The sequence below is a fragment of the Halichoeres trimaculatus genome, unplaced genomic scaffold (genome assembly GCF_033239565.1).
Source record: "Halichoeres trimaculatus isolate MK-OKI-2021-1 unplaced genomic scaffold, fHalTri1.1 fHalTri1_scaffold_17, whole genome shotgun sequence".
NCBI lineage: Eukaryota > Metazoa > Chordata > Actinopteri > Labriformes > Labridae > Halichoeres > Halichoeres trimaculatus.
Genome location: NW_027437195.1, coordinates 26,514,747 through 26,619,511, shown reverse-complemented (window position 1 = coordinate 26,619,511; position 104,765 = coordinate 26,514,747). Strand labels below are relative to the sequence as shown.

Below are 104,765 nucleotides of genomic sequence, written 5' to 3'. Positions count from 1 at the left end.
CAACTAAAATTTTATAGCTATTTTCTAATGGGTTATGCTTTACAGGGTTAATGATTCATTTTTTGTAAAAAAAAAAAAAAAAAAAAAAGATTAAAATAAAATAAGGGGAAAAAAAAATAAACAAACAAATGAGTTGATTGATAAATAAAATGCGTCATTTCTAGGAACTTCAGTAAAAAAGTTGCCAATTTGTTAAATATGAAAAAAATCAAGAAAAAAAAACAGATCAAGTTTTTTTTTTATTTATTTATTCACTGATCTATTTATTATAATTATAATAATAATTATAATAATAATAATAATAATAATCATTATTATTATTATTATTATTATTATTATTATCATTATTATTATTATTATCATTATTATTATTATTATTATTATTATTATTATTATTATTATTATTATTATTATTATTATTATTATTGTTGTTAATATTATTATCATTATTATTATTATAATTATTCTTATTATTAGTAGTAGTATTGATATTACTAGTATTTATTCTTTTATTTTATTTATTTATTTATTTATTTATTTATTTATTTATTTATTTATTTATTTATTTATTTATTTGGGGGGCGGTTGTAATAAACATTTAATTTCCAAAACAACTCAAATTTCATGGCTATTTTCTAATGGGTCATGCTTTACAGGGTTAATGTTTCATTTTTTGTAAAACCAGGTTTTAAGTATGTCTGAATGTACCCACAATCCATTGCTCTCTTATATTAAACAGCAGCTAAAGCAAACTTCCAAGTAGCGCCACATCTTTGTCTTTGCTAAGGTTTCCTCCTGACCATTATCTCATAATAATTACTTTCGTATCTCAAAATTTTTTTTTTTTTTTTTTTTTATGTCATAATTTTGACTTTTTTCTTTTCTTTCTTTTTTTTTGTTCTAAACTGTCGGAAATGGCCTTCCATGTCAATATCTATTTTTCATTATCATTATTATTTTTTTAATTAAAAAGAACAAAGTCTTACAGACATTTGTTATTCAGCTAACAAGCCCTGAATAGTGGCTTATTTATTTGAAGATGTTAAAAGAAAAAAGCAACACCTAAGTTTCTAGTAAAAAAAAAAAAAAAAATTACGTAAGCTTCTTAAGACAAAACTGTTTACTACAAGAAACTTGAAAAGTTGATTTCACAACACATTACTTAAGATTTTGTTTATGTCTTCAATTTTATATTCTACAAATTGAACAGTTGTATCCACTGAGCTCCTGTGTCGTCAATCAGAGAGTGAGTCGGAAACTCTTTACAGTCTTCATCAGTGGAGCAGAAACAAAGTCTTTCCCCAGTTTCCTGGACACAGAGACCAAACACTTCACAAACACATTCCTCGAGTCAACAACTAAAGACATGATCCCTGAAAGAAGAGTCCTGGTTCGTGCTCTGTGTTTCTCTCACTCTAAGGTCTGAGGATCAACACTTTTACTGACTGTGAACTCCTGAGGAAAACTCCTGCTGAAGTCACGGTCAAATCCTGCCTGAGTTTTTCTGAAGTGGGGAATTAGCATGCCAGCATTATCATCCTAAGAAAGCCAGTCCGCCCGCTTAGCTTTAAATGTAATCCTGAATTTTTCCACAGCCCAAACAGCACTAAACAATCCAGGGAAGTCATTGACCCTGATGTGCGGGAACAGAGGCCTCATACACAGAGCTGAGGTGTTTCCAGATTAATACACATCAACAGAAGTCTGTCCAGAGATTTCAGGAAACCGTCTTCCTCTGAAGTCTTGTCGGCGTCTTTAAATAATGGTTGTAAGAGGAAGAATTCACTCAGGAAGACGAGGGTCATAGCGCCAGGCTCCCCACAGAGGGTGGGAGGGAAGGAAGGAAGAAAACCTCATTAAATGTGTCGGCTCGGACCTGTGCTGGGAAGAACCAGGCTGACAGTGACTGGAACAGTGGAAATCCTCAGTGTTTTCCAGCTGGGAGCAACTGAGACAGTCACTGGGGTTACTGGGTGAGGTGCCAAAAACCCTTCAGAAAGAAAAAACCCGCTGAGCAAACAAAGAATGCTTGATTGAAACAGAAGGTGTGTTTTTGTACAGTTATTTGTCTTAGGGCATTCAAATGGCTTTTTTCCCATCCAATCCACTGGAGAGGCCTCTGAAGGGAACTTTTTTACCTCTCGGTTGCTGTTGCTTTGGGTTTAAGTCTCACCAATGAGCTGGGCCACCTTTGATACTTCAGTTCATTACTTTTTGCTCAATATCTACATCACCATTTGTGTTTCCCAGGTATGAAACTGAACTTTTTAGTGACTCTGTTCATGCTGGCTCCTCTTCTTTGATCCTTCAGGCTCTGCAGAGGTGAGTGAGAGGCTGGCATGAGATAAATGGCGCCATCTGTTGGCACTAAACTCCAAATCTGTTTATCCTTTATTATACTGCAATTCAGAGACAGGCTTTTTACTTGTGTCAAAATGTTGTGTTCTCTTGTTGTGTTTTTTCCTTTCAGAGTTTAAAAATAATACACAGGCTCATATAATTTTAAGATTCTGTTTGTGATTTTTAAAATGGAAGGAAAAGACTAATAAGCTTTGGCGTTTCTAGCCCATTTTGGGGGGAGTTCTGAAGCACCTCTGTATTAATCACAACACCCCTGAAATTTAAGGGATTTGTCTGTTTGATTTGTTTCCTTTTGTTTTTGTTTGGTGGTTTTTTTGATTCTTTTTGTATTTTTTTTGTTTTGTTTTGTTTATGTTTTGTTTGTTTTTTTCTTTGTTTTGTGTTTTGATTTTTTTCTGTGCTCTTGTTTTGATTTATTATGTTTATCTATTTATTTATTTATTTATTTATTGGGGGGGGGGGGTTGTGTTTCAATTTGTTTTGATCGTGTTTGAATGGTTTGCATTTTGTCATGTTTTTTGTTGTTGTTGTTTTTAGTTTAATTTTGTTTTGTTGGTTCTTTGTTTTGTTGTTTTATGTTTTTTTTTCACGTTTATGTCATCTTTTACAGTTAGGAGCTGGAGATATTTTTTTTACTATTTAGTTATGTTTTTTTTGTTTGTTTCTGATTTTCTGTTTGTGTTTGGGTTTTGTTCTCTCTTTTCTTAATTCTCCACTCTAAAAGTTGTTTTACCGATTATTTTCTTTTGCATGTTCAAAAAAAATTTAATAAAAAAAGTATTTTGAAAATATAAAACAACAATGCGTAAGTGTTCTGATTTGTTTGGGGTTTTTTGTTTGTTCTGCGTTTTATTTTGTGTGTTGATTTGTATTGTTTGTGTTTTGATTTGCTTTTATTTTTTTGTTTTCTTGTTTTTGTTGTGTTTTGTTTTATTTTTTGTTCTGTTCAATTTTGTTTTATTGTTTTATATTGTTTTATTATTTTTTTTATTGTTTTGTTTAATTTTGTGCGTTGCTTTTTTTATTGTTTTTTTTTGTTTAGCTTTTTTTAATTGTTTTTTTTTTTTTTTGCCATTTTTTTAAGTTAGAAGCTGGAGAGATTTTTTTTTATTATTTGTTTATTTCTGTTTGTTTGTTTTTCTTTTTTCTTTTTTTATCCTCCACTCTGATGGTTGTTTCACTCCTTCTTTTCTTTTGCATGTTAGAAAAATTAAAAATGATTTAAAAATATTTTGAAAATATAAACCGGAAGTGCATTCGTCGTACGTAGACGTGGGTGTTTTTTCTGTGTCAGATTCAGCGCTGTGACAGTTTCTCGACCCGTGAGCGTGCCCGGACCTTAACCTATAACCACTGTGTTTAAACCGTGTTTATTGACAGACACGGACGGTAACGTCTTTCTCGGCTTGAGATGGCGGAAGTGAGCCAACCCGCCGTAACCAGGTACAAACAACACGCTTTTCACAGCTGTGAAACTTTGAATACTGACCTTATACTGATCACTGAGAGAGTGTGCAGGGAAAGCTGCTTCATTTTGCATGTGAAAAAAAAACACATAGATGCATTTAACACTGTTCGTGCATAGTGTTTCAGGACAGTCCGTTAGTTTCTGTTTTTCCAGCCTGAGTCTCACATTCACTTTCATTTTCTCTGTTTCCCCACTCAGTGTTGTTCCTGAGGACGAAGGCAAAGAAAAGTTTAAGAAGAGTGAAGATGTTGCTTTTTATAAGTAAGTTCAGCATTAAACTCAATAAAGACACAGAAATACCAACCATGATTCCCAGTGTGTTCTCAGGTGTTCTTCAGGTGCAGATCTCATCAGTGCCTGAACAGAAGAGATCATGTGACTCTTATATTTCTATCACCTGTGAGGATACAGATGCAGGGCCCAAACCCTGAAGTATAGAGCCCTTTTGGACACCATGGTGCTCACAGGAAAGGGGGCACGCTTTAATCTGATGGAGTCTTACACACAGGTCAGAATATTATTCATCAGTGTTCAGGTCTTATTTCTAGAGGAAAATATTTCTTTACATGAAATAAGCCTGAAAACAGAAAAATGTCTGTTACATTTAGTAAATTAAACCATCAAAACTCTTAATCAGCAAATCAAAATATTATCTTCTTACAGACCAAACTGCTGCTCTCTGTGACGGCGTGCAGAAACGACACTGTGAGGATCGTAATAGATGAACTCCAGCCCTTAAAGTCACGATACAGAGTCCCAGATGTGATGGTGGGGGAGCCACAGTGTGAACAGTAAGATCATAAAATCTGCTTCTTCTTCTCTTTGAGTTATTTCAGGATTCATGTTGAACCCCGTTGACCTTGTTTCTGTCTCCCCCTGCAGGCTGAGGGTGGTACGACAGTCTCAGGACTCTGTCACTCTGTCCTGGTTTTCAGGACGCCATACGGTTTGCGTGTGGCACGACCCTTTCCGTGTGGAGATCCTGTGTGAGGATGAAGTGATGGTGACCTTCAACTCTGGAGGAAAACTGTGGTTCGACATGCAGCAGGATCCATCCAGGTGAGGATCTCAGGGACTGAAACAGACACAACATGAAGGAGTGAACAAAATTTAAAAATCTTTATGGATTTTTTTTTCTCAGGGTCACATCTCAAGGAAGTACGGTAAGAGGACACCAACACTACCCCCTCCAGCTGTCATCTAATCCTTTTTATGAACGTGATGGTTCTGTTTTTGCTTCGCACCTCGACAGCTTGAAGACAGCCGCACAAGTTTTCTGTGGAAGGAGACTTTCAGGCAGTTTGAGGACATCAAAGCTAACGGTTTGTTTCAGCTTTTAGATAATAACTTAAAGACTGAAGAATGACTTTTTAATCCTTATTATTCCTTTAACTTGTTGGAGAAATATTTGTGTAACCGCCAATAAGAAGACTTGAAAAGTTGATGCTGTACTGAGGTAATAATCCAAAAAAAGTGCTGAATGACAACTTTGCTTCTTCTTCATCTTTAGGTCCCACTAGCGTTGGGTCTGACCTCTGCCTCCATGGGTTCAGTCACGTGTACGGTCTGCCAGAGCACGCTGACGGACTCCAGCTCAAAGACACCAGGTACCTGGATGTGTATCTACACAATGTGTATTTTGAGAGTCTAATCACTTCTTGACTCTACCTCCGACATATTTCACAGTCCCTGAAAAAAATACACGAGAACAGCAGCTGTCAATCATCGTTAAACGGACCGTAAAACCTCATTTTTAACCTTGTATAACTAATGTAAATGAAACTTTTCAGAAAAAAAGAGGACTTGAATACAAGGCAGCCAAATGATATCTTCAAATCACCACAACAATCAGACATGAGAAACATTTCTACGAGGTGTATTCATTTTTTAAAGTTTGACCACAGCCCATCTGGAATGACTGTGGAGAGCTGGATTTTTTTTACCCATGCTGCAGCCAGCCACCAGGGGGAGCAGTTTTTGTGGAGACCTCGCTTCAAGCCAAGCAAGATGACGTCCATTTTTTTTACAGTCAATAGCCGCGTTTCCACTAAGCAGTCCAGCTCGGTTTTGCGTTTCCACAGCAAAACTGTGCCCTCTTGTGGTGGGCAGCGTATAAGCTGGATGCCACAAGCCGCAGCTGTTAAACAATAGTGTGACGCTGTGGCAGTGCGACACAGTTTATCCTGTTAATAAATCCAACGAAGAAGAGAAACGCGACACAGTAAACAAAGAGCAACAATGGAAGACATGCAGCATTTCGTCCTCCCTGTGATTTTCATGTAGCTCTTTGATACAAAGTGAAATCAAGCTTTGTTTCAGAGAAGTCTGTGTGCCACCAGGAGAAGTGCAGCTGCTGTTGCATGGTAAGTGACGATTCTTTCAACCAATCAACAGTCTGCAGTGTTGTAGCTCCACCTCCCGAGAGCGGATCAGTTCAGTCTGGCACCCATACTAAAGGGTACCAAAAAGTGGGACGGCTCGTCTCGGTTATTTGGGGATCTGTCCCAGGATAAGTCAGTGGAAACGCCACAAAATACGCGCCGTACTGAGACGAACTGAACCGGTCTGCTTGGTGGAAACGCAGTTTATGGTACTGACTGAATTCTGTCTATAGTATCGAGTACCAATTCATGTAAAATCAGACTTTATCATGTTTACGTACCTAAACGCATCCTTGTGACTGTGAGGGAGTGGAAGAGTAGGCGATTTTCCATGCTGGACATGAACACAGCATTACAAGTATATAAAATGAGAACTAAATATGTTAAGTTGAAAAACTTTGAGATTTTATTATTAAACAAATTCATATTTATTACCATACAAACACACACAAAAGTACCAAAAATTGGTAGCGTTTAGTATCATTTTAACTGTGAAAAGTACCCCATCCCTGCTCAGAATTGCATCTGTTGCCTGTAAATCACTATTTTGACCAGAGTGGTCTGGACTCAGCTTGAGTTCCTTTCACAGAGCTGGTGAACCGTACCGGCTGTACAACCTGGACGTGTTTGCGTATGAACTGCAAAGCCGCCTGGGCTTGTACGGGTCGGTGCCGCTGCTGGTGGCCCACAAACCTGACAGGACTCTGGGTGTTTTCTGGCTGAATGCGTCTGAAACGTTTGTGAATGTTGATTACAGCCCGTCTGACCAACAGGTAACTGGATCTTCCTCTGCTCATTTCACGCTACATGTATCGAACGTTAACGGTTTCTAGGGTGAAACTCTCTGCTCCTCTCACAGGACGACCAGCCGCCCCTCGTGAAGAGGAGGCGGACGCAGCCTCAGACCAACGTGCGCTGGCTGTCAGAGAGCGGGTTGATAGACTGCACTGTTCTGCTCGGGCCCGGTCCACAGCAGCTCTTCTCCCAGTATGCTCAGCTGACAGGTGTGTGTGCGCTAAAGATATGAACAATGATTATTTTTTCTTAAAGCAAAAATACATAGAAACATTTTCTAAGATCTTTTTAGGGGTAAAAAAACACACTCTCCTCTCCTCTTCTGACAGGATATCAAACCCTTCCTCCGCTCTTCTCCCTCGGCTACCACCAGTGCCGCTGGAACTACAACGATGAAGCAGATGTGAAGGCCGTAGACGCCGGTTTCGACCACCACAACATCCCGTATGACGTTATCTGGCTGGACATCGAGCACACGGACGGGAAGCGGTACTTCACCTGGGACTCAGCTCTTTTCCCTGACCCAGCCGGTCTGCAGCGCCACCTGGAGAAGAAGAAGAGAAAGGTGTGTTCAAATATGGTACATTTTTAATCTTTCTGGCCTCTCAGATCACAAATTTGCTAATTTCTTATGGTGGATATCTCTGATCTTTCAGCTGGTTGTTATAAATGACCCCCACATCAAAGTGGATCCTGATTGGTCGCTGTACTGTGAAGCCAGAGATGGAGGGCATTTCGTCAGGAGCAGAGACGGGCAGATCTACCGGGGCTCATGCTGGCCTGGTAGCACATTTCTCTTTCCTTCAACCAGAGAATGAGACAAATGACGCCAGGTTTTATTCTTTCTAAATGAAACCTTTACCAAACCGTCTCACAGGGGAGTCCTGCTACCTGGACTTCAGTAATCCAGACACTCGAGCGTGGTACTCCAGGTGTTTCAGCTTAGAGAAGTACAAGGTAAGTGACTGTGAGTATAAGAGTGATTCTGCAATAAGGGGAACATTTCAGGTACACAACAAAGTGAAAAAAGTGCTTTTTTTCCTTCATATTCTTTTTGTTTTAGTCATAGTACTAGTAACGTTTATTTCGGACAAAGTAATAACAGAAGAATAATAGTAATAAAAATAATGACAAGGATAATAATAATAATGGAGATAATAATTAAAAAACAGACAAACCGAAAATACTCTACGGAAGCCAAATGCATGAAAAATAAAGCAGCAAAATATATCAAGTGATTAAATAAATCATATATCTGAAAGGGAGTGAGTGAAAGTTAGACCCACCCCCTCTACTTAATAATTGGCAATTAATTTATCAATTTATATATATATATATATATATATATATATATATATATATATATATATATATATATATATATATATATATATATATATATATATATATATATATATATATATATATATATACACATACATAATAAAATAATAAACAAATAATATATCATATTTTTATATTATAATACATTTAATATAATGTAATATATAATAATATTTAATATTATAATATAATAATAAATTATATATATATATATATAAATATATAAAGAGAGAGAGAATGAGAGAGATTTTTTTAATATCATAATATAATTAATAGAAATCTGTTTACATTATATTAATCATTGTCTTGAATCATTCAGAAACAACTGTGTAAAACACCAAAAAACAATCAGCAACAAAAACAAAAAAAAAAAAAGACAAAACTTTATAATTAAAACACTATGTTTACAAATTCTATGCCTGGAATGCACTAAATTTGTCATTTGTAAGCTTAAGCACTAAATTATTCTTCAATATTTAAGTTATATAAAAATTGGTGTCTTTTTTTTTTAACTGAGGTATGGACAAAAGTTTTGACTGTTTCGCAACATAAATCCATATTATACTGAATTTAGTGTTATTTGCTTAATGGCATCAGGCCATCCTATCTTAAAGAGTTAATCGTTCCATATTATCCGTCTAGGTCTTTGCGTTCTCAACATGGAGGTCTGCTCGTTGTACCTAGGGTCTCTAAAAACAGTATGGGAGGTCGAGCCTTTAGTTATCAAGCTCCTCTTCTTTGGAAAAACTTACTGCTTGAGTTTCAGGGAGCAGACACGGTCTCAACCTTTAAGAGTAGACTTTCCTTTTTGATAAAGCTTAAAGTTAGGGCTGGATCAGGCCTGAACCAGCTCTTAGTCATGCTGCTATAGGGGGAACAGACACACAGGGCTCCTGTTTCCCTCTCTATCTGTCAGTCTAACTTCTGGACTTATAGTCCTGTTATAGTTACTGACCATGGTTATTTTGATGAAATAATGCTGAAAATAATATTCACAAACATGTATTCAAGTGTTAATTTTGAAGAGCAAACTTGAGGTTTGAGAAATCAAACAGCACAAAAACTGCAAATTCCAACACGATTTGCACTTTTTGCTAAATAAATGATGAAACCTGTAACTTTCTGTATTAAATAGAAGTGAAATATCAGCCAAATGATCCACTGTAAAATTGGTCATTGCTAGAAATTAATATTAGTAAAACTGTCCGTTGCAGGGATCAACACCTTCTTTATTTGTCTGGAATGATATGAACGAACCATCAGTGTTCAACGGGCCGGAGCAGACGATGCAAAAAGACGCGTTGCATCATGGGGGCGTGGAACACCGGGAACTACACAACCTGTACGGCTTCTACCAGGTGAGCTGGTTCATCTACCTGTGATAGATTATCGTTCCAATAACCTATAAAATGACCCTCCTCTGTTTTCATGTTGATTTGTAGCACATGTCCACATTTGAGGGTCTCATCACTCGCTCAGGAGGCTCTGAGAGACCTTTTGTGCTCTCCCGCTCCTTTTTCGCTGGATCACAGAGATTTGGTTCGTTGTTTGAATCAAACAAAATACTCTAAGTTGTTTACAGATGTTTCCTGAACTGCTCTGTTTTGCATGTTTGTGGATGCAGGAGCAGTTTGGACTGGTGATAATGTTGCTTCTTGGGAACACCTGAAGATCTCGATCCCGATGCTTTTGTCTCTGAGCGTGGCAGGTATCGCGTTCTGTGGAGGTGAGTGATGTAATGTATGCAGGGTGGGTGTGTTTCATGATCATATCTTACGGTATCAGAGTACATCGTCTTGTATATCTTATTTCCTTCCTGTGTTCGTCAGCTGATGTTGGCGGGTTCGTTCAGGATCCTGAGCCGGAGCTGCTGGTGCGCTGGTACCAAGCAGCCGCCCTGCAGCCGTTCTTCAGAGGTCACTCCGCCAAGGTGACGAAGCGTCGAGAGCCCTGGCTGTTCGGGGAGGAAGTCACTGATGCAATCCGCACCGTTATCAAGCAGAGGTAGTTCAAGGATATCATCCACATGGAAACAGTCATCCATCTTATTGGAGATAGATCTTACGTTCCCAATAACGATGGATGGACGGACAGGTCCATGTCGTCACTTCTTAGCTCACACCTGAGAACCAGCATGTCGTCCTCACCTCCTTCTCCTCACCTTGTGGGAAACATCAGGCCTTGCAGTTAGCATCGACATGCTACAGGCTGCTAACAGCTGATTTCACATGTGAACAATGCGGCCATGGTTACATGTAGGATCTCCAGACAAACACAGGAGAAAAAATAGTAAAAATATCACTGAAGACACAAAAAGTTTGGTGTCCATGACCAACAAATGAGCCAAACAAAGTAATGACCCACTCCAAATACAAAGATGATGAAAAAGAGATGAAAAAAACCAAACTCTTTGTTTCTCATGATCCTATCTCTGTGTCTCAGGTACTGTCTGCTGCCGTACTGGTACTCCCTGTTCCACCAAGCTCACACCTCTGGTCTGCCTCCACTCAGGTGAGTGTGCTGCCCCCTGCTGGTCACTAGAAACACTACAAGCCCTCTCACTGAACTCAGTAACTTTCAGACACTGTGGGTCAATTCCTGTGATGTTTTGATGCTTCATTGTTCAAACACGACATGGATTGATGGACTTAGAATAAGATTTAAAGCACTTTGAGCCATTTTGTTGATTTTATTTCATGTAAACCTCTCCAGACCTCTGTGGGTGGAGTTCCCGAGTGAACAGAGCACCTTCGCTGTTGACAACCAGTACATGATTGGTGATGAATGCTTTTTGCTTTTTAATGTACCTGTGGTTATGAACTTATGGACCCTGATTTGTTGTTGCTGTTTGTTGTTAAACTGTTTGTGATCTGATGTAGGAGGAGCTCTGCTAGCCTGTCCCGTTACTGAACCTGGTGTTAAAGAAGTCAAAGTACTCCTTCCTGAGTCTAGTGAGGTGAATCAAATCATTATTTTATGAATTTGAAGCTCAGAACAACCTTTGGTTGGATGACATAACAAGGTGTGTTCCTGCTTTAGGTTTGGTACGACGTCCACTCCGCAGAGATGTTTAAAGGAGGCACGACACTGAACCTTCCCGTCACCTTAGACACAGTTAGTGTTGATTAGTATCTTCTCCACTGTCAGAACTACCTTTCAAAAACAGCCTGAACTCTTCATTTATGCTTCAAATCAGATCAGAATTCAGAGGATGATCTGCAGTATCTATGTTGAATTATTCAATTTAAAATCCTGGTTTTGTTGGTGTTTTCTCCGTACAGGTCCCCGTGTTCCAGCGTGGCGGTTCGGTGGTCTGCAGGTCTGCAGGAAGTGGATCCTGCTCGGCTGATTTTCAGAGGCTGCCCCTTTCTATCACTGTGGCCCTAAACTCTCAGGTAAGTGTTTGATAATGTGCAAATCTGGTCGCTTGTGAAGCTGGTTTAAAAAAGAGAGGAAGTTCCCTTCAGGCATCCAGGAGGCACCCTCACTAGATGCCCGAACCACCTCACCTGGCTCCTCTCAATGCGGAGGAGCAGTGGCTCTACTCCAAGCTTTCCTGGATGCCCGAGCTACGAACTTTATTGCATGAGAAAGCTCATTTCAGCTGCTTGTATCCGTGATCTTGTTCTTTTGGTCACGACCCACAGCTCGTGGCCATAGGTGAGGGTCGGAACGTAGAGTGATTGGTAAATTGAGAGCCTTGCCTTCTGGCTCAGCTCTCTTCACCACAACAGACTGGTATAGCATCCACATCACTGCCGACGCCGCCCCGATCTGTCAGTCTCTCGCTCCATTTTCCCCTCACTCGTGAACAAGACCCTGAGATACTTGAACTCCTCCACTTGGGGCAAAGACTCTCTCCTGACCTGGAGTGGGCAGTCAACCCCTTTTCCTACTGAGAACCATGACCTCAGACTTAGAGGTGCTGATCTTCATCCTGGCTGCTTCACACTCGGCTGCAGTGTGAGCTGGAGGTCAGTGTTCAATGAAGCCAACAGGACCACATCGTCTGCAAAAAGCAGAGATGGGGTCCTGAGACCCCCAAACCTGACTCCCTCCGCCACTTGACTGCGCCTAGAAAGAAAAAAGCAGCGACAATGGGCAGCCCTGGTGGAGTCCAAACACTGACTGGGAAGGAGTTTGAAAGAGTAATATTCCAGATAATAGTCCAGTTAATGAGAGCATTGTCTAATAAATGTGAAAGGATTTTCTGGGCGTAAAAGATGAGGATACATCAGGAGAGAGCATTTAGAAAGTAAAATGTGAAGCACCAAGTGTGAGATAACTGAGGAAAAGTGATCCACAGGATGGTCTTCAAATAAAACACCAACTTCTCACAGGCAGGATGTAAACGAGACATGAAACACTGGTAGATCTGCTAACTTTAGTCTCATTAATGATCCTGTCTCTGCAGGGAGAAGCTGATGGTGAGCTGTACCTGGACGACGGCCACTCGTTCAGCTATAGAGACAAAAAAGCTTTTTGTCTGCGCAGGTTCAGCATGCTGTCAGGCTGTCTGCTCTGCCGGTGAGTCGTCACTCACACTCCTGAGACAGATACAGGTTTATTCAAGGAGTTTTAAACAGCCTTTATACACTTAATGAATAACAAACTACAGATAAACTACAGGATCTGACGTCTGTGTTTGTGTCCTGTAGTTCAGCCAGTGAGGAGGGAAGATTTGACTGTGAAACCACCGTACAGTCTGTCACTATCCTGGGCCTGAAGAAGAAACCGTCCACAGTGGTCGTACATGTCTCAGGTGAGGAACTTAGTCTTTCAAACTGTTTTGTGCTGAAGTAAATAGGAAAGAGTGCATGGAAAAGAGGCCAGTAAACTTTTCTTTCCATCCCCAGGGGCTGGAGACTCGTCCGCTGCGTTCAAGTTCTCAGAGAGCTGCTGCTCACTGACGGTGAACACGCTGAGCCTCAAAGTGACGGCGGACTGGGAGATTCAGATCGATTGACTGTGAGAGCGTCTCTCCTCTGACTTCCTTTATCGGAGGAGGATGTCCGGTAAAACCTCATCAGGATCATTTTAATGAGAAAAGTCAATAATTTAAGATATTTGAGGATAAATAGAGACATTTTTAGGTTGTTGACACCAAAGCATGCTTGTGTGTTTTTTAAACCAAAATTTTATGTTGAACTTTTAGCCATTTAAAGAACAGATTGTCACAACACTGACTTCTGATTGATCAGAGTTTCATAATTTAATTTTTTCTAACTGAACTAAAACTTGTAGTTGTATTTAGGAACAAAACAAAGACTGAAATCTGTTAACGGGGAGATTTTATCTGTAACACTGAGATGTGACATGTGGTTTTGAATTTGTGGAGCGAACAGTGAATAAATCCAGTCTGATGTGCAGCTGTCAATGACATTTGTCATAAGAACCTTTCTTTCATTCTTAACCTGCTGTCAAGCTAACCCTCCCTTGGTGACACAGCATTTATTTTGTTGTACAACACTGTGATTGTGTTGGTTTGTGCGACCTTTGACCTTTCCCTGGAACAAATGCCTGACGGTTGAAGAGTTGAGCTGTTAACGCAGAGAGAAATGAGGACAGAGAAAGAAGAAGTGAAGGAGTTAGAGAGGAAGAAGTTTGAGTATTTACCGTAAATCATCGACAACATATTGTCTGTCTAAAAGTAATTCTTTAGATATTTAGTTTAATGGGAACAAGGCTCGCAATTTATTTACAGTAGAGACTGATGAAATGGTGTAACAGCTTCTACGTTTAATTCCAACTTTTCTTCTCAGTGTTGCAAGCTTGTAATGCCACATTATGTAATAACGGCCCAATATGTAAAAATGTAATACATTTTCAATTCATTATGTTATATCAACACATTTCGTAATAATTTGCTTGAATGCGATACGTAATAAACTTTGCCACATTATGTAATAAGTTCTTACATATTGCATCGCTTATTACAAAATGTGGGTTCCCGCTTGTAATAAGTAATTACAATTACATAATGCAGCAAAGTTTATTACGTATTGCGTTCAAGAATTGTACTACAAAATATGTCAGAGTATTACGAAATGTGGCGTTATTACATAATGTTCCAACTCCAACTTTATTTGTTAAGCACTTTAAAAAACTACCATAGTGGAAACAAAGTGCTGTGCAGGAGAATAAATAAAATACGAGATAAAAGAATAGACATAAAATGAATTTTCAAAGACAAGGAACAGTTTAAAAGACATAAAACAAACTAAAATGAATAAAAATCGCAGAAGAATCTATCAAGATAAAATAAAATAATAATAAATAAAAATAATAATAAAAAAACAATAATAATAATGTAGCATTACATCTCCTTGGATAGCTTCAGTAGAATAAAATACAGAGATGTTACCAGAAAAAACACAAATATAAAATCTTTAGGACAGATGAAAACAAAAAAAAAATTAGCAGCAGAAAAAAAGACGTTTCACACTAATGTAGAAATTGAAAGAAAATGAAACTTAAGGGAATATGATAAATTTTGTGTCTGTAGCAGTTTTCAAAACAGGATTTATAAATTGATTACCGATAAAAAAGAAAATAAATAAATTGTGTGGAAGCTATAATATGAAACATAAAAAAATTGTGTTGAAGTTTTTAACAGTAACTTGATTCATTGATAGAATTCCTAAAACAAAGACAAAATTAAGTGTTTTTTTTTTTCACCTCGCTGTGTAAATGGAAACTTATGAGAGGCAAGCTAAAAGAGAGAAATGAACCACTCTGAGTTAAAAAAAAAAAAAAAAAAGATGTGTTGTTAACACACACAGAGGCTTCAAGCTTTACATGTCAGACAGGAAGTATAACTATCTCATTTCCTGAGCGCCTGTCCCCTCTCAAACAGAACCTGAGAAGGCCGGACCTCTCCTTCCACCTCTGAGTTGTAATGATGACTTTCCCGTCAGGTGTTACAAACAGACGATGCTCCTGTCTGTAGCATGAGCCGGCTCTCTTTATGCTGAGACTGCTCAATGCTGAGCTCCATTGAGAACAGGTTTAAAGGGCTTGAATGCCTTCTGCTGAGGCAGGGCATCTACCGACCACTCTTTACATGCCCTCTGCCGCGGCCCGCTGGCCTTTGTGTCACCCAACAATGATGGCACCGGAGCACCACGGCCAGGGAGCAATCATTGTCCCCTCCAGCCAATGAGAACGCAACAAATAGATGTGTATGTAATGTGTGAGTTCCTGTGCATATGTGTGTGTACGGTAATGCAAAGGTGAATGCATGTGAACAGAATGCATCTTTCACACCGAGCTTTTGCATCGACTCTGTGACGAAGGGGAGGGGGACGTCACACCAAGAAGGAGCCAATCAGACATTAGCTGTTTGGATTTATGCCAGGGATTTTAGGGTTGTAAGACTTTAGTACAAGTGGAAAAACTCAGTTTAAAAAAATAAAAAGCCAGCTGAGACGAGATGCCGTACACACCGTCTGGCTTTTTCTGTGACCGGCTGATCCGGGAGCGAGAGAGGAGAGATGGGGAAGGGTCTCTGAACAAGCCGGTCCGCTTCAACAGCCAGGACTTCAGCAGCCTGCGGCAGGAGTGCCTGGAGAGGAAGAGCCTGTTTGAGGATGAGTCTTTTCCTGCCAGCGTGGAGTCTTTGGGCTTCAAGGAGCTCGGACACAAGTCCAACAAGGTCAAGAACATCGTCTGGAAGAGGCCCAAGGTAGGAGGGGGAACGCTGGTCACAGTTTGATAAAGAGGGGATGGAGCACACATGTGGGAGGTTGGATGTTTCATGAACCACAAACCTGCATGGAAATCTAACTTCTGCTGTGGGATTTAACCTGAGGATGCAGATGGATTTACATTCCTACAGATGGATCGGAGTTACTGAATGCTGGTGTGATGGATATTCTGTTATTTAACCACAAAGGGACGTCTGTATTTATCCCTTTTCCTAAAGCCACATGGCTTCAACTAGAAAAGTCAGAAGACATTTAGATGACTAAAGAGCAACTGTTGGTCCTTTTCGTCCTGAAGTTAACATTTTGTCTACCACTGTCTGCAGGAAATCTGTGAGAACCCTCAGTTCATTGTTGGAGGAGCAAGTAGGACAGACATCTGCCAGGGAGATCTGGGTAAATTCTGCTTCTTTTAACACTTTGTGCTCAGTAATAACAACTCGGTATCATGGAGAGTGTTTAGAGTCATTGGACTCCAACTTTGAACCTGAGGTTTTAATTGTAAACTGATGTCAACACATTTACCCATTTAAGAAAATATGACAAACTTAGCACTGTGTTCCTTTTAAGTAAATACGTTAGCTCGTAAGTTTGAGTGAGGTGTTTACATGCAGCAGTGTGAAACTCACTGTCGCAGAAAGACAAACAGCAGGTGAAGTGACAACACAGCATACCTGTGACATCCTCACACACATTTTAAGAAGTCTGTGAGGTGTGTAGACATGCCTTATGGGAGTCAACACGGGACCTAACACCCTATCGATCCCCCACACATGGCCTCTCTGCCTGCAGCGGCCTCTCCATATTGTGCTTACTCTTTTGGAAGGGAATCCAGCCAGCAGCACTTCTCATTGTTCTGTCCAGTTTGAAAATGAAAGGGAGCAAAGGGGACAAAGGTCCTGGCAGACAGTGTTAAATGTGCCCTGTTGAAAAACCTAACATTGTTTTCAGCACACACAAACTGTAACACACACACACCTGGACAATCTAAAAACACCAATGTCAGCACCGCTCTCCCAGCCGTCTTCACATGTGATACCAAAAAGTGTCATGCAAAGAAGTCCTTGTTAGTGTGTCCTTGTCGTGGATGGAAATAAAAATATTTCAGTACATATTCACTTTAGCTGCTGTTTTTCTTTATTTGCATAAAAGAAGGCAAAACACCTCTGGAGGGACAGGACACCGCACATTTCTATGCAAAGCAGTAGAAATCATCATCTCCATGCACTTTGAGCTTCAAGATAAAACTTCAAACTTTCTTTAATCAAAGACAATGAAATGTCACTTCTCCTGCAGGTGACTGCTGGTTGCTTGCAGCCATCGCCTGCCTCACCTTGAATGAGAAGCTGCTGTATCGTGTCGTTCCTCAGGAGCAAAGCTTCTCAGAGGGCTATGCAGGTATCTTCCACTTCCAGGTGAGAAACAAGTAGCACTACTAGCAGCCTGGTGGCTAACGTGACAACAAGCAAACTCTGTTAACTTGTACCGTAGTAAAGTAGCCATCTATATTTAGCTCTACGCACAGCCCAGTGCCTAAGACATGTCTGTAATGTGTTATATTAGTGAATCTTGGTTTTAACCAACTAGTGCTCATCTACCAACTCCAACCTCCCCAAGCAGAGCTAGCATAACCTGGCTCTTCATTTTATAGATAGACTCCCAAGTTTGAACAGCACATCACTGCAGAATAACTGCTGTATGTGGGTAGTAAAAAACATTATCCCTAACAGATTGACCTGTGTTTTAGCCTTTAGCTCATGTTTTAGCCTTTAGCTCCTGCTTTAGCCTTTAGCTTAAGCTCTATCACTCTCTAGTTTATCTTTCTTCTGCTCTTCTGTACTTTTTCTGTCCGACAGTTAGGCTCCAGTGTCTACCATCACTACAAAATTAATCACGGAAATTGTTTTCAGCAGAGAAAAACACAGATCTCTCTTCTCACGACTGAACTTTTTCAGAGATTTGGACTTGATGTAAATCCGTCTGGTCCTGCTTTGTTTGGAAGTTTAGAAGTAGCATTTCAAAATAACCTAAAGTATATCGTTGCTGATAATCTCTTTTTAAAGTGTGGATTATGATCAGGCATAGATTAAGATGGGAGACATTTTTAAGATCACTGAGAAACTCCTCACAGCCCCTTTAACATTTCAAAATTTAAGTTGAGGCAGGTAGGGAAACATCTGCTCTGAATACTACATGGTTGGACAATTACAGTCTACAAATGTAACTTTTCTGTAATGAATATACGCGAGTAAAGACAGTTCATTTTCCTTTTAACAATAGGTTTACATCGTGATTAATGAATGACGTCTCCTGAAATATTTTTTCCCGCCTTTGTTAAATACTCGATTCTGATTGGTCAGAAGACCCCTGAGAGTGAGGCGGGAGGGAGTGGCCTGATCACGCAGATTAAATATGTCAAATCAATCCGCGGAAAGAAGTCAAGGCACTGGTAGACTAGTGAGCCGTTAATGATTTACTCCCATCACGATTGACTACAGGCTAAACTGGTAGTTCCCTTTAACTTGTGAGTTTCTACATCTTTTGAGAAGGCTAACAGCAGAACATTTATGTTAAGGTCAAAATGAAATGAGCAAGCTTTATGTTGCTTCCTCGTACGGATAACGGCTAACGGCTAATTTCATCCAGGATAATGAGGAACGTGGCCGGAAGTGCTCCTGACCGTTATAGCCAAAGGACTATTTTCTCACTGAATACATCTGTATTTAAAGAGTTAAAACAGCTTTAAATCAATAGGTAGTGTTAATTTGTTTGTATCTTTGTTGCTAGCTGCGTTATAAGCTTAAATATGAAAAAAGAATCCTTTCAGGTCCAACAGGACTCCCGGGCGTATGACCACCAGCTTACTACACATTATCCCTTAAAAGTCACTTATAGAAAACACAGGTTTGAAGAATAATATGAACACATTTTTCTTTTACCTCAATGAAAATAGTTCAGTGTTATTTTGTTTTGTTTGTTAACTCATCAGTCTTGTATATACTCCTTTTGTCCGTCAGTTTTGGAGATATGGCGACTGGGTCGATGTGGTCATTGATGACCGCATCCCAACCTTCAACAACCAGCTGGTGTTCACCAAGTCTGCTGAGAGGAACGAGTTCTGGAGCGCCCTGCTGGAGAAAGCCTACGCCAAGTGAGAAACTAACGGTTTCAGTCTGCAGGGGAGGATGGATTGGCTGTGGTTTGGGGTTTTGATTGTGGAAAGAGTGGGTCAATGTGTATGAAAATTCTTCTTCGTCACCTTGAGTTCAGAAACTTGCCAAAGAACAGCTACAGAAGCTAGGCTATCAACTGCTGGATACTTTTACTTTTTAATTTAGCTGATTATCTTGAAGTCTGACACAAACATAAATAAAGATGTAAGTGTTTTGCTATGTTGTGTAAGTTTTCAGCCCTTAACCTGCTGTCGGAAAGCCTTGTCTAATGTAATGTGGGCTTTTCCGGCTCACAAACATCATAAATCAAAACAAAGTGAGATTAAGAAAAAGACATCGGTTTCATTGAACAATGATGGCATCCATTGGGCTAAAAATTCAAACTTAAGACAAAGTGCACTCTCAGAGTTTAGACGCCTGTCCAAGTTTACAGTCCAACTGTGACATGTAAATATGTAACAGTTGGATGTGTCTGTGTGTATTTCAAAACGCATAATAATAGAAGAATCAATTGCTACATTAACATATCTATTTAACTCGTAAAGTTCTGTGCGCTCTCTTCCAGGCTGCACGGCTCCTACGAGGCCCTGAAGGGGGGAAACACCACCGAGGCCATGGAGGATTTCACCGGTGGAGTCACTGAGTTCTATGAGATGAAGGAAGCTCCCAAAGAGCTCTACAAGATCATGAAGAAAGCTCTGGAGAGGGGCTCCCTCATGGGCTGCTCCATCGATGTGAGTGTGACGATTTTAAACCATCCTCATGACGTTTTTTACTTTTAAATGCTGTGCTCTCCGTTACAGTTTTTCCTACCTCTTCCTTTGAATATGCAAAACTTGTTTTCTCTGTGTTTGCAGTCTCTGGTTCCTGCTCGCTTTGAGACTCGTACCGTGACGGGGCTCGTGAAGGGTCATGCATACTCTGTGACAGCAGTGGAGGAGGTAACTGGACTAGTGTCTGTGTATATACTTGATTACAGCTAAAAAAAATCTAATTAAAAGAATTAATTTCAAGAAATAACCTGAACCAAGCATCATTTAAAGACTGCTGGTAAAATGAGGGTGATGGATGCATCCAGGAGAAATGTCTTGTGTCATTTTTTTACTTTGTGTGTTTCTCCAGTGTAAAGCGTCTCAGCACAAGGAATCCAAAGTCCGTCTGGTGCGTCTCAGGAATCCATGGGGTCAAGTCGAGTGGAATGGCCCCTGGAGTGACAAGTGAGGAGCTTTAAATTGTCTTTGCCCAAATTTAAATCTTCCCTGTTTCACTACTGTGACTTTCATTAGTTACAGCCCAACTCTTGTGTTCATTCACTGTAACACATCTCTCTGACAGTTCTAAGGAGTGGGGCTCACTCTCTAAAACTGAGAAAGAGAAGCTGCAGCACCAGAGTGCTGAGGACGGAGAGTTCTGGTAAGTAATACATTTTTTAAATTACTGATCCCATGCTGAAAAGTTTGACTTTAACCTGTTAAATGAAGTCAAGACAATACAATTCAATATTCAGTTCAAGGGCAAAAACTCTGCTTTACTGCATTTCAACCACGTGCTGCTAAAAATAACTAAATAAAAGAGAGATTTTGAAGATTAGAATACTCTCACATTAACCATTCTATTATTTTCGTGGGATGCCTGATGTTGAACGAGTACCTGTCATCTTATTTCCGTGTGCACGCAGGATGTCATTTGAAGATTTCAAGAAGAACTACACAAAGATCGAGATCTGTAACCTCACCCCTGACGCCTTGGAGGACGATAAGATTCATAAGTGGACAGTTTCTGTGAATGAGGGTCGCTGGGTGAGAGGCTGCTCCGCCGGCGGCTGCAGGAACTACCCAGGTACGCCAGAACGATAGTATAATGAATAATCTTAACCTTAAGAAAAGTATGATCACTATCAAAGCTCCCAGATTTTCACTTTCCAGATGAATTCAGGGATCATAGGGACAAAGCAAGAATCACCAACTAGAAAGTCAAATACTGTCTGAAGGAAAGCTTCCTCTCAAAGATCTCATTATGAAAAATCTCATCATGAAGATCTTTCTTCCCTTCATGCAGACACTTTCTGGACCAACCCTCAGTACCGCCTCCGTCTCCTGGAGGAGGACGATGATCCCGAGGACAACGAGGTGGGCTGCACCTTCGTGGTGGCTCTGATGCAGAAGAACAGGAGGAAAGAGCGCAAGATGGGAGCCAACCTCTTCACCATCGGATTCGCCATCTATGAGGTCGGTAAAGAGTGTGACAGACGACGAAGAGCTTGCTTTGAATCCACAGTTTTTTTATCCCTTAGGTCTAGTGATGAAATATTATGATCCGTTTATCATCAGTGCATTATTTTAAATTAAAGCCTGAGATTACATCCATATTGATCCATTTAGTATGACATAACACTTAAAACCAGGAAAGCTTTAAATTTAAGCATCTTAAAACACATTTTTGATATTTTTACACTAACCTTAGACACTAATATTCCCTCCTTCTGTTTTTCTGCAGGTGCCAAGGGAGGTAAGGAAAAAGGACTCATTTCATATTCCCCCTTACTGTTCACATTTATGTCATTCTTTCTGTTTATACCATCATCACCTTTCCGATCTGGGTGTATATTTTCCTACATTTCCCCTCCAGATGCACGGAAACAAGCAGCACATGCAGAAGGACTTCTTCCTCGTTAACTCCTCTAAAGCTCGCTGTAAGTCCTACATCAACCTGCGTGAGGTGACCCAGCGCTTCCGCCTGACGCCCGGAGAGTACGTCATCATCCCCTCCACATACGAGCCGCACCAGGAAGGCGAGTTCATCCTGCGAGTCTTCTCTGAAAAGAAGAACACCTCAGAGTGAGTGGGTGAGGGTGGTCGGGGGCCTGCAGAGGGCAAGAATGAGGTAGATGTGTATTGGGGGACGGTAGTTTCTTTCAGTGATGCTGATTCTGTGTTTGTTAGTAGGGCTGGGTATTAAACACAGAGTATATAACAGTCAGGTCAGAGGTTGATACTTTTCATAACTTTTTGAAATAAGAAGATATATGAGAGGAATGACAAAAACAAACAATGTTGGAAGCAGAAAAAGCTGAAGTAGCTCGACTATGGTGGGCCAAAAGGGACCAAACAGCATCAATTATGAAAAATTAAAGAAAGACGTTATCTATCCATATTTTTCCCAGTATGTAACATGAATTAGTTAATTTACTGAAAAACAAAACATTATGTGATTTCAAATCTCAGTGTTGATCTATCTGTAGTCGTAACTTAGCATTATATAAAAAACATCACCTTTAACGTCTTTTTAGAGTTTAATGTTTGTTATTATTCCTAGTTTTTTAAGAGATTTCTGCTACAATTACACCATTTGGCCAAAAGGTGGCAGTGTATGAAATAATTGACTAATGCCTCCTGAAAGCTGGTTGACAATAACAAAACTAGAAAAGCACTCAGAGAGCGCGGACCTCCACCAAGCATATTGTGACTGCCGCCATCACTTTAGTCCTACTTTAATGATATACTCTCTTTCAGCAGACTGTCTGCTACAATTTGGTGTTAGTTGCCGGTACATATTTAATATTCTGGATCTTAGTATCCAGAATATTTCCAGGATCTGGATCGTACTTTTACCTCCGTCAGAAATTATGGTGACCTTGTCTTGTATTGTTTTACAAAGAAATCCAACCACTTATGGTGGAGTTATATACACATTTGGTGAAAACAGCCCTATCTCATAATGATAAAGAATCCTTAAAAAAAATCCTGGATCCAGACGGTGATCCAGATCACTTCCAAAATTTGATTACTTCTTCCTTATCACATTTCGAAGATTTTCTCAAAATTTCACCAAGATCCATTGTTTACTTTCTGAGTGATGTCGTTCACAAACAAACAAACTCACCCAAAAACATAACCTCCTTGGCAGAGGTAAATATCCAGCATAGGTATCACATGCTTTCTCAAGAGAATGCTAGCTTTTGAATAACCCTCCTTACAGACACCCCTTCCCCCAAACAACCTGAGAAAAAAACAGAAGTCAAAGAGTGGAGTATTTTAAGCTGAAAATAACAACTGTCTATACGTTTTTAAGAGACCAAATGTGCAAGAAGTGAGTATCTGAAATACAGAAGATACCAACTTAAAGTGTTGTATTTGCACAGAAGTAAGGTATAAAGTATTAGTGCTGAAAAGGCGACATTATACTTTATGATAAGTTCTTTACTGAAGATAAATCTCTATAATACCCAGCCCTACTTTTCATTATTCAGAGTGAAAGCAGCAGGATAACTTCAGTCAGAGCTGTGTGCTGTATCCACCCTCCTCGTGAATTTTTACTGTGTGACTTTGTGTGTGTTTGTTGTTGAGGGTGGGTTTGTTGTGTCTTGGGGGTGGGGGGTTAGTGAGTGGGACACAAACCAACAAGAACAAACAATTTTAACGGCGATTTGATTTGTAGAACTGGAAGAAATCGGCCCCAGTTCGAAGCTGTTATGGAATCTTTTTTAGGACAAGCGACGTCAGATTCCGGCAAACACCGGTAAACTTTCAAAATATTCAATACTGCATACTCCTCATACAACACCCACTACCTGCTGCCCTGGACCAGACAGCACGCAGAGCCACCTGATGGACCAGGACCTGGCTGTGGGATGGATGTGACCACAAACAGCTCTCTGAGTGAAGCTCTCAATGACCAAAAATAGCTTTAGCATGCCCAAAGGATGTTGTTTCATAAAGTAACATCACTCAAAACAGCTAGTACAAAATGTCAAATGAAGAGGAAGATACCTCCAACGATCAAGATCAAATGAGACAAAGCTCTCGAGTGGAGGAAACAACAGGTGGTACTAAACTGACACATTTTCTTCACAGCTTCATCAGGAATCATTAAATCTTTGAGTCCGACGTGAGTATGAGACATCCACTGCATTTAAAGATGGATGACAAATCTTGACCTTTTCCCATGGTGCAACATAAAAGTACTCCCCATGAGGAATGCTGCAATACTTAGTTAAGTTTTGATCGGTGATGATTTGTAGGAGCGTCTTACTTCTTCAAATCTTTTCTCACCTGCTTTTTCTTTAAATTTCCTTTTGGTGCTGCCAAATCCATGGGTTCGTTTTTAAGATATGGAGTTTGTGTGACCTTAATCTAGATCTTACGCTAATAACAACAAATCTATTCCATACAGCAAACGCTTTGACGCCAATGAGCGTAATAAGAACCGATTCCAATGACAGAAACTTTCATTCAACGTTTTTTTTTTTTCATTTTCATCATTCAATCCATGCTCGTGCTTTGCCCTGAGCTTTAATGTTTTGGCTTTAATTTTGGGAAGCCATCACGTCATCCATCTTTTCATACAGTCTATGCTTTGGGAGGTGTTTTGAGATAACTTTGGGGGTCTTTACAGAGTTAAAGATTTTATTCTTCGTAGAGAGTTTGTTTTGATAAGTGATAAGTGGAGTAAACAGGTGTGGTCCAGGTGAGATGTTGTTGTCACCATGGTGACTGCTGTTTGTTCGTCTTCACTCAGGGAGATAGAGAACAGGATCGAGGCCGATCATCCAGTGGTAAGTGACACTCTTTCTCTTTTCATGAAGAAGCTAAGGCCTGTCTCTCTCTGACTCTTTCACATGAATGTTACCATAAAACAAATCCACAGTTGCTGCTTATCATGTATCTAGGTACATCCCAAAATGTCAATAATATTAAGTTGAGTCACATCTTATTCATTGAGTTCCTTCTTGTCTCTTCTTTCCTTTCTTCTTTGTGGCTCATTGATATCACAGCCAGCACCGGCATCAGCGGGGGAAGAGAGTGAGGACGACCAGCAGTTCAGGACGATTTTTCAGGAGATAGCTGGTGAAGTGAGTACAAGGAGGAAGAGATAAAGATGAGACAATATGTGGAAGGGGTTTATTCCCAATTAACCATTAAGTATCTTTCTTTTAAGATTTTTTGCACTTACAAATATTAGCCAGACACGTCTCAGAGCACCAGGCTGTGAGTGACCTCAGACAGTTTGCTCCTGCTCTGGACACTACAAACTGAGCCTATAAAGTTTGATTGTCAAGTTTCGAACAATAGCGCTACATAACTACAAATAAATACATCACCTCTTTGCTTTGCATCATGGGAAAATTTGTCTTGAACAAAGAAATGTAGAGTTATAAAGAACATCTGCTCCAAAACAAATGCACACCTTGTCAGGACTCGCTTCCTAACGACAGTGGGTGATGGTGCTCATAGGAAACAGTCTTTAATCTGGAAAAACACTACCGACTCTGGCCACAGGTTTCACTGCAACCAATGCTAAACAGAAACTCCTTAAAGAGCCTTTAAAGTTTTATTTACAGCTGTTTCCTTTTCCTCTCTAACACTCTTACAGGAAATGGAAATCACAGCCAATGAACTGAAAAATGTTCTCAACAGAGTGATCAGCAAACGTAAGTTCCACTGAACTTAATGTTTTTAGCTTTGTGTCTGCCTGGATCGACTGAGGCTGTTTTCTGCTAGTTTTTATTTTTAAATCACCTTAGCACCAACAAAAGAACAAAAGGGACGTCTTTCTTCTTTTACACTGCTCTTTCTGGAGCTTTCTGTCTCATAAATGACTTTTTCCCATGTGCCCCTGCAGATAAGGACCTGAACACAGAGGGCTTCAGCTTGGAGAGCTGCAGGAGCATGATTGCTCTGATGGACGTATCCTTTGTATCGAGTGCATCGGGCTGGCTGTGTTGTCTGATGGAGGCACAACCTGCCGAGACCCTTGGCGGGGTCTGTGATGGAAGCTCACAGGGCCTAGGCCTCATTTCACCACACAAACACACCACAGACTGTTTTTTTTCTTTATATAGAAAAGAAAAGAATAGAAAATACTTTATTTATCCCTGTGGGGAAATTCAGGACTCACAGCAGCAATCAAGAAAACAAAAGCAAGAAAGTGTATAGAAAGTGCATATGGGTCCATAAGAAAATAGATGATGACAGCTTGTCCATCATTGTCCAGTCAGCCAGCCTCCACCTCCACAGGGTCCAGGACTGAGCTTCTTCAGCAGTCTGTTCAGTCTCTGTCTCCTGGATCCTGTCTGCTCACAGCAGGTGAAGTTCCTCCAATGTGGCGTTGGTGTCTGGTGTTAGCTCTGTTAGCCATGCCTGTGAATAGTATGATGCTACTCTGCTCTCTGGTATTCCCTCTGTTGCTGGGTTAGCATGGCTAGCTCGTCCATCTTGTTGGAGATAGATCTTACGCTCCCAGTAATGATGGATTGAGGGACAGGTCCATGTCGTCACTTCTTAGCTCACTCCTCAGTACCAGCATGTCATCCTCACCTCCTTCTCCTCACCTTGTGGAGAAACATCAGGCCTTGCACCAGTTAGCATTGACATGCTACAGGCTGCTAACAGCTGATTTCACATGTAAACAATGCAGCCATGGTTACATGTAGGATCTCCAGACAAGCATGGGATGAAATAAAGTAAAAAATGCACTGAAGACAAAACCAGTGTGGTGTCCATGACCAACAAATAAGCCATACAGAGAAATGATCCACTCCAAATACAAAGATTACAAAAAAGAGATGAAAAAATTACAAGAAACGGGCAAAGAAGAGATTCAGAAGATTTTAACATGGTCCACCTCCTTAATCACTTAACGGGTGGCCATGATAACTGTTTCATAAACATGATAGAAATGTGTTTTCTCTCTTACTGAACTCTCACTTTGGACTAAATTTGAGGCCTGTTGTTCTGAAGGGTTTTTTTTATCCAAAGGTTTGTTCTTAACTGCTTGTGTTCAGATGGATGGGACAGGTAGACTCAATCTTCAGGAGTTCAGACATCTCTGGAATAAAATCAAACAGTGGCAGGTCGGATTTCCTCTCTTATTCTACAATCCTGGTTCCAAAAGAGTTTGGGAACTGTGTTTAATGTTTAAACGAACTGAATTTCATGGTTTGTAGATCATGTAAACCCTTTGTTTAATCTGAAAACACTTAAAAAAATGTACAAGTTGTTAAACTGAAAATAAAGAACTTCAGGCTTTTCTAACACAAAACCAGAAAATAGCTTAAGTTACACAAATCAAAAGATTCAGCAGCAGACGTAAAAATTTAAAATGAGCTGTTTTGTTAGCAGCCAAATAAATAAGTTTGTTTTATGAAAGTAGGTTTTGTTTTCTACCAGTGTAGATTTACGCTTTCCATCACAACTTCAAATTTATTCCTTTGTTTGGTTGATTTAACATTTGCTTTTCTTTAAGATGTAGATAAAAAAAAGGAAAAAGATGTCTTCTGAGAATGCTGAATGTTTGAAGAGGATTGAAGTGTAGATCTCTGCTGCTGTAAATCTTAGTGTCCCGTCAGCATCAAACTCATATTTTCTCTCTTCAGGGAATCTTTATGCACTATAACGCCGACCAATCCGGAACCATCAACAGCTACGAGATGAGGAACGCCGTCAACGATGCAGGTGATAGTTCTAACATCAAATATTAGAGATCTGAAAAATTCAATAGTTCACCCAATTTACAAAAAAAACAATCAAGAATTTGAAGGAGGCAGAAGTAGAAATGTCCATGCTTGTTTACAGTTAGTTTGTTACTGCAAATAATTTCAATAAATTAAAGACTGAAACTGACAAAATTATTCAAAACAGCTAAGCGGTTTGTTTTCTTGAGCTTCAGGAATAAAGCTGACCTGATCACGTGTTTGTAAATTTGGTGAACTAATTTTGAAAAGCTGTTGTTATTGCTAGCTCTTGTAAATGTTTTTAAAAGCTTTTGAAGGTAGAAATATTCAGTTTAGGATGCTAAAAAAAAGTTTTCTTGTGCTGGTAAAGAGTTTAAAAAGTGCTATATTGATAGAGTGTACACTTAAGCTGAATAGGCGGATGTTTTTCTGCCATAAACTGAGGTTTCTGATGATTTGATGTCTGCATACTGTGTGTGTAGCTCAGTAGGACTGTTTCAGTGTGTGCTGCTGATGAACTGACGGCTTGAACTCATCCTCTAAATGTTCTTGTCACTGTACAGTCATGTGTCTTGTGTCCCGTTCAGGCTTCCGTCTCAACAACCAGCTGTACGACATCATCACCATGCGCTACGCTAACGAGAGCATGAACATCGACTTCGACAGCTTCATCAGCTGTCTGGTCCGACTCGAAGCCATGTTCAGTAAGTCAGTGCTTCAACCAGAACCACCCTCTCCTCTTTCTGCAGTGTTTGACTTTTGGTTTCCTGCGCTGGTCTTCATGAGGTTGTTTCAGTCTGTTAAAGTGGTCTTTAAATCTTTCTGATTCCTCTTCATGGTCAGTTCTGGATGCAATGTGATGTTTTTTCTCTGCAGGGGCGTTCCAGGCCTTCGATCAGGATGGAGACGGTTCCATCAGACTCAGTGTACTGGAGGTAAGAATCTACAACATGCAAGTTTCATGTGTTCAAACCGGACTGGTGTCAAGGCGTCGATCTCTTTTCATTTCTCGTTTTCCTCTCTCTGCAGTGGCTCCAGTTGACCATGTACGCCTAAAAACCACTTCTCTCCCAGGTGAGCTCCTCTCCACACGAGGACCAGACCTGCCAGCCGTTACCTCAAACATTCAGTGTGCCCAATCGTCGTTCGCTCTCATCCGCCTCACCTCCAGACTTCCCCAAATCCTCTGCTCTCTTTCTCTCCCCCTGTTCAACAAGCTCCTTCCATTTTTATCTTTTTCTCCAGAGTTCCCACATTTCTCTCTTCACTTGTTCTTCCTCTCATCAGTCTTTATTTTCCGTCAGCAGCCTTTTTTATTGGACACACAGTTGTACGGTACTTTTCTCAGGCAACAAACACACAGAACCTCTTTTTTTTGTCATGATACCTCATGGAGCTCCTTCTACCACCTCCTCATGTCTCTCCTCCTGTAATCAAACCTGGGCAGTAAGGCTGCTCTTCCTGTTTTCTGGGCTCTCTGGTGGACAGTGAATAAACTCGTTAACCACCTTTCAGACCTGTTTTGATTCTGAAAACACATCTTACGCCTCCTGGGTTAGAATCACTCCATCAGCAGATGTTTTTAATGACCTGTTTCTGTGAACTGAACAATCCTGCAGGACTTTTTGTTTTCCTCAACCTCAGCAGTCACATTTGGCGTCTGTGCTCCAGTCTCTGGGACAAACTCAGGCTTCTTTTGTGCATCTCAGCTACAGAAACCCCTGAGGTTCAACCTTCCTCCTTCTCCTCCTCCTCCGGTCCAGTCGACCAGCCGTTCAACTCTTTGATGGGAGAGATGGAAGACTGCGGAGCTGAGGAGTTTTTACTGAACACACATTCGTGATTCAAATGTGGATTTTAAAGAATATGGCTTACAGGTTGGACTGCAGCTTTTTGTGATTTTTATTTCCTAGTAAGGCTTTGGTCAAATGAGTGTACTGCATTTTTAATATTTTAACCAAATAAAAACATGTGTAGCTGTTGGTGTGACTGTGTTAACACTAGATTTAATATGATTTCTGTTGTTGCCTTAAAGAAGAATTATGATACCTTTGACCTGAGCGGCACATTTCTTTCCAGGGACTTGTCATTTTCAGTGGAAACTGGTGCACAATACCGTAATACCTTGGTCACCGCCGCACAGCTTGTCTATTTTAAAAGGAGCCGTTTGAATTTTCTCACTAACTCAAACGGTTGAAGAGTTACGGTATGAGAGCTGCATGTAGCCGTTATGGCTTGTGATTAGGACGTCGCCGCAAGTGGAGTTCTATACATTACCGTAATACTCCGGATTTGACTGTAAAGCGCATCTCAACCGTTAGAATTTTTTTCGATTCATCAATTATTGCCTGTTATTGTGACGTCGATGCGTTTGACTTTAAAGGCAGTACCATAATAGCTTGGATATCACCGCAAAGCTTGTCTTTTCTACTTTGAGAAGCCATTCGAATTTTTCGCTGGCCCAAGTGGTCGAGGAGTTACGGTAATTTTGAGAGCGCTTCTAAAACGAGATTCTGCCACCTGGGATCAGGTAATGAGGTCATTTGCCGGTTATTCAATGCAAGCAAGCAACAAATCCAGATTACCAGGTCTCTAAATGGGACAACGTATCACAATGTGGGCTACCAACAGGTAGAAAAGCCAATATGGGGTCACAAAACACAGATCTAGCATTAACATACACTTACACTTACTGACAGAAAACTTAATATATTATCTGTTGCTATTGAAATATGTTTGAGGGATTATTTAATGAGGGCAGGATAATTTTGATATTATTCTTACTTTACTAGAAGGCTTCATTAGTAGCATGTGTCTGCTTTATCAACTTTATCACTGAAACAGTTTAACAGGTCAAGTGCAAAATATAAACAAAAGCATAAATATTAAATTATATAAATGTTGTCTCATTTGATTAATTTTAAAGTTTTACTACATTTTCTTCCTGAAATCCACCTTGAAATCCAAACTGAAACTAAAACTAGGATTGGATTACGTGATTTAATCTGTTTCTATATCCTTTCATTTTGAACAATCCATTTTCAACATTTGATCCAATCCAAAAACTAAAATCTGATCGGATTACCTTTGAACGGGCCCCAGCTTATTCTGGGAACCAGACTTCACCACTCCACCATGTTTTCCCAAATGTTGACGCCACAAACTGAGCAAATCTTTTTTAATCTTAAAAAACAATGAGTAACCTTAAACAAACCAGGGTGGTTCAGAGTCACTTTCTGTTACCTCATAAATATTGATATCCAACATTTCAGGATAATATTTCTTTTGAAAACTAAAAATAAGCCAAAAAGCTTAAATCAAATAAAGATTTTTAAAATGTAAATCAAGCAGAGATCATTTGAAATTAGCATAACATCGTGGCTTTAATATTATCAAGCCCTTATCTTAATAATCTGAGCCTGTCTGGGAAAAAAGTTGTTTATAGGAAACATTTCTGGGTTTCAAAATGTCTGTAAACCAAAAAAGGAAAAAAAACTGCACATGGACTCTATAGTGTTTTAACTTTTTTTAATCGTTATAACAAGTCATAGATTGCACTTTCTTACAAAATATCTCTGAACAACTTTGACAACAACTGAAAAACTTGAAGAAACTCAGGAATGCCAGGTAAGAACGAACTGCACGCTTTCCTCAGTCAGAAACACTGAACAGGTGAGGTGAGTGTGGAAGATGGTGGCTGGAGAAAAAGCCTTTAAAAAGAGGACACAACCTAGAGCGAGCTGTAAGCACGACCTTCACAGTAAAACACAACAATCTGGCCCAAGTGGCCGAGCACAGCGGATGAAGTATGGCATGGGAGATGAATTCTAAATCTTCCCTTCAAGCTCCTCCATCGCATCACATCGCACACCTTCCTCGAGACTTCCAACATCACCTCCACGCTTCGTTAGAAAACCACCTGTGGAAAAAATACAGCTCCAGTGCCTTCAGCTTAATCCACCAAACACAGGACGAGTTCAAAAGAGGAAAACTGTGTCATAAAAACGTTAGTTCACACTCACTCCAGAAAAAACTGAGTCCAACCTCTCCTTACGAACGGACTAAACTCACTCGGAGAAACACATTTAACAAACCAACACCACAGCTTGGTTCTGTTTTCACCGCAAATGTAAATTCTCAAGTGCCAAAACAACACTGCACCAAAGTCCTTCAACTCCTGAGCAACAAGAGGGAAAAAAGAAAACGCCACCTGCAAACAAAAAGAGAAAATAAAACGGGATTTTCCCAGAAATAAATAACTTAAGGTCACTTCAACAAAACTCCTTTAAAACAAATATCACTCTGTTGATTCCAAACAGCCTGGAGAGCTACACCACACCAGGTTACTCATGATGTGAAAAGGTGGATTTAATTTAAGAAAAAAAAAAAGAAACAGAGGAAAGGTTGCTCAACAAGACACATCACAACTGCACAACAGTAAAAACATCTCTTAACCCATGCCATAATGGAGCCAACACATCAAGACGGTCATCGTTTTGCTGCGGTTTAACAGGAAAGCGAAACAGCGCCCTCTGCTGGACACCCTGAAGTTTCTTCAACAAACGACAGTCGACAAACATGATTCTTTGTCTTCCTTTGGTCAGTGGAAAGAGGAGCTGCAGTGGTCAGACAGAGAGATATATAGAGAGGAAGGCGGGTTTCAACGTAAAAAACGACCAACCCTCCTTTTATCAATGTTTCATGGTTGGATTCCAACACGGAACATAGAGGATGGAGTCATCAGGCGCCACTCGCAACTTAAGTGGGTCCCAAGAAAATCCCCCCCTAATAAGGGAGGTTAGAGAGGAGAAGGAGGAGGGGAGGAGGTTTAAGGCTCTGCTTCAGTCTCCTCCTCAGCGTGTTTCTGCATGTGCACCTGCATCGCCTGCAACAGACAGCATCAGGAATCAACACTTACACATAAAAATATTAACCAAGCATGAAGATGGATCACACTGAGGAACAATATGAAAGAAAAATCTGTTGGGTTAGATTTTTATGCTAATTAAAGTTGGCATGCTGAATCCAAAGTTGCAGTCAGTTTTTTTCTAGCATGTTGAGTTTTTTTCTCCAGATAACCAAACTTCCACTTCTTAGATGTAGTAAGACTTGCCAGCTGAAAACGGTCAACTGCAACTTGTTTGTGCAGTCACAGTTGAGACAGAGTAGACATATCCTTTGTAAAAACATCAGTGTCAAATAAACATTGCAGTCGTGCCTGTTTCTTTCATATTTCATTATACGTCAACGTTCAAAAACTTAACGTGATAGAGAAAAACTGAGATCAGTTTTGGATTCCACGCCCAGAAATTAGTTAAAAACAGCTTTCAGACCTAACTCAACAAAAACTGTGTTCCCCAGTGTTAGGACTCTGTCATTTTTTACCTGCTTGGAGCCGTTGCGTGCACAGAAAAACTCGTCACAGTTCCTCCAGCGGCACTTCTGCGCGTTGGCAATCATGTGGTCTTTGATGAGGTGCTGCTGCAGGTGCTCCGTCATCCCGAACACCAGCGAACAGCCGTGCCACTGGAAACACAAGACAGCGTGAGAGGAAGTATCAGGGTATTATCTGTTTTTCTGTTATTCCACTTTTCCGTTTTGGTTTTAAAACAGAAAAACAAAAAAAAACAAGTCTGTTTTTTCATTTTTTTAAATTTTGTTTTGAAACAGAATAACAAAAGAACGAACCATACACGGATTAAAAATCCCATTATAATTCCATTCTCTCATATTCTAATTTTAATTTCAAAACAAAATCAAAACAGCGAAAAATAGACCGTTATTTGTTTTCTGATCTTTGATTTGAAAACCAAAAAATGAATAACAAGTGGTTATTCGTTTTCCGGTTTTGGATTCCAAAACGGATATGGAATGAACGAATGATACCCTGATAAGGAAGGTCGATTTACTGTCGACCCAAAGACTCAGAGCCAACACTTCCTTAGACCATGTCCACACGTATTCGGGTATTTGGGAAAACCGTAGACTGTATAAAACATGGACGTAGCCCCCACGACGTCACCCGTCTGTTCCTGACACTTGAAATGAAGCCAAGCAGATGACGCAGCCACATTCGTAATGACGCCGGCTGTAAGTTTCATGTCGAACAGCTACAGGGTGTTCGTCAGCCACATGACCTGAGCTGTGTCTCTGATTGGACAATCAAACGATCGCTGTAAATATCTTTTTTAATGCCGTAAAAGTCTGTTTTTATGGCTGGGTGTGTACATGACTTCCGGTCTTTCTCCAGCCAGCCTCAAGCGGATTCTGGATGAACAGCGACTTTAGCACTTTTCCAAAGGCTTCATTTTTACTGACTGGATGTTGCCCCTTGAGGAAACCGCATACATTTTTATACCTTTAGGCCTGTTGGCCCAGTGTGTGTGGACGAAATTATTTATTTGTTTCTGAAAATACCCGGCTGCATGAGTAGGAAGCCTTAAACTCACCTTGCAGTGATAGTTGTGCATTAGGTTTAGCTTCACAGCCTGCACACTGCCATCATAACAGCCCGTGTAAATCTGAAACACATTAAAACAACTTTAAAAGAATGAAAAAGCTTCCATTTTCAGATGATGTTTAAACAAACTCAGGATGTGGGAGAAAAAAGGGGGAATAGCTCACCATGCTCTTGTGGATGGCCATGCACATCACCATGTCTCTGTGGCCCCCGTAAACCTGCAGCAGCTCATGAGACTGAGGAGAGAAAATCACACCTTTACTGTCATGTTCAACAAGATTCAGGACGTGGGACTACAACTGGCTGGACGCAGACCTGCAGGTCGTAGACTCGGACCAGTTTGTCCAGACACGCCGTCACCATCACCTTCCCCAGGACGGACACGTCTGTCACACCATGGCTGTGACCTTTGTAGACCCGCACCAGCTCTCCGGTCTGAGAGGAGACAGAGAAGAGTAAATATTAGAGACAGTCTCTGAAACAAAATCAAGAATTCATTAAATTCTGATTTAAACATGTAAACTGGTTAAACTTGACTCACGTGGATGTTGTGTGCGTAAACACACTGATCACTGGATCCACTGAAAACCAGATCATTCACCACCTGAGAGACAGAGAGGATCAGAGAGAGTCAGGAGGGACAGTCAGCGTGAACATCCACATGCTCTCACCGAGCCGTGACCATCTGAGGGTGCCCCACCTTCATGCAGAGCACGGTCTTGGTGTGTCCCTCCAGCGTGCGCAGCAGCAGACCGTTCTTGGCGTCCCTCACGCTGATGGTGCTGTCGTACGAACCCACCAGCAGGAGCCTCCGGGCTCCTTCCTGAGACGAGGCCAGGCAGCTCACGCCCCGCGGCCCGTGGCACTCGAACACATCCATCTCCTTATTGGTCTGAAAAGAGGGGATTTCAAAATAAGAGACCAGACATGGAAACACCTCTACTCCAGTTTCTCTGATTGATCACTGTTGCGTTGACTTTCTCACTGAGTGTGTTACCATTTCCTGTAAGATTACAACTTTATTCTTTAAACCAGATCCGCTTTATTCATCCTGAAGGAAAATGTGGTTAAATTTATTGTGTTTGCATCCTTACTTTGTCTCTGGTGCTTTTCACATGATACAGATTCTTTAGCAAATGAGCGGAGTTTGTCAGTCAAAATCCTGCTCGTAAACTACTGTGGGTGAGAGCGGTGCGCTTTTTGGATGAGAGCTCAGCATGGATATGAGGAGAAGATGTGAAATGACACAGTCAAAGCGAGACGCTGCAAGTCAGAAAAGTTCAGGCAGCTCACGCTCCAACTGAGGATGTGTTGCGGTAGTTCAGAGAGAAAGAGCGGCACCATCTTGAGGAAAGACAACAGAGATCATGGAGAGGATTAAAGGATGGAGCGCCCAAGACGAACGTGATCAAAATAAGAATGTTTTGTCTGTTTTTTCATCAAAAACAGGAAGAGAGACAAAAGAAGGGAGTCTACAGCTATAACGCGGTTTACTTTTCACGGTTTCGCTACTTCACGGATTTGCATCGTGCATTGTGTTCTGCATTGTGATTGGCTAAAAAGTCACTCCGCTTCTTCTCTACCTGTGCGCTAATAACGTTGCAGTTTAATATGTACACGTGCGTAAAACAGCTTGCCAAATTTACATTACGTATGTGCAAATTCTCTTGCAATTTCGAGTTTCTCTAAAACCCATAATGTCGACAAAACGCTCTGGACCGACAAAAGCACCTGCGGCAGGGCCCAAAAGGCAGAGGAAGATGCTATCTATCGCAGATAAAGTTAAACTTCTGGACATGCTAGGTGAAGGTAAAAGCTATGCGGCTGTAGGTCGGCATTACGGAATTAATGAATCTTCCGTTTTTTCCATAAAGAAGGAAGAAAAAAACATAAGGACGACAGCAGCAATAAGTTTTAATAAGGATGCAAAAAGGGTTGCAACTGTCTGCAACAAGACCATGGAAGTTATTTGTTGAAAAAAACGTTTCTAAAGTACTTTTATTTGTGAAACAAATGCTTGGGCCTGTAAAATGGTTTGTTCTTTCTTTTCAATGTATAGTAGAGTATTTAATTGTATAAAATTGCAAAAAAAAAAAAAAATTAAAGGTTTCTACTTCACAGATTTTGCCTATCACGGGTTCTTTTTGGAACGTAACCCCCGCGAAAAAACAAGGGTATACTGTACTCTTCTTAGATAGTTTTGGTGTTTACATGGTCAAAGAAAACAAGATTATTTGGGTCTTGAAAGATCGTTCAAGATGCGCTGAAAGTGGCTGGCAGCTAAGGAGTTACTTAGCATGTTAAAACCACCTGGCCCTCCAAAAACTTCAGCACCTTCAGTTCATGCTTAAACTTTCTGTTGGTGTCCTTATAGAAAGGATGTGTTGTGTTGTATAGAATTATGAAGTTTTTGACCTTCAAGATTAACTTTTCACGTCCAAAACATCATATTTCCTCTGGATCTGACCTACTGATGACTTCTGGCCATGAGTCAGTCACGTAGTTTTTATTTACAAGGATGAGATTTACAATGAGGAGCCAGAACATGGAGCTTTATTTTGAAATGACCTGATACTCTGATCATTTTCCTGTCTGATTTCCTGTTTAGTACGATCTGCTCTGTAGAGATTCACGCGTTTCTGCAGCACACTCTGGCAAATATAGACTCGCAGCGTAATAGCCACACACAGCTTTCTAAGTACGGCAAAGAATGCGGTGCTTACACTTTATGTGTGAATTAGGGACTAGAGGCTAGAAAAGAAAACAAGCTGCAACACGTTCCATCTCACCTTGAGGTTAAAGGTCACCACCGTGCCGTTTGCCAGCCCGGCGTACAGAAGCTTCCAGCGGCTGTGGAGGCAGAGGACTCGGTCTGACAGAGAGAACTGCTGCTCCAGTTCTTTCGTCTGAGGACGTGAAGCAACAAAAAGTCATCGTCAGAGAAAAGACTCAAAGCTTCATGAATATTCATCACTAAAAACAAACAAACCACCTTCAGTCAACAGAAAGAGGAGCAGAACATGCTAAAGAGAGATCATGATGTGATGAAACCAAACAATAACCAATGTGTGTGTTCACCTTGAGACTGTAGCAGCGGATGCTCTGATCGCTGGAGCCTGAGTAGAGGCGAGGCTGGAGGGAGGGAGCAGCAGACACCAGCAGGCAGCTCACTTTAGAGCTGTGACCCTCGAACACTCCCACACATTTATGGCTCTGAACACACACACACAGAAACAGAGGAGTGTGATTAAAGGAGCATACACAGCACACACACACTGTGAGCACACGGCGGCAGAGCTGCACCCACCACCAGGTCGAAGGCTCGGACGCTTCGGTCTCCTGAGCACGTGTACAGCAGCCCGTTGTGGATCTGAACGGCATTCACGGCTTCCTGGTGACCCTCGAACGCACCTTCAGTGGGCAGACGGTCCTCTCCATGGTCGGATGCATCTGTGAAATCAAGAAGTACATTTAAAGGATCATTCCAACACTTTTCTCTACAGGAAGTTCAGATGACATGGACCAAACCCTCCCACAAATTTAACTGATACTGAATCTCCCTTTTTTTTAAATCTCCTTTCTCAAGAACAGATTATCAGAGAGCAGAGAGCAGATCATCAGAGAACAGAGAGGACCACGTACCTGAGAAGGTCTCCACTCTTCTGAGCAACACGTAGGGAACCTGTAAATCACTGCAGGAAGAAAAACAGAGAAGCTGAGTGAGAACAAAGACCTGTACTGTTGTTATCAAAAGGTATCTGCTGGTTTCAGTGAGTCAAATTTAAGACTTTTTGATGTCACCTCAAATAAAATTTAAGGCCTAAAACGCTATAAATAAAGGTGATAGTCAGGGGAGTCTGCTGTATTGCAATCCAAACGGACATCGTCAAGCCAACCCTCAATAAATTTGCACTTATCCATAGTCCCTGACAGGCTAGCTAGCATGCAGATAATTCATATCACAGGGATTAAAGCCAAGAAATGACTAGAAACTGTATTCCTAAAGAAAGAAAACAACAGAGGTGTTTTTTTTTAAGAAATAGAGATGACAGAATTTTCTTTTTTAAGATTGATTGTGACTTCTTATCTCAGAATTTCAAATTTTTTATCTCATATTTTTGACTTTCCATCTCCTAATTTCAACTTTTTATCTCAAAATAAAGACGTTTTAATTAATTAATTTTGGCTTCTTTTCTTATGTTTTTAACATTTTATCTAATACTTTTGGACGTTTCAGATCACAATTTCTACTTTTTTATCTCATAATTTGGACATATGTCTTATGTCAACTTTTATATATTATTTATATTTTGTACATTTTATATTTTTTATATAAACTGTTTAACTCATAATTACAACTTTTTAATTTTATAATTTTAACTTTTTTCTCAAAATTTAAGTTTCTAATTTCATAATTTTTTCTTTTGTCACATTATTTAGGACTTAATTTCATGATTTTTAATTTTTATGTTTTAATTTCGACAATATATCTTACAATTATGAATTTAAATTTAATGATTTTTACTTTTTTCTCATAATTTTTACTTTTTATCTCATAATTTTTAATTTTTATCTAATAAATTCAATTTTAATTTCATATTTTTTTCTTTTGTCACATAATTTAGGACCTTATTTCACAATTTTTACTTTTTATGTCATAATTTTGACTAAATATCTTACAATTATGAATTTAAATCTCATAATTTAGACTTTTTATCTCATAATTTTGTGCTTTTCATCTAACAATTTCATAGCTAAGACTTTTTATCTCATAATTTTGACAAAAATATCTTGCAATCATGAATTTTAGTCACATAGTTTTTACTCTTTATCTCATAAATTTGACTTTTTTTTTCTTTTTTAAATTTTTAATTAGCAGAAATGGGCTTTTATATGTTATGGACTGATATTCTCTGGTACTTCTTTCTTTGGTCGGGTAGATAAATTGCACACCAGATCCCAAAGTAAATGTCTGGACAAGACAGGCCTACATAGAAGAAAATATATAACATTAACTAGTCCTGTCCAGAAAGTTAAAGATCTCTGAGTGAAGTATTTAAGGCCTATTTGATTAACTTAAGATATTCTAAAGCCTTAATTTTAAAAACATGAACTTAAGACTTTTTAAGACTTCTAAAGGATGAGTGGAAACCCTGAAAAATCTTATAACGGTGTAATCTGACATGATGAAGCTCTGATGAAGGCTTTGTTTGTGTCTCACCTCTCTGAGGATTTACAGATCTCCATGTCGCTGGTGGATGAAACCTCGTTGCAGGCTAAACTCTGCGGCCTGGACCTGGGTGAGACCTGAGCTGGATCCCTGAGAGGCTGCTGACAGTCTGCGGCGACCTCCATCATCTCCTCTGGGTCAGAATTCACCATGAGCTCAGCAGGAGGGAGCTCCGTGTGTCTGGGGCTCTTGAAGTCTTTCCCGTCCTCGCCTGCCTCCATGTTCACGTCGCCCTCTCTGTCCTCTACGGGCAGCGTGGACGTGCTGACCTGAGAGCTGCCGCTGGGTCTCCTGCGGGGGCGGAGCCACCTCGGCCTCAGAGCCTCGCTGTCCAGCTCGGTGTCGCTGCTCTCCGGCTGCTCCGCCCCCTGAGCCTTCTTCAACACCTTCCTCTTCTTCAGCTTCCTCACACGCTTCCCGCTCCGCAGCTCTGAGGGAGAGGCGGGCAGGTTCGGGATGGAGGAGGACGCGGGCAGGTTCGGGACGGACGGAGTCTCAAAGGAGTGTGAAGCAGCACAGTTGCCGACGCTCCCCGCCTCAGAGCCCCTCCTGCTGGGGGAGAGGAGCTCTATGGAGGCTTTGGAGTCGGGTGGAGGGAAGGCAAAGTTCCTGGTCGCCTGTATGGCTTTTTCCACGGTCTGAACCAGTCCTGACAGACCCTCTTTGAGGTCTGCAGACTCAGCACAGTTCTCAGAATGATGCTCTGTGTTAGTTTGGTCCAGCTCAGGATTTCCTGCGGGAGACGTCTGGAAATGAGAGGCAGGGTCTGCAAGAGAGGAAAGCACTCAGGTCAGCAGGAACAGGACACCTGGAGACCATCAGGAGGTCAGTGCAGAAGGTTTACCTGAGGCAGCAGGAGTGATGGGCAGCTCTGGCGTGGTGCTGTGGGCACACGGGAGGAGGTTTTCCACAGGGTCGGGGTCTGAGCTGACGTGGACCGGAGACTGAGGCTCCTGCTTGATCGCGACGGGTTTAGAGGAACTGGAGGAGGAGGGAGGGGAGGCACGAGGAGCAGGATCCATCACAGCGGGGGATGAGAGGCACGTGGGGACATGAGGCTCTGCTTCTACTGGATCCATCCTCTCTTCTTTGAGGGGGACCTGAGGAGCTGCATCCATGCTCCCTGAGACCACAAACAAGACATTAAACCCAGACCAACATCCAAACTTCCTGAAAACAGAATGTGACTGGATCTTACCTTTCATTCCTTTCAGCAGCTCAATGCGCTGGTTCCTCAGCGTGTTCATCTCTCCGTTCAGCTTCAGTCGGACAGAGCATGAGATCAGAGTCAGCGCAGCTTTATGAACAACATGCTGTGAACAGCTGCGATATTTTCATTTTAAATCATGAACAGATAAATGTATAAAAGTGAAGTCCTCACAGGGTCTCTCAGAAACACACACACACCTGCTGTTTGACCACCACGAGGCGCTGCACCTCCATGTAGGCGGCCTGCAGAGCAGCCCGGGCCTGGATCAGGCTGCTGTCGACGGTCTGCAGAGAGCGACTCAGCTCCTCCTCCCTCAGAGACACGGCGAGCAGCTGATCGATCTGTAAACGCTCTGCAGGGACAAAAAGACCACGGCGAACGATCAACAGAAGCTCAACCAGCAGCACGCGGCACCTTTGGACACAGACGCTCACCTTTTTTGGATTTGACCTTCCTCCTCTTGTTGTTGTGTTCGGGGCAGGATGTCTCAGCACTCGGGACGTCCTGCAACAGAAAGAAAGAGTCAGTGTCTCCAGAGCTTCCTGACTTTTAGGACCTGTAAACAGACTTCGATTCGTCTCTCACCCCGGCTGCTCGCCGCCTCTTCCCCGCCCCCTGACCATCCAGCTGCTCGGTCCCTGAGCTGCTGTCTCCCAGCACTGAATCCAACCTCTGGAGAGTCTTCACAGTCACCGACCTCACTTTTTCCAGCTCCTTCTGAGCTTTATCACAGCTCTGACCCAGCATCTCCTCCACATCTCCTCCATCCGCCTGAGGTCTGGGGGACACAGGGAGGACCTGCAGGTCTGAGCAGGGCTGGTCTCTCTGCGTCTCCGGGGACGTGAGGGATGCAAACAGGGAGTGGGAGGAGGCCGGGGCCACTGAGCTCTCAGATAAGGAGCGTTTCCTGGAGGAGCCAGGTGTGGACACGTCCATGAATGACTCCCACTGGAAGCCCTCCAGCAGGGGGACGCCGTCCTCCTCCTGGCTCTGGTCCTCCTGCTCACACGGCACCATCTCGATCCCAAACCTGAAGTAAGACAAACAGGACTTAAAACCAGCACGGATCTGACGCAGACCTCAGAGAGACTTTGTCTCTACAAACCTGGGCATGCCCTTCCCTTTGTCCTGCTTCTTCCTGACCTCCTGGTAGACCTGCTCCCAGTTCACGTTGCGTCTGGAGGACGAGCTGATGAGCTGCCGTACGGTCGGTTTGAGCCCCGAGTCTTTTTCCGTGTCACTTCTCCGCGTCTCACTGACATTTCGAACACGCCTGGCGATGTTGAGGTTGGGCTCGTGGCTTCCTGTTTTGCTCTTGGAGGTGATGTGTTTGGACAGGTCTCGTTTCAGGACAGGGGGGAGGTCCAGTTTGGAGAGACTTGATGATCCGGTCTGCTGTGCTTCTGCGCCTCTGGAGGTTTCGCTCTCTGAGCTCTGTCCTGCTTCCTCCGGGTGTTTCAGCTTCTTCCCGTGGTCCTCGGCCTCTCTGTTGGAGGACGTGGGCTCTGACGTGCTGACGTGCAGCGACTGGAGGAACTGGCTGCTGTCTGGAGGCTGCTCTTCAGGTTTTTCTGGCCTCACAGACTCGGGTAAACTGGGTTTTGCTGCGTTCTGCTGGCAGCTGTTTTCTTTGTCCGTCCCGGTCCGACCCGCTCCGTCGTCTTCCAGCTGCTCCTTCGAAATCTGCAGCATCATCTTAAACCAAGCTCTCTTTTTCTCCGTGCTCTCTTTCTTCTTCTCTAAGGATTCTGGGAGCTGCAGTTCTTTCTTGGACTGAAGAGGCCCAGAAGCTGGGGCCCAGTTGCTGGGTCTGCTCTGACTTGCGACTGATTTAGTTTGCGGCTGTGTTTGAGCGGAGGCTTTGCTGGTTTTGTTTCCAGCATTGAGGCCAGAAGTGAGGGTCTTTCGGTCTTTCTGGGGCTTGTCTAGGCCCGGTTTGGGGGGAGCTGATGCAGACTGGAGCTGCTCGTCTCTCTGAGCACTACTGCTCCGGCTGCTGCTGCTGCTGCTTCGATCTCTGGCTTTGTTTTGGTTCTTCTTTTTGGGCTTTCTCTTCCCTCCAGGACTCTGTCCACTCGAAGCGGTCTGTTTCTGTCTCTCCTCTGGTCTGGACTGCCTGTGAACGGTCCCTGTGCCTGGAGCTTTGTCTTGGTTCTGGGGTTTGGGGACGTTTGAGAGTCTCTCTGGCGTGGATTCAAACCCCTTTGAGACGGGATACGGGGACCAGCGAGAGGTTTTGTCCAGCTTTGGGTTGCTACCGTGGGTCTTTGAAGTCCTGCTGTGCTCCGGTTCTGCAGGTCGTCCCTCTCCGTTCTGAACCCTGGTCGGACCTGTTGGAGCGTTTCCTGGGTTCTGAGACTGGTTACCAGGCTGTGCGAAAAGAAAGGGTGGAGGTGGGTACGGACAGGGCGGAGCTGGACCCCTCTGTGAGACCTGAGAAATGTTGTTGCGGCCGTAGATCCCGTTGCTGCTGCCTCCACTACTGAGCCAGGGCAGGCGGTTCTGCTGAAACGGGCCCGGGTTGAAGGGCCTGTTACAGAAGGAATCCTGGTTCCTGAAGCTGCCTCTGGTGAAGTCTTCAGACGCCCACCTCTGGAAGTTTGGCGGCTCCTGAGCGTGCCAGGTGGCGCTCTTCCCCTGCCTGTTGTGGTGCCAGGGTTCTGGCTCTCCCGCTCTGTTGCTGAACTGGTTGCTCCGGTACCAGGTTCTGTGTTGACCGGGTCCATTCTGCTGCTGCCACTCTGCACACTCTCTCTTGTACCGCTCTTTAGCTTCTTTCAGCCTTTGCTGAAGCTCCTCATTTCTCTTTCGTTCTTCTTCTTCTTTGGCCAACTTGGCGGCAGCAGCTTCTTTCTCTTTCCTACAAAGAACGAGACGCGACAGTTAACCTCCGTCCAACAGCTGAACAAACTTCTTTTAATTCGTTTTGGGACACGTTAGCTTTGATTTGTTAAAAGCAGAGAGTGAGGAATGCAGAAAATGGTCCAGGCTCTGACGCTACACTGTGACCGCCATGGCGAGCTAAACCAGCAACACGTAACGAACGCTGCTTATTCAACATCTTTTCAGACCGATTTGAGATTTAAGATTTTCATGAACAGTGGCGAATCATATTGAACATAGACAGCACAGTTACAACAGTTGGGGTTGAAATATCAACATTTTGTCACACCTATAACACCAATACCTGGTATAGGTACTCGCCCATCCCTACACTTAACAGTCACAACTCTAAAGCCGCGTTTCCACCGAGCAGTCTGGTTCGGTTTAGTACAGTTTGGCACGGTTTGGTACAGTTAAGCCTGATCCTGGTTGCGTTTCCACAGCAAACTGTGCCCTCTCATGGTAGGGGGCGTGTAAGTCTGATGCCAAAAGTCGCAGCTGTTAAACAATAGCGTGACACCGTAGCAGCGTGACACAGTTTACCCCGCTAATAAATCCAACGAGGAAGAAAAACGCAACACAGTAAACAAATAGCATCGATGGAGGCCATCCAGCATTTCATCCTCTCTGTGATTGGCATGTAGCTCTTTGATACAAAGTGTAATCAAACTTTGTTTCAGAGAACTCTGTGTGCCGCCAGGAGAAATGCAGCCACTGTCAGGGTAAGTGACGACTCTTTTGACCAATCAGCGGTCTGCAATGTTGTAGCTCCACCTTCCGAGAGCGGATTGGTTCAGTCGAGCACCCATACGAAAGAGTCCCAAAAAGTGGGACGGCTCGTCTCGGTTATTTGGGGATCTGTCCCGGGATAAGTCAGTGGGAACACCACAAAATGCGACGAACCGGTGGAACTGCTGCTAAAGCAGTGAGTCATAAAGATCCCAGTTTGGGTCTCTGTAGCGACACTTATGGTGAGATGTTGTATTGCAGGTCTGTGACTCATCTTCAGGACGTCTAAGGTCTTTCCTTTTCTTTGGATTTGAACTTTTTCTTTTTCTTTTGTTGTCTGCAGTCATCAGTCTTGATATTTTTTTCTTTTTCTTTTTCTCTTTCTTTTTTTTTCAATTCTTAATTTGGAGGATGGCTGTAAGCAGTATGAAGGCTCCGCAAAAGAAATCTGCAGGAAACATATAGATATCTTGAAACTCTTTTCCTCCTTAACATCCACAATATTTTCTTTTTTTAAACAATAAACTTCTTATTACTTTATAGCTATTTCCAGTTTTTAAAAGGGATGTGCTGTTACCCTGATCCTCTTTCATATGTTGGGTGACATTTCAACATGCTTTCAGAGCAGAGGGCAGAAAAAAACGAAAACAAAATACAGAAAAAAACGAAACATTTTTTTAATGATAAACATTTTACGGTCAAGTATGAAACTCAAAAGGTATTTTCTTTGTAAATATTACTTCCAAAGTGTTTTGGATTGATTTTGTTTTTCAACCTAAGTGACGGGTTGTTTGTTTTATAAATGAAGTCAGTGTTGACCTGCTAGTTTAGCTTCCTGCTCTCTATCCAGAGGCTACAATCCTGAGCTCTGACCCACAGACACCAAATCATCTCACTTCTGGAATTTTCCTTCAACTATTTTTTTAATCTGTTTGCTGCTTTCTTCGTTTCTAGAGGGCAGCGTTTGCCAGAAGTCTGTTTGCATGTGTCTGAACTGAAGCCGAGCTTTTTTTAGGCTCCAGTCCTCCTGACATATGACTCCCCGGCAGCTCAGCTTGAGGCAGCAGCTAAATGCGGGATGTGACTATACAAGGACGACGTACACACAAACTGGAGCTGGTGGATGATTTCTGGCTTTAAAGTGGATGATATCACAAAATCAGAAACAGTTTAACGCTGAATCAAAGTGGTGAAAGGATTTCTGTTCTCACCTGATCTGTTCTTTCCTCTTCTCCACCAGCTGCACCAGAGCCTGGTCAAAGTAGTCCTCCTCGCAGACGCTCCCAGCGTGGCCTTTCTCTGCAGCCTCCACCTTCTGTTTGTGTGACAGGCTGGAGATGTGGCTGGCGTAATCGGTCAGGCTCACCACCGTCACCTTACACACTCTGCACTCGTGTCCGCAGTCCCTGGGGAGGGAAGGCGAGAGCGGGCGTTCAATGGTTCCTTCAGGCATTGTTTTGATCTGGTCTGGTCGGTTTTTGCTTCCTGCAGAGCCGGCTACGAGGCTCTCTGGCTCTACTCTCTGTTTCTCAAGTCAAAGTAAAATAAGGAGAGGAGATTACTCGACAATCCTTAGAAAAGATCCAAATTCTCTATCTGTCACAGATCAGGAGGTAGCTAACTTATAATTTTGTTAAAAAATAAAAAGTTAAAATCTTCATCGTCCTGATCTTGTATTTCCTGTGTCTTCAGCAGGTCATAGGCGGCAGAGCGGGGGCAGGAGGGGCAGCCGGGCTGGACGCAGGCAGCATGGAGCCGTTTGTGTACAGCACCAGGACGCACTGAGGGGACAGAGGCACGGCGCCCTCAGCCTAGCGCGCTGTCATGATGGTGTCCGCTGCGCTCTGAGTCTCAACTGAAGGCAGAGTCTGTATTTGACCTCACACTTCTCCCTGACGTCCCCCCCACCGGCCTGAGCCAGCATGTGTTATAGACCCCAGCTTCCTGCTGACCAATCCTGAGCACGGGCCGTGAAACTGGAGCCTGGTGCAGCTGCTCCGAGCCTCCGCTTCGCTAACCTCTCCCAGCTATGCCATCCTGTGATCCTGAGAGGGGCAGTGACTCCGCTGGCTGCTTCTCAATTTCTTTTTCAGATCTGTGTCATGGCGCTCTGCCATTTTCTGACCTCTCGTGCAGTTGGCAAAGTCTTTATCGGTGAGATCGCGTTACTTATTCGATTTGACACCGTTTTTCTCACTGGTGGTGGTGAGGGACACACAGCCTCTGTTAGATTCCCTCAGAGTCTGTGTTTTCACTCAAATGACAGGGTCAAAAATGAAAGTGACGTGAACTCACAAACACCTTTAAACCCATCCATCAGTCTGGAGTGTATGATTTATGAGTCAGCATTGACCTCGACGGGGATGCACAGCCTGGAGCAAGTCCTGCTCACACTGCAAAAAACTGAAATCTTATCAAGTTTTTTTGTCTTATTTTTAGTAGAAAATGACTTCTTATACTTAATATGAGCCACATTCAACAGAGCAGTCCAGAAAAATATCTTATTTCAAGTAATTTAAAGACAAAAAAATGAGGTCTGAAAAAATCTGCCAATGGAACAAGAGAAAAGTTACTTGTACCCTGTACTTGTACCCTTTTGCCTCACTAGCAACAATTGTTGCAGAATTGTATTAATGTTATTTTCTACTCAAAATGAAAAAAACTCAGCATTACTAATGAAACTTTTTCCACTTATATGATAGTAGACACTTAAACAAAGTGTTTCTTGTTGCTAGGCACCACCATGTTGGTGTTGGCTGCCTGTCGCAGCGGCTCTGTCTTCTTTGTCTGTTTCTTGTTATTTTTTTTGTCTCTTTTTCGTCATTTTTGTATTTGGAGTGGATCATCACTTTGTATGGTTAATTTGCTCCTGTGTTTGTCTGGAGATCCTACATGTAACCATGGCTGCATTGTTTACATGTGAAATCAGCTGTTAGCATCCTGTAGCATGTCGATGCTAACTGGTGCGAGGCCAGATGTTTCCCCATGAAAGGTGAGGAGAAGGAGGTGAGGACGACATGCTGGTTCAACATCCACCTGTCCCTCCATCCATCATTATTGGGAACGTAAGATCTATCTCCAATGAGATGGACAAGCTAGCCGTGCTAACCCAGCAACAGAGGGAATACCAGAGGGCAGAGTAGCATCAAGCTATTAACAGACATGGCTAAGAGAGCTAACATCAGACACCAACACCACATTGGAAGAGCTTCACCTGCTGTGAGCAGACAGGATCCAGGAGACAGAGACTGAACAGACTGCTGAAGAAGCTCAGTCCTGGACCCTGTGGAGGTGGAGGCTGGCTGGCTGGACAATGATGGACAAGCTAGAATTATTTAACCATTTAAGTGTCTAGAGTTGCCCTTCACCAAATAATTATACCTGGAATATAAACATATTTTTGTCCATGGGCTAATTTCTGTGAATGGGGCACATAGCTAGTCACTAACAAAGGAAAACATTGCCTGAAGCATTGCTCATGATTTACTTATTTGGTGCAATTTCCTTAAAACACAAGTACTTACCATAGCCAATGCCCACACCTTTTTTTAAATGTTTTATAACTATCTTATTTTTTTTATAACTTTATTAGTATTATAGTTGTTATTATTATTAGGTGTCCTAGTAACAAGCTGTGTGAACACCTGCAACAATTGTTGCCAGACATTAAAATCCTATTTTCCTCAAAACAAAGTACAAAATGGAAAAAATATATACACAGCATGATCCAGACTGACTCAAATGATAAAACTAAATGCCTTACAACTCTGAAAGAAAGTTGGGCATGTTTTATCTTATTTAAAGACAAAAATGAGGTCTGAATTGCTTGTTACATGTAAAAAAAACTTTGGGCAAAAATTTGCTTGAAACTAGAACAATGTTCAACATAAGATAAAACAAGACACTTTTCTGGACAGAACCATTTAATGTGGCTCATATCAAGTATAACATGGCAATTTTTACTTCTAATAAGACAAAAACACTTGATAAGATTTCAGTTTTTTGAGTGCCGTCTTCTTTTGATTTCTTTCACATTTGCTACATTTAGAAACTTGCTCGTACAGTTTGTGCATTTCTCGATGAAACCCCAGCAGCTCCAGCCTTTAATCAGTATTTGCTCTCCTCCAGATTCCTCCTCCTCCTCAGCGACAGGCTGCATACCGTCAGTAATCTACATGGCTCGTCATAAGATAGCCAGTTGCCTTCTATCGGTCACGCCTGTTGTTCCGGAGAGATTGTGTCTAAATATATATGTGCTGCAGTTGAGACAGCTGCCCATAGAAACACTTGTGATGAACACGTGCCCTGAGTGCACACGTGCCCCGTGACCCAAATAAATTCAGACTAAAGTCAGAGCTTTTCATTAAACCTCAGCAGTTTATCAGGAGGAGGAGGAGATGCATTCAAAATTTTCTGCACAATGTGAAAAAACACGAACTGGTGCATGCTGGGTATCAACTCACCGGCCTTTGAGCTTCTCCAGCTCTCTGTGGTGCAGCATGCTTCTCATGTGCTCATCCATCTCCTGCAGAAACACAGAGCAGATAAAAGTCTTTCATTTGGTGTAAATATCCTGACAGTACGCAGCAGAAAGATCAGAAAAGGTGACAGAGACAGATGACTTCTTGGAGAAAACCCTTTAATGACACAGGTTACAGAATATCTGCTTTATCATCTCAGCTCCAAATGCAAGACGAGAATTGAAACTCGTGGTTTCATTGATTTTTACTAGCTTTGTTTTCGTTTATCAGTTGCAGTAATTGCTATTATCACTGCAATTGCTTAAGTGCATTTTATTATCAACCTTGCTCTGAATGATGTATGAATCTCATGTTTTGTTCTTGTTTCTTCCTACTACTGCTCCCCATCCCTCTCTAAACATTTATTTCTAACTGCCTGATTTCATTTGAATCTTTTCTTGTGTTGTCTTTACTTTGTCACTATTACAAATAATACATTTCCTCAATGCATTTTATTTTTGAGGATTTGAACAAAAGAAATCAAATGCAATCTGCTTTATTTCTTTAGCACATTTTAAAAAACAATCACGTTTACCAAAATGCTGCACAGATGCTTCACATTTCCTTCCTGCTTTTATGACCAGTATATTCTTTGGAGTGGTCAATCTGGTTTTTGTTTCACTTAATATCTAAATGTACAGCTGTAAAAAGAAAAAGGAGATTAAAAAAAAGAAAGAAATGTGTACCTATGTATATATGTAAGTGTATGAATGCATATCTGTACATGTATTAGTATATATGTCTAGTAGTATATTGTTGTTGATGAGAAAAACAAATAAGAACTAAGTTAAAGAAATGCTGCACAGTAAAAAAATCGAATAAGAACATCAATAAACTAAATTTAAATAACACATAGAAACAAATGAGAGCCATAACAACACAGGGGTTAAGACCATAGATGACATTAAGGACAGAAAGTAAAACAAAACAGTCTTTACAGTAAAATTCAACATGTAAATTTAGTCAGTAACTATTTAAACAAGAAGTTTTTTGTGTTTATGAAATTGTACATGTGATGTCTTAGTTTTTTTATTTTCAATAAATTTGCAAATATTAAAAAAGAGAAAAAATTGTCATGTCATGAATTTCATAAATTTGCAAAATAAATGACATTTTAATAAGTGGCAAAATTTTTCAAAAGTTGGGGAATTTAGAAACAAATTGCAAAATTTTTCAATAAAAGAAATTTTAAAAATGTAATAAATTTCAAGAAATGTAAAAAAAAAAAAATATTTCAAAAATCTGCAAATTACAAAAAGAACTAAATTAATCTAAAAAATGCAGATTTCAAAAGAATTTGAAAGTTGCAAAAATATTAAAAATTTGCAAAATCTCCAAAATATTTTTTTTTAATTTGAAACAATGTCAAAAAAATGAATTAAAAAAAACTCTAATAAATTTGCAAAATTTTCCCCACAATTGAAAGCTTTATTGCAAGAGGTGATGCATATTTGGTTCAACAAACTATTGATTCATGATTTTATTTCGGCTTAGTGTCTTTAATTATCAATACCTCTGTCAGAAAAACAAAAATTCTTGACTTTAATCATTTTTTTTTAAAGCTATAAGAAGCCACTGCAAATGAGTCAAAGAGCCACATGAGGCTCCAGAGCCACACGTTAAAGACTCTTGGTCTAGCAGAATGAATGAGTGAATGAAAGATTGAATAAATAACAAAAATTTCAGACATACCAAAGAAATAAGCGCAGCATTAGTTTACTTCTCCTCTGCTTGAGTCAAATAACAGAAAACACCAACAGTTAAAACTCCAGAGGGGAACTTTCAGTTTGTGGTGCTTATGGTGCCATCTGGTGGCAAAGATTAACACCACATCTCTTTACTGATCCTCGTTCTGTACAAACTATTTTTTTTCTTTAAAACAATCACTTAATCTTCAAGTGAACACTTGATGTTGCTGCTGCCAATCATTTGGTCTGATACCTACCCCCTTAATCAGGGTTCAGGTGTTAAAGCACAGTTCAGACATCATCTGACTCCTTGCTTCATGAGTTTTTCTAGGTCATAAAGACACATCAGCTTTATTTTCAATCTTTTCCACAACCATTTAGAAAATCATCTCAGGAGCTTTAAAAGATTAAGGTATCCTGAAAGATTCCTACTTTATTTTTACACAAATACGTGCGACTGAAATTTGTATGTTAGTTTTGCAGAGAGCTCCAAACCGCTCTTTGAGTTAAAGAGTAAACCATGGCTGAAGGTGAGTTACCTGTCTGGATACGTGGACTGTTTCACAGAGGATGCACTTCCTGTCCCTCGCCATCTTGGTCACGAGTGTGGATCAACCCTGTCAGAGAGGAAAAGGTGTAAAGCTTGAGGATTTAACAGTTAAAAAAACAAACAACATTATGGTGAAACTAAACATACAGAGTCTGAAACTGTTTTATTTTTATGTTTGTTTAAAGCTTTACTTTCAGAAACTCATCAAACACAACACAGAAATCTCAAGACTTGCTCCAAACAACACCCCCGAAAGCACTGCCCTGCACCACGGCCCGAATACCAGCTCAGAGTTCAACCTGGACCCTGGTCTAAATCTGGTCTGCTGATAGAGCAGCTCTCTGACCCAGAGGCAGCAGAGCCCTGGCAGCACCACGGCTATGTCTGGACATGTTCAACGTCCACAAACAGGGTGGGAAAGTAACGCCAGCGAGCCACGAGCCAAAGGCCGCTGAGGTTACGCCTGTGGTTAGAAGCTTCTTCTACGGTAACATCGCCTGCTCAGGATGCAGCTGACCAAGTGGAGTCTCTGCGATGTTACTGGTTTATACATGAAAACTGGAATAAAAACTCAGAATCAGTGAAAAGTTTTGGTTCAGTCTGAAATCTAAAAGTATAACAGCAAAAAAACAACAAGGTACGAAACAGCTAACAACTCTAACAACTGATGCAAATATATTCACAACATGCTAGTCAGCATTTGTCAAATAAAGTGTCACTCAATCGTGCTTTTTCTCAGCAGAACAGAACATTCATTGATGGGGATATTAATTGATTGAAAGCATGAAAGACCCTGTTCCTGTGTTAATCTGAAAGCTGTCCCCTTGAGCCAAAACAAACAGGACACAACTGACTCATCCTCTCAGAAGTGAGTGACCTGACAGTCGGCTATAAATGTTTCATTTGCATTAAGTCCAATAATGGTCCTGGCTAAGGCCTGGATATCCCATCCCGCTCATTAGCGAGGCCTATATTCTGGTTATGACATTATGAAACGCTCCACACAATCCCTCCGTCACCATTTCTCCTCCCTGCAGAAGCTCCACAGGTCAGATATTTATAATTTGGTATAAACCAAGGGTCAAGTTCTTTCAAAGCCTCTGAATCCTCAGGGGGGCCACATGCAGGACAGAGCTAGATCCTGAATAAATATCCAATCATGAGCAAAAGCAGTAGATGGCTCAAAGTTACGAGTCCAAAGTAAATGAGCTTCATTAAATCTGGAGAGTTTCATGACAACGCCAAAGCGTTAACGGCACATACTCACAATTTCTCAGACACATGAGAATAAACTAGGACAACTAACTTTTAATGATTTCATAACACGGTGTGCTATCATCGCTAACAAAATTAAAGGGGACATATCATGCTTGTTTCTCCTTTTCATTATGCCAGACTAGGGATGCCTGTAAAGCATTTCTGCCCTCAGTACAAGTCATTTAGTTCCTTCATTGCCCCACAATAGCGTTCTCAATATCCTCATTTTAGGCCATGTTGAAGATCTCGTTGAAACGCTCCGTTTCGAGAATGACCTCCAGTAACCTCGCAACGTCACAGCCCTTTGTGCTCTGATTGGTCAGTTCTATCAGAGCGGCGGAGGGGGTAGAGCCAGGGGGCGGTTTTTGCAGCAAGGCAGTATTTTCAAAATCGCCACATTAAATGGAGCAGACCGAGCAAGTTTGCTGTTTGCCAAAACTTCACCGTAAGGCATTGATAGCACTAATAAAATGTCAGAGTGTAGGATACGTCCTTTTGTATTGGACCCCGAGTCAGACCCGGACGGTTCTGCAGCTCAGGAGGAAGAAAATCCACCTGGACACAGATCATCTCAGGACGCCTCAGTGTGGTGAGTCAAACCGGTACTGTAACATGTATAGTTTATACGTGGAAATATAGGCAGACTTCACCAATAAACTATTTCTATAACAGGGCTCCATCCTGCTCCTTCACTTTTCTCTGTCTGTTTTATCCATCATGCTGAAAGTGTAGTCTAAAGATCGCCTCTACCATCAGTTCCTCACTATGTTATTACCGCAGCATTATTGTGGTCCAGGTTCACAGTGCATATCAGAACAAGCATGCAAATATCACAGTCTCATAAGTATTACGATGTGCTAAAACTACAGCGTTGTAACTGCTAATTCACCATGTAAAGCCGAGCTGCTCAGCAGAGCAGAGTCCCTACATCCAGCACTCAGTCAAGTTAGCCAGAGCTGGTAGGGAGATGTATTTATACTCAGCTCCTGGTGGGTGTATCCCTCGGTGGCGGTTGTGTGACTAACTGACATCACAAAGGAGGAGCTGCTTTATCAGATTACTCCAATAAAAAGAAAGGATCCTCGTGTCGTCACGACGGTTGAAATGTCGCGGCCAAATGTCAATGACCTTTTTTCAGAGGCATCAAATCTCGTTCTAGGATATCAGAAGCAAATACAATATCTCATTTTTTGAAAAATTTTTGAAAATTCAGGGGGTGAAAGGTCTTGTTTTCAGATTCATTATATTATATGTAAGTATTACATCAGGGATCAGCATGATATGTCCTCTTTAAAAATAAGAACAGAAGTTAGCCTTTAAAAACACAGCCACAGTCTAAATAGCTATTTCCAGCTCAAGTCCCGCCTTTGACACAGCAAACAGCCAATCACTACCCAGGATTTTGAGTGGCAGCTGGGGTGGCCAAATCCGGTTCAGGCAGGAGCTTGCAACCCCCTTGTTACATCTCTGTACACACCCCTGCGTCTGCAAACACCAATTTAACCACAATAACTTGTTTTGTTTGCTTATGAGCTGAAAGACACATCATGCAAGAGTATATAAAAGTTTCTATGACAATGACAAACGATGACTTCAACCAAGTAACGAGTTGAAGCTGCTAGAAAAACTCAACAGATCGATGAACAGCACAGAGCTGGGTTCTGATTGTTAGCACAGCTTATCTGTTTGGCCTTTAAAGTAGTATTTAATAAAAACGTAAAGACTTATTCGACAGCGACCAAGAATATCAGCAAAACTAACCGCCTGTCACTTTAAACAAGAACCATGTTAAGTGTTAAGAACATTATACAACCAGGTTAGCTGGTGGGTTAGCAGGCTAGCAGTAGCATGCTAGTCAGTAACTTCACCGTTAGACCTCTAAAGTAGTTCATGGATGATTAATAATAAACACATGAGGGGATGCAGCAAAGATAATTTGTTTTCATAGTTTTTAAACACTAAATTAGGGCTGTTTGCTACCTTTATAACATCCAGATGTTTAGGAGAACAGCATTTTCTCATCCACCGCTGAAGCTAACAACAACATCCGCCTCCTCGCCCCCATAACGGAACTACAACCCGCGGTGCGTTCAGGTACATCACGGATTAACCGAACTGAATAGGAGAACGAAACCCGAAAAAATCAGAAATTTGCAACAGCGTTTGAGTTTTAAACTGTTGGAACATGTCAACACAGCTTACAAATGTCGTTTTATAGGAATTCTTGGCCACTTTGCCACACATTTTGACAACTTTTTCCTGTACTTCCGGCTTTTGAAAACCCATGTGCAATATAGATGTGCAAGGTATATATTTTTTCATAAGCAGCAGAAACAAGATGTTAATATGCTAAAAAAAAGACGGTGTTGATGTGGCATAAAACATGTTTTTATTTTTCAAAACATCTCCAACAAGCATTATTTTGACCACATTATAATTTTATCATTAATTCAAGTAAAAGGTTAACAGCAATGAGAAGACTTGATGTGTTTCTTTATCAGGATCAAATAAAAGCTGCAGCAGAAAGACAGTGCGGAAGATACAGCCTCAACTATACTAAAAATAATCCTAATCAAGGAACAGTAACTCATGGTCATCCCTTTTAATTTTATCAGCGTAATGCTTTGTGAAATAACAAGATACATTCTTGAAAAAAGTAGGACACACTCATAAAACACAAAAATAAATTCCCTTTGGATTACACAATCATTTCTTTGAATATCCAGCATCATGTTGACCAAAGTTCACATTTTTCTTTTACATTTTTGAAACCAAAAGCTGTATAGAAATATGGACGGCACAACAGCTCCTCTGAAGTGAAGCCAAAATGCTCAGAGCTCCCTCTAGTGGCTGGCTTTTCTGTCGATAAAGTTTTTTTTCCCCCCAAATTACCAGTGCAACCAATTAGAGCCAATAGAGGTGGTATTTTGGCTTCACTTATTGAAAAGAGTGGCAATGAAGGCCTCATCCATTTATATACAGTTGGTACTTGAAACAGTCATACCTCTAAAAACTCTATTTGGATAAAAAACAAGGGTCTCCCTTATAGCAACATTTCCTTTGGTGTGCATTCAGAAACTTCATTTCAAGGAATGTCCAAGAAAATTAAAATGCAAAAACTGAATTTTTCCAGAGCTTCTCTAAAACATTTTAAGTAAAGTAATTTAACATTATTCAGTGAGAACTTATTGCATGTCAGCGGACTTCCTGTCAGTTCTTAGGAATGTTTACAAAGTGGTGCGACAGGGGACCCGTACTAAAGATTCAACAGATCAGTCCCTTAAAATATTCAGATCTTGCTCTTCAGCTATCTGTAATCGGGTTCATTTCTCGTTCTTTATTCCTCAGATGCCTCTTCCGCATTCGGATGATCCACTGAATGGTGAGTTTGGCAAAATTAGCAGCCTTAAAGAGAGCCATGAAGACGCCACACAGGATGGCCACAGAGCTCCAGGGATTAGCAGTAACTATCTGCGTGAAAGGGAGTCAGATTTAGTTTCACTCACACACAGACGACACGGATCATTTCACATGAGAACACGTGAACCAGGATTTACCAGTTTTATTTCTTGCATGTACGGGTCCCGCCATTCAAAGACAGCAAAGAAGAGCTGATTGGTTTGTTCTGGTTCAGGCCTTTTGTCGTTGAATTTCACCACAGCAGACTAGAAGATTAGACACAAAAGACACAATGATAGCTCTTGAGATCAGTTTTCTATCTTTCTGTGTTAGCTGGTGTGAGCTGGTGGGTCATCCATACCTCCTGCCGGAACTCGATCCCTTCGTTGGTCCTCCCAGACGTCTTCACTAAAGACATTTTGACCCAAGTTCTGAATCCTCCAGAGAAAGTCCACATGGAGTAATTCCTCTCACACTCCCTCATAAACTCAGATTCATTTGTGCTGAATAGTCATGAACAAAAGTAAAACATGTTAGAAAAGTTATACCATCACAGATTGCTTTGCTTCAAGAGGAGTCTCTGGTTTTTGCAGTTACCTGTCGTTCAAGTCGCTAAACTTCGCAAAAAGCATGTAAGTGATGGCGCTGAAGTCCTCTTCTGTTTCATTGTGACTGAACTGCATAAAGATCAGCTCCTTGTTCCTGACATCGGATGGGCCACGGACGACCAAAGCTCTTTTCTGGGATGACAAATTTAAGAGTCAGTGTTGTGTCCTCTGAAACAAAGTGTTTCATTTTTAAAGTCTTCAATGTTTACAAATCTGCAGGTGTTCTGTCTGTATTTTAAAGTCCAATAAAAGTCCCGACAGAAGAAGTTAAAAGACGTCATCCACATCCTGATCCTTTCCTTGGCATAGGGATGGGTACTTTTCATATTTGAAACTATACAGTACTGATGGTACCTTGCAATGGGTACTGGTACTCAACAGTACCAATTTTCTGTACTTTTTTGTGTTTATGTGGTAAAAAATATAAATTTGTTTAGTTATAAAATATAGTTTTTTTTAATTTAACATATTTATTCTTCAATATATAACCTTGCAATGCTGCATTCATGTCCAGCATGGAAAATCCCCTACTCTTCCACTCCCTCGCAGTCACAAGGATGCATTGAGGTACCTAAACATGGTACCTTTTGGTTTTACATGAATCGATACCCGGTATTTTTGCCATAATTCGGTCGGTACCTATAAAAGTAGCTAAGTTGGTACCCACCCCTACCTTAGCATCTGTAGTTTTGTAATTAAAAGAGGGAAAATGTGAGACAAATTCATTCATTATAAGAGTATCTTGTATATGTATCTCACTCCTATATAAATATGTAAATAGTAATATTTTTTTCTACTTTTCTATACTTCTTATATTCTTTATATTTTTTCAAATTTCTAATCTTATATTCTATTATCATCATTCTATTTTTATTGTTATTGCATTACTACACTTTATTTGTGAGCTGCTGTGACAAAAAAATTTCCCTCAAGGGGGATCAATAAAGAATAAGACATAGTTGAACTTAAAATGACCACAGACCACACGTCTGCTCTCCTATGCCCCCTGCTGGTTATTAGTACGCACTGCAGCTAGGACTCAAATGACCTCTACTGCTGCAGCCAAGTGAAAAAAATTGACTTTATCGTGACAAACCAGCTGAATTAATTAAGAAAATGTGTTAATTAGCATATTTTGGGACTAAATTACATGAATGAGCTCTGTTCCTGAGGAGCTGTGAAATCGGCTCTTCATTGTTTTCATGTCTGACCTGTGTTTGATTGGAAAATGGTCCGTAGTACGTCACATCTTTAATCACACAGTCTCCTTTTTGAGGCTTGCCTGGGTCCACTAAAGGTGGGATGTAGTCGTGAAAGTGATGTCTGCAGCTCAAAAGCTGAGCTTTGCCCGGATACAGAGCGATACCTGCACAAAACAAAACAAATAAAATAAAAAATATAAACCATGCTGTGTTGACGACCTTTAATGACCTCCTTGAAGTAACCTCTGTGTGTGCTCACTGTATGTGTCTCTGTGTACAAACCTGGTGGTGAAAAGGATTCTACCTCCTTGTAAGTGACAGACATCACCGGGTTGTTGTGTTTTTGTAGGAACTCATTGATGGTCTGGTAGGCGAGGAAGACGGCCACCGCGGTCAGCAGCAGGTAGATGAAGATGAGGATCACTGTGAAGAAATTCTTCAGGCAGGCTTTACTGAACCGCACCGGCGGACTGATTCCCCTGATGTCGTCCTCTGTTGGAAAGAAGGAAGAAAGTGGAGGTTAGTTTCACCGGAGAGAGGAGCATTTTTCTCTATCTGTGTATTTGGTCATTTTTCCAGTTATCACCTTGTGAGATGCTGCCATTCGGCTCCTCTCCGTCCAGGTCTTCGGTGGCATCGTCGAAAAACTGTGGTGACCTCTTGTCATCATCATCTTCATCATCAAACTGTGAGGTATAATGGAAAAAGAGTAGAGGAGAAACCAGGTGAATTATTTTACCTAAAAACTTGAAAGACAGTATCTTGAAAATAAAAATATAAAGTTGGAAAATCTGATTGTCTTGTATTAAGAAAAAAAACCACCAGGAATCGCTTCATTCATATGACACACTACAATACTGCTGCAGAGAAAGTATCTGTTTCAAAAGTCAAGGTCTCCTCGTCGACCCTCTGATATGAAAAGAATCTCAAACACGTCATAAATACATGGAGTTCATGTTTTCAATTATTTAACAGTTTTTTCATAAGATTGACCAAATGTTGATTACAAGAAGCATCACTTTGTTTTGAGCTCTGAAATCTGAGGAAACAACTCCAAATATTCATTTTTTTAAAATAAATTAAACACGAAAACAAGGACTGAGTGATTTTCATGAGTAAAAAAAATGCTGCAAATTCACAAAGGGAAACGTAATTGATGATTTTTGTTACACTTACTGTGAAAACTAGAGGTGTGAAAAAATATAGATACGGCAATTTATCAACTCTAAATATAGTTTTTTTTTTTAATGAAAATTTGTTTTCTATCCAAGTTGGAAGTAAAATACAACTCAACTTTTTTATGCAATATTTAATTTTTTATCAGTAACAGTAACATTGGTTACACCACTCTGCATTTGATTTTCAGAATTGCAAATCCAATTAAATAGACAAGTTGTTTTCAATAAAATAGTCTTGACTCAAATTGTCCTTTCAATTTTGAGTGATATTATGTGAGTTATAGGGATGAGTACCTTTCACGATTGAAACGATATACCTTATCGGTGCACAACTGTACTAATTTTCTATACTTTTTTGAGTTGCGGTAAAACATACTAATTTAATAAAATCAAATAATAATAAAATCTCAAATTTCTTGGTACAGATTCACGTAAAATCAAAAGGTACCATGTTTAGGTACATAAACAAATCCTTGTGACTGAGAGTGGAAGAGCGGGCGAATTTCCATGCTGGACTTGAACTCAGCATTGCAATGTTATATATTGAAGAATCAATTTGTTAAATCGAAAAAAATATATTTTATTATTGAACAAATAGATATTTTTAACACATAAAAGTACCTTAGAGTACCGGTACCGATTGCTAGGTACCAGGCATCGATACTGTATCGTTTCAAATGTGAAAGGTACTCACCCCTAGTGGAAATTTGAAATTTTATTATTATTTAATTTTTATTAAATTAATATTTTACCACACAAACCCAAAAAAGTACAGAAAAATAAATAGAAAATAGAAAAATAAATTAGTACAGTTGTTCACAGATACTGTTTAAAATGTGGAAGGTACCAATCCCTATAATAAGCCCTAATTTTTTGTTTCTTTAATATATAACATTGCAATGCTCTGTTCGAGTACAGCATGGAAATTCGCCTACTCTCCACTCTCAGTCATAAGGATGTGTTTTGGTACCTAAACATGGTACCTTTTGATTTCATGAATCGCTACCAGGAACTTTTGTCAGAAATAGGTCGGTACCTGTAAAAGAACCTAATTTGATACCCATCCGTAGTAAGTTACATAAATATTATCTCTATTTTTTCTTAATTAACCGTGTAGAATATTGCAATATGTCACCACAGAGTGATACATATTGTGAGGTTCTTGCCAAAACTCGCCCCTAGTGAAAAACTTCCAAGGAAACTTTATCAGCAGCTGTTTTCACTCTTCACAGTCTATTAAGACTTTACTCATGACTTATCACTAGTCCCTATAACGAATCAAGCCTTTCAGCTCTACTTTAAGTGTATTTAATGCGCTCTTTATTGGTTTTATTCATTAAAAAAAACGTCGTAGCATCTGAATCATGTGGGAGTATTGGCAGAGAGCAGCATGTCAATAAACTTTGACACAAACTGGGAACTGAAACTTACTGACCCTTTAGTTACATCTCAAAACGAGTTTTTCACATTTCCTTTAACGTGACATTATCCCTCCGCGGGGAAACACCCTCAGAGACTTTATTAAAACCCGTTTTTAACAGATTATGAGGTTTTCAGGGCTCAGCTTTCAGCAGGCAGAGAAACATGCAGTCAGCTCATTTCATGTTGTTGGAAGCTGCAGCCGTCAGCTGTACAGTCACATGATGTGAGCTGCACGGTTTGTGGACTCTTCATATCATGTGAAAGTTTCAGTAAATAAACCTGTTTACTGAGACAAACCTTTGAGATACACACAGGGACAGTCAGCAGCAGTTAATGAGAGGCAGAGAGAGGAAGCGGTGGCTGTGTTTACCTCTTTGTATGGACGGGAGCTCTCCTTCCTGAGCATTCCTCTGCTCTTCTTTCAGGGACAAACACTTCCTCTGGTCCGAGTCTTTATTCCCAGGAGCTTTCAAACTTCATTTCATTGATATTAAATTCATTTTCAGTCCTTCTCTGCCCCGACTTTCGGTCCCGGTTGTCTGCTTCAGCATGCACCACGCAGCCTCGGCGGTTTTTGGCAACGTCGTTAAAAAAAAAAAAGCCCATCCCATGATAACAAGGCACCTTCAGACCGCGATCCAATAGTAAACCACAAGTCCTTCGCGTTTCCTTGTTCCCTTCATTACTCCCTTGAGGTCATGCCTCGTGCTGCCTTTAGGTGCTAGCCATAAAAAAAAAAAAAAAAAACTACTGCCAACAGGTCAAAGGTCAAAATAGTAAAACTTGAAAAGTGCAGCAGTAAAAAAATAGCTTGAAGAAACAGTTTAAAAGTTAAATAGTACAATGAATAAATAAAAAATAAATTCAACAAATAAATAAGAAAAAAATAATATTAAATACTGAAATAAAAAAAATATTTAAATTTTATTTTGGTATACTTTTAAGCACTATACAACAAGGCAATAAAGATTTAATTAGACTGGTAAAATCAGGATTTCAGACCAAATTATCTATTTTAAAAAGTGACAATTTACAGTAATTGACATGTAGACATACATAAATGCACCCCAGTTAACCAAAAGGCTATTTTTTCTCATCAGCACCAGATGTTATTTGGTGACAAAAAATTAAGTTAATATGTTGAAAAGTAAAAACCTTAAAAACAAATTACAAATTTAATATAAAACTCACAAAAAGATGATGATGGGGTTGGTTTCAGTAAATGTATGGCTTCATGTTAACCTGGTGGGAGCTGTTTTGACAAAAAATAACTAATTTATAAAGTTTAATGTTACATTAGCGTTAGCCTCATAGTGCAATTGCCTTATTTATATTTCAGTTTTGAGAAAAGATAAATTATTTTGTGTATTATTTTTTATTACTATTTAAAATATTTTTTTAAACATTATCTATATGATCATTGTTAGATCATTTATTTTGTTTTAAATTAGATAAAATGATTTGGATTTATTTTATTTTATTCATTTGATTTAGGCAATTGCGCTATGAGACTCACAAAATAATTATCTGAACGTGCATGATAAATGACCTAAATGTTTATGCTATAAGGCTAATGTTAGGTTACATTATTCATTTTTATTTAAAAAATTTAAAAAAAAAAAAAATTCAACTCACTCATATCCAAATTCAAAGAAAGAGTTGAAGCAGGGCTTTGACCACAGGGGGCGACAAACCAACACAAACTGAGAGTTCCTCACAGGAGTTCAACCCTGAGCGTGTTATTGGACGACGTTACAAGAGGCTTTAACTTTTGAGAATTTTTTCTTTAATTTTTTATCTGTCAAGTGTGTTCAGATTTAACAAAAAGATAGTTCCTTGCCCCAAAAAGGACTTCAGTGTAAAAGAGAAAGTCTTATTTTCCTCATTTGATGTTGTAATTACTCATTTTGGCACTCACATTTAAAAGAAGTAGTTAATAACTAAAATAAAAATGAAAAGAGTTTATTTTTCGTTCTAGTTAGGTGGTTGTTAACTGAGAAATAAGCCTTTCAAACTCGAGCTGCTTTCTAAACCTGGAAGTTCCGACAGTCCCAAACGCAGCACCAACTCCAGCGGGCAGCAAAGAGGAAGTGGATCAATGGGATGAAAGTTTCTGCTCCAAACTCGACCCCAGCATGGACTCAGCGCGGATCTGTGTCCTGTTCGTGTTCCTCTGCTCCGCTTTGTCCGAGGACGTTAAATTAAAGTTCAAAGCAGCAAACAAACCGGTCCGACTGTTCACGGAGGAGGAACTGAAGAGATACGACGGCAGCGAGGTAAACGACCTGCTCATCCAGGGTGTGTGTGTGTGTGTGTGTGTGTGTGTGTGTGTGTGTGTGTGTGTGTGTGTGTGTGTGTGTGTGTGTGTGTGTGTGTGTGTGTGTGTGTGTATGTAATTTCATGCAGATATCAGCTGAATATATGTTTTCCTCCTCCCTGGTTTAGGAGGCGCAGCCTATTTACATGGCAGTAAAAGGAGTGGTGTTTGACGTCACCACAGGTAAAGGTGAGTTCACTTCAGGAAATGAAAATTAGTCTTAATTAGTCTTATTTTTTTTTTTTTTATAAGTCAAACACAATGATGATGAGGGTCAAAATAAGCCCCCTTCCTCCTCCTCCTCCTCTTCCTCCTCCTCTTCCTAGCAGATATTGATATTTGAACTTCTGTCTCGGCCCAATCTGATTCCTTATCTCACTGATCGCAGAGTTTTATGGAAAAGATGCTCCGTACAACGCCCTGGTTGGGAAGGACTCCACTCGGGCTGTTGCCAAAATGTCCCTGGACCCAGCAGACCTGACATCAGACACTGTAAGTTCACTGTGGGACCATCATCCTTACACCTCCTCCTCCTCCTCCTCCAGCTGAGGATGGAAATGAATTTGTCGTGGAGGAGTCCCGTGAGAGGAGAGCACAGACATCCAACAGTGTAAAAGCAGCTCACACCATGCAGGCTTTTTATTTTATCTCACTGTGGATGTTTTTAAAAAAGAAATCAGTGGAAATAATGTCACCAGAGAACAGATTTCAGACTGAGCAGCAAAGAAACTTCTTAAATCCTGACTAATGACTAAAAAAACCTAGGTTAGCATGGTGTCAACACTGATTTAATATAAAAAGAAATGTTTCAACTCTGTCATGTTGACTTTTGCATTAACAAAATTAGTAACTCCTGTTATTCATGTTTATAAGTGTAGAAATAGTGAATAGTCAGCTTTGATTTGTTAAGGATGGAGACACTTTTTCTCTTCTTTATTTGGCTCCTGAAATCTTTCTTAAAAATCAAATTAAACATTAATAAATCAATAAATTAAGGGATCAGATTTTAGAGCACAATAATAGAAAAATGAAGTATTTAATCTGGGAAAAAGAACAAGAGGCTACAGTACAGTTTAATAAAAAAGTGCAGAGAAGAAGGGATTTAATAAGAGATGCAATAAACAAAAAGCAAAGGAAGTGAAAACTATTTAGTTCAAAATAAAATAAAAGACAGGAAAATTTAAAAAAAAAAAAATTATATATATATATATATATATATATATATATATATATATATATATATATATATATATATATATATATATATATATATATATATATAGAAATTAAATAAGAAACTTATGATAAATTGAAGGGATTTGAGTTGAGACCATGTTTGACCAAAAAGTATTGAAATTTTTGCTAATTTTTAAAATTGCAATTTTTAAAATTTTGGTAGATTTTTTTTTTATTTAAAAATGTTTGCAATTTTTTGAAAATAATGTAAATTTATTGAATCTCAAATTTATTTAAAGATTTTGCAATTTTTTTACATTTAAAATTTCTAATCTTTTTGCTAAATTTTGCAAATTTGTACAATTTCAACATTTTTTTTATTTTAAGAATTCTTAAAAGGGAAATTCTAAAAAATGTTAAAACTACACAAAAAATTGAAAAGTTTTGAAATCTTTGCTTATTTTTTAAATTACCAAATGTTTTTGCAAACTTATCAAAAATAAAAAAAAAGACTAAGACATGTCATTTACAATTTTATAAATTCAAAAAACTTGGTTTAGGTAACTATTCACTAGATTATAAGCATGTTTAGAATTTCATCTACCGTCTTGTGAAGAAAAAGTTGATTTTGTGGCTCTTAAATGACTTAAATCCAGGTGAGCTCAGGTAAAATGGCTCCTCTGAAAGTAAAGGAAGAACAACATAAATGTTCAGACCAAATGTTAAAACGTGTTTGTTTCCATCCTCAGACGGGCCTGAGCAAGGAGCAGCTGGAGTCTCTGGAGAGTGTTTTTGAAGGCACGTATAAAAAGAAGTATCCCATCGTGGGTTACACGGCGTCACGGATCCTCAGCGCCGACGGGAGTCCAAACAAAGACTTTAGACCAGAAGACCAGCCTCACTTTCAGATCAAAGATGAGTTTTAACCCAGAAATGAGGCTGTTTTTAGATTTCTATCTTTTGTTACTAGACTTGAATCAGAAGCTGAGAGCGCCACACTGAAGGTTTAATGATCCTTTCATCCTGAACTGTGGTGTAAACAGACAGGATTTCACATTTACTCTCACACTCCACACACCGTCCTGTTTTTACTGCGATCTGCCGCTGATCTTTGCACACAGACTCTGCTGCTTTGTGGATGTTGACATGATTAGAGACTGAGTGAGCTCATTTCCTGTCCTGGAGCTTAATGATCAATAAAGTTTAAAATGTGAAACTTTGAGTTTGTTTGCTGATCTGATGTGATCTCAGGTGGATTTCTTTATTGCAGCTCATGACTCATTGGTGTCACCTCCAAACAGGCAGCAGAAATAGTACGTCCGGGCCTTTATAGCCTCGCTGCCTGCGTCCAAAGGTCAGGCCAGGTGCTGAGGCAGATGATTGTCTTTGGGTGGAGCTGTGCGTCTTACTCGCTCCGATGCTCGCGCCGCAGGTAAGCCTGTCGTTCTTTGGGTGATAGCGACCAAGCTGATCCTCCCACGTCACTGAGAGCGAGCTACAGCCCGGTTCAAAGGACACCAGCCCTGCCCTTGAGCCTGTGAGCCAGAGCGGAGCGGCGGTCTTTATCAGGTGGAGGTTGTGCTGGGAGTCGGCCACTGCAGCCTCGGTCAGCCTGGGAAACACTTTCTTCTGCTGGAGTTCGTCCACCGAACAGAGCCAAGATGCCCCGAACAGTAAGACCCATTTATCCTCAAAAAACAGCTCTGAAATGTCTCTTCCTGGTCCAGGTTTGACAGGAAGTTTGTGCGTTTGTAGCTCCGTCTTTTGTAATCTTCTCCTCACATTGCAAGAAAGAGAAATTCAAGGCTGGATTGTGTTTGATTCAACACTTTATGCTGGATTATTTCAGCTTTTGAATTCACTTCCAAGAGACACCTAACCTTGGCATTTACTCATTAACCAAATGTAGAGTTTGACCCGGGCTGCACACATTCACAGACATTCACAGACAATCACAGCAGCAAGAAAAGCTCCTGAAACGGGCTTTGTGATGTCTGCAAGATGCAGATTTAGGAAGGATTTGTCCGAGTAGGATGTGATCGCTTGAGATAATCAGGAATAATTAGCGAAACAGCCCAACTAGAGCATCTTTTGCTTTGTTTAAGTCTTGGAAAATTTCAAGTAGAGTCCCTCAGTGACTTAGCATCAGCCTGATGAGTCTGAAATTTGACTCTTGAGCTTTTATCCTGAGAGAAATCCTTTCTTTTGAGGTCATGACGACTTCTAACACGATCGACTGACTGATCAACGTCAGACAGCAGATATTTCTTCTGTTGTCCAAACTTCACAGAAAGTATTTTTGATGCAAAACAAACTCTAAAGTTGGGTTCAGAGAAACACTGATTGATAGGAAGGGTTTGCAGCTCCATTATGGTGATTAGCTGGTTAATGATTGGAGGAACAGCCAAGAATGCCTCACAGTGTTAGGAAGTCATCTTGTGATCACAGAAAGTGGAAACGGTTGAGAAACCCGGTGGATGTTCCAGGTTTCGTTGCTCGAGGAGGTTTTTTATCTTTATGGTCACCAGGGCGTGCTCCACTGGGCTTCATAAAACCATTGTGTAACTTCGACCAGCTCGGCCTGCAGGAGTCCAACTTTCACAGAAACATAGAGGAAAATCTGTCTTTCACTCCTGAGATAATTCACTAAAGAAGCATTTCAGTGTCAGCTCGATGCTCCTGTTTGATTTCTCTCGTTTAGAGACGTCGCGGAGCGTTGATGAGGCCCAGGGCGACTTGGCAGGCAGCGAGTATTTTGATGTTTTAATCTGTGCAGCCTTGTGGCACCTTGCAAGGATAGTCCAAAGTCTAATGAGATAGTGAGCAATTATGGTTTATGAACAATCGGTTTAACAGCTCCACACGAGAGGATCCTTCACACATCTGAAAACGAGCCTCAGTCACATTTAAAAAAAACATAATCCAGCTTCATTCAGGTCATTTCACAGCTGATTCATGCAGACGTAAAGCACATAACGAACACTAAACACTCAGACTGAAAGGAAATCAGAGGTTTCTGTGTTTCTGAGTGATGAATCTGTGTCTCCTGTAAAATCTGCTGCAGGTTAACGTGCGCGTCACCACCATGGACGCAGAGCTGGAGTTTTCCTTCCATCCAAACACGACGGGGAAGCAGCTCTTTGACCAGGTCTGTATCATTCCTGCTCTGATAGGCTTTACAGGTGAAGTATGAAGGTATTATCAGTCAGTGAGTGGATCCAGTGGAGCTATAACACTGATAACACTGAGTGACATGATGAAATAGTATTTTGATATACTGTGAGTTACAGTATGATAAAACCTGATACAATACATTATGACACAATGCGATCAAAGAAATGACACGATGTAGGAAGGAAAGAGTCTTAAAGAGGGGGTACTCTGCTCTCCCATGTAGTAAATATGGATTTAAACCAACAATAGATAGATAGATAGATAGATAGATAGATAGATAGATAGATAGATAGATAGATAGATAGATAGATAGATAGATAGATAGATAGATAGATAGATAGATAGATAGATAGATAGAAAATACTTTATTTATCCCTGAGGGGAAATTCAGGAGTCACAGCAGCAATCAAGAAAACAAAAGTAAGAAAGTGTATAGAAAGTACAAAAAGCACCATAAGAAAACAGATGCTGACAGCTTGTCCATCATTGTCCAGTCAGCCAGCCTCCACCTCCACAGGGTCCAGGACTGAGCTTCTTCAGCAGTCTGTTCAGTCTCTGTCTCCTGGATCCTGTCTGCTCACAGCAGGGGAAGCTCTTCCAATGTGGCGTTGGTGTCTGATGTTAGCTCCGTTAGCCATGTCTGTGAATAGCATGATGCTACTCTGCCTTCTGGTAATCCCTCTGTTGCTGGGTTAGCACTGCTAGCGCGTCCATCTTATTGGAGATAGATCTTAAGTTCCCAATAACGATGGATGGAAGGACAGGTCCATGTCGTCACTTCTTAGCTCACACCTGAGAACCGGCGCGTCATCCTCACCTCCTTCTCCTCACCTTCTGGGAAGACATCAGGCCTTGCACCAGTTAGCATTGACATGCTACAGGCTGCTAACAGCTGGGTTCACATGTAAACAATGCAGCCATTGTTACATGTAGGATATCCAGACAAACACAGGAGAAAAGTAGTAAAAATATCACTGAAGCCACAAAAAGTTTGGTTTCTATGACCAACAAATGAGCCATGCAAAGTAATAATCCACTCCAAAAACAAAGATTACGAAAAAAAGATGAAAAAATTACAAGAAACGGACAAAGAAGAGAGAGCTGCTGCAACAGGCAGCCATGGCCAACAGGGCGGCGCCTGGCAACTTCCAATTTGGTAATGAAATAATGAGGTCTTCCCATAAAGATCTCCTTTATGGGAGACGTTGGAGGGCTGGGCCGCAAGAGATTTGCAAGAGACTTTCATTAGATCTTCATGAGTTCTTAACAAGATATCCAACAGATCTACGTGAGATCTTCACAAGATCTTGCTAAAATGATGAGGTCATCCCATAAGGATCTCCTGATTGCATTGTGACACGTTCCCTGGGTTAGTTCTGCCCCCAGAGGTCTGGCCAATCAGAAGGAAGGGGGTATGTGGAGGGTGGAACCTTAAAGTGACAGCAGCTAAAACAAAGTGTATCAGACAGAGGCAGAAATAAGGGTTTTTAAAACAGGAGAGAAAGAAAAGTGTGGACTTTTGAGCTGTAAATCATGTGAAGCGACTTACAGGTATGATATGATGCACAGCAGAGTGGTGCATGGCTAACACGTCTTTGTTTTCCAAACTGCCTGTCTCAGGTTGCCAGAACAATCGGACTGCGTGAAACCTGGTACTTCGGGCTGCAGTTTGTGGACGCCAAAGGTTTCCTCACCTGGCTGAACTCTGATAAGAGGGTAAAACTGGTTTTCTGTTTCAATACCTGTTCTTCTTCTTCTCAAGTTTCTGTGATCTCTGCTCTACTTCACTCTCCTCTTTGACCCTTTGACGTAAAGTTTGATACAACATTAACGTGGTGGTATATAACATGTTATGACACAGAATGAGGTGATAAGGTTTGATATGCAGTCGCTATAAGAAGATAGTATGCCCACACACACACACACACACACACACACACACACACAGATATGATAACTCTAAACCTCCCCTCAGTAACCTCTCCTCTGCCACCCTCAGGTGATGGCTCAGGATCCAAAGAAAGAAATCCCCCTGCAGTTCAAGCTGAGGGTCAAGTTCTACCCCGAGGATGTGGCCGAGGAGCTGATCCAGGACGTCACCCGGAGGCTGTTCTTCCTGCAGGTGAAGGAGGACATCCTGGGAGACGACGTGTACTGTCCGCCAGAGTCCGCCGTGCTGCTGGCCTCCTACGCCATCCAGGCCAAGTACGGGGACTACAACAAGTCAGACCATCATCGGGGTTACCTGACCTCTGAGCGCCTGCTGCCAAAGAGGTGAGTGTGAGCCAGTCGAGTAAGAGTTTAATGTTGGTGCTCTCCCTGCCTTGGCTTATTGTGGATGTGCATGAGAAAGAGGGGAGGTGTGCTCTCCCTGCCTCATATTTTTTTTTTTTTTTGAAAATTCTGCAAATTAATTTAATTTAATTTTTAAATTAAAGAAATTTGCATTTTTTGGGTTTAAACATTTTGAGATTTTTTGCAATTTTTTAAATTTAAAAAATTCTTGAAATTTTAGCAATTTAATTACATTGTAAAGTTTTTTTGAAATATTTAGCTTTTTATGTCAAAAGTTTTTTAATTTTAGCAAATTTATTAACTTAAAAAGTTTTTGAAAAATAAGCATATTTTTTAATTGCCAAAGTTGTTGACATTTTAGCATTTTTATAGGATTCAAGTATTTTCTAAAATTTTAACCATTTTTTTTTATTTTAAAAGTTTATGAAATTTAAGCAAAATTTTTGAATTTCAGACATTTTTGAGATTTTAGCAAATTTATTAACACAAAATGTTTTTGAAAAATATGCAATTTTTTAAATGTCAAAATCTGTTGAAATATTAGCCTTTTTAGGTCTCAAATGGTTTTGAAATTTTAGCAATTTTTTTTTATTTTTAAAGTTTATGAAATTTGAGCAAACTTTAAATTCCAAATGTTTTTGACTCTAAATTTTGACGGGGTTTTTTTGTTGTTGGTGGTGTTTTTTTTTTTGTTTTTTTTTTTTTTTGTTTTTTTTTTTTTTTTTTTTGGGGGGGGGGGGGGGGGGGGGTCCCTGTACGTTTTGAAATATAAGCAATTTTTTTATGATATTAAGAGTTTCTGAAATATCAGCAGTTTAAAAAAAAATAAAAACCTGACATTGCATGCATAATTTTACAAATCCCCAAAATTTCAGGTTTATATAGTTATTCACTAGATTTTAACTACCTATAGATTTTTATTTATTTTATCAGTTTGTTTGGATAAGATAAAATATATTTTGTGGACATTGTGGGTTGTTTCACTCTATGTGTTCAACTAAAACAGCATTTCTTGTTTGCAGTGTGAAAGAAGATTTCATAGTTGTATGTTTCTCTAAAAAAAAAGAAACACTGAGCATATGACACATCTGCTTTTTTCTGGTTGAATTGTATTCTCCTTCTATGTTTTTTTTCATTATTCATCTAAAGCCCGGCATACATATCTTGTATTTTCTGATGATCTCTTTGAGAAAAGTAGCAGTAGATTTAATAACAAACTATGAGGAATCTTAAAATTCCTCTGGAAGAGTCTTGATTTTGATTTCTTAACCTCTCCCCACAGAGTGATGGACCAACACAAGCTGACCAAAGACCAGTGGGAGGAGAGGATCCAGGTTTGGCACGAGGAGCACAGATACATGCTGAAGTAAGTCGGAAATACTTGGACCCGAGTCTGCTCTTTGGAAATGACTGAACTGACAAATTTACAGGGAATTTAACCAATTTTTGAAAATTTTGAAATATGATGTGATGGAAAACTATGAATAGTCTAGATTTAAAGACACAATATTCACAAGTTTTAAATCAAAGCTCCTGTAAGGGACTTTAGGTTAGTGTTGATTCTGGCGCCCCCTCTGGACAAAGGAGAGTCTGGGCAACAAGAAGAAGAATCACAAAATAGAAAAAAACACGACATATTTTTGAGTTATAATGTCAATAATTTTATATATCTGTGGCTTCGATCTCTTGATTTCAACCTGTACGTGTTTCTGTTCTGCTCACCTGAACAGGGAGGAGGCCATGCTGGAGTACCTGAAGATCGCCCAGGATCTGGAAATGTATGGCGTCAACTTCTTTGAGATCAAGAACAAGAAGGGCACAGACCTGTTTCTGGGGGTGGACGCTCTGGGACTGAACATCTACGAGAAGCATGACAGGTAAAACGCCCGGTCTGCGGCGTGATGCAGAAACTACAAACGTGCTCAGTAACACCATGTGTGAAGCGTGTGTTGATCCAAAGGAGGGAAACACTCGAGCAGTCATTGACCTCCTCTGCCTCTCCAGTCGCTCAGGTTTTAAAGTAATGCAGAGCTAGTGGAGGTTGTGTTTTGAGAGGTCGTTGGCCTAATTCTGGTGATCCTACCACTTGTTCAAACACGCCGTTTCATTTGTCTGATCATGCTCCGTTTTCTTTCCAGGCTGACTCCAAAGATCGGGTTCCCCTGGAGTGAAATCAGAAACATTTCTTTCAACGATAAGAAATTCATCATCAAGCCCATCGATAGGAAAGCTATTGTAAGTTATTTAATAAAAACATCTTCTTTAAACTCTCCAGTGTTTGTGGAGATTAAAGATTTTATTTCTGTCTCTTTTCAGGATTTCATTTTCTACGCTCCCAGACTGCGAGTGAACAAGCGCATCCTGCAGCTGTGCATGGGAAACCACGAGCTGTACATGCGCCGCCGTAAGACGGACACCATCGAGGTCCAGCAGATGAAGGCTCAGGCCAAACAGGAGAGGCTGCAGAAGAAGATGGAGAGGTACGACGAGGGCTCGCCCTCATTAGGAAGCGCTGCGGCTGGTAAAATGTGTGATCCATGTTTTTTTTTTCTCAATGTGCTCTGCAGAGATCAGCTGGAGAGTGAGAAGAAGAGGAGGGAGGCCATCGAGATGGAGAAGGAGAACATGGCCAGAGAGAAGCAGGAGCTGATGATGAAGCTGTACGAGTACGAGGAGACGACCAAGAGGGCAGAGAGAGGTGAGGAGGACGTCGTTCACTGTCAGAGAGTAAAACACTCAGACACAAACCATCAGCTGTTTGATCCAGGTTCAGACTTTAACTCCAGACTTTACTCTGCTGCCCCCTACTGTTTGATTCAGTCCAATACAAACAGCAAGGGGAAATAAGGCAAGGATAAGGAATTACCATCTCTATCTCAATCTTTCTCTATCCATCTCTATTTATCTATCTCTTACAATCTCAATTTATCACTGTCTATCTATTTCACTTTCCATTTATCAATCTTTCTCTATTCATTTCTATCCATCTCTATTTATCCATCTCTTCCTTTATCATCTCTATTTATCTATCTGAAACTCTATACATCTCTATAAAACTCTGTTTATTGATCTCTGTTTATAAATCTCTATCTTTACCCATCTCTATTTATCAATCTCTATCTCTACACATCTCTATTAATCAATCTCTACCTTTATCAATCTCTATATATCAATCTCTATCTCTACCCATCTCTATTCATCCATCTCTTCCTTTATCATCTCTATTTATCTATCTGAAACTCTATACATCTCTATAAAACTCTGTTTATCCATCACTGTTTTTGCAATCTCAACCTCTATCTCTATCCATCTCTTTTTACCAGTCTCTATCTGTATTGATTTGTATTTATCAATCTTTATCTATATCATCTATAATTATTAATCACTATTGATCTGTATTTATCAATGTCTTTTTTATCTCTATTTGCCAATCTCTATCCATCTCTTTAAATTTCTATCTTTATCAATCTCTATCCATCTCTGTTTATTAATCTATCAATGTCCATCTCCATTTATAAATCTCTATCTATATCCATCTCTATTTATCCCCATTTATCAGTCTTTATCTCTAATCATCTCTATCATTTCTATCTATCTCTATTTATCAATCTCAATTTTTGTCCATCTATGTTGATCAATCCCTATATCTGTCCATTTCTTTTAATCAAAATCTGTCTCTGATGATCTTTATCATCTCTATTTCTTTATCTCTATCTTTGTTAATCTCTATTTATCAATCTCTGTCTCCATCCATCCCCTTTTATCAATCTCTATCTATTGATCTTTTTAAACTATAGCTCTTTGGACATCTCTATTTTTTCCATCTTTATCCTTTAATTTCAATCTTAATTGATTTCTACCTCTATTCATTTCTATCTCTATTGGTTGATCTCTATTAGTCTCTTTCTCTATTACTGCTATTATATGAAACATGCTTTTTTAAGAAACGCTGAGTGTGTAATTTGCTTGTCTGTGGTACAAAATCTTTGGGTCCCTAAAAGGGTTTAACAGAAATCTATCAGTTAAACTGAAAAATAGCTTTTGTCCATTTAACTTTTTTTTAGTTTTTTGTCCACTGAAAAAAAACAGAGGCATTTTAAATCAACTCTTACTTTGTGATTGTTCTGTTTTTCTGTTTTGTTTGATTTAAGTGTAGTTTTGTGACTGCTCTTTGTTTAATTTGGGTTTTAACAACTGGATGCTGTCCTTGAGTTTTGAGCAGCCATCAATAAAAAAAACTTTCATTTTTTATTATGATTTTATTCATTTGCACATTGTACCAGTTTAGGGCTACAAATTTATATTTAAAAAAAAACAGCAGCTCAGCATGAGTACAAACAGGTTCATTTTCAAGCTTAAAAGGTACTGAGGAAGCTGCAATGCCAGCCCCTGATCCTTACCCTAACCCTTAATCCTAATCTTAACCAGTGAATTCACTACAGGAAGTTGAGTTATTTTAGAAAGTATTGACTATTGACAGACTATTTGAACATTTGGATGTTTGTCTTGTAAGATCTGACCCTTTTGGCTCTGTTGGAGTCTGAACATCAGTGAATTCTCGCTGCTCACAGCTGAAATCATGGAGCTCACTGATGGAGAGGATTCCTTTAAGATCCAGGTTTTAGTCCTGTCCCGGTTGTTTCTGTACCTGGTTTCTCTCTGTCTGCTTAAAGGCAGAAACTCCTGTAGAGTTCACAGAGAAACAGGAAACACAGATTCAGGCCCAGAGCCAACAGATCGTCACATTTCTCTGCTGAGTTTCCCCCGCGCGGGGACATGTAAGTGAATCTCTGCTCTGATTTGGTCCCTTAGAGCTTCAGGAGCAGCTGGAGAGAGCCATGAGGCTGGAGGAGGAGAGGAGGAGGGTGGAGCAGGAGGCGGCCCGGCTGGAGGCTGAGAGGATGGAGGCCCTTATCGCCAAGGAGGAGCTGGCCAGGCAGGCAGAGGACCAGATAAAGACGCAGGAGCAGCTGGTGGGTGCTCGAGTTCTTCTTCACGTGAGAAAGTCAGGAGAGAAAACAGTCGTTAGAGAATCAGAGAAAACACTCATTAACTGTTTAACTAAAGACCAGCAGAGTTTAAAGGGATCTGACGTCTTTTTTCTGGGATTAGATTTCCCACAAGGCTCCTCTGCTCTTTAACGTCTGTGGGAAAAACAGACGATCAGGAATGGTTTCATTTTTCCATCAGATTAATGAGTTTAGAAATTAATTAATTAAATAAGAATTTAAAGAAGAGGGAAACAGGTGAGCTTAAAAGATTGATTTTAATATCAGGGTTTGTGCTTTCTCCTCTCCTCCTCCTCTTTCTCCTTCAACTTCTCCTCTTCCCCTTCTCTTTCCCTTCCTCCTCCTTTCCCTCCTCCTCTTTTTTCTCTTCTCATCCTCCTCTCCCCCTCTTCTTCTCCTCCTTTCCTCCTCTCCTCCTCATCCACCTCAACCTCTTCCACTCCCTTTTCTTCCTTCTCCTCCTCCAACTTATTACCCTACTCCTTTTCCTTCTCCTCCTTCCTTTGACTCCTCCTTCTCCTTTTCTTCTCTTTCCCCCTCCTTCTCTTTCTCCTCTTATCCTCCTCCGTCTTCTCTCCCCTTTTCTCCTCCTTCCCCCCTCTCCTACTTCTCCTTAACTTTTTCTCCCTTTGTCTTTCTTCTCCTCCTTCTTTTTCTCCTCCTTCTTTTTCTCCTCATCCTCCTCTTCTCCGTCTCTTCTTCCTATTTTCCTCCTTCTCTTTTCTTCCCCCTCCTCTTCTTCCTCTTGCTCCTTCTTCTCTTCTTTTCTTCCTCCTCTTCCTCCCCTTTTCCTCCTTCCCCATTTCTCATCCTCCTCCTTCTCCTCTTCTCCCGCTCCTTCGCCTTCTCCTCCATTTACTCCTGTCCTTCTCCTCCTTCTCCCTCTCTTCCTTATTTGCTACTCATTCTTTTTCCTTTTTTCCTCCTCCTCATCTTTCCTTTCCTCCTCCATATGCTCCTACTCCTCCTTTTCTTTTCCTCCTTCATTTTCTCCTCCTTCTCCTTCTCTTCCACCTTTCCCCCTCCTCCTCCTCCCTTTTCCTCCTCCTCTTTTCCTTCTCATTCATTTGGTCTTACTCCTCTCCTTCTCCTCCTTCTCCTGTCCTCCTACTCTTCTCCGTATTTTCCTTGCATCTTCCTTCTCCTTTTTTTCTCCTCATCCTTCCTTTCCTCCTCCATGTGCTCCTCCTCCTTCTCTTTTCCTCTTTCTTATTCTCTCCCTCCTTCATTTTCTCCTCCTCCTCCTTCCCCACAGGCGGCAGAGTTGGCTGAGTACAGCGCCAAGGTGCTCCTGCTGGAGGAGGCCAAGAGAGCCAAGGAGGAGGAGGCTGAGACCTGGCACATTAAGGTGGGTCTGCGGAGCGCCCTGAAGGAGGGACCTGAGGAGTCTCAGGGGGAACTTGGAGACGGTCCGGGCTCTCCTCTAGTTTTTATCCTGAGCTCCTTCAGTCTCCGGTCGTCATCCTCGTTAACAGTCTGTGTGTTTGATCTGAGCGTCTCAGGTGGAAACTGATGAATGTATCTCTGTTTAAACTCCTGGTCCTGGTTCTGTCACTGTTCTGACCCAACCCGTCCTCTCCACCCCAGGCTAACGAGGTGGAGGAGAATCTGATTAAGGTGAGGGAGGAGCTGATCACCGTGACCAGCTCTTCTAACTCAGTCCCTGCTCCTGCCTCCTCTTCCTCCTCCTCCTCCTCTTCCTCTGACAACGAGAGTGATCACGAGGAGCACAGTGGGGAGCACAGCGGGGAGCACAGCGAGGAGAACAGCACCTACAGCGCCGAGCTGCACACACAGGGCATCAACGACCACCGCCTGGAGGAGGAGCGGGTCACCGAGGCCGAGAAGAACAAGAGCCTGCAGAAACGGCTGATGGTGAGTTCAGGGGCTCGGGAAATAACGGATTTTATATTTCTCTGATGGTTTCTCTCCAACTTTGTCCCGTTTCTTTACTGTTACAAAAACAGCTGTGATAAAATCCACCATTTTTCAGAGTTTAGTCAAACTAGTGCTCCTTAACAATCTGCTTCGATCCTCGTTAGGTGAAAAACTTCACCATGTACTTGTTCGTTTTAACACAGTTAAACCACAATCAGAGAGAGGATGGATTTTAACGTGTCTACATTTTCTCACAAATTCTTAAACTCATTTTAAGATTTTTAAAGTGTTTTAATATATAAATGTATTATATATAAATGATGTTTGCCGTGTTTCATGATCCTGTCCTGATCTTTGTGACCGGTGGGATTCAGGTTACTGTGAAAAATTTTGGAGGAAAATCCAGTAAAAAAAAAGAAATTAATTTGTTTTGGATTCTGAGTTTACGAAAAAGGATTAAACTAAAAATTCTGAAATATTGGGATTAAAATAAGGATTTTTTTCTTTTCTGGGAGTTTTGAGTGAGACCTAATTTATATAGAAAATTTGAAAATAATAATAAAAAAAATCTGATATTAGAACCCCAAAAAATTCTACCAAAACTCTGAGATCAGAGTTAAATTTGTTGCTTTTTTCCATCAAAATTTCAAGATTAAGGAATTAAATCTCTCCTTTTTTTTTTTTTTTTTTACAGAAAATATAATTTAAAACTTTTGAAACAAAGTGTAAGCTGTCAGATTTTTTTTCCTCTTAGAATTTGTCAAAAAAAACATGGAAAAGTTGTAAAAACTCAGAGCCAAAACTAAAATCTAGAATCTAATATTTGTTTTTTATGTTTTCTTTAAATGACAGTGTGCTACAATTTTTTCATGACTTTTTCATGTGGTGTTAAAAATTGGATGATAAAATTCAAGGTCCTGGGAAGGAAAAAAAAAGTTTAATGACCCTGATCTTAAAATTTTGGGAATCAAAAAAATTGTAAGAAAAAAAAGATTTTTTTTACTTAAAATAATTTTGATGAATGAAAATTTGGAGTTTTTGTCTCATTTTTTTCCCCTGGTGTTTAGAAGAATATTACATTTCAAAGAAAAACCAGAATCATGTTTGTGATCTCAACATTTTTTTAATCTCAGAATTTAAAATTAATTTTACAAATTATTTTTTCTGGCCTAACCTCCAAAAAATATTTTTACATTTTCCTTAACTGTCGTCTCAAACAAAGATATGGTTTAAATCGTAACATGTAGAAAACCTCATCTCTAAAAGTATTAGTTTTTTATAAATGATTTGCCCGTTTGGGGCCTGATGGGAAACTTCTCCATCTGGCCGGCAGCATTTTGTGCAGATACTGAACAATCAGAGAGAATTCATCATAGACTGACAGTCGATAGACCAGAATGCACTGCAGAAACCAGATTGTGTTTTGGTAAGGCTGATGAAACAAGCCTTAGTTTCTCTAAAAAGAAAGAAAAGATGAGACCTGCAGCTGAATGAGGAGGGCAGGATGGAGTCCTGCTGAGAAACCTGGTCCAGAGAAAAGAAGAGTTCATCTTATTCTGTGTGTGTCCTTCAGGTTTTACTAACACAACTCTCGTCTCTTCACAGGACCTGAGCTCAGAGCTGGCTGACGCCCGGTACGAAACCAGAAAGACCCAGATGGATCTGCTCCACGCCGAAAACGTCAGAGCCGGCCGCGACAAGTACAAGACCCTGCGTCAGATCCGTCAGGGCAACACCAAGCAGAGGATCGATGAGTTCGAGGCCTTGTAGAAAACCTCGTAAACGCCACGCTCTCCCTGTCAGATACCTCATGAAGGCCCTGCTCAGCCATGTTTGATCAGACAGACGTGCTGCTGAGCCGTGTGGGAGTCCCGCCATGAGTTTTATTTTATTGGTTTAACTTTAAAAGCACTTCTAATATTTTTTCATTGTAACATTTAAACATCTCCAAAGTGCTGTTCGGTCTCACTGGACATAAAAATGTTTTAAAAAAGGTAGAAAGCTCCAGTATCTCTGGTTTAAATATGAACAAAGCTGCTGTAAGAAATGAAATCATCATGATTACATATAAAAAATCTTCAAAACAATCATTTTACAGATTAATCATCAGAGGAAGAAATAATCAATCATATTTTATCTGTTTGTTTTAACATGTATTTAGTTCATTATAATCTAATTCTGAGAGAAGAAGCACATCCCCATGTTTAAGACGCTGAATCCAAAGAAAGTTTGTCATTTTTTTTCTCAATAAATGACCTTAAAAAGACTTTTTCATTTGTCAACCAAATGTGTGAGTGACGTCTCAACAGAGAATCATGGATTGTTTTTGGCGCCCCCTGTGGACAAAACAGATCTTAACTGATTTTGTTAAAATTGTTGATTAAAACAAAAAAACTCTCTCCCTGCTTTCACAAACGTTAACTGTTTTAAAAGTTTTTTTTTTTTAAGTCATTTCAGCTTTATCGACCATATTCCACCAGATCTGTGTCTGGTCTGTCCCTGGTTTATTTCTTTTGGCTTTTTGGCCCTTTGGTGACTGTTGGAGTCCACCATGGCTGAAATCTATGCAGGAGCAACAGAGCCGATTGAGCAGGACAGGAAGAATTCTGTGAAAAGACAAAATTTCCAGGTTATAAATTAAGGTTCTGAGATAGAAATTAGAGCTATGGGATGATAGTCACAAATGTTTTATTGAAATCAGAAATCTGGTCAGAAAAAAGGTAAGGAATTCAAAGGTTAAGGCCAAAATCTTGAGATCAAAGGCAGAATTGAAAGATCAAAGTCGGAATTGAAATGTCAAAGTCAGAATTCTGAGAATAAAGTCAGAATTCCTAGAGATCAGAGTTGGAATTGAAAGGTCAAAGTCGGAATCGAAAGGTCAAAGGCAGAATTGAAAAATCTAGTCGGAATTGAAATATCAAAATCAGAACTGAAAGGTCAAAGTCAAAATTAAAAGGTCAAATTTGGAATTGAAAGGTCAAAGTTGGAATTGAAAGGTCAAAGTCTGAATTCTAAGAATAAAGTCAGAATTCTGAGGGATCAGAGTTGGAATTGAAAGGTCATAGTCGGAATCGAAAGGTCAAAGGCAGAATTGAAAGGTCAAAGATGGAATTGAAAGATCAAGTTGGAATCCAAATATCAAAGTCAGAACTGAAAGGTCAAAGTCTGAATTCTGAGAATAAGGTCAGAATTCCTAAGGATCAGAGTTGGAATTGAAAGGTCATAGTCAGAATCGAAAGGTCAAAGGCAGAATTGAAAAATCTAGTCGGAATTGAAATATCAAAGTCAGAACTGAAAGGTCAAAGTCAAAATTAAAAGGTCAAATTTGGAACTGAAAGATCAGAGTTGGAATTGAAAGGTCAAAGTCTGAATTCTGAGATCAAAGCCAGAATTCTGAGGGATCAGAGTTGGAATTGAAAGGTCAAAGTCGGAATCGAAAGGTCAAAGGCAGAATTGAAAAATCTAGTCGGAATTGAAATATCAAAGTCAGAACTGAAAGGTCAAAGTCAAAATTAAAAGGTCAAATTTGGAATTGAAAGATCAGAGTTGGAATTGAAAGGTCTAAGTCTGAATTCTGAGAATAAAGTCAGAATTCTGAGAGATCAGAGTTGGAATTGAAAGGTCAAAGTCAGAATTGAAAGATGTAAGTCGAAATTAAAAACTCAAAGTTGGAATTTTAAGCACTGTGGTTCGAGTATGAATGATGTCATTTTACCAGCCAAGCCCCCTTGCACGCCTCTTTTTCATCTAAAAAACTCAACTTCGCGCAAACCCAAAATTTGCTAACTGTTGAACACTAAGTAGCGTAGACCAACAGGAGTTCTTATTATCTGAAACACAAAAATCCTGGCTTTTCTATGATTCATCACAGATCACTGTGAAATTCGTGTGATGAGTGATTCCTTTGGCCACACGGGGCAGTAAAGGGGAACTGTCTAAAAAAAAATGTTGGAAACACCACTACAAATATCTACCTTGTTACTGTAGTAGACGTCGATAGTGAAACACTGCCCCCTGCAGTTTGGGAACAGACACCAACAAACGCTGCATGGAGCTTTAAAAAGTGTAAAAGACATTTATAGACTGGATTCAGAAATGTGTAAAATCACTTTAAGCAGCTGAAACTGAACTTTAAAGTGTTTTATCTCCCCGTCCTCCTCTTCCGTTAACTCAAACTGAGAGCTCATTGCTGTGGGTGAGAGTTCAGACTGAAGCTGACCTGAAGCATCCTGCACTCCCAGTTAGAGGATGTGTCTTTTAAATATTGACTCACTGATGAAGCATGCTTGGTTATCGTTGGGTTGCTAGACAACTTGTGAAGCCGGAGGAGCTACTCAGAGCAAACAGCCGCTGTGTAAACATTTCATCAGGAGATGAACACACGAATCATACTCCGTGTGATGTTTGACGACGTTGAGGGCTTCTTGTTGGAGGCTGCACGGCACCTGCTGCTGTTTAAAAGACTCTCTGTGTGTTTTGGCTTCAGGGGCTCGAAGCTCCGCTGCTGTGAGAGAGCGCGTGTGTGCGTAAAAGTCCGGAGAGGAGGGACGAAGCTGCCTCTGCTGGTCTGTGGGATTACCCTGAGTTTCTTCTTCAGCTTCTAATTATAAGCCGGTGACAAATACTCCAAATACAGTAGCAACCCAACTGTGATGTGGGGGTGGTGCTGAGAGAGCAGCTTCGTCTCCAGAGTCCCCCCCTCCAGCAGCCCTTCCCCGCCCCTCTGTTGGATCCGGAGTCCGTCAGGAAAAGGTCGCAGCGCGCTCCCACCTGCACTCCATTGATGCTGTTTCTTCTTTACTACCATGAAGAGACAAAACGCCCGGACTCTCGCGCTCATCTTCAGCATCCTCACCTACCTGGTGGTGGGAGCGGCCGTGTTCGAGACCCTGGAGTCCAAGCAGGAGAAGAGCCACAAGAGGAAGCTCGACGCCAGAAAGTACGAGCTCATGCGCAAATACAACTTGACCAAAGAGAACTTCGAGGAGCTGGAGCACGTCGTGCTGCAGCTCAAACCCCACAAAGCAGGGGTCCAGTGGAAATTTGCAGGCTCCTTTTACTTCGCCATCACTGTGATTACGACAATAGGTGAGCAGCTGCTTCTTTATGGTCATGTTTACACCTGGAGACAGGATCAGCAGCAGGGCCGTAGCTCAGGGTTCAGAGACCTGGAGGGGTAGGGCCCCCTAAAAGTGACAGGAACTGAAGAAATTATGAATTTTGAAATTATTATTTTATATTTAAATTTATTATTGTTATTATTATTATTATTATTATTATTATTATTATTATTATTATTATTATTTAATTAAGAACAAAGCCTCAGTCTCAAAAGTAATGTAAAAAAAAAAAAAAAAAAAAAGTCCCATGCTGGAAAAAAGGTAGAAATCTGACAAATGCATCTTAAATCTCCTGGATTTAGTTAAAGAATTGAGAAAAAAAACAAACAATTTCCAGGACAGAACAAAAGTGTTAGGAAAAGATTTTTAAGCTGTTGAGAGAAAAGTTGTATTATCAAGTTTGAAATTTTAAGACTTTAATCTGATTCAAAGTATGATGAAAAAAACCCCAAAACATTTTAACAAAAATCTGAAAATGAGTCAGAAATTTTGAGCTTTGGGATAAAAAAACAGAGCATAAAAAAATATAGAATCAAGAAGTTGGAAAAGTGGAAATATTGTAAAATAATTTTAGAATTTGAGGAACTTTATTTAAGTATTGCATGAAAACATAAAATGCTGAAGAGCAGAGTTAAAATTTAAACATCCCTTATCTTTACTCTTGAGGCTCAGAGCCTTAAATGACATTTTAACCCTACAGAGCCCTATGCTATGATTAACATATCAAGTTTTGCTTGGCAGATGATTTGAAACCAGATACGATGAATCAATTATTGTTGCATATAAAATCTGTGGAGCTACTCTTTCATGTTGTGTTTTTAACATGTCTCAGAGCGCTGTTTGTAGAAATCCAGGATAAAGCCCAAACAACAACAAGATCAGGATCCAGACTGTGGCTGTTCATATTACTGCCTATGTTGAATATCATGATTTTTACAACTACATTTTTGAGGAATTCAGTAGTGACATTTCTGGATTTAGAAAACATGAGTAAAATTTTAGTCTGGACATGAGTCCATACATTTTGTTAAAGTTTGAGATACAAGGGTTGTACTGATGTCCAAAAGAGTTCAAGAAACAAAAAACACCACAGCAGCATGTAAAAATATAATGATGCTCAGGTAGACCAGTTTTTTCATATCCGAACAATATGAAAAAAAAGGTTTTATATATTAAGTTTTTAAACTCAACCTGTTCTTCATGCAGAGGTCTAAGTCTACAAAGTAACAGAAGCTGCTAAGAAAAAAAGAAAACTTTGAACTTTTACTTATCGAGTACACTTGTCCTCATGAGAGAGTCCTGGTAAATAATGCAGGAGGACAGAGGCAGATTAAGGCCTTTTCCACCCATAGCCAGTGTCCATAGGAGTTAGTGTTTTTCAGAGGTGAAACCTGTGCCAGCCAATCAACCAACCTCGTCATTCAGCTGTGATGTTTGAGAACCAAAAACTCAGTTTCTAGGTTTGTACGTAAAACTGTGAAACAAGAGTATCATAAAATCTTTACTTTGGCAGAAGTTTTCAGAAAACATGGATTTTAGAAACGTAAAACTGTGGTTAAAAATGGGTGCAGTCTTGTTCAGATTGGAGTGAAGTTTCCAATAAAAACTGCTCCCCCTGGTGGCTGGCTGTAGTATAGGTCAAAAAAGTCATCTCCCCAGTCATTCCAGATTGGCTGTGGTCAAACTTTAAAGAATTGATACACCTCGTAGAAATGTTTCTCACGTCTGATTGCTGTGGTGATTTGAAGATATCATTTAGCGGTCTTGTATTCAGGTCCTCTTTTTTTCTGAAAAGTTTCGTTTTTTAGTTATAAGAGGTTCAAAACAAGGCTTTATGTCATGTTTAACGATGATTGACAGCTGCCGTTCTTGTGTATTTTTTTTCGGGGATTGTAAAATACGTCGGGAGGTAGAGTCAAGAAGAGATTTGATTCTCTTATTTTTGTCAGCCAGCTCCACTCAGATTCTCTTCAAGAATGGTAAATGACAAAGCCACGCTCTATATACAGTCAATGATATATACAAATATGAGGTGCTCTGCTACATGTGGACATGGCCTAAATCTATCTGAATGAACAAGGTGATCCTTGGCATCATATCAGACTTCATGAGTCTTTAAAAGACTGTAGAAACATCTTCAGAGCAGCTGTGATGTTGTCAAACAGCCTCTGGGCTCTTCCAAAGACTGACGGGAGGAATCAGAAGCTTAGGATCGGTGCCAATAGTAGCTCGGCACAATGGGAGGCCACATTACCACATGAGAGGGAAACCAAGCTCCACAGACGAACTCCTGAAAACAAAACTTTGATTTGTTTCATCTCTGAACTGCTCAGACACATTTTCTGTGGATTTTATGTCCTTACAGCTTTATTTGGGCTGTTTCTTCAACACACAGGAGGAAGCACTTCCTTTAAGAAGATGAGTAAAAGCTGAACTGTAGTTCCTTAAGTGGCCACTAGAGGCTTCCTCAAACGACAAGAAAAACCCATTAAACTCATTGTGTCGGCTGTAATTTTAGAAGAAAACAAAAGAAGGGCAGATTTTCTTTTTGACACGACTCTCCTTAGTTGAAGACGAGTTTTAGCAGGATGCAGAGCGACGAGTTTATGTGTTTATCTTGAGTTATGTCACCAAGGGCGTGGATATAATTGATTGTGGTGTAGAAACGTCATAAATCTCATTACACCAAGGTGTAAATTGTGCATAATTAATAATTGTGAAACACCTTCTGGAGCATTGAGCAGCACGTTAGCAGACCTGACTCAGACGCCGTCGTATTTTGAGGCCACTTCCAGGTTTTTAGAGTGAGGAATCTGGTGTGAAGTGACATCACTTCAACAACATCTCAGCTTATCACGGCGTGGGAGTTATAAATAAATAGCTGTTACTTCACAGCATTAAAGTGGAGCTGGAGAGTGTGATGGGATTTATTTGTGTTAATGAGAGGATTTAAAGGACCAGTGCGAGGTTTTTCTTTGGGCTGGAGTCAAACAGGAAGTTTACGTTTCTCCACATCCACACTTTTTACGACTTCCCGTCCTCTCCGCAGGTTACGGCCACGCGGCGCCCAGCACCGACTCAGGGAAAGTGTTCTGCATGTTCTACGCCCTCCTGGGGATCCCGCTCACCCTGGTCATGTTCCAGAGCCTCGGCGAGCGCATCAACACCTTCGTCAGGTACCTGCTGCACCAAACCAAGAAGTGCCTGGGGATGCGTCACACTGAGGTGTCCATGGCCAACATGGTGACGGTAGGCTTCTTCTCCTGCATGAGCACGCTCTGTGTGGGGGCTCTGGCGTTCTCTCAGTGCGAGGGGTGGAGCTTCCTCCACGCGTTCTACTACTGCTTCATCACGCTCACCACCATCGGCTTCGGAGACTACGTGGCTCTGCAGAGGGACGACGCTCTGCAGAACGACCCTCGCTACGTGGCGTTCTGCTTCGTCTACATCCTCATGGGGCTGACGGTGATTGGAGCGTTCCTGAACCTGGTGGTTCTTCGCTTCCTGACGATGAACATCGAGGACGAGCGAAGGGACGCCAAGCAGAGGGCGTTGATGTCTGTGTCCAAGCCTAGAGGAGAGGTGGCTCATTTATTACCGGTGTCCACCTCCAACACGTCCACGCCTGTAGCAGACGACGTGGCGAAGGCGAAAGATTTAAAAGGTGCTTACACCGAGGTGCTTCATTTCCAGACTATCTGCTCCTGCTTGTGGTACAGGAGCAAGGAGAAGCTGCAGGGCTCCACCATGATCCCTCAGGAGCTGGCGTTCTCCGACGCGTACCTGCAGCAGAACAATGACTGCCCTCACTACGTGGAGCCCGGATCCACGGGCTGCGTTTGCAGTCCACGCCAGTGCTCCAGCATAAGCTCCATAACCACAGGCCTCCAGTTCCTCTCCCCGTTCAGGATCTTTAAGAGACGCAGCTCCGTTTAGCCTTCAGCACAGCAGATTTCGCTCCGGCACAGTGCGTCTGTACTGCCAAGTGGACAGCAGATACTTGGCAGGCCTGGCAGCAGAGACATGGCTGCAGCGTGGATGTTTGTGGTGCTATAATCCCAGTAAACCAACAGTAGGACACACAAAGGGAAAAGCACATACAGTACTGTAAACACACAAGTCTTACTCAAATAATCCCGAGAGCAGAGCAAGCAATCTTTGACTGGAGGTCTATTATCTCAGGCCGTCCTGTGTGCTTAGACAAATCGAGTATGAAGCAGCCGAGAAGACGCTGCAGGAGAAAGTTCAGGTCGAGTCAACTGAGCAAAAAAGTGACAAATATCACAAAAAAACCTCCAGGAAAACAGCTCAGCAGCAGCTTTCTCTTTATGATGCTGTTTGATGTCGGTTTGTCTCCTTTTCCTGAAGATGTTCCTCCGTTACAGACACCATGTACGTTGCCTTAAATCACCCTACAGAACTCAAACAAATGGTGTTTGTGAGAACGTTAGTGAGGCTGACACACACACTAATAACTCATTATGACTCATTCCCTGTGTTGCTGCCTCTGTTATTGTGGTTTTCTCGGCGCTCTCTGCCCAAATTTGCCGGTGCATCAGTCACAAACACGGCAACGTTATGTAACGTGACGAGTGGACAAGTTCAAAACATCACGATGACTTTACCCGAACGTGGAAAAACCTGCATCAGGGACGTGGTGCGGTGGTCTCAAGTAGACACTCAGTGGCTAAAACTGGAACACACTGAAGCTGGAACAACAAAACAAAGCTTTTATAAAACACCATTAGGCTGGATAAAAAGTGGGACAGCTTTACAAACATGTGAACAGGCGAAAACAGCCACTGAGAAAAGTTTTAAGTTCTGCAAATGAAACAAAGTTTTTATCAGTTTTCATTTTATTCTAACTTTGATTTCAGAATTCTCTTTGATTTGAGACTTTTGACTTTGATCTTGTAGTTGAGAATTTGATCTCAGAATTGCAACTTTGATGTTTAAATTCCAGCTTTAATCTTGAAATTCCAACTTCAGTCTCAGAATGATCTCTTTGATCTTTTAATCCCGACTTTGATCTTTCAATTCAGACTTCGATCTCTGAAGTAAGAGAAAGCCAAAATCTTGGGATTAAGGTCGGAATTCAGTTTGAGAATTTCTGTGACCAGATTTCTTACTTTGATATCAGACTTGTGAGTTTCATCTCAGCATTTAATTTCTATCTCGGACTCAACTCAACGTATTCCTAAAAATTTTGGCTTTGTTCGCAGAACTCCAATTTTGGTCTTTGAATTTCCACTTTGATCTCAAAATTCTGGCATTGATCTTGAAATTCTGAATTCAATCTCAGAATTCTGACTTTAAGCTTTCAGTTCTAACTTTGCGCTCAGAATTCTGCCTTTGATCTCAAGATTTTAATTTTGATCTTAGAATTCTGAAATTAATTTTGGTATTTCTATGACCAGATTTATTACTTTAATTTAAGATTTCTGACTTTCATCTCAAAGCTCTAATTTCTAGCTCAGAAAACTTAACTAATACCCAGAAATTTGGCTTTGTTCGTAGAATTCCGACTTTGATCTTTAAATTTCAACACTGATCACAAATTTCGGACTTTGATCTCAAGATTCTGGCTTTAATCTTAGAATTCTGACATTAATTTTAAAATTTCTATGACCAGATTTCTTACTTAAATTTAAGATTTCTGACTTTCATCTCAAAGCTCTAATTTCTAGCTCAGAAAACTTAACTAATACCTAGAAATTTTGGCTCTGATCTTAGAATTCCGATTTTGATCTCAGAATTCTGTCTTTATTTGCAAAATTTCAACTTTAGTCCGACAAACCTTACTTCAGTTTTAGAATATCTATGACCAAATCTCTTACTTTGATATGAGAGTTCAGACTTGGGTCTCGTCATTCTGACTTCTATCTTAGAATTTTAACAATGAGTTCAAAATTTTGGCTGTAGTCCCAGAGTTTTGGTTCTGATCACACCATTAGGACTTTGATTTCAAGACTCTATGACCAGTTTTCTTATTTTGATATAAAACTTTTCTCAGATCATTTTATGATCTTAAAATTCTGACTTCTTTCTTACAGTGCGTTCACACCAAAAGCAGCAAACGCACCCGATAAAGCGGACAGCAGCCAAAGGGGCAAAATATTTTGGCCGCTTTGGCCGCTTGTCACATGACTGACGTCAAAGTAAACTTGCTTTTCAATTAAAGAAGCCGCACAGCAGACTTCTTGCTTGCTGTTGTTCAACTTCAGTTTGAAGCAAAGCATGAACATAATGTATAATCACCATCTAATCAGTCACGAGCTGAGCAAGTGAAAACCTCAGATCGTTGCTGAAAAAAGTAAGTCTGGAGCCTGGTGTCATCTCATTCAGATGAAGCAAGAAATGCTAGCATGCTAGGCTAGGCTACGTCTTTGCCACAGACTACACTTCACTTCGCTATTTTCTGCTATTACTGCACATTTTTTTAACTCACCAGAACAACCTACCACCTTCACGACACAATTCCCAGGCAACATTTTTTGTTGTTGGTCGCGGTAGCCGAAAAGGCGGCATTAAAAAGAATAGGATGAGCCCAAACACAATTTATAAGCTTTTCTGTATCCATGATGGAACTAGGAACCGAAGTGACATGCGTCGTTCTTTAGGGCCCGCTCGGTCGAAGGATAACTCTACTCTGATTGGTTCCCACCGTTTGCGGCTGAACTGCGTCATAGCTAATTACCATAAAGTTGAACAAGGCTCAATTTCTCATCCGGGGCCACTTTTGACGCTTTAGCTGCTTAAGCCGCTTTTGCTTCGTCTGCCTCTTTTGGTGTAAATGCACGGTTAGACTCTCTAATTTGGATTTAAGAATTAGATTTCTAATCTCAAATTCTGACTTTTATCTTGACTGTTTAGAAACATTGTCAGATTTTCATTCCTCACTAACCCAACCTTCAAAAGGAACTTCCACCGCCCTGATGTTTTTTCTGTTTGCTTTCTTTGCTCATGCTCAGTAAGACTAGCTTAGCCTCCAGACCTGAACTCCATATTTACACAGATATCAAAGTGAAGTCAGTTAATCCAACAAACTCCAAAGGAAAACCACTCAGTGCTGAACGGTTGTAACATCTTGAGTTTCCTGATCACCGTTAACACCTGCCGTCCCTGTTATTTCTTTTCCAAACAGCATGGACTGATTCTGAGGATTTTACACATGGAGCCTGAAACGTGGATCAGGTCTGCGTGTTGTTCTCCTTCAGGTAGCTCTGCTCTTTGACCTGGAGGCTCCACAGACGTGAAAACACGCAGACACGACGGGCTCAGAGCTCTGGATCAAAATGTGGATACAGACTATTCTCAGAGCAGCGTGAAGCCCTGCAGATGGGGGTGGGTTTTCTGTGTTTGGACAAAGGATAAAAGGCTTCGTGCCAGTCACAGACAATATGCAGCAGAAGACGTAGTCTGTGTGATTGACAGGGAAGGGGGAAAAATCCACCCTCAGATACTCTTACTCATTTCTCTGGGCCTGTGTTCGTGTGTATCTTTCTGTGACGTCACGTCAAAGTTTGTCCGGCAGCTACGAGTAAGTTTAACATCAGGAAATCCTAAATGAGAGCAGCATTTGTTATAATTTACAACAACTGAAAAACCATGGAGGTGGGATCTGAGTCTCTGAAGGTGGATTCTTCTCCCTAATTTGCTGTTTTTTCCCTTGCTTGATGAATATTCTCGTGTCATGAACAGGGGCTGAAAACGTTGCCCCTAAACGTCGTGCAGAGTGAGTCTGATCCAGGTTTTTGGTGTCTGTTTGGTGTGTGTTGGACTGTACCGTATCTTCCTGATTTCTGAGAGAGCTCTTTGCACATAATGATGGAGAGAAATGATAAAACAGACGCTCTCTGCTTTCACTCTCAACAATAAGTGACCCAGAAAAATCAGCCTTCTCTCTGTTCAACACGAGTACTGTATTAGTCTGAATGAGAAGCTGCAGCAGGTCGCAGCAGTTTCAGGTTTCTCTTTTCTTGTTTGGTGAATAGTACTTGAACAAAAAAGGAGTACTTGAAATAACTGTACAGCATTTTTTTTACCTTCATTGCCAAGGGAAATGTGCACAGTAGACTATTCTGATAATTTAAATAAAAGAAAATTGTACTATTTTGCCCTGAAATTTGAAAGAACCTCTACAGAAAACATTAAAATGTGGATATTTCATCCAGAAACTGTCTGTTTTGAGCTTTACTGAGCACCCTGATATGTGGATTTGATTTCTTAAAGTATTATATAAGATGCAGTCATGAAGCGTGCTGTTTTTCCTCATGTGCTGTGTGAGAAAACGCCTGCTGAATGTATAGAAACGGCCGTTCGGTCCAGATGGTGTCCCCCTGTGAAGTCTGACTGAAGTCCAGTTCCGGGACAACCTACAGCAGGTTAGTCACGAGCTGAAAGTACGCTGGTGGGTCGTTGTGTTGTTGACTGTGGCAGTATGTATGTTGGTTATGTTAAAGTCATCAGCGTGTGGCGCAGCAGGCAGGGGGCGGATCAAACACACAACCATCTTTAAGACTAAAGCGCGTACCCTTTGAGGAGCACTTTACCCCAAAAGATGAAACAATTAAAGGTGTTTAATCACCGTATGTATGGAGTTTAAGGTCAGAACATCCAAATAATACTCTACTATTCTCAATATGTTTTACCCGAAGCTAAAATTTACATCCTATATTCTCTAAAGCAGGGGGCACAGGTGCTATAGCTGGCATGTCAGGCTATTTATGTCGGTATACAGAGAATAGTTACAATGAGACAGAAGACAAAATAAACAAAAAGTATTATACATACATATAAAAATTTAACAAATCGACCGATACCAGTCCTGATCTGAAACCAGTGTTAAATAATAACCTACTCTAAAGCCCTACTGTGGGGAAAGGTTAGTAATGTTTTGAGTGAAAGACAAGAATGAGTACATATGGAATCACTAAAGTTAATATTTATTTAAAATATAACATTTTAAATGTTTAACAGCAGTTTGGTTGAAAAAAAAAATCCTTCAGAATTTACAGAAATGACTATTTAATTGTAACATTTTACACCTTGTAGACTTAATTATAGTTTCGTCTTAGTGTCAAGTTTGGACCGATCCTTTCCTACCCGATCCAGCTTTGAGGGGCTGGATTGGCACTGAAACCAGGATACCAGGATCGGATCAGTGCATCCCTACAAATAACGTTGAATAATGAACTTAAATCATGATGTTACTAATGCACAAATGTGACTTGTAAGTGCGTCACCGTAACTCTCTCAAGAGTTCAGTCTGCTAGCTTGTAATCCCATCCATTTAGCGGTGTCATCATGCCAAACAAATCAAGTTCCAGTCATTCTTTCCAACATAGTATGGCAAGGGAGAGTGACTTGATTGCCAAAGATTTTTGGAGATTATCAGAGATTGCCGGAGATTGTGATATGCACCCTTTGTTGTGAAAGTGTGGCATCAAGTGTGCAGGGTCTTTTTGAGACCCAACATGAAAACACTTCAGAGATAAGACAGATAAACTGGAGTCAGTTAAAACAGGGTTAGCAAAGTATGCTAAACAGAGAAACACATTCAAAACATACTTTCAAAACCCAGGCAAAACCATTCACTGATGGGAAATACGTAAAAGAGACTTTACTTTCTACAGATAATTCTATGAAAGAAGTAAGTATTGGCACTTTGGGCACGAGTGTTGCCTACCCCTTCTCCAAATCAAGCCTCAGCAGTGTTCCCCAATTCAAACTTATGGTGAAACCAGTTTATTTAGATTATTTAGTCCATGTCATGTGGTTCAAACTATGAGGATAATACAAATTTCACACATCAATGTTATTCTTTTCTAATAAACTGTAAATAAACTGAATTCTTATACTTCTCAAAAAGCAAAATTTATCAAACATGATGTTAGCATTTTTAAAAACAGTGACTTGTGGCTAAAACATACCACCCTGCTAAGAAAAATACTTTTTAATGCTTCAGCTCAACATTTTTTTTAATCATAAGGTTATCATATGTGCTTCAATACATGTTAAAGCTAAAATTTATGTTTTAAAACCCAGAATTTTATTACTTTATAATCAGATAATGTTTCTCTCCTGTCAAATACAAAACTTTTAAGGACAAGACACAATTTATTCTCAGCGCCAATGTTTGCTTCGTTGAGTCGTTTTCCAGTTTTCACTGTCATAGTGTTTTCCACCAATGCTGATTTGATGTGTACTTTTTGTTTTTCCTTTATTTATGTGACTCAACCTGTCTTTCCATAACTTCCTGATCCCACCATGGCTTTAACTACAGTTTTTATTTCTGCAGGGACTTTTGCAAAACTTGAACATGACACATGTGCTTGGGTGTCAACATATGATATTTAGTACACACAATAGTTTCTGAACCTAACAGGTGTAAATAAATATAATATCAAGTAAAGTATGAGACATAATGAAAGTAATTGGAAAATTTAATCATGCATCAATATCTTTTCTGCAGACTTTATGGTTTAAATGCATTTATTATTAAAATCAACCTGCGAAACCAACATCAGGAAATGTAAAACCATTAATTCAAAATATAAAACACAAATCCAAAACAGAATCAGTCGTAGTTAGAGACTGTAAAGCAGTATCTAGGCAGTGTTAAAATGTGCGCTCCACTGCAACATCACCCCATCTTGTAAGGCCTGGCCCCGTGCCGGTGACTCTGCCTTCAGCCATTAGACGTGCCCAGAAAAGCAGCAGAAGGAGGATCCTTTCCACAAAATCCCTGTATTGACCCCCTGAGGCTGCAGCATCTGCTGTTTTCTACTTTGGCCACAGACCTGAGTATCTATGTCAAAGACAAAAATAGTTGTGATAAGGTCAAATCTGGCGTTACATCACCTCATTCTTCACTTGTCTGCTTCTAGAAATCCTGGCAGGTTTAGATTTACAGAATCAGTGTTTATGAGTACTTGTTAAGCTTGATCGCACTGATGTATTTGGAAATATTTCATTCTACGACCAGAGGTTAAATTTTAACAAATGCAGTTTTTTTTTAAAGTTTGTCTTTCTTTTTTGTGCGGGTGGCCCTAAAAGGTCATGCTCAACTACTTTTTCCCCTCTGTTGTTTTCTTTAGTCTCCACTCATTTCTCTCATTATCTTGAGAAAAAAAGCTTGTGTCCACTGAATAATTTTTTGGAGACTGAAAAATCAAATCCTTTGATTGCTGCCATCAGCCAGAAGCCTGTGTTTCTCTGCTGGTGTCACAAAGAAGAAAAAACACTAAGAAATGCAGCGAGAGGCTTTATTTCTTCCCAACACTTACTAAGGTTTTTCCTTTCAGTCTTGATTCTTGCTTGTGTTGTAAGCTACGTTCACTTTGGACTGAAGCCTTTGCTAAATGAAACTGTAGAATTGTAGAAAAAAGAGAGTAAATTTATTTGTATTCTTTTGGAAGATACTTTATGAATGAAGGTAATTCGGACTTTGATGTAAATTCATTAATTGGTTATCAACCAAAACAATGTGAATCAAAAAATGTAGCTTCTTGTGCAAGATAGTAATGTTTAGTTAAGAGGGGTAGGTCTTAATAACCTTTAGCTTCAACCTACACCCTTTCGTTTTTTAATGGAAATTCTGAAATTTCACTTCAAGTTTGTCATTTTTTCAATTTAGAGATTCATTTCAGTCATTTATTCAACTAAAATGTAATTATTGTGATTAATTAATTTGATTTTTTTAAGTCACACCCATAGACTTTTTAAATAATGGACGTAGTTTATCCAATGTGTCTGTTTCTGAAACCGATTTTTGGAGCAAATCGGGTATCGCGACCATTCAGGAAGTGGCGGGGGCTTCGTGTACAGCGATTGGGCGCTCGTCAGTCACGTGAGCTGAGCTGTGCCTCTGATTGGGCGAGCGCGCGATCTTAACATCATCCAAACCGTTGAGTCAGAAAATTATCACCCTCGTACAATGTGTACACAGTGAAAGTAACTCAGACAGGAGACGTTTATTGAACCAGGCTGTAAATACGTTAATTTCTGCTGTAAAAACAGCTTTTTTGGCTCGTTATGTATGTGATTTCTGGTACTTCCGGAGCTAGCCTCAAGCGGACTCTCGAAATACAGCAGATGCTAGCATGTTAGCATTGTCTGATATTCGATCGGAGGTTGCTGCTCGGCCACATCACTTTTATTGAATCAATACTTTTGGGGCTTCTGTAATTTGCCATGAAAACAAACAACAAAATAATTCGTATTAAACCTAGAATGGGAGAATCAAAGGGTTCATTTCTTAAACTCAGTAAGAATAAAGGGACTAAAGTCTTCCAGTTGAGTCTTCCTTTGAAAAATGATTTCCGTGTCTTTTGTGCTCGTACAGAAAATGTTTTCAGGGGTAAAGAGGAGTGTTGCTGTTGACCAACCGTCAGTGAACGTAACACGGGGGCCAGGGCGGTCCTGTGTTCCTCCGGGGAGAGTCCAATGTTCATGCATGTCCGCTGGAGCTAGAAAATGGACCTGAAACAGGCCGTGGTGGACGCGCTGTCCCAGAGGCAGAAGGCCGCTCTGCTGGTCGGCGGAGCTGCCGTCGCTGCTCTGGGAATTGGACTCGGGTATAAATACCTGCGAAAGCCAGAAAAAGTAGTTCGTGTGGGCGTCGTGTCGCAGCTCCTAATTCACCCTCTCAAGTCTGGCAAAGCGGTGTCTGTGGCTCTGGCGGAGTGCCAGAAAGTCGGGCTGAAGTTTGGAGAGCTGCAGGATCGGTGAGTGCTGTGGTTTAATGTGTCACTTTGTCATGTCCAATGAACTCACCTGTTCTGTTATCAACCTGTCCAGACCAGAACAATCGAGTACAAGCAGAAACGGATGCATTTTGACCATGTGGGTGTATCAGTGTGCATCACATGGGGTGTAAAAAGCTCATTAACTCGTCGCCCTTTGCTTCAGTATTTCAGAAGTGTTGTGAATTTCCCTTCTTAAAGATTTTTGCAGCTTGGTAAACACTCCTGCAGGCTTGCCATTAGGGATTACCCGCATTTTATCTAATAGTCCATATAATTATAACACCAATATGTGAGATAAAGAATGGGAACCAGTCTTTAAAAATAAATGTGAAATAAATCTGGGGTTTAATGAGTCAGCTGATGACAACATGCTGTGGATCTGTCAGAGCTCAGTGTGCAGGGTGAGTGTCAGGATGCTGGAATCAACCCAGGGATACCAAATGGTGCAGATGAGGAAAATCCCTCCCTCTGTTTGTTTTGTTTGCAGACACTGGCTGGTGGTCACCGAGGACGGTCACATGGTTACGGGCAGACAGGAGCCTCGTCTGGTGCTGGTGTCTCTGACCTGCGAGGGAGGTCATGTTTGTCTCAACGGACCAAACATGGAGGAGCTGCAATTTCCCGTCAAACAACCCGACAACGCTGTCATTAACTGCAGGTTTTTACTTCACACACTCAATCTGTCCTCTCTGAGTTAATTAAAAATGCTTAATTTAATGGTTTTGATTACTCGGTGTAAGGTAAACATCAGAAAGACAGCAGACGTGTTATGGGATTTTCTTCGATAAAGGAGAATGAGGAGGGAAAATATCTTAAAGCTCCAGTTTGGGGTTTTATGGAATAACTAATTAAAATGAATGATTTTTCTAATTAATTCAAAATTTCTAAAATTAAATAGCTTGTCATAAATATTACTTGCGAAAGTAAAGGATTTGTGCCACTTGAGCCACAGGGGGCGCCAAAGTAAGTGCAAACCATGAGTTACTTCCAGGGGCTTTAACTGTACTGAAAGAAATGCTGCTGTTTTCATTTTTCTTGCATAGGAAGAAAAATATTTCTCTTTAATGATTCATCAGCATTTTGTTGAGGGTTCTGCTGAAGATGGTACCGTTTGTCAACTTTGCTCAGAATCCACAGGACTTTATATTAGACCAGGGCTGTCCAATTTGAAGTTGGCCTGCCAGCAATTTTTTTGGCCCGCTGCCCATGCTTGAAATGTTATTACATATATATTTTTAATTATCATTATAATTTTCCCACTGCCAGCGACCTGAATTTCAACACTGTGTGACATTTGGAGCAGGGGGGCACTAGTCCTATTAACTCAAATCTGGAAGTCCATGACCAGAGAGTGAAAGGACGCAGGGCCATGGCTGGAAGGAGAAAGTTTAAAAATAGTTGGGAACATGAGTACTTTTTTACAGAAATGGATTCCACAGCAGTATGTATTATATGTAGACAGAAAGTCATTGGTCTAAAAGAGTATAATCTTTGTAAATTAATGTAAATACAGTAGTCATTTGTAGGGGAACAAAAACTAAAGCAGGTGTCTAGTTTCATTTCTATTCTTCATTTTAAATGGATGTAAAATGCTCTATTTTGGGTTCATAGGAGCATGTTGTGTCCCATGTTGTTTAGGTTAATTGCACTAAATGTCTTTGAAGACATAGGCCTAGTATTTGTGCCATATAGATGTTCAGTAATATCATGCTGTGAAATACAGAAAAAAAAGTGTCTTTATTTTCAAAATGACTTGCATGAGTATTTATTTTGCACCAATATGCTATAGGCATATTTGATATCATGCACTGCAACATTAATGTTTAGTTTTGGCCCACGAAACAGGGAACCAGATATGGGCTGGTTAATGAAAATGAAATGCTGCATTTGAAAAGCGTTGAAACTAGCTACACTAAGACTTGAGAGGCAATTAGATAATGTCTTAATTACTGTTTTGATTCAGCAAAGCAATTTTTTTTTCTTTGTACGAAAATAAAACAACAGCAACAAAAAATTGCCTAAAAATAAACATCATTAGTCCGTGACATCTTACAGCATGAGATTTATTTTGATTATTTCCAGTTAATGGATAAAATGCACCATCTTAACATTGGTGTGTAAGATATGGTTTGTTTAATTTCTTTGTCATTTTGAAGTTGAGCTTTTATCTTAACATCAGTAGAAAATGCAAAAAGTATGGTGGCACTGAGAGGTCACAGTGCTGCAGCTTAAGAAAACACATGCAAAAAGACAAAACACAAGCAAATTAAGTAAACATCTTCATCAATTTGACAGCATTTAGAAAATGCACTATGGAGCCACCAGAGAAAAGAGAAATTTTATTGGCTTGCCCAGAGGATGACGCTCAAAGAAACAATTTACACTTTGTTGAAAGTGTGAAAATTGTGGATATGTTTTTTTAAATGATATCTTATTAAATCTCCCACAGTTTATTCACATTGTTTACGTTTGGTCTCACTCTCCTGCAGTTTGTATAAATGCGTCTTCTTTGTCTCTCCGCTGCAGAGTGTTTTCAGCCGACATTCAGGGACGGGACTGCGGGGATGAAGTGTCCCGCTGGCTCACGCGTTACCTGGAGGCGGAGAAAACGTGCCGCCTGGTGCACTTTGAGCATCAGATGAAAGGCAGGAGGCCGACAGAAAGCGACACCTCTTTCCCACAATATGAGGTAAATCTATATGGATCAATGAATAAATGTCATATACCCACTCTGGGCTATTTCCTTTATTGTGAAGAGAAATATTTTTATTTGGGTTTAATTGTGATTGTTTTTAGGTGGCCTACCCAGACGTGGCTCCTGTGATGCTGCTCTCTGAGTCCTCTGTGAAAGATCTCAGCAGCAAGCTAGAGAAAGGCGTCACGGTGGAGCGTTTCCGCCCAAACATCGTGGTCAGTGACTGCGAGGCATTCGAAGAGGTTGGTTATTTAGTTTTTAGTAACAATGAAACAAAGTTATTTGATTTTTTTTTTTTTTTGCAAGATGGGATTTATTAGTCATACAATCAGAGAATCGAGGAGAAATGATGAGATATGTTAGATAACGCTCAAAAACAACAGATCCTCTGTTATCTCTGACTCGGGTTTTCTTTCATTTTCCCTCCTGTTTGGAAAAACGATCATTTGGTCGCTCACTTCTGACTAATACCTCGCCCTTTTCAGTGTGAGCAGCGTGGACTAATTTTATCTCCAACTCAAAAACCAACTGTTTTGCTTTTTCAGGATTCATGGGAAGAGCTCCAGATTGGCAGCGTGCGACTGCAGCGTGTAATGTCGTGTGGACGGTAACACAGCTGACGCCTCTCACAGAATCAAATCAGACTCCAAAGCACTTAATTTATCAACCTCATGACTTCTGAATGCAGAAATGATCACAGCTCTGGCTCTGATTTGAAGGAGCACGGTGAAAACACAGAGGATTTTTAATGTTCAGAGCCGGTTTGATAAAAACACCCAGGATCTGTCTGCTTCAGGGTGGATGTGATCACATCTTGTGTTGTTTTCAGATGCCTTTTCACAACCGTTGACCCTGAAACAGGAATAATCAGCAGGAAAGAGCCTCTGGAAACACTGAAAAGGTAACTTTCACTTTGAGGGTATATTTACTTTTATATTCCACTTCATCTTAAAAAAAACATTTGTTTTTCTGTTTGTACAAATACAGGATTTTTAATAACCATCTTTTTCACAGCACAGGAAAAAGTGTTTTAAAGCTGAGCTGATCTGAGCATTTTTGTCCTCATTCAGTTTTTATTTTAAAACATTCTGGCTTCATTCTTGTCAGACTTTCCACTTTAATATCTCTGAACTCTTTCTGGGATTCACAGCTATCGTCTGTGCGATCCCTCCGAGAGGCACATCTACAAAACTTCCCCGTTGTTTGGACAGCTGCACAACGTGAAGAAGACAGGCATCCTGCAGGTTGGAGACTTGGTCTACAAGATCAGCCGCTGAATGAAGCGCCAAGAAGTCAGAAAAGGAAAAAGAAGTGACGAGAGTCTGAACGTAGAGCTGTATTGAATAATCACCGACTAAAGCACTTAAAAAATCTGAGCTATCACTACAGTTTCAAAACAACACTGATATGTTGAATTAAACACATGCTGCCTTTAAGAACAGAAATTAAACTGCCTCTAGTATTTATAAATTCAATTTTATAAATATTAATAAATAAATTAAGAATACAATGCAGAAAATTTTGAGTGAAATCTGCTTTGAATATTTTTATAAGTATTTAGAAGCGTGTGTTTGTGAAAGGAAAGCAACATTTTTATCTTCTTGGCTGTGAAATGTATTATAATCGTTGAAGAAAACAGTAAAAATCAGGATATGAAAGCATTATTGTTTCATAATTGTGTCAATACAGTAATTTCTTCAGCACAGTAATACTGCAGCTTGGTGAGTGTATTGAATTATAACTTCATTGTGCCATATTACTTTCATATTTGAATGATTAAACAATATTTTTCTCTACAAAGCCGAACAGCCTCATCTTTGACTCAACTTATAGTAAATAATTTACAAAGATCCACCAATAGAGGGTCAAAGTTTCACACACACTGAAGGATTTGATGGAAACGAAGATTAAACATGTGCCTCCATGTCAGTGTTTTATATCAGGTTAAACTCAATGTCAGCTGTCACATTTTCTGTTTCTGAAACTTCACATTTGTAGTTCTTAAAGTTTGAAAAGTTTCAACTTCAAGGTCCAGGATAGATAAAGTTTAAGTTACGTGCAATAACCAGAAGAGGGCAGTGTTTACACAACCAAGCCAGGTGCTTGATGGTGGTTGGAAGGTATGTATCTATATAATCTTTAATCTTTAAATATATTTTGACTTAAAATATCTTTGAAATTTGCAGATTTGATTGCAGCATTGATGATTTACGTATGTTTTAACAAATCAAATCACTTCTTTGTTTCTGTTTCCACAAACTTATTCTTTACAGCCGGTTGTGTACAGAATAATGGAGTAAAATGTCTGTCCTTTGATAAAAGGAGTAGCGGGGAAATGATGCTACATGTCTAACTGTCGTGAAAACGTCTTTCTAGCATTTCAAGAACAAGCGTTTCGTTAGTGAAAGGAAGGTTTTGCTGATTGGTGTCTTATATTTCAGCCATAGCACATTAAGTTTACATAACGGAAGTCGCCTTATTAACAGTTGCCTAGCGACCCCCGTGAATGCTAAAACACGACGCTAATCATGCTAACGTGCTAATAATGAAAAGCTATTATGCTTACTTTGACTAGTTAACCGTGTTGGGGTTCATAAATCTCTGCTCAAAAATATTGAGCTCAACTGGTCATAGTATATTTTAACTTAAAGGCGAGAAGTGAAGCTAATTAACCACATTAAAATTGGTGACAGCTATTTTTTTTCTGCTAACAGTGCTCCAACATGTTAGCAGGTAATGTGAACACATTCAGACGTTGATACTTAGCAGCATCTTTGCTAACACTGTCTTCTGGCTAACAATAGCAATAAACCAAGTGGTTTGATTTTGAGATTATCAAGAAATTATGTCATATCTCAGAAAAACGAGCACCATTTTCATGATTCAAATTATTCTGATATCTTGAGGAAACTGATTTCACCGGATAATGAGAAAAATAAGCCATTATCTTAAGTAAAACAGCAAATAAAGTGTTGAATATATAAATATCCTGCTGAGTTTTGGGAATCTTGATGAAAAATAAGTCAATCCAGCTATTTTGAGGTACAAGAATCACCAGCTATCATTAAACAATGGCTAATTTTAGCATCTAACTACTTCCAGCTAACAATTTGCATGTTATCAATCAAGCAGGACGGGGGGAATTAAACATGGCCTTTCAATAAAACTCTTCATCTTACAAAAAAATAGAAAATAATTTCCTCTGGTGGTTGGATGGCCTAGTTCTGTCACTATAATAACACAGTATACAATACACTAACTGCATTCCATGCATTGAACAGTAAAAACTAACAGTATTGTAGGATGTAGTGATGTCAAAGATTGGGCAAGTTTCCAACCTACCTAATTTCATGTCTGGAGGAACATAACAAACATATTTTAACAGCCAGAGGCCCGTAAGACTCCCCCTCTATCCCTGTCTTTGAATAATAAGTCAATTTCATCTCAATAAGTTGATATGTCAATAAGTTTTAAGTTGGCTGAGTGTTAAAAACAAAAAACTGCGATTAAAGATAGTTGAGTCTTTTGCAAGATTTTGGCCTGTCACTGAATTTCGGGGAATTCAATGAAAAGAGCCAAAAACATCCTGTTTGAAGAGGGAATAACATCCTGATCACGTGAGAGCTGAGGGCCTTGTTAGCTTTAAGGCACCTTCAACTTCAAAGAGTCCCCCCTCAAGCAAAACAGCCGCAGGTAATGACAGAGCTAATAAATGCTATTTCACAACAGCAAAAGAGCACCTTTACTGTCTCTAAATGGGTACTTTGGGGGAAAAACACAAGGCTCCTAAGGTCCCAGCTCAAACAGCTCCAAGCTGCGGTGTGTTTTCTGATTTCCTTCAACATTTGCATAGTTACAAATGCATAGTTGTGCTCTGTAGGTCTGTAATTTGCAGGGGTCCTGTGTTCAAAGAACTTTAACGTGTACCACAGCATAGAAAGGACACATGGCAGACTTTAATTAAATCTGAGTGCAACAGACGTGCAAATCAAGACCAACCAACGTTTAAATTACTCCTATAGTTCTCTAATCAGTGTAATTCATGCTTTGTGCAGCATTTTTAGAGCTGGTTTTAGGGAGATGTAAGTAGTGAGATGCTGGATCTGAGGGTTATGAGTGCAGGGGCTGGTCTCATATAGAGGGCCAGGGTACCTAAATTAAGAAGACCTGCAGGTGCTGCAACTTGAGTTATTTTAAATATTCATGATGTTAAAGATATGTTAACATACTATGACATGGCCTTTGGTAACTGTGTGCTTGTTTACAGTGAAGCTGTTGAACTCTAGTATGGGATTTTTGTTGTGTCATGTTATGTTATACAAGCAGTCTTTACCCTCAGGCAACCTTCATCTTTCTGGTGCCAAAACTACAGAGTTACAAAATCTGGATTCAGCATATATTTAACATAACAAAGGCTCCAGGATTGGCAGCAGAGATGTTAGATTGTGACATTTATGCATCCTGAGGAGTCGGCGGGGCTGTACATCCACAGCAGCAGCGAAGCATGCCATGGTCTCAGTGGGTTCAGTTATGACCAGTTGTGTGGAGTTTAATTACAGAGAATGTCTGAAACATACACACATACACAGAAAAGACATGTTTATTTTTGACTCTGTCATGTGTTGTAAAGTTAGAGCGATTTAACAAGAGCGCGTGTCCGTAAAGTTAGAAGCTTTTTTTCTGTTTGCTGCTATTTTGTACTTCAGACCTGTTTGATATGTTCTAAATACAAACAGGGTAGTGATTAAACTCAACCAAATGATTTAATAACAGTCAGAAATGGAGTTTGATTACGTGGATAACTGCATGCAACGTTTGGGCGTTTGGTGGCTTAAAGGAGTAGGTCAACATTTTAGGTAATAGTATAAATGTATTGGCTTACAGCAGGGGTCACCAACGTGATGCCTGTGGACACCTGGGTGTCCTCAAGAACCACTTAAGGTGCCCGCGAGGCATGTTCCAAAAATGCACTGGTCACAATGGAGCTACTTTGTACAATCATTGTTCTGCAAATCATTAATAATAACTGTGAAATAATTAACATTGACTTGTGAGCAGTCTCATCACATAGTATTACCACTCCTACAATGATTAATGTTATTAAAATGTGATGCAATTTTGTTCAGAAAGTTTTATCAGACAAGTAGCAATTTGTGCCACTCATTTGGCGTGAGGTAGCCCTCTGTCTCAAAAAAGCTGGTGACTCCTGGCTTACATGGTATTTATGGGCCACTCTGTTAGCTTAGCAAGATGCTAAAATTTGAAACAAAGGAAACAGCTACTGATTTTTTTTTTAATTAGACATTAATTTCTGAAGAAGGTTCTGGTAAAAGGAATTGGTCACCAAAACCAAGTTAGTGGTTCTTTTCCTGTCTTGATGCTAAGCTAGGCTGCCACGGGCAGCTTGCTGCATCAATTTAAGATATAAATACTATAACAATCTTTCTCTAAGGTACAGAAGCTCTAGAAAGTTTTCTTGAAATGATGAGTTGATCTTAATTGTTTTCTTAAGATCTGGAGGAGCAGGTTAATTTCTACCAGTCTCTTATAGGAATGGGTACTGAATTTGGTACTTACATGGGTACTGACTGAAATACGTCTGTAGTACCAATTACAGATTCGTGTAAAATCAAACAGTACCATGTTTTTGTACCTAAAAACTTCCTTGTGACTGTGAGGAAGTGGAAGAGAAGGCAATTTTCCGTGCTGGGCATGTACACAGCATTACAAGGTTATATACTGAGAAATTGATATGTTAAATTGAAAAACTTTGAGATTTTATTATTAAAAAGGGAATATTTATTACCACATAAATGCACAAAAGTACCAGAAATTGTTACTGTTGAGTACCGATACTGATTGCCATGTACCAGGCATTGGTACCATATCATTTCCAATGTGAAAGGTACCCATCTCTAGTCTCTTATTTCTGTGTGCATGCTCTCGAAGGTTCCCATCTCCCCTCTCCCTTCAGAGAGTGGTGCACCTGAGTCATAACCCTACATTCAAGGTTGGGAAAGGGTTGGGCCCAATGTATAATTCACAAACTGTTTTGATCATACTGTTGTTTGGTGACAAAATTAGAGAACCGGGATCTTGATGACCCAGCTATAACAAAGGACCCCAGAAATAAGTATTAATATTTTCTTCAGTTGAAGCCAAAGGTACATTTCCTAAAACATTGACCTGTTCCTTTAAACATGATCATTTCACAAACAAAATTACATCACAAAGCTCATTTAAAAAGTGCATCTGTCTAGTGTTTTCCCTGAAGTTTGTTCGTCATTGTTCTATTTGTTTTCACCTTAAAGCTGGTCTTGGTTTTGTTCAGAAAGGTGTTGTATTCTCTTCGAGACTCGTCAGTCTTGATGCTTTTTTTCTCTTGTTTGATTGGTTTCTGTGCCCCTTGCTTTGGAGGAGCTTTGCGTGGTTGTACTTTCTCCTCTTTCAGTTTTTTAGGGGATTTCAGGGTGTTGCTCTTAAAGTCAGGTGTAGATGTTTGATTATTTTTGGGTTTGTTTCTTACGGACTTTACCACAGGAGTTTTCTTTGATTGATCCTTCTTCATAGAAATCTTCATTTGTGGGTTTGCTGCCGGCTTATTCAGCACTTTCTTCTTCTTCTTTTTCCATGGTTTTAGCTTGTTTGTCTTCTTTGCGTTCTTATCCAGTGATTTCCATTTTGGCTTTACAGTAGTGCTCGTTGTCGTTGGCGTTGCCGCTGTCGTCGTCGCCACTGTTGTCGTCGTCATTGCAGTAGTTGTTTGAGTCGTGGTGGATTTGATCTGGCTGCTGGTCGCCGGTGGTTTGGTGGGTAGTTTGAATTTTCTCAGTGGTGGTCTTGTAGGTTTTTCATTCATGTCCAGCACAGTCACTGAAATGGCACAGATGTCGGTAAGTACTCATTTTCACAGTTTTTCTTGTTCAACTTTGTAGCCACAGATGTTCTTGTTTTATGAGGCTAGATCTCATTTTTGGATCTGAACACGAGCCTGAATGTTTGAAATGTTTTCCTCTTTTGTCCCTTTCTTTTCTAAGTATGTTTTTGATGTAAATTGGGACTACTTTTTATAGTTTATATATGCCCTTTGGCAGCCTATAGACGTGAAACAGGGAGGAAAAAAAAAACAGGTCTATTCGGGACAAAAACTAAGCGCTGGATGCAGACGAGTTGTTGGATTGCCAGAACAGATTTCTCGCAAAACCTCTAACATCAGTTTAATTATGATGATGGTATGTTTTGTTGTTTATATCTGCTGCGCTTAGAGTGAACCAAACTATTTCTCAGTCTTAGGATTGAAGACTTTACAGACATACATCAGTTTAAGGCTCCTTCTTGTCAGACAAAAATTTGCCTTTTAAATCACATTTTTAACGTCTGGTATGTGCACATCGTAAAAATGACAGATTAAGTAATTACTAAAAGTAGGGATAGAAATTGCAAAGGCAAACTGAGGTGACTTACACTCCCTGGGCACAAAAGGAAGCTTCTTCCCCCGCACTTTGACAGGCAGCGGCTTCTGCTTACATTTCCCCGGAGGAGCTCTCCTGCAGAAGTTCAAGAAGACGCGGTTTTGGATCATTAATTCTGAGTCTATAAAGGACTTGTCAGTAGTTAAAGAGTTTTTCTTACATCCCTTGATGATCCTTGAAAATGATTATGAACTTGCTCTCAATGTCATTATCTGGAGAGGTTGAATGTTTCCCTTATCTTTACAGCTTCAGATGGAAATAAAGATTTCTGTATCGCGGTAGTTTTCTTACTTTGGGGCAATATTTTTGTATTATACATTGTTCAACAGTTCAACTCTGGGTGGCATCAAGGTCCTCAGGGAACAAAATCCTAATCCCAAAATCCTGTATTCATCTTTGTTATGTTCAATAGGTTATATACCGTAACCATAAAAGCCCTGTTTCCACCAAGTGGTTCATTTGGGCTCATCTCGCATTTTACATTGTTTCCACTGACTTATCCCAGGACAGGTCCCCAAATAACCGAGATGAGCCGTCCCACTTTTTGGCACCCTTCCGTTGGGGTGCCAGACTAAACCAATCCGATCTTGGAAGGTGGAGCTACAACACTGCAGCCCTTTGATTGGTCGAAAGAATCGTCACTTACCGCTTGCGACAGTGGCCATATTTGTCCTGGCGGCACACAGTCTTCTCTGAAACAAAGCTTGATTGCACTTTGTACCAAAGAGCCACATGCCATTCACAAAGAAGACGAAAGGCTGGATGTCTTCCATCGTTGCTCTTTATATACTGTCGCGTTTTTCTTCTTCATTGGATTATCAGTGGGGTACACCGTGTCGCGCTGCTACGGCTTCACACTATTGTGTT

General features: G+C 40.3%; 9 protein-coding genes across 9 annotated transcripts in view; 6 read left to right on the top strand and 3 right to left on the bottom strand.

The window, feature by feature from the left end:
• Positions 1-3,647: 3,647 nt before the first annotated feature.
• On the top strand, positions 3,648-13,418 carry ganc (glucosidase, alpha; neutral C). Its single transcript, XM_074692810.1, is given in 26 exon segments — positions 3,648-3,804; positions 4,028-4,090; positions 4,234-4,255; positions 4,257-4,337; positions 4,493-4,620; positions 4,712-4,888; positions 4,971-4,992; positions 5,082-5,151; positions 5,340-5,436; positions 6,800-6,983; positions 7,070-7,214; positions 7,335-7,570; positions 7,662-7,788; positions 7,883-7,962; positions 9,564-9,707; positions 9,792-9,888; positions 9,974-10,075; positions 10,179-10,353; positions 10,792-10,860; positions 11,062-11,126; positions 11,229-11,305; positions 11,389-11,463; positions 11,631-11,744; positions 12,764-12,876; positions 13,008-13,111; positions 13,206-13,418. Coding segments are annotated over 26 exon segments (2,709 nt in total). The 5' UTR covers positions 3,648-3,772; the 3' UTR covers positions 13,316-13,418.
• Positions 13,419-15,781: 2,363 nt separating this feature from the next.
• Positions 15,782-29,604, top strand: capn3a (calpain 3a, (p94)). The gene is given in 20 exon segments (XM_074692079.1): positions 15,782-16,033; positions 16,379-16,448; positions 17,349-17,467; positions 19,070-19,203; positions 19,791-20,178; positions 20,363-20,442; positions 20,561-20,638; positions 20,904-21,064; positions 21,284-21,453; positions 21,722-21,733; positions 21,854-22,062; positions 24,743-24,779; positions 24,999-25,076; positions 25,598-25,655; positions 25,847-25,911; positions 27,009-27,077; positions 27,600-27,678; positions 28,265-28,381; positions 28,554-28,612; positions 28,707-29,604. Coding segments are annotated over 20 exon segments (2,262 nt in total). The 3' UTR covers positions 28,734-29,604.
• Positions 29,605-31,237: 1,633 nt separating this feature from the next.
• Positions 31,238-54,281, bottom strand: znf106a (zinc finger protein 106a). Its single transcript, XM_074692177.1, has 22 exons — positions 54,185-54,281; positions 50,937-51,014; positions 48,653-48,714; positions 45,401-45,595; positions 41,683-43,437; positions 41,163-41,607; positions 41,012-41,081; positions 40,775-40,929; positions 40,566-40,626; positions 40,212-40,490; positions 39,359-40,133; positions 37,780-37,829; positions 37,445-37,587; positions 37,216-37,350; positions 36,927-37,043; positions 34,838-35,029; positions 34,679-34,741; positions 34,453-34,572; positions 34,302-34,373; positions 34,127-34,198; positions 33,063-33,203; positions 31,238-32,562 (listed from the first exon to the last, which is right to left on the bottom strand). Exons 2-22 carry the CDS (start codon positions 50,988-50,990, stop codon positions 32,506-32,508), a joined length of 5,013 nt encoding a protein of 1,670 aa, XP_074548278.1. The 5' UTR covers positions 50,991-51,014; positions 54,185-54,281; the 3' UTR covers positions 31,238-32,505.
• A 299-nt stretch (positions 54,282-54,580) lies between these two features.
• pacc1 (proton activated chloride channel 1) lies at positions 54,581-60,626 on the bottom strand. Its single transcript, XM_074692124.1, has 8 exons — positions 60,384-60,626; positions 58,000-58,099; positions 57,696-57,905; positions 57,423-57,577; positions 56,201-56,343; positions 55,965-56,106; positions 55,762-55,869; positions 54,581-55,675 (listed from the first exon to the last, which is right to left on the bottom strand). The coding sequence occupies exons 1-8, from the start codon at positions 60,417-60,419 to the stop codon at positions 55,508-55,510; spliced, it is 1,062 nt and encodes a 353-aa protein (XP_074548225.1). The 5' UTR covers positions 60,420-60,626; the 3' UTR covers positions 54,581-55,507.
• A 1,425-nt stretch (positions 60,627-62,051) lies between these two features.
• Positions 62,052-64,685, top strand: nenf (neudesin neurotrophic factor). Its single transcript, XM_074692520.1, has 4 exons — positions 62,052-62,289; positions 62,459-62,519; positions 62,719-62,822; positions 64,256-64,685. Exons 1-4 carry the CDS (start codon positions 62,149-62,151, stop codon positions 64,430-64,432), a joined length of 483 nt encoding a protein of 160 aa, XP_074548621.1. The 5' UTR covers positions 62,052-62,148; the 3' UTR covers positions 64,433-64,685.
• Positions 64,686-64,780: 95 nt separating this feature from the next.
• Positions 64,781-78,094, top strand: ezra (ezrin a). Its single transcript, XM_074691835.1, has 13 exons — positions 64,781-65,179; positions 66,571-66,654; positions 68,301-68,396; positions 68,680-68,954; positions 70,258-70,341; positions 70,706-70,852; positions 71,114-71,210; positions 71,292-71,455; positions 71,543-71,673; positions 73,788-73,948; positions 75,240-75,332; positions 75,572-75,859; positions 77,468-78,094. Exons 1-13 carry the CDS (start codon positions 65,168-65,170, stop codon positions 77,630-77,632), a joined length of 1,797 nt encoding a protein of 598 aa, XP_074547936.1. The 5' UTR covers positions 64,781-65,167; the 3' UTR covers positions 77,633-78,094.
• A 2,322-nt stretch (positions 78,095-80,416) lies between these two features.
• On the top strand, positions 80,417-86,495 carry kcnk3b (potassium channel, subfamily K, member 3b). Its single transcript, XM_074692281.1, has 2 exons — positions 80,417-80,950; positions 84,032-86,495. Exons 1-2 carry the CDS (start codon positions 80,668-80,670, stop codon positions 84,916-84,918), a joined length of 1,170 nt encoding a protein of 389 aa, XP_074548382.1. The 5' UTR covers positions 80,417-80,667; the 3' UTR covers positions 84,919-86,495.
• A 6,546-nt stretch (positions 86,496-93,041) lies between these two features.
• On the top strand, positions 93,042-98,176 carry marc1 (mitochondrial amidoxime reducing component 1). Its single transcript, XM_074691262.1, has 7 exons — positions 93,042-93,710; positions 94,219-94,389; positions 96,258-96,420; positions 96,528-96,668; positions 96,972-97,033; positions 97,256-97,327; positions 97,577-98,176. The coding sequence occupies exons 1-7, from the start codon at positions 93,460-93,462 to the stop codon at positions 97,701-97,703; spliced, it is 987 nt and encodes a 328-aa protein (XP_074547363.1). The 5' UTR covers positions 93,042-93,459; the 3' UTR covers positions 97,704-98,176.
• A 2,906-nt stretch (positions 98,177-101,082) lies between these two features.
• Positions 101,083-104,765, bottom strand: part of hhipl2 (HHIP-like 2) — a 10,414-nt gene continuing 6,731 nt past the window's right edge. The window contains exons 8-9 of the mRNA XM_074692220.1: positions 103,891-103,973; positions 101,083-103,299 (exon numbers count right to left, since the gene is read on the bottom strand). Of these exons, the coding sequence (XP_074548321.1) occupies positions 102,683-103,299; positions 103,891-103,973 (700 nt within the window). The 3' untranslated portion in view covers positions 101,083-102,682. The remainder of the gene's footprint in view (positions 103,300-103,890; positions 103,974-104,765) is intronic.

Excerpts from the sequence above, each read along its gene's own strand:
- kcnk3b (XM_074692281.1), top strand. The coding sequence starts at position 80,668 with ATGAAGAGACAAAACGCCCGGACTCTCGCGCTCATCTTCAGCATCCTC. Across the intron at positions 80,951-84,031 it reads CACTGTGATTACGACAATAG|GTTACGGCCACGCGGCGCCC; the intron begins GTGAGCAGCTGC and ends TCCTCTCCGCAG.
- marc1 (XM_074691262.1), top strand. The coding sequence starts at position 93,460 with ATGGACCTGAAACAGGCCGTGGTGGACGCGCTGTCCCAGAGGCAGAAG. Across the intron at positions 96,421-96,527 it reads CCTCTTTCCCACAATATGAG|GTGGCCTACCCAGACGTGGC; the intron begins GTAAATCTATAT and ends GATTGTTTTTAG. Across the intron at positions 97,034-97,255 it reads CGTGTAATGTCGTGTGGACG|ATGCCTTTTCACAACCGTTG; the intron begins GTAACACAGCTG and ends TGTTGTTTTCAG.
- znf106a (XM_074692177.1), bottom strand. The coding sequence starts at position 50,990 with ATGGCGAGGGACAGGAAGTGCATCCTCTGTGAAACAGTCCACGTATCC. Across the intron at positions 40,627-40,774 it reads TCGTGGTGGTCAAACAGCAG|CTGAACGGAGAGATGAACAC; the intron begins GTGTGTGTGTGT and ends GTCCGACTGAAG. Across the intron at positions 33,204-34,126 it reads TGCACAACTATCACTGCAAG|TGGCACGGCTGTTCGCTGGT; the intron begins GTGAGTTTAAGG and ends TTGTGTTTCCAG.
- nenf (XM_074692520.1), top strand. The coding sequence starts at position 62,149 with ATGGACTCAGCGCGGATCTGTGTCCTGTTCGTGTTCCTCTGCTCCGCT. Across the intron at positions 62,290-62,458 it reads AGAGATACGACGGCAGCGAG|GAGGCGCAGCCTATTTACAT; the intron begins GTAAACGACCTG and ends TCCCTGGTTTAG. Across the intron at positions 62,823-64,255 it reads CAGACCTGACATCAGACACT|ACGGGCCTGAGCAAGGAGCA; the intron begins GTAAGTTCACTG and ends TTCCATCCTCAG.
- pacc1 (XM_074692124.1), bottom strand. The coding sequence starts at position 60,419 with ATGCTCAGGAAGGAGAGCTCCCGTCCATACAAAGAG. Across the intron at positions 56,107-56,200 it reads TTTAGCGACTTGAACGACAG|CACAAATGAATCTGAGTTTA; the intron begins GTAACTGCAAAA and ends ATGACTATTCAG. Across the intron at positions 55,870-55,964 it reads GGATCGAGTTCCGGCAGGAG|TCTGCTGTGGTGAAATTCAA; the intron begins GTATGGATGACC and ends CTAATCTTCTAG.
- ezra (XM_074691835.1), top strand. Across the intron at positions 70,342-70,705 it reads GAGCACAGATACATGCTGAA|GGAGGAGGCCATGCTGGAGT; the intron begins GTAAGTCGGAAA and ends TCACCTGAACAG. Across the intron at positions 75,333-75,571 it reads CTGAGACCTGGCACATTAAG|GCTAACGAGGTGGAGGAGAA; the intron begins GTGGGTCTGCGG and ends TCTCCACCCCAG.